At 41.6% G+C, this 144,179-nt stretch overlaps 4 protein-coding genes across 8 annotated transcripts in view; 3 read left to right on the top strand and 1 right to left on the bottom strand.

The window, feature by feature from the left end:
* Positions 1 to 12,283, top strand: part of NUP43 (nucleoporin 43) — a 15,568-nt gene extending 3,285 nt beyond the window's left edge. For both annotated transcript variants that reach the window (XM_065400818.1, XM_065400817.1), the window contains 5 exons: positions 646 to 826; positions 4,151 to 4,286; positions 5,053 to 5,204; positions 8,241 to 8,363; positions 11,078 to 12,283. In XM_065400818.1, coding sequence (XP_065256890.1) covers positions 646 to 826; positions 4,151 to 4,286; positions 5,053 to 5,204; positions 8,241 to 8,363; positions 11,078 to 11,289 — 804 coding nt within the window. In that variant the 3' untranslated portion in view covers positions 11,290 to 12,283. The remainder of the gene's footprint in view (positions 1 to 645; positions 827 to 4,150; positions 4,287 to 5,052; positions 5,205 to 8,240; positions 8,364 to 11,077) is intronic.
* Positions 12,284 to 32,715: 20,432 nt separating this feature from the next.
* Positions 32,716 to 60,657, top strand: LATS1 (large tumor suppressor kinase 1). Of its 2 annotated transcripts, none has more exons than XM_065400505.1 (7): positions 32,716 to 33,210; positions 37,329 to 37,479; positions 38,815 to 40,343; positions 45,585 to 46,167; positions 47,316 to 47,498; positions 49,788 to 49,894; positions 60,041 to 60,657. In XM_065400505.1, exons 1-7 carry the CDS (start codon positions 32,860 to 32,862, stop codon positions 60,545 to 60,547), a joined length of 3,411 nt encoding a protein of 1,136 aa, XP_065256577.1. In that variant the 5' UTR covers positions 32,716 to 32,859; the 3' UTR covers positions 60,548 to 60,657. The 2 variants fall into 2 exon arrangements, with proteins under 2 accessions (XP_065256577.1, XP_065256576.1); XM_065400504.1 differs by having other exon boundaries at positions 38,812 to 40,343.
* Positions 60,658 to 71,186: 10,529 nt separating this feature from the next.
* On the top strand, positions 71,187 to 106,974 carry KATNA1 (katanin catalytic subunit A1). 2 transcript variants are annotated; one of them, XM_065400593.1, is made up of 12 exons: positions 71,187 to 71,259; positions 83,919 to 84,035; positions 86,112 to 86,285; positions 87,027 to 87,184; positions 90,274 to 90,457; positions 91,993 to 92,114; positions 93,274 to 93,379; positions 96,797 to 96,955; positions 98,262 to 98,388; positions 100,282 to 100,416; positions 101,238 to 101,364; positions 106,630 to 106,974. In XM_065400593.1, exons 2-12 carry the CDS (start codon positions 84,009 to 84,011, stop codon positions 106,826 to 106,828), a joined length of 1,518 nt encoding a protein of 505 aa, XP_065256665.1. In that variant the 5' UTR covers positions 71,187 to 71,259; positions 83,919 to 84,008; the 3' UTR covers positions 106,829 to 106,974. The 2 variants fall into 2 exon arrangements, with proteins under 2 accessions (XP_065256665.1, XP_065256666.1); XM_065400594.1 differs by lacking the exon at positions 83,919 to 84,035 and having other exon boundaries at positions 71,201 to 71,259.
* Positions 106,975 to 108,642: 1,668 nt separating this feature from the next.
* GINM1 (glycosylated integral membrane protein 1) lies at positions 108,643 to 143,018 on the bottom strand. 2 transcript variants are annotated; one of them, XM_065400595.1, is made up of 8 exons: positions 142,892 to 143,018; positions 120,124 to 120,183; positions 119,818 to 119,914; positions 116,461 to 116,612; positions 114,193 to 114,349; positions 113,268 to 113,401; positions 111,003 to 111,166; positions 108,643 to 108,841 (listed from the first exon to the last, which is right to left on the bottom strand). In XM_065400595.1, the coding sequence occupies exons 1-8, from the start codon at positions 142,997 to 142,999 to the stop codon at positions 108,742 to 108,744; spliced, it is 972 nt and encodes a 323-aa protein (XP_065256667.1). In that variant the 5' UTR covers positions 143,000 to 143,018; the 3' UTR covers positions 108,643 to 108,741. The 2 variants fall into 2 exon arrangements, with proteins under 2 accessions (XP_065256667.1, XP_065256668.1); XM_065400596.1 differs by lacking the exon at positions 111,003 to 111,166.
* Between the last annotated feature and the right edge of the window lie 1,161 nt (positions 143,019 to 144,179).

Genomic DNA, 144,179 nt, shown 5'->3' with positions numbered 1-144,179 from the left:
TCTGATAGAAAGACAGGCAATATCTGAGAACTCTATAGTTCCACCCGTAAATTTAGCTTTCAGTATTTGTCTGTTTTACTTTATTGTGTAATTATGAGAACTGAGTTTTTTTTTTTTTTTTTTTTTTTTTTTTTTTGGCAATAATTTGCCTTCCTTACTGCCATAAACCAACGATTTGATCTCAAAGTCTATGTTCAGTATCCAGACCTCATGAAGACCCTATATCCCTGCTAAATATCACTGTGTTGAAATACATTTCCCAGATCATAAAGATATAAATATGTAAATAGATTCCGCTTCTTGTCTGGCAGGATTCTTATGCTTTCTAGAGCTATTGCTATTCAACGTGTCCCTGATAAGAAGCTCTAGTGATTGAGCTGAGAAGAGAGTTCTGTCTGGTCCATCATGCCCAGAAGGATAGTGGCTGAAATGCAGGGTTGTGCATTGGGGATTAAAGAGGAACAAAATATCTTCTGATCTATATTGATGTGAACAACCCTTGAAATAATGTGGTGTGCCCTGGTTATATCAGAACTAATTTCTGATCCAACTTCTTTAAATATTTCAGAAGCATTGATCTCTAACACTGTCACAGGATTGTTAATTAGTACTATTGATAAATTCTCCTCTTTACTTACTGCTTAGACTTTATCTATCAACCAACGATGGGAGAGGGCCCATTACCATGTGGATCCAGATACACCTTTCTATGGTGGAGCGTCATGTACAGGGGTCATCTGCAACAATCCAGAAATTGTCACTGTTGGAGAAGATGGTCGAATAAATCTTTTCAGAGCTGACCACAGGGAGGCTGTGAGAACTATAGGTAGGCCAAATAATCACTTTTTAAGAAATGTGGTCTAAAGAATTTCAATCTCTACTCATCAGGTGACAAATAAAAAAAGAAATAGCCAATAACTTCAGAATTGTGCTGAATGTCTCAAATAGAACCTGTAATGGGCATTAATCCAGATTTAAAATATTTGCTATTTTGTAGTGTTTAATTGACAGACAAAATTCAGACTTAGAGTTACCTGCCTGCATGTGTTTTTCACAGCTTCTGCAATACTGCATTATTTGTCGCAGCAGCTATTTTAAATTATACTATCCTCTGAAACATGTCTATCAAGGTCTTAAGTATCAGAGGGGTAGCCGTGTTAGTCTGGATCTGTAAAAAGCAACATGCATCCGACGAAGTGGGCATTCACCCATGAAAGCTTATGCTCTAATACATCTGTTAGTCTTAAAGGTGCCACAGGACTCTCTGTTGTTTTCTATCAATATGAGCCCATTCTTCTTTTCACACGTATAGAGACGTTATCCTTAGTTCTAGCCAAATTCCAATTTTGGTATTTTTGTTTTATGTCTACCTAAAGGGACACTATAAAAATTAAAAAAGTTAAAAGTAGCTTCTGGTACGATATTGGTCCTTGAGTTCTCTTGCCATTTTTTGTGGTTTTGCAATTACATTTTCTCACTTGTGGGGAAAACCCCATTCACACAAAAGAAACAACCATATAAGAAGTGAAATGTACAAAGTAAACAAACTGAAAAAGAAATGTTTCTCTTATCTTTCTATTACAGTAATATTGAGTAAGTCCCCCCACTTAAATGGTATCTAAAAAAAATTCAGATAGAATTTTTTTATTTTAGTTAATAACATTATTTTACTTCCCAGGAAGTTCCAGCCAGACGTGGTATTTTTCACTTCCTATCTGAAATTGCACTGTTAAACAGCTGCTGTGATTCACCCCAGATGTAGTTGCATTTTTGGTAAATGAAGGATTCTAAACTATAATGAGTAAGCTGATGGGCAAAGTATTTTGGGAACCTCTTTTATGGAAAGGCCCTACAGAAATATACAAGATGTATCCTAAAAATATGGGATGGGGGATGGTAACGTTCTGCTGGGAACTCCTGTAAGAGATTTGTAATCTCTTCTAGACCGAGAATCCTATTTCTCTCTCTGCTATGGAACACAAGATAGGGTGCCTATTTATAACAGACGTATTAAATGTGTAATTGTTTTGTTCAGATGACTTAACCCACATAAACTCTGCACACTTAAATCTACTGCTAAAAAAACAACTGCAATATAGATATAGGATTATTTACCACTACATTCCTAATAAAAAATGGAATCTACTGTTTAGCTAATATGTCCAATATATGCTAAACAGTCAATGCAAATTTTGTCATAATATAGCACACTTAAGTTCTACTGCAGGGCATGCACTTAGTATACATCAGAAGACAAAAGGCAATAATTAAAAAGAAGAGGGAAATAATTTTTTTATAAAGAGACTGAGTATGTGGGGAAAAAGAAATAATATGCAAGAATGTATTTTTTTTGTTAAGGAAATTTGTGCATATGATCTAGTCACTGAAACTTGTCTTAAGTGACATGCAGTGGACCAGCAAAATTTGCTTCTCTGGTATGGATAAAGGAGATATGGAGGTGGAGAAATGAGGTTATATTGGAATGGTCTCAAGACAGGGTTCTTTATAGGAAATGGCCTTTAAGGTGTATTTCACTTTGAAATTTCACTGAATTAATATGCAATTGAAATTGAGCTTATTAAACTTCAACTGGGCAACTGTGCTAACTGCTATTCTAATTTATTCATGAATAAGCACTTTGTTCAGGAATGTAATCTCTATTTCTGATTGAATAGACTGCAAAGCTACTATCTTCAGAAGAAAAGCTAGAGGGGAAGTCTATGTAAATATATGAAAGGCGGATATTCAGTAATGCTAAAAGGGTGCAAACTTTCTAAATTCTTCTAGTAGTTCAGTATATGCTGAAGTTTTAATGGAATTGGCCTTTCCTGTGTTTGTGCAGCATGCATAAAATGTAGTCTAGTTCACTTTTAAAGAAGGTTCTCTGGTTGTCTACTCTCAGTTGAACGCAAAAGAACACGTTCACTTAAATGAATGCTTAACAGGATAGCTATACAATTCAGGTAATCTCCATAAGAGAAAAATAGGGATACCTCCTGAATTTTTGTTTAATCTTAAGTATGAATTAACAAGTACAATGCAAAAGCATCTAAAAAGGAGACCAGTACACTTCTTATACGCATTATTCCACTATAGTAAAGAACAAAGTATGAGCAATACAGAAAAAATAAGTTAATAAGATCACGTAGCGTAAGTCAGTCAATTAGGGCACTGTCTTCTAAACTCCAAAAAAGTGACCAAATGCTGCTAGACTTGGCTTTCATCTCTGAAGGTAAATGATGCTGTTCATAAAGCACTCTTAAATATTTTTATGAAAAACAAATATTTTTAACTCTAACTAGGAGGTTAAAAATAATGGGCAGTGCTGCTATAGAGGAGACCTATTTAAGAACAACTGACTTGCTGGATGGGCATCATGTAGATGGTGATATTTGAATAATAAGTCATGTCTTGGTGAAGACTGATGAAATAGCAATGAAATTCTATTGTAGACAGCTGCTTAATTTAGCATAGTAGCAGGAGTTGTGGCTCTTGCGGAACACAGAATCACACTATGAAAAGCTTCACAGCCTCCAGTTGTGAAACAATGGACTTGGGATATACAACGTGTTCCTTTTTTTAAAAAGGCCTGTTCCAAAGCAATGGAGCATGCCACAGACACCGACTAAATGACCCTCTTGTCAACCACTTGTAGCAAATCTTTCCAGGTCAAAAATTAGATTGGATTCTTCTAAAATAATTCAGTTTATAAACCACAGACCAATAACCTGACTGTCAGTAACAAACTAGATTGTCTGTAGAGCATGCATATCTTTTTCTATGTACCTTCAAGTATAACTTAAATTTTTATAAACCCAGTAAAATTAAAAGAATCTGGTTTAATAACTTTGTTTAAACAAAGTTATTATAGTAGGGAATTCAGGTTAGGGAAATGGCTCCCTGGATAGATTTTAGGGAGAAAGTGTATCAATACAAACACATTGTGAACATAAAGGACGCTAGAGCATATTGGAAAATTCTAATAAATAAAGGGGGAGGAAGAACGTTCTTAGTGAGTTTCAAGAGCAGCTGCTTTGAAAACTAGTGAAGTTTAATCTGCAGACCATGGGTTTTTGACAGATAAAAGGAAAATAGATGTTAAAACTATTAGTTGTTTAATCAATATTTTCCTAATCTCTTCCTATTGCAGAAAACGCAGACAGCAGTACACTCCATGCAGTGACTTTCCTTCGCACAACTGAGATTCTGACAGTAAATTCAATTGGACAGTTAAAAATATGGGACTTCAGACAGCAAAGAAATGAGCCCTCTCAAATATTTTCCTTGTAAGCTTTTTATTTTCAGCTTGTATTTTCCAGTAAATACATCTTAAACAAGAAAACAAAATCTATTACGTATAAATCTCTTGGACTATACTTTCTTGATAACAGGTGATACATAATTGAATTTGGATATTGTAATTGTACGTGGAGGACAATTGCAGTGTTTCCATCTATAGAAATTTTTTTCTCCATCTCCTATGAATACACTATATTTCTGGTTAGGAAAACAGCATTTTGTAACACTTGGCACTTTTTAGCCTTCAGGGTGCTTTATGAACACTAATTCTCTGTGCTTCGTGAGGTAGGTAAGAAATTGAAATATAGGGCCTGATCAAAATCCCACAGATGTCAATGGGGAATCAGGCTTATCTATTGGGTGAGTGACTAAGACACTTCCATTCCTAATTCCGGTTTTAACACACAATAGGCTGCAAAGGGAGTAACAACCCTTTGTAAATATAAGTTTATCTGTATTTCTTACCACAAAGCACCCTTACACTGCTAATGAAATCTTTATTAAGCTTTTGTAGGTGGTCAATAATAAACCACAAGGTTCAGAGCCTGGTGCCTGTCTAATTAGTGGTACAATAACTTAATAAAAGAAACAAGTTCCAGTGGGTGTCAAATTGTTCTAACCTCAGTAGTAAGATACTCCTGGTAATTATACATCATAATTAATATAATTACCAATTTTGATTAACAGCATGGTGCTTTGGGAGGGAAAAATTGTTTGAACAGGAAATTACTTTTGTTTTTCCCCTCTTCACAGGACAGGTGACAGAATTCCACTACACTGTGTTGACAGGCATCCCAACCAGCAGCATATTGTAGCTACGGGTGGCCAAGATGGAATGTTGAGTATCTGGGATGTTCGACAAGGCAGCATGCCAGTGTCCCTGCTCAATGCTCATGAAGCTGAAAGTAAGAAGCTAAAGAGAAACAGATACTGTATCTCTAAATATTTCTGTATTTTTGGACAAGATTTAAACATTGCTTTTTTGTGTTATAACTACTAAATGTGTGTTCATCCACACTGTTTGCTTCCAGGCTTATTCTTTGTCTAACAGGAGCTGGTTAATGCTGTATGTTATGGCTAACTAAAAGTCTAGTCAAACAAGAAATAGAATTGAGAAAGTGGTTTGTTTTTTGTCAAACGCATTTTATAACTCCTTTAAACATATATTGCTCTGTGTTTCTATAAGAATTGCATATTGGTGGTCCTTTTTGCTCATGTAACACCTATTAACATTTGATAGGAATCACATAAGCACCGAGAGCAGGATTATAGTAATTGACAAATTTGAAAATGTGCAACTGAGCAAAGAGAAAAAGAACTTTAAAAAATAGTTTTTAAAAATACTCTTTGGGATAGCTTCTTTTAGTTCCTTGTTGTGGTTGGGATGTACCCTCAAATGATGAAACATAACCACTTCTACTGGCAATTCTGAGAGCATTAGCTATGAGGGAGCAGCTCTTTTTCACAACATTGTGCTGGAAATAGTCCTTGACAGTTGAAGAAATGTATTTTAAGATTTGGGGTAAAATTTTCAAAAGCGTCTACGTCATTTAAGATCGTAAGTCCCCTTTTATGTCTAAATGTCAACTTAGTTTATGGCAGAGGTTCTCAAACTGTGGTCCATTCAGGTGGTCCACGGATAGTTCCCTCTAAGATGCGCACCTGGGCGGCCGCACACGAAAGAATGAAGGGCCACCCACCTAATTAGTGGAGCCGCACAGGCGTGGCTCCACTAATTAGGTGCCTGGACCCTGGAGAAGAAGCACATATGAGGTGGTGGCTTTGGGGGGATTAGGGGGTAGGTGGGAGGGGGAAGTGGGATAAGAAAAGAGGGGTGGAGGGAATTTGGGACGTGCAAGGCTGCAGCGGCCAGAGAGAGACCACTTTCCCCAGCCCCATGGCTGCGGCTGCTGGGGAGAGACGGCCCTCCATCCCATCCCCAGCTCGGGGGCTGCTGCAGCAGGGGAGAGAGGTAGAGACACACCCTCCCCTTCCCCAGCCCTAGCTTGGGGGCTGTTGCGGTGGGGGAAAGAAGCCACATTCATCACATTAGAAAGTTAAGACTACTGATATTAAAATGAGTTGTGTGCTTTTTTTTGTAGAACAAAAAAACATTAATTATTATTTTTTAATACACCACTTTTATCCAAAGTGCTTTACAATAGTTAGCTAACGGTACAAATAACATTTGGAAAGATCATTAAGTGGTCCGCTGAGACCCTCAGCAATTTTCAAGTGGTCCACGGGGAAAAAAAAAGTTTGAGAACCACTGATTTATAGGGGAAAATGTACACTTGTTACACTCAGCTTCTTAATTTGCGTGGGGTGAGGCAGGGGAAAAAGCTTGGGGTTCTCTGTATATCCATTGCATTGAATATACAACTTTGCTGTTAATACAATGCTATGCTTCAGATTTTAACATAGTACAATATTATATGGCTAGTTCTTTCAGGAAGAAAACCCCAAAATTCACATTAAACATAACTTTGGGGGCTTGTTTTATGGATGTATTAGCCAGGTTCTAGCTGTGGGTAGAGTGATGCATGTGATACTGAATCTACTGGCTAATCAACTTGCATGCTGTCAAGTACGGGTCTCTGATACAAAAGTGTTGAGTCAGAGAAGGGGTACAGTCAGGTTGATCTATGCTGCTCCAACAGCCCTCTTTGGGCAATAAGTAAAGAGGAAGTTAGTGTGCAGATTGTGAAGGTATCAGGTTTATGCCTGTGCACCTTTAGAAAGACAGTAGTCCAGTTCTTGGCTTCTGATGGTCCACCCCATAGAAGCCTGCTAGCTTCTCTCCCACAACCCCATCTGAGCTATAGCGAGTACTGGCAAGATAACCTGGCTCTGGTGGTCTTTGTCTCACCACTGATCTCAATAACTAGAAAAGATTATGCAAGTATAGTAGTGTTATTTCTTGCTTACATCTGCCCTATCCTGGCATTCATTAACTTGCACTGGGTTTCCCCCATTAGTGCAAACTAATGAGGTTTTACTATATCTTGCATTTCTTTTCTAACATTTCACGTGTGACACTTTACAAATGGGTTTTAAAATATATTCCACTTTAAGTAAGCAAACAGAATTTTGGTCTGGCAGGACACAGGTAACTTAAACATTAAGGTGAATGGAGGAAAGTGTGCAGTCTTATGAAGGGCATATAGCTTAGTTAATGCATGTCCTTTCCCCTTCTTGTTTAGTTTTTGTCTATCTAAATTTAGATTGTAAACTCCAAGGCAGGGATCTTTTTACCTTGTTTTATGAGGCATCTTGCACACTTCTGGGAGTAGGATAGATGAATCAACTTCAGATGAAAGAAAAGAACTACAAAACCAGGGGAAACAGTGAATGATGCACAATGTAAACCAGGGAGAAAATTCTTTAGTCTTTCAATTCAAGTAATCTCTGGCATTATTTAGAACAGTGACCGTTAAAAGTTCAGTCAGTTATGGAGTTTAAGGCCAGAAGGGACCTCAAATCATTTGGCCTGACCTCCTGTATGTCACAGGCTATCAACACCACCCAGCACCCACACATTAAACCCAACAATTGAAATTAGACCAAAGTATTACAGCTCATAGGAGGCCAAGTTGTCGATGTGCCACAGGCAGAGAATAGGAGGGACTGAGGTGCACCAATGCCCGAGGCCTCTGCAATGACAGAGAAATGATTACAAAAGAAGTGGGGGGTTTGTGTGTGGGTTGTAGTTTTAGTTTTGTTGTGTTTTGGTTTGGTGGGTTTTTTTTTACAGTTAAGACAGAATGGAAGCTCTATAGACAGTTTAGTTCATCTCCAGTACATTGAGTGACGAGTTATACTGAACACCTTGATTTGGAATTTCCTTGTCTTCTTGGAGAATCAAACTCTTTGATATTATTTTAATTTAGATTTGTTTATATAATCATGGGTAATAAACTTGAATCTCTTGACTTTTGTAGTGTGGGAAGTTCACTTCCATCCTTCCAACCCAGATCACCTATTTACATGTTCTGAAGATGGCTCTCTTTGGCATTGGGATACCTCCACAGATGTATCAGAAAAGCCATCTTTTTTCCATCAAGGTAAGGATTTTTGAAGCAAACTTCCTTTTAGGAAAGTGAAGATCTTAGGCTGAGTTTGTGCAGCGTAGTTAATTAAGTAATTGGCTTGAGGACACTATTCCATAGTCTGTTCATTTATACTGAGGGATGTTGAAGATGGGAGTATGATGATTTCTTATTAGAAAGAGACAGCCTTAGTGGTCCTCTTCAAGAGAATTACAGTGCTTTCACTTGTTTCCTGAAATATTACCTCATATCTGATGTGGGTGCACTCACCAACAATGGATCAAGGGGCACATCCAGAATTTTCACAGCTAAATCCAGTTCACTTTCCAAAAATCATAGAATTGTTGATTTGGAAGGGCACTAAATGCCATATAAATGCATATATCCTTGAGGGAGACTTTTTGGATGTTTTCTACATTTTCAAATATATTAATTTCAATTACAACACAGAATACAAAGTGTACAGTGCTCACTTTATATTTTTTTAATTACAAATATTTGCACTGTAAAAACATATTTTTTCAATTCCCCTAATACAAGTACTGTAGTGCAGTCTCTTTATCATCAAAGTTGAACTTACAAATGTAGAATTATGTACAAAAAAAGCATTCAAAAATAAAACAATGTAAAACTAAAGATTCATATGGCCCTTCATGCTTCAACCACCTTTCCAGAGGACATGCGTCCATGCTGATGACGCTTGCTAAAATGTATTAATTAAATTTGTGACTGAACTCCTTGGAGTGTCCTGCGGTTTTACCCGCATTCTGCCATATATTTCATGTTATAGCAGTCTCAGATGATGACCCAACACATGTTGTTCGTTTTAAGAACACTTTCACTGCAGATTTGACAAAACGTAAAGAAGATATCTATGTGAAATTTCTAAAGATAGTTACAGCACTCGACCTAAGGTGTAATCTGAAGTGTTTTCCAAAATCTGAGAGGGACGAGGTGTGGCGCATGCTTTCAGAAGTCTTAAAAGAGCAACACTCAGATGTGGAAACTACAGAACCCAAACCACCAAAAAAGAAAATGAACCTTTTGCTGGTGGCATCTGACTCAAATGATGAAAATGAACATGCGTTTGTCCACACTGCTTTGGATCGTTATCGAGCACAATCTGTTATCAGCATGGATGCATATTCTCTGGAATGGTGGTTGAAGCATGAAGGACCATATGAATCTTTAGTGCATCTGGCATGTAAATATCTTGCGATGCTGGCTACATGCGAATGCCTGTTCTCACTTTCAGGTGACATTGTAAATAAGAAGTAGGAAGCATTACCTCCCATAAATATAAACGAACTTGTTTCTCTTGGCGATTGGCTGAATAAGAAATAGGGTTGAGTGGACTTGTAGGCTCTGAACTTTTACATTGTGTTTGAGTGCAGTTATGTAACAACAAAAATACATTTGTAAGTTGCACTTTCACAATAGAGATCGAACTACAGTACATGTATGAGGTGAATTGAAAAATACTATTTTGTTCATCATTTTTACAGTGAAAATATCTGTAATTGAAAAATAATAGAAAGTGATCAATGTACACTTTATAGTCTGTTGTAATTGAAATCAATATATTTGAAAATGTAGAAAAAATCCAAAAATATTTAATAAATTTCAATTGGTATTCCATTTAATAGTGTGATTTAAAACTGCAATTATCATGATAAATTTTTTGAGTTAATTGCATGAGTTAACTGCGATTAATCGACAGCCCTATAGACAAATCATTGTAGAGAAAAACCTATTCTGATGAAAAATCAGACTTAATACTAAGAAGGTCAGATTCTGCTGCCTTCTGTTTTCATTCTTGTCCTAATTTTTGGAGTACAGAATTCAACCTCCATGTAGAAACAAAACTTGCAACATAGTGTTGATGTAAATACACTTGAAATTTCTAGGTACAAAACATTGGGGTAGCTAAAAATAGGGAAAATATTCAGATTTATTTGTGAAGTAAAGCCCTCTCTTCCCTGGGCTCAAAGGTTTGAGGGATTTCTGTATAGGGGAAAGCTGATATAACAGACTAAATAATAAATCTAGTTGCACTCTGCTTCTTGTTGTACCAGGTTTGCCTATTACATACCCTGGATTCTTAACAAATAGCTTTTCCCTCAGTCTATCTCTTCCACCAATTTTAATCTTGTTATGAAATCATAATTCTAATTTTGTGAAACTTGTGACTGTTTCTTTCCATAGCAAAGTCAAAACCAGGTGTATCCTTTGTAAAGGATAAGCAGGAAATTGGGGGGGGGGGGATGATTTGGATCAATATCTTAAACAAATCTAAAGAAGCAATAAACATAGGAAAATACTGTCTAAGGAAACTTTTTGCACAGGTACAAGCTTGCTTTCAGTTTGAAAGTTAATTAATCAAGTTAATTAATCAAGAGGTTTAATGTATCTAGTACATAATGTTATTCCTCACTATACCCTAAGGAGGTGATTCCTTACTGTTATGATGGCATTAGCTCTCTCAGTTGAGGGGGAGATCTAGTAAAAACTAGCTATTCTGACTGACTTCTGTCAGTTAAGTAATGCAAAATATTTTTTGATCCACTGGAGTCTCATCTAAGCCCATCACATCAATTCAATCTAAAACCCAGACTTTGGTATTCCCACCATGTTAGCTGAATACTTAATATGCCACCCCAATCCTGAATGGAAGTAAATAAAATCATAGCTAACTGGTTAGTTTTTCTTTGTTTTTTGTTTTTGTTTAGGTGGAAGAAGTACTACACTTCCGTCACACGCTGCTAACCAGTCTGTAATAAGTGCCTGGCTAAGCAACAATCCTACCAAGGACCGCATGGAGATCACAAATTTAGTTCCAAATCAGACATTATCTGTGAATAGCTTGGATGTTTTAGGACCCTGTCTAGTATGTGGTACTGATGCAGAAGCCATTTATGTTAATAGGCACCTTTTTGCTTGAATATACTTTAAAGGGACACTCTTAAGTAGTTTAACCACCTTGAGAACTAGCAGGAAAGGTCCTGAGGATTCCAATTTTTTAAAAATGAAATCTTTTACAGAAGCCTGGAAACATAGGGGCCTTTAATGTAGTCCTAGTAATGCAGAGGGCAAACCAGCTACAATAAGGCTCTTGAGAACTGTTCCATTGCCATTGATGCTTATGCATCCAGTGAATGAAACAGCAGTTACCATATGTTATGTAAGTGCACCATTCTTTATTCCCCACTGCCTTTTGCATTTCTTATTTGGCAAGCAAAAAAACAATCAGTATGGAAATAAATGGTATTTTAAATGTTGTAAGGGTGTTACAATAGCTTAAAAAAATATGAAATACTTGAATTCCCTTAATGTTCATGCTATTGTAATAACACTAAAGTATTCATTCAGGGCCAAAATTTAGGATTCTTAGGTTCTTTTAAAAACAGACTTAATAGAAATATTATTTTTTATTTGAAATTTTAATATTTAAACATCCCTATGCACTATTAGAATGTAATTGTTATGCTGGTGTGTGACAACTAGAAAGGGAAACAGTTACGTGAAATGCAAAAAGGACTGTTTAAATGGTGAATGGTTAGAAGTCCCATAAGAGTCTAAAAATCTTGAAGCTGTAATAATCTAAGACAATGCTAACACTGGTATGGGCACGTTAAAATTTGATGTGGACTTTGCCTGTACACATTTGATTTGTAGAAAAGAATATATTTTTACAAGTTAGTCTTTCTGCATGCTGGACAGACCTCTTACCAGCATTTATCCTATTAAGGTTAAGTTCATACGATAAACAGTTTTTGACAAAGCTTTAATCATGAGTTTTGTCAAAATTAATGGAGTATTAAATTGAAGTGTTGCCGAACAGCTATCATAAAAATGCCTACTGTAATTTTTCAATATTATGTCTAGCTTATGTAACAAGGAGCCCTTTCTCCAATGTTTTTAATAAATATTTTTTCCACCAGAATTTTATTTACTCGTTCTTATGCCTTAGCTTTTATTATAAAGTGAAAGATAAGTTTGAATGGCTATCTTACAGGAGGCTAAACAACTTATTTTTGGCTTAGTTCGGTGTTAAAATTGACCGATAGAAGTTGATCTTAATATGCAGCACACCCACTTTAAGGTCCCACAATGTGGTTCCACACTGGAACCATGGTCCACCTGCACAAATTAGCTTGTGGGATTGGGACCTTAGTTATTATGACCTAATAGCTTGACTTCTCAGATGTGTAGAGCACCCTCTAATCCAGGGGTGGGCAAACTACAGCACGTGGGCCGGATCCAGCCCCATGGGATTGCCACCTCTGTGGCACCCCGGGCCCCGTCCTGCTCCCGGAAGCGGCTGGCACCACATCCCTGCGGCTCCTGGCAAGGGTGGAGGGCTCCGCATGTTGCCTTCGCCTGCAGGCATCATCCCCTGCAGCTCCCATTGGCTGGGAATGGGGAACCGTGGCCAACGGGAGCTTCGGGGGAGGTACCCACAGGCGAGGGCAGCGCGTGGAGCCCTCTGCCCCCCCCCCCCCGCCCCCAGGGGCCGCAGGGACATGGTGCTAGCCACTCCCGGGTGCGGCACGGGACCAGGGCAGGCAGGCAGGGAGCCTACGCTGGCCCTGGTGTGTGCCACTGACACCCCGGAGCCGCTCCAGGTAAGCAGTGCTGGGCTGGAGCCTGCACCTCAAACCCTTCCTGCACTGCAACCCCCTGCCGCACCTCTCCTGCACCCCAATCCCCTGCCCTGAGCCCCCTGCCCTGACCCCTCTCCCGCACTCCCCACCCCCTCCTGCACCCAAACCCCTGGTCCTGAGCCCCTCCCGCACTCCGCACCACTGCCCTGAGCCCCCTTCTGCACACCGCACCCCCTTTGCACCCCAACCCCCTTCCCTGAGCCACCTTGTACCTCGCACCCCTCCTCTGCCCCAACCCCTTGCCCTGATCCCCTTCCTGCACACCACACCCCCTCCCACACCCTGCACTCTCTCCCGCACCCCAACCCCTTGCCCCAGCCCTACATTCATGGCCCTGCATGCAATTTCCCCACCCAGATGTGGCCCTCGGGCCAAAAAGTGCTCACCCCTGCTCTAATCCCATTGCAGTCCAATCAGTCCATGCATACACTGGAATATCTTCATCTGGATACAAAGGTGAGTAGTTAGACTGTGCATTGTGTCACTGAAAGGCTGAGTGATCGCGTGGCTGTAAATGGTAAGACTACAGGACAGAAAGTCACACTTTCTGAGTTCTATTCTGCTGATTTGCCTTGTGGCTCTGGGAAAGTCACTCTTCTATGCAATTTTATTTCTAAAGGAGTAATGCTTGAGGTTTAACATTTTGTAAATCAAGATGAACTGGTTGACAGGATAAAACTAAGAATCAGGAGACCCGAGTTCCCAGTTCTGCCTGTGATTTGCTGTGGGCAAGTAACGTAATCTCTACTTCCGTTTCCTTATCTGTAAAATAAGGCTAATGTTTTTTATTCACCTTTTGTAAAGCAGCTTGAGCTCTGTGGAGGAAGAGTACTATGTAGGTGCCAAGTGTTGAGACAGTAAAACACTAACTCCTAGTAATCAGGCTCACTGTGTATCATGACCGCTAATTTGTCAACTGATGCTTTTATGTTTGATCCATTACATACACCTATTAGGAGCTGCTACCTCAAAGTGGTGATGTCTCTTGAAGAGTGGGTCCTGTCTACATTCTGTGTGTATTTCTTTTTGCAGTAGTATATCTACATCACTAGCTATATACTGGTGCAAACCCCTAATTTATACATAATACCCCATTATAAACCATAATTTGTGCTGTTGCAGTTTATCCCAAAAGATGTACTTGAAACGATTTGTTGGTTCGGTATGTCTATGCTATGAATCTTCATAAATCCCAGCTGTGGACAAGACCACAGATCTAGAATCCAGACAGAGACCATAGTGTAAGGGTAAGCTTCTCTGCCACCAAATAATCACAGGATAACAGGAGTGTATTCTACATAACCGAGAAGGAGTACATCACTTAACAAATTTAATGTCTAAATTCTAATTAAAAAAGACGTTTGCAGGTTTTGACAGGAAACTTATTAAACACTTTTAAATGTGTTTATACTAAATAACTGGTTGTCTGTAGAATGCATAGGAAAGATTTGACTTGCAAAGCTATAAGGCACATTATTTTTCTGGTCTTTAAAGGTGACCTACAGAAGGGAGGTGGGGGGGATAAGGGGAATGATGTGTTCTCTTTGGTTCTCTCTCTGATGTAAGAAGTGCTTGGTTTTTTTTGTTTTGTTTTTTAAATTCTGCTAGTTTCTCTTAAAATGGGAATTCAGGTCCTGTCTAAGCTGGAAATCTCTGATGCCTGGAGAACTAGTGAAATGGTGAAGAGAATATCAGCAAGAAGGGGAAATGATTTTCTATTCACCTTTCAAAACTTTTTACCCCAGAAAAGAACAATTTAATTTTTAAATGATAATTTGAATAGAAGTCTTAGACTCAAACCCTAGCCCAGTGGTTCCCAAACTTTAACAACCCGCGAATCCCTTTCGCTAAAATGTCAAGTCTTGTGAACCCCCTCGTAAAAATGAATATTTCCAGGCATTTTCTCCCTTACTTTAGCATAAATTATAAAAGCAGTGATCTTGGAAATATAAATTTTGTTTTTATGACATTCTTATTACACACTATTATTATTTATCGTTACAGTATTTTTATTACATTATGAAAATGACAACACTCTTCCAAGATCTCACTTTTGTAGCTTGTATCACTTTTGATTAAGCCTGTTATAAGACAAGGCTCTTATCAGAGGCACCAGTAGAAAAGTGGGGGGGTCTAGGGAGGCTGCTGGAAAAAGGGAGGGACCTGCGGGAGGGTGCGCCGATGGAGTGGTACGTGACTCTCATCACCCCCTGTACTGGCGCCTCTGCCTCCTATGTTTCATCAAGGAGTATCAGATGTGAAACAGCATGAAGGTATTTAAGAAGCCAACTCAGAGTTCCTCCTACACAAGTATTCAGGTCCTGAGCAATCCAGGCAAACCATGTACGTTACAACAAAGCTTAAACTTGTTCTTCATAATAATTTTAAAACAACACTAGCAGACTATATAATTTTAAAAACAGCAAAAAAAATCCACCTCCCTTTCTATTTTGTATAAGGAGTCTTGAAGTTTAAATCTCAGTGTGACAGATATGCTTGCTTTGATTGGCTTAGCTCTTGGAAGTCCCCAAGGCTCCAGGCTGCTGGCCCCGTGCTACCTGGGGTCCCTATGGACAGCTCTGTCTGTCATTAGGGAATTTTTTTCCGAGAACCCTCTGTAACATTTTGTGAACCCCAGTTTGGGAGCCACTGCCCTAGCCCCTTCAGTTAAGGTGGTCAGTGCTCCCAATAACTTTCTTAATGCCTCCTGATGGTACTCTAAAGACCAGATTTCACACTTCTGCTATTTCTAAGGTTAAAAAAAAAGCCAAACTAATTTAAAAAAACATTTGTCAGGCAGCCTTCATAAATAAAAAAGGACATATATCTACTATTTCAAAAATATTTTGCAGGTCACCTATAAAGAACAGAACATGCTTAACAACAACTTTAAAATCTGTTATTTTCCTATGCGTTGTAGTGATGAACTACATTTTCTGTGCCGCGCCACCCCCCACCCCCAAGTCTTCTGACATTACCCTAGTTAAAACAAATGAGATTCCAATACAAAACTGGCTAGGTTCAATATTAGTAGTTTTATTATCAAAAGTCAACCTTTTCTTGTTTCTTTGCAAAATAAGATGGGCGATCAACTCCCCTAAAGATACCAGTCTCTGGATCCTGGCCTTTTCAATGCCATTTGTGGGAATGATGATTAATATGGTTCTTGGATTTGATCATGATCAAATGTTCACTTCCACCAAATTAGGATCCAATACACATGGGAAGAAAACTTGTAGGTTTTGATCAACGGAAAAGTGAACTGTGGTTCTCATTTTTTTTTTTTTTTATAAATAGCATGCTTACTGATTTAGAGTTCACTCTACAGTCTGACTGGCCCCCAAGAAAGTTCTGCCTCTGATATAGGTTATCTTTAGGTTAATTATAGAGAGTTCCATTGTGCCAGAGGAGCATAGTTGTCAACAGTGGTCTTCATCTTGGAGTTTTAAGTGGTGTCTTCTATGTTCTGGGTCCAAGTCCTTCAAAATAAGGATTGAGACCTCGAACTTGATTTGGAATTGAATGGGAAGCCAGTGTAGATGGGGGGGAATTGGTTTGATGTGTTTGCAGTAGCCACAGTTGCTGAGGAGGTACGCTGCAGCATTCTGTACTAGTTGGAGTTTCCTAAGCTGAAGTTTTCATGCCCAGGTTTTATCACATTGATGTAGTCAGCCAAGAAGTGATGAAGGCATAAATAACCGAGGCTAGATCATCATCTATCAGGATGGGATGGAGTCTCTAGCTCTCTGGAGATGATAGAGAAAGCATTACTCATGGATATAACTACACTACAGTACACTTCTTAGCTAGAGGCCATGAAGATGACTTAGGAGAGAATTCAGGTCCCACTAGGAAGCTTTGAATATAAAGCTTCAGACCACTGCCTTTGGTTTGATTGAGATGTTTAAATCTTTGTTCCAAAGAGTGATGATGCTTACACAGTTCCGCTGCATTAGGTTCATTGGTATCTTATAGGCTGCTGAGAAAAATCCTTTAGCCTTAATGAAATATCAGTTTGAACTTTTCAGTAAAATGCAGATGTGCAGTGTATGTTTAAAAATCTAGCTTATGAGCTGCAGCCAGTGCTTGTCTGAACCACGTTTTTATTGTAGACCTGGGAAACCTCTTTTTGAGGTTTTGGGAAAAGGCTTTATTTCCTATTTATGATATCTGAGGAGTTCTATTGTACTCAGTTTTTCTAACCTCATGCTAGATCTTGATTTTTACCTTCTTATAAAGAGATGATGATTCAAGGATGCACCCTATAAATCACTATTAATAACTTTTGATTGCATTTCAGTAACTGTAAAAGGACATATGACTGGCAACCTCTCCAATTTTTCAACATCCCTTTTGAAGTATGGATACCAGAACTGCAAAAAATATTCCAGTAGTGATCCAGCTGGTAGAGAGAACAGTGTTGATGTAATATACTTTGACTTCTCCAACATAATTGCCTTGGTACTGTACAACATTTTGATTAAAAGCAAAAGAACTAGAGCAATATACAATTAACACAATGCCAATTAAGCAGATTAAAAATTGGCGAAATGACAACTCTCAAAATGTAGTTATAAATGTGGAATTATCATTGAACAGCTGTGTTTCTAGTGGAGTCCTGCAGGGATTGATTCTTGGCTCTATACTATTTAATGTTCTTAATGACCAGTGTAATAGGGTCCTTGGTGGGCCAAGGGGCCTAGTGGTTAATGTCCACTTGGTCATGGGGCAGTGGTAGGGGAGCCTGGGCCTGCCCATTCCACCAGGCTCTGACCCACAGCCCTAGGAGGGTCAGCATCATTTGGCCTCCAGATAGGGCCCTCTGAGCTACCTTCCCTGGGTCACTTCTTACCGCTGCTTCACTCCCTCAGCTTCTGGTCCCAGACAAGGAGAAATGGAACCCAAACTCCCACCCCCAACTGGGCTTAGTATACAGTCCTGTTCATGCAGGGAGGCTTCTCCAGCCTCTTTTGGGCAGGAGCCTTCTTGATAGGTCTGCACTCCTTCCAAGCCTCTCCCTTCTGAGTTGGGTTGCTCCCTTTACAACCCTATCTCCAGTTGGAGTGTGCTCAGCAGGATTGGAGGGGCAGGGCTACCTCGGCCCTGTACTACCCTTTAACCTCTTCCAGCCCTATGTGAGGTTTGTATACCCCATCACAACCTGGAATAAAACATACAGTCATCACTGATAAAATCTGCAGATAACACAAAAATTGGGAGAGTGGTAAATAACAAAGAGGACAGATCACTGATACCAAACAATCCAGATTGCTCTGTAAGCTGGTTGCAAACAATATATATTTTAGTACAGTCAAATGTAAATATATACATTTCTAACAATGTAGGCTATATTTACAGGATGGGGCACTATATCCTGGGAAACAGCGATAATCGGCTGACCATAAGCTCCTACTGTGAGGCTGTGGCCAAAAGGTCTAATGCAATCCTTGGATGCATAAAGGGGAATCTCAAGTAGGAGCAAAGAGGATATTTTACCTCTGTACTTGGCACTAGTGTGATTGCTGCTGGAATACTGTGTCCAGTTCTGGTGTCCACAATTAAAGATGTAGGTTGATTCAGGATGTTGATAGATTGGAGAGGGTTCAGAGAAGAGCCACAAGAATGATTTAAAGGATTGGAAAACATGCCTTACAATGATACCCAAGGAGCTCAATCTGTTTAGTTTAAGAAAGCAAAGGATAAGATGTGACTTGATCACAGTTCACAAGTACTTACATGGAAGACACATATTTGATAATGGGCTTGTTAATCTACTAGAGGAAGGTATAACAAGACCCAATGATTGGAAGTTGAAGGTAGGCAAATTCAGACTGGAAATAAAGTATATATCAGTGGTTTACAAACTTTTTTCATTTGCAGACTCCTAAAAAATTTTGAAAGGAGGTACAGACCCCTTTGGAAATCTTAGACATTGGCTGCGGACTCCCAGCAGTCCATGGACCAAAGGTTGAAACCCACTGGTGTACGTTTTTAACAAAGAGGATAATTAACGATTCAAACAATTTACCAAGGGTTGTGGTGGATTCTCCATCACTAGCAACTTTTAAACAAAAAATGGATATTTTTCTAAAAGATCTGTTCTAGTTCAAACAGGAATTATTTGGGGGAAGTTCTATGGCCTGTGCTATGCAGGAAGTCAGACTACATGATCACAGTGGTCCCTTCTGCCCAGAGACTCTATGAATCTCACTTACGCTGTATACAAAGGTAATATCACTGTGCCAGATTCGGTCACAGGGACCCCCTTGGGACTGTCACCTGATGTGCTGAAACTACCTCTGAGCCCATTTTCTCTGATGGCTTAGGACTCCAGAACCCTGTCTTGTTGAGCCAGACCCACTAGCCTGCTGCTAGACAGACCCAAGGTCTGAACCGCGTGCCCCCAAAGCTGCAGACTAAACTGAAAACAGCTCAGCAAGTACTCCTGTCTCCAGCACACAGACACCCAGCTCCCAATGGGATCCAAACCCCAAACAAATCCTTTTTACTCTGTATAAAGCTTATACAGGGTAAACTCATAAATTGTCCGCCCTCTATAACCCTGACAGAGAGATATGCACAGCTATTTGCTCCCCCCAGATATTAATCACTTACTCTGGGTTAATGAATAAACAAACGTGATTTTATTAAGTATAAAAAGTAGGATTTAAGTGGTTTCAAGTAATAACAGACAGAACAAAGTAAGTTACCAAGAAAAATAAAACAAAACATGCAAGTCTAAGCCTAATACATTAAGAAACTGAATACAGATAAATCTCACCCTCAGAGATGTTCCAATAAGCTTCTTTCACTATACTCCTTCCTAGTCTGGGCCCAATCCTTTCTCCGGTACAGTTCTTGTTAGTTCCAGCTCAGGGATTTCTCATGACTGGTAGCCCCCTTTTATAACTTTGGTACAAGGTGGGAATCCTTTGTTTCTCTGGGTCCCCACCCCTCCTAAATGGAAAAGCACCAGGTTTAAGATGGATTCCAGTACCAGGTGACATGGTCACATGTCCTGTGAGACCCCAAGCCTCCATTCTTCCCGGCCTGACTCAGAGGAAGGCTTGCAAGTAAACAGAGCCATTTACAACCAATTGTCCTAGTCAATGGGAGCCATCAAGATTCCAAGCCACCATTAATGGCCCACACTTTGCATAATTACAATAGGACTTCAGAATAATACTTCATATTTCTAGCTTCAACTACAAGAATGATATAATCATACAAATAGGATGAACACATGTAGTAGATCATAAGCTTTGTAATGATATCTTACAAGAGACTTTTTGCATGAAGCATATTCCAGTTATATCATATTCAAACTTATAAACATATTTCCATAAAACATATGGAGTGCAACATCACAATCACTTCCTTTATTTGTACTCTATATTCCCCTATTTATACATCCAGACAACCCCTTTTGGCTACAGTATTGCACTAGGAGGTCATGCTTAGTTGGTTATCCTCCAAGTTGATCCACCAAGATCTGAATCCTTTTCAGTGTCATGCATTCCAGGATTCTGTCCCAAATCCTTTTAAGTATGGCCTACATTCTTTGTTCCTAGATGCATGACCTTCAATTTGGGTATATTAAAAAACATGTTTGAACATGCCCAGTTTACTACATAGTCCAGATTACTCAGTACAACTGACCTGTCCACCTCATTATTTGTCACCCCATCAATCTTTGTAAACTGTAGCAGGAATGATGTTATATTTTCTTCCAGATCACTGATTAAAAATATTGAATAAGGTTAGGTGAAGAACAAACTCCTGTGACATCCCATTAGAAACACTCCCTATTTGAATATTCCTCCCTTTTTTTCATGCTATGATCAGGTCAATGCTTTTTTGAATCCCTTAATCGTCCTTTTACTGCATCAAATTTACATTTACTCTAAGTAACTGTCCGTCTTACTGATTTTATTTCCTGTTGCCCTTCAGTCTCCCAAATTTCCCTCTCCATTCTGTTCCTTTCATCTTTACCTCATCAAAGCTGCATCTACAGTAGCAAATCTTGATGCCTAGATTCACTGTTGGAAGTAGTGTTGAAAGGGCTCAAGTGTTTAACCCTCCTTAGAGAAGGTTGATTTAGTATATTAATCAATGATTTGGAAAAGGATGAACAAGATAATTGGACCTTAAAATATGCAAGTAACTTAAGTAGAGCAACTGTCAATGTTTGGGAGGGGGGAAACATCTATTGCAACAAATTTAGCAGATGCTAATTTAGTGGACTGTGAGGAACTTCAGCAAGACCAGTCAAAGCCTGCTGAGCAGCCAGTATATCACATGAAATTCACTATTAAATACAAGAATATGTATATTAGAAGGAATAATCTTAACTACTCGTACACATTACTGGGTTCTAAATTAACTGTAAGCACTTGTGAAAACGTGGCTGTCATGGGGGGCAGCTCAATGAAAACATTTACTTACTGTGCATCAGTGGCTTTTTTGTTGTTTTGGAAGCTGCATCAGGAATAGGGTAGAAAGGTAATAAAACTGTTAGATTACATAAATTAAGTGGTATGTTCTCACATAGCATAATGTCTTACTTCTGCTCCCCCCCTCTCTCAAAAAAAAATATATAAAAGAAGGGAGGCAGAGTCTGGAAATTGAGTCTAGAAAACTTTCAGAGTGGGAGAGTGAAAACATTGGGGCTTGCTGAGATGGCAGCCAAGAGCCCACACCCCCTCCCGAACCCCAACCCCCTACCCCAGTCTGGTGAAAGTGAGTGAGGGTGGGGGAGAGCAAGCGATGGGGCGGAGGGGATGGAGTGAGCGGGGTGGGGCTTTAGGGAAGAGGCGGGGTAGATCGTAGGTTGCCCTTAAATTCAAAAAGTGATCTTGGGCATAAAAAGGTTGGAGACCACTGTGGTAGAGAGAGCCATTCATTATTTCATATCTAAGAGGGGATGTTTTCTCTCTTATAAGAAGAGCACACAGAGAGTGGTTGACACTAAAAGGCTGATGACAGGATTGTGTTGAGTACAGTCTAGCATGGCCTCATTGCCACAAGGTATCATTGAGCCAGGAGCAGATACTGAGGCAATGAGATCTGCGCCTCATTTGTTGCCTCATGACATATGTCTCAGCACTCAGTCACTCCTTTGACATACTTGAGTGTTCTGAATGCAGCTATGGCTGATTATTGTTGTGGGTGGTGCCTGATACCAAGTAGAAGTAAGACTGCGTTGAGTGCCTTCCACTTACATCATGCACAAGAAGGCAGAGATGAATGTAGTTCTCAATGGTCAGCGAATAAAGCATGATTCACACCCGGTCTATCTAGGCATCATGTTGGATAGAACTTTCACATATCGTTACCGTCTTACAAAGACAGTGACTAAAGTCAAAATGCGCTAAAACCTGCTCAGGAAACTGGCCAGAATGACATGGGGTGCCAATGCCCATATGTTACTCACTTCAGCCTTGGCACTCTGTTATTCAGAGGTGAAGTACTGTGCTCCAAAGGGGCTCGCTTGTCTCACGCAAAGATGATCGACGTATAACTTAATTGCACCATACCTATTATTTCAGGCATATTTACATCTATTCTTCTACCTTGGTTAAAGATATGATTTGGTCACAATTCTGTAACTGCACCGGTCTGCTTCGGCTGGAGCCAGGGCTTTATGCCCCCCTTGCAGCTGTGGCAGGAGCTGGGGCTGTGCCCCCCACCCCCCATTGCTGTGACCAGAGCTGGAACTTCAACTGGGGCTGGAGCCAGGGCTGTGCTCCCCCTTCTCCCAGCATAGCTGTGGCCAGGGCTCGAGCCAGGGCTGTGTGCCCCCACGCAACCCTGCGTCTGGGCCCGAGGCTGTGTACCCCTACCCTGCGGCTTTGGCTGGGGCTGTGCGACCCTAACCCTTGGCTTCAGCGGGAGCTGTATGCCCCCCCAGCTGCAGCCAGGGCTGGAGCTAGGGTTGTGCGCCCCCTGTTGCAGTAGGGCTATCAGTCCCCCTCACCCTTTGCAGTAGGGCTTGGGCTCTCAATCTCCCCCATAGAGCTCCAGCTGTGATCCCCCTCTCCCCCCGTTATTCTTAGTAAAAGTCACGGACAGGTCATGGCTCCCATGCATTTTTGTGTATTGCCAGAGACCTGTCTGTAACTTTTACTAAAAATAACCATGACAAAATCTTAACCTTAACCATAGTTACCAGTTCTCTGCAATACTGCTCCGGCCAGTGTTGGTAGACAGGAAAGCGTAGCAAAGCTTGTGACAAAATTGCAAAATATGCCACATCTATTGTTAATTAAAGACTTGTTTAATCCACCCTATGGCCGTCTGCCCTCATGCTGCCGGTTGTGAATAAGTTTGGGGTGAGGGATTTACGGTAGAGGACGCGTGGCGAACTTCACGGACCGCAAAGAAAGTGACATATAGTTAGCTTGCTTGGGACCCCACTCCGTGCCAACCCGGGTTTCATTTACCACGAAGGCAATGGTGGAGCCTTCTGAACCGGTTTCGTATGGGGCATGGAATTTGCGCCACAGCGGAATTTCAGTGGCGTTTGAGAGACAGGTCAATGTGGGCAGCCACAAACCCCGATACGCAGGGGTGAGGACTGCAAAATGACACAGCTTCCTGGAGGCCATCCTGCCTGGAACCCCTCTGATAAGAACGCCGCCACCCCGGCGTGGCTTCACCAGATTATTTTGCATGCACCAAATAACTCTGCACTGAGAAGTGGGGGCGGCTGGGAGGGGATCGGAATCCTCAGATCATCAGCCAACCAGAAACGGCGCCTTTCCTGGGGGGCGGAGTTGTGCTACGGGCCGCTGCCAGAGCCAGGACAAGGGCGCGCGTGAGGCGCTCGCGGCCCGTTCCCCCCGCGCAGGGCCCGGCCCGGAATGCTGACTCCGAGCTACTCACATTCCAATCCAGGGGGGTGGGGGGAGCAGCAGGGAATACTCGCAAAGGAGGCCGGGAACTGCCCATATCCGGGAAACCCTCTGCGCCAGACCCACCGAGAACATGGCGGCCCGGAACTGAGCCCCACGGGGGGTGGGGGAGGGGACGAGCTGCCACCAGCACCGGGGACCCGAACGGCGCTGCCGCCGCCCCACGGGCGGAGCCCAGCGCCGCACGCAGCGCGCCGCACCCCGCAACACGCGTGGGCCCGGGGCGACGCCGCCGCCGCCTTGTCCCCGCAGGTAGGTCCGGTTCCGAGCGCCCTCGCCCCGCTCTGCCCGGGGAGGGTAGCGCGGCCAGGGGGATCCAGTGCCCGGGCGGAGGCGAGTCCCGACCGCGCCTTCCGCGTGAATGTGACCGGCCGGCCCTGGCCGCCTGGGGGGCGCTGCCCCGCGAGAGAATAGAGACAATAACAGCCCCTCCCGCCCCCGTCGCCCTGTGCCCTCGGGAGCCGCAAGGGGGGGTGGGTGGTTGCTCCTGTCTCCCCGCCTGGCTCACCCCGTTTGCAGCTCTGCCTGGCTGCTGCACCTCCCCCCCTCTCCAATCCCCTGCTCAGATCCCCTCGCCCGGTACAGCGCTTTGCCCCTGGGGGCATCCCCCCGCATCCATCTCTCCGGCGGGGATTCCCCGTCTGCTGCCCCAGCGCCTCGCCTTAGCTGCTCTGGGGAGGGGCTGGGCGGCGCCGACTAGAATCCAGTTTGTGCCCCGGGGTGGGTACGGTCTGGGGTCTCTGCCTCTCTGCGCGCTCCTCGCCTGCAGCTGGAGCTTTTGTGTATTTCAACCCCGGATTAAACTTTGAAACGTTTCCCCTCGTTCCTGCAAAATAAAGATAGGGGAAAAGGGGAGCGGGGTAATTGAAAGCGTGTGTGTAACTGATTCGAGAGCCAAATCTATTAATCTTTGAGTGAGGACTATGGGGTTGGGATGATACCGGGTTGAGGAAGAGACACTGGACTTATTGGGTTCCGGGTGGAAGAGACACTGGAAGAGAGATTATTCCCTCAACATGATGCTCCCATATGGCCTCTTCAGCTGTTACTGGCACTGACTTCTGCAGTCAAATAAATTTTTATATGAAACTAGGTCAGCTTTGGCTAGTATACTTTCATTTAAGTGAAATCTGGTTTAACTTGTTTGTCTATTGGTGTCCAATGAATATCCCACCATTATAGTGATTTAAATTTGGTGGATGTTCACACATTAGGCCAAGCTCCATCTCCAAGTACCCAGCTGTCACAGATAAGGGAGAATCTGATACTTTGGCAGATGGTATTTATGCTGCTCTGAATTTTTGTATATAGGTTGAAAACTAAATTGGTCCCAGGTCTGGTACTTTCTATAAATCCATGGTCTATGCCAAAATACAATGCTGATCTGAGGGATCAGTGACTGTCTTGTTCCACAAAAATAACAGGAGTACTTGTGGCACCTTAGAGACTAACAAATTTATTAGAGCATAAGCTTTCGTGGGCTACAACCCACTTCTGCTCTAATAAATTTGTTAGTCTCTAAGGTGCCACAAGTACTCCTGTTATTTTTGAGGATACAGACTAACATGGCTGCTACTCTGAAACCTGTCTTGTTCCAATATCTTGCAAACCACCAGGGTTAGAAACAAAAGCTGTTAACCATTGTAATACACTATGGAAGGGGACATCATAAGAACATAGGAATGGCCATACTGGCTCAAATTATTGGTCCATATAGCCCAGTATTCTGGCTTCCAACAGTGGCTGGTGCCAGAGGCTTCAGAGGAAATGAACAGAACAGGGCAATTACCAATTGATCCCTTGTCATCCAGACCCAGCTTCTGGCAGTCAGAGGCTTAGGAACTCCCAGAGTATGGGGGTTGTGTCCCTGACCATCTTGCTAATAGCTATTGACAGACCTATCCTCCATAAATGTATCTAATTATTTTTTTTAACCCAGTTATGCTTTTGACCTTCACAAGATCCCCTGCCAGTGAGTTCCACAGGTTGACTGCATTGTGTGAAGAAGTACTTCCTTATGTTTGTTTTAAACCTGCTGCCTATTACTTTCATTGGGTGACCCCTGGTTCTAGTGTTATGTGAAGGGAGAAATAATACTTCCTTCTTCACTATCTCCATACCATTTGTGATCTTTTCATTTATCATATCATATATTTGTCTTCTAAACTAAACAGTTGCAGTCTTTTTAATCTCTCTTCATATGGAAGCTGTTCCATACCTCCTCCTCCCCCCCCCCAAATAATTTTTGTTACTCTTCTCTGTACTTTTTGCAATTCTAATACACCTCTACCTCGATATAACGCTGTCCTTGGTAGCCCAAAAATCTTACTGCGTTATAGGTGAAACCGTGTTATATTGAACTTGCTTTGATCTGCCAGAGTGCACAGCGCCCCCCCCCCCCCCCCCCCCGGAGCGCTGCTTTACCGCGTTATATCTGAATTCGTGTTATATCGGGTAGCGTTATATTGAGGTAGAGGTGTATATCTTTTTTCAGATGGGGCAACCAGAACTGCAGGCAGTGTTCAAGGAGTGGGCGTACCATGGATTTATACAGTGGCAGTATGATATTTTCTGTCTTATTTTCTGACCATTCCCTAATGGTTCCTAAGATTCTGTTAGCTTTTTTGACTGCTGCAGTACACTGAGCAGTGTTTTCAGAAAATTATCCATGACGACTCCAAGAGCTCTTTCTTGTGCGGTAACAGCTAACTGAGACCCCATCACTTTGTATGTATAGTTGGGATTATGTTTTCTAATGTGCATTACTTTGGCAACATTGAATTTCATCTGCAGTATCACATTCATTTCTAGACCTGGTGGTCCATGAGATGCTGTACCCTTAAAATTGCTTTATTCTAATTACCTTAGTACCTCTCTGTCATTATGCCAATTCCAATGTGATTTGGAAGCTACTGTCCTCGTAGCTACTAGGATCACTTCTGTATACTATGTGAAGGCAACTAAGAATACCAGCTTTTAAATGAGTGTAAAGAATTGACCTCTAACATGACAGTCTTGATTGAGAAATTTGGACTGGTTAAATTATTTAGAAGTGAAGCATGGCAGGAGAAATGACAGTTTATTCCAATTACAGTTTTTAAGGATTGGGTGTTTAAATATTGTTGCAGTTATGAAATATTAACTATGTACAACTTTGTGATAGTTTTATAAAACTTAAAAGTTAATATTTTTACCACTCCAATGGTTCCCTTTCCCAGTGAAGTTTGAAAGGCCTTACATGGTACTGTCAGAAGCTGCAACTGTTCACACTCTCAAATTGAGCTACAACTACCTAAATTGTCAGACTTTCTCTTCCCAGCTCTCAAGTTTGATATTTTCTTGGCTTATACAACATTCATTTTTAAGGTCCAATATTTTGTGAAATACAGGGTATAGAAGCACTAGGGCAGATCAGTACAGATATTTCTAGGACCAATAAACATTCTGAGAATTTGGCCTGGAAAGTAAGAAACCTGTTATCCTGGTTTTTGTCTCCTTAAAAGGAAAGAAGGGGCAAACTGATGCAGCTTCATTTGAGAAGTGGAGATAGATGCAGCTGAAAATGTACTGATGGACAATGTTTACAGAATTGCAAGTGGGGCTATCATCAGTTCTTCAGATACGGGGAGAATAGTTATTGTCCCCTGGCTCAATGTGCAAGATGAAGGGAGTGGTGTTGACCACCTAGCAAAGCCTTTTTTACTTTTAAAGTGGGTGTGTAAATTCCTTGTTTGTGAAATGTGATGAATTGGCAGCTTTGGGGTTTGAGGTTCCCTGTACACAGAACAGGTATATCGCAGTCTGTGGCAATACTTGCTTCCTCATACTTCCCTAAGATAGAGGGACAATCTCAGTTGAGGAACCAACTCAATTTGGCTTCAAAGCAATTCAGTTTTCAAGCCCATTGGTCTTTGGTCTGTCTTGCTGAAACCATCAAGAAAACAATACATTATATGTAACACTTATTACATAGCATTCCTCATCTGAGGATCTCAAAGCAGTTTACAAAGGAAGGTAAGTATAATTATCTCAATTTTATAGATGGGGAAAATTGACACACAAAGTTAAGTGGCTTGCGAAAGGCCACATAAGTAACTGTCAAACAGAATAGAATCCAAGTCTCCTGACTCCCAGTTAAGTGCCCTATCCACTTGACCACAGAGTCTTTCAGGGGTGGCAAGTCTGTTTAGCTTAGGTATTTAAAAGATGCTTATCCCCTAGATATCTAAGCACCAAACAATATTATGGAAAAGCGTAAGAGTGCAAAGCAACTTTTTTCCCCCTCACGCTCCCCTTTTCCCCATAATTACAGGGGTATGCAAATTTTATATAGGAAAATTCCTTCAGTGGGCATTGTTCCTTGGAAAATATGTAGTCAGATTAACTTGTAGTGGTTGTCTGTCTATCATAGTGTGGACTGACAAACTCATTTTAAGTAGCTTACGTAGTAGTGGTGGTCAGATAGTAATTACTTCTGGGTGCTACCAGCTTCAACTGTATTCTAATCAGTAACCTAAATGTTCTGTTGTTACTAATCTTCTGAGCCATCTAGTCTTACAGATAATTTTGAATGGGGTCTTGAATAAGTTTACACCCCCTGAGTACCTTCTTTCTGGATGATGGTTTTTTTTTCCAGTACTATTAAAATGTAACTCCATGTTCACTTTTGTAGCCAATTATTCTTTATAGCTGTTAATGCAATCTCTTGGAGGCAGAAAAACTTCCTTCTCCATTATGTTGGCCAAGCAAGAACAAGTCCCACTTAAAATCGGCAATAAGTTACCCTTGCCTTCACCTTTCTTTGGGACATGTGTTTTTATTCAAACACTCTCATTGAAGTCACATTTCACACATTAAAAGCAATAAAAAATAAAGAAAACTAAATAAAGAACAAAAATCAGTTTATCTAAGCATAATGATTTTAAACACTTTTTAATAACTCATTGCACACTTTTTGCTTTATCATATTTCACTTCAACTACTTCTTTATTAAACTTTTGACTTTTTGAAGTTTTTTAATGTTAAAGTTGCAATTAACTTTTACATTTCCTGACTTAAGCTTCTCTGTGCAACCTTAAACTCTTAACTATGTTCTCTTGCCTATATGTATTATAACTCTTTATATAATTCCATACTATTACTCTAATAGATATTATACAGGGTTGTTGGTTTTTTTTTTTTACAATTTATATTCAAACATGTAGCATCTTATAATATTTTATATATGCCTGGCAGTCTCTGGAAGTATATACCTGAAGATTTCTGCCTTATTCACTGAGCAGCATAAAAGAGCATATTACAAGACTACAAAAAAAATTGATTATATATTGTCTTAAAATAGCATGAACAACTAAAGGTTTATGACATAAGAGAGATCATAAAAATGAAAACTGGATTGAGAGAGAGAGTAATTGTTATGCAGACTGTTTAAAAGTACTTACATACACCAGTTTAACTCAAATGCCTGATAAGACAAAGGCTTTTGTCTACATCCTGTCTCTTTAACTTCGGGATGAGAGTGTGCCCTTTCCACACGTCTGGGTCTTCCAAGGAAAGCATCCAGCAAAACTATATAGAGAAGGTTTGGCATTGTTGATATTTTTAAGATGATAAAAAAGCAGAAAAACTTTTTTGGGCGGTCACAATGCAGCACTTTCAGGCCATCTTTACATGTAATAAAGAAAAGGGGATTTGTGCCCTTGTTTTCTTCAAGTTGCCAATAAAGAAAAAAGGAAGACATCACAAGAATGCCCCATTCCTTGCACCTTACTTTGTTGGTAGGATGGAGTTCCCTTCCTGGGGAGCCTTCGGAGCTGCATGGGTTTTACTTTATAAGATGTATTCTGAGTGAAGCAGGGGCCCATTGTGTTTCCGCACACCTCTGCTTGTCTTGTTCCACCACCTCAAACTTTTTACAACACAAGTTAACCACTATGCTCTTCCTTAGCGGTGCACACCTTATGAGCTTGGTTTAAAAGCTTACTCTGTGTATACAGTGTAATTTGTTTCCTTAATGAGCCAAAATTCCATCAAAACCAAAAACATCTTTTACAAGAACATTCAAAGGCATCTCTCATTGAGGATTATTTCCATGCCATATTTCATGATTCTCCCCACAGTGACTTTGATGTTAGTTAACTTTTTCTTTAAATTAAAATATTTTTACAATAGGAAAACCTTTTTTTGAATTTATTTACCCCCCCCCCCCCCCCCCGGATTCTCCTCATCCCCAAAATGGCTGAATTTGTGACAATGACTAGGCATGGGAGAACGTAGGGAAAACAGGGTTGGAATGGAAACAGTATAGGAAACTACTGTAGCTGTCACTAGTATGACAAATGCAGGCAAATGTTCGGTTTTATGCCCAAGGTGTGTAAAATCAATGGTGAAGATTCTACCGCAGAACTAAAAACTAGTTGGCCTGTTTTTAAGAGGTGCTGAGCATCCACAACAGTGGGAGCTGCAAGTGTTTGGCACTTCTAACATCCCTCTCCTTCCCCTCAGCTCTAATGCTTGTAAGAGAAACATACATGCCTACCCCATCATTGGTTTGATAATCTGAAGTAGTTTTCTGTAAATATAGTCAATTTACTGTTAGTTACTCTTTGTGAAGTTTTAAGAGTATTTCATCACATGCCCCATTACAAGAAGTGATGGAGGAGGAAAGATTGTAACACTTGGAACAATTTACCTAGGGATGTAATGGATTCTCCATTACATGCAATATTTAAATCAGGACTGTATATCTTTCTAAAAGGAGATACTATAGTTCTAACAAAAGTTAAGGACTGGGTGTAGAATTTGTTGAATGAGGTTTTGGCCTCTGTTATGCAGGATGACAGATTAGATCGGGGTCGGCAACCTTTCAGAAGTGGTGTGCCGAGTCTTCATTTATTCACTCTAATTTAAGGTTTTGCGTGCCAGTAATACATTTTAACGTTTTTAGAAGGTCTCTTTCTATAAGTCTATAATATATAACTAAACTATTGTATGTAAAGTAAATAAGGTTTTTAAAATGTTTAAGAAGCTTCATTTAAAATTAAATTAAAATGCAGAGCCACTTGGACCGGTGGCCAGGACCGGGCAATGTGAGTGCCACTGAAAATCAGCTTGTGTGCTGCCTTCGGCACCCGTGCCATAGGTTGCCTACCCCTGGCTTAGATGATCCTAATGGTCCCTTCTGACCTTAAAATCTATGACTAACATTCTAAAAATAAAGAGCCATTAAAGTTTGTATGTATGTTTGTATGTTTTCAATTCACAACCTTATTAGTATCACCATCCTTCCTCTTCCATTGTTTTCTTCCCCAACTTGCTTGTTTGATACCAATTTTTGTCATGTTAGACCTGTACACAGCAGACTATTTTTACTTGGTTTTGTAAGGCATTCATTTGGGAGCTTAAAAAATGATGACTCTTGTACATTATACTCATATTCAGGCATATGTTGTGCATTATAAAGAGGGTATAAGAAAGGTGGTATCAGAACCAACTTGTGTGGTTTGTCTAGGCATGCAAGAAGTACAGTTCTTCATGCTAACTCAAACCAACATATAAACTATTGTTAACATTTTGATTGAAAATTATATTTAAATTTTGTTATCATTTTGTATAAAACTGAGAAAAATGTTTCTTTTGAAACAGTTTACCATATTGAGTTCACTTTTGCTAATTTAAATACATTTCAGTTTTTCTGATACTGTAAGAGCACACAATCTATTGCACAGAAGTTTTTACAATATCACCCACTTGGCAGACTATTTTAAATTGTTTGCAGAGTTGTAGCCGTGTTGGTCCCAGGATATTAGAGAGACAAGGTAATATATTTTATTAGACCAACTTCTATTGGTGAGAGAGACAGGCTTTCGAGCTTACATAGAGCTCTTCTGTGTCCCACTTCTCTTCAAGCAAAGCCGATATCAGACATCTGCATTTAGCTAGGAAATTGAAGCAGATGATATTCATAAAAAAAATCTGTTTTATGATTAAACTCTGTAGTGTCCTTAAATAAAATGAAAGGTGGGAGAAATGATGGGGAATAAACTTCAGTGCATTGATGTGATGGAGAGCTAAATGACTTGACCCAGGGTATCACAGTGAGTAGGAATAGAGCAGGAAACAGGATCAAGGAGTCCAGATTCCTACTCTCCTTTCTTTGTCCATTAAATCACATTCTTTTTGATGTGTAGATCTTTGACAATCCTTCAGCTGTGCTAATATGATGTGTTTCAAATAGTAGCATAGTAAAGCAACCTGTTAGGACGGTGATCAGGATAAACTACTGTCAAGAGGAAAATAATTTATGTATATTTTCCTGTCTCTTGTCTTCTAAGTGAGATTAAATTCAAGCAAGTTTCAGGATTTAAACATTTGGGCCATAGTTTAAAATAACTCAAGCATGCAGTTAATTTTTGTAGCAGGCTAAGTTTGCAGTTAACTGATGGCTGTACACTCCCTGCTTGAAAAAAATCAGCAGTGTTTATCATTGTCAATAATTGTAAGACAAGTTTACTCCCGAGGTTTGATAAACGCGATTTCAATCCCTCCCAACTTTGGGATCTTTAGACTTGAGAGGCAACTAAAACATTGTTTACTAATTAAATGTTGCCAGGCCAAAATAGTTTTTAATTTAGAATGGTTAAAGACTGCATGAATGATAAGTTGCATATGATGAATTTAGTAAATATGGAGGAAATGATATATGTATGCCCTGCAAATTGCAAACTTTTCACCGTTAACAGCATGTGTAACTTGAATGTTCTTTTGTTACAGGGTGGCTGACTCGGTTGTTGAGAATTTCAGCACTGTCGGAACCACAAGTAATGGTGAATGTTTTCACTCTTGCTTGAGAGTGAGTTCTGAAACTACCAACGAGCCTTTCTTGAAATTTTTGTGGCTGAGTCCTTGGTGGAGGTTACATAGATACATGTTTTCATGAAGAGAAGTGAGAAGCCGGAAGGATATAGACAAATGAGGCCTAAGACTTTTCCTGCTAGTAACTACACTGGCAGCAGCCGGCAAATGTTACAAGAAATACGAGAGAGCCTTAGGAATTTGCCTAAGCCCTCAGATGCTGCTAAGGCTGAGCACAATATGGGTAAAATGTCAGCTGAAGATCCCAGACAAGGCCGAAATCCCCCCAAATTTGTAACATACCATAAAGCTTTGCAAGAAATTCGAAACTCTCTGCTGCCTTTTGCAAACGAAACCAGCTCCTCAGCCAGGGGAACATCTGAAATCAATCGACAAATGCTACAAGACTTACAGGCTGCTGGGTTTGATGAGGTAAGCTTTTTTGTTGAATATTAATCATGCGCACACATTTTAGTTGTATGTTACCCTTTTTGTATTTAAAGAGTGTAAGTAGCATGATAGTCAAAATGTTTCCCTGAAATACAAATTAATTTTTAACTGACCTGGCCAAAAAGAAGAAGAGAGGGTGGAGGGCATTGGTAATGTTAAAATAACCCATGTTTTTTCCCCTACATCCGGTGTAATCTATTCTTTCTATAAGATTAGTAGTAGTTTGATTAGTCATTTACATCCCTGTGTGTGGAAATGAGTGGACTCCTCAAAGTCTGGAATTTTTCTCAGAGTAATTTAATGGAATTTTGGATTATGTGGTTTAAAATGTGTTGTGAGAACAACACAGTTCAGAATAGTAAGGCAAGGATACCAAATGTAAGTGACTCGACAATATTTAAATACTTTTATTCTTTTTTATGAGAATTTCAGAAGCCCTGATTTATGAATAACTTAAACTTGTTCAGAGAAATGGTTCATTATCTGAGCTGAATATGAACAAAAAACTGCATTTGTCTTGTTCATCTGAACACTTCAATCTTAGCTATATTCAAATGATGTACATTACCCTAAATCAGATACAAAAGAATGTATCATGATAGTACAATAAATATACTGCAAGGAGAACAGTGCAGAATGCCTTCAACAATGTAGTGTCTTCTAGGAAAAAATGTAGACATTATATAGCAGAGTCCCATAATGATGTCTTTGAAAGTTGGGATTATGTTGGTCAGTATAAAGACATGGATGAGGTGATTGATAGGCATCTGTCTGAAATCCTGTCATCTACTTCAATACCAGCTGAACTTGTTTTCACTTTAGTATGGGAAAGTGTGTAATGTCATTTATTGACAAAATATCTGGTTTCCATGAATAAAGAATTAATACATTTAGAGACCTTTGTGTGTGTTTATTTGCAGTGTATGTATTGGCAAGTGTAAGTAGCACTTACATGCACTTGTAAACCTGAGCACAAAAGTACACATGCAAAATGAGCACAGACCTCAGGCCCAACAGTTTCAAAAAATTTTAATAGCAGGCCAAGGATAGCTTACAAGCAAACAAGGTAGAATGGTTCATTCATAATTGCACTAGTCAAAATGATCATATCAAAAGTTGTAATTGCAGGTTAATATTAAAGAATCAACGTATTTTGCACTAATTTCCTTTAAAGGTTAGGCAGAGTGTTTTGGTATGTCATATTTGTTAGTTGTACACCAACATAGTGTTGTTAGCAAAGACGTCAAGAAGGAGTGGTTAAGAGATCACCATATTGTTGCCCATACAGAAAGATTATGAAAAGAGCTCTTCAATGACATACAAATGCATTCAGCTCATCAGTGCATATAAATGATATGTCAGCTCAGTACATTTACTTTAGTTGCTGAAAGAACTCATTGACAACAGGGGTTTTCATAATATCTGTTCTCCATTGCTTTCTTTTCTCCATTTTGTTTAATGATAGACAATTGTGTCTAGTTTTCAAATATCCAATTAAAAAAAAATTCCTACATCCTTGTTGTTGTTAAATGTTGTTGCATATCACACAAATCAGTATCTAAACTGTTGGCATTTACAAAGAATTTCACTGTGCTACTGTACCTGGCTTAAGAAATGGTGACACTGCATCAGGTAAAATCTGCTTAAATTATGGATTTTGTGATGTTGTGTGATTTCATCTGGTGGGGCGCAGAGATATTAGATATGTCAGTGTTTTCAAAAAGAAGCCTTTTTTTAAAGGAATCTTGTAATCTCAAAAAGTACTTAATTTATTCAAAAATATCAGATGTTTTAATTGTCAGTGAGCCTGAATTCTAAACTTTTAAAAGCATAAGGATTTTTTGAGTGGTTACAAGAAAGATCAAAATCAGTTTTAGCTATAGAAAAACTACTATTGCTGCACAGTGAACTATACCTTGGCAGAGCGGGGAGTAGTCATCTGGTCCTATAGGCATCTATTACTTGAGCTACAGGAAAATTTCTTAATTGTCACCCATTGAAGGACCCTTATACTTCCTCCCCCCCCCCCCCCCCCCCAAAAGCTACAACCAGTCAGAAGAAGGCAACATGTTCAAGGTTTTTTAAAGGAGTCTAGGGGAGTTAGGCACACAAATCCTACTGAAATTCAGTGGGTATTGAGTGCCTAAGTCTTTATCCTTTTTAAAAATCCCACCCAAGTGTCTGATGCTACTGTCACTGAGGTCAGTAGCAAAAAACATCCCTTTTGTATCAGAGAATAGGGCTCAAATCTGTTCACAACAGAAATAATTAAGAACATAATGGCCATACTTGATCAGACCAATGGTCCATCTAGGCCAATATCCTGTCTTCTGACTGTGGCCAATGCCAGGTTCTTCAGAGGGAATGAGCAGAACGGACAGTTATCGAGTGATCCATCCCCTGTGGTCCACTCCCAGCTTCTGGCAGTCCAGAAGTTAGACACTCAGAGCATGGGGTTGCATCCCTCACCATCTTGGCTAATAGCCATTGATGGATCTATCCTCCATTAACTTACTTATTTTGAACCCTGTTACAGTTTTGGCGTACACAACATCCCCTGGCAATGAGTTCTACAGGCTGACTGCTGTGTATAAAGAAGTACTTCCTTTTGTTTGTTTTAAACCTGTTGCTATTAATTTCATTGGGTGACCCTGGTTTCTCCACACCATTCATGATTTTATAGGCCTCTATCATATCCCCCCCCCCTTAGTCGTCTCTTTTCCAAGCTGAAAAGTCTCATTCTTTTTAATCTCTCCTCATATGAAAATTGTGTACGTTTATTATTTCTAATAAACGTACACAGTTTTGCCCTTCTCTGTACCTTTTCTAATTCTAATATAGTTTTTTTAAGATGGGGCAACCAGAACTCCATGCAAGTATTCAAGGTTTTAGCATACCATGGATTTATATAGTGGCATTACATTTTCTGTCTTATTGTCTATCCCTTTCCTAATGGTTCCTAACATTCTGTTAGCTTTTTTGACTGCAGCTGCACATTGAGCAGATGTTTTCAGAGAACTATCCATAATGACTCCAAGATCTCTTTCTTGAGTGGTAACAGCAAATTTAGATTCCATCATTTTGTATGTATAGTTGGGATTGTATTTTCCAATGTGCATTACTTCACATTTATCAATTCTGAATATCATCTGCCATTTTGTTGCCTAGTCACCCAGTTTTGTGAGATCCCTTTGTAACTCTTCGCAGTCTGCTTTGGACTTAACTATCTTGAGTAATTTTTTATACTCTGCAAACTTTGCCACCTCGCTGTTTACCCCTGTTTCCATATAATTTATGAATATGTTGAACAGCACTGGGCCCAGTACAGGTCCCTGGGAGCCACCACTAACTCTTTCCATTCTGAAAACTGACCATTTATCTCTACCCTTTGTTTCCTGTCTTTTAATCAGTTACGAGCCACGAGAGGATCTTCTCTCTTATCCCATGACCGTTTACTTTGCTTAAGAGCCTTTGGTGAGGGACCTCGTCAAAGGCTTTTAATGTTACTTGATGTCAGCCTATTTCTTCCAATATAGTCAGTGCATTAGTGTATAAGGAGATTCAGAGTTAATGCTGAAGTAACAGTAAAAAGCCAAAATTCAGAATTGCAAGTCAGAGTACTTTTTGTAACCTGTAATGTATTATCTCCTTTGCTTTCATAATAAATCAGTTGATTTTCAGCCATACAGTTTTTAGCTATTTTGAAAGTTTCAGTGGGGGCTAAAAATAGAGCCTCATATTGGAAGCTGGTTGCAACGTTAATTGTGTAGAGGTTACTGTCTTTCAGTAATATATAAGCACATAAACAAATTGTAACAACAGTAATTCTGAGATTCAAACAGCACAGTAGATACACTAAAGTGAGACTCTAACATGTTAACTTTTTCTGGGCATCTTGGCAGTGTGAGATTTAACTGCAGTTTTTCTGACTCAGGGAGATGCAGATTTAGCCATGCATTTTCTATTAAAATTAATGGAAGATGTGTGGCAAAATCCCCCTGCAGTGCTTTGAAAATCTCAACTGTTGGTGCTTTTGACTCTTTTTCTTCTGTTAATTTTAAAAATGAAATAAAATATTTTAAACTTAATTTTCCCTTTAGGATATGGTTGTACGAGCTCTTAGGCAAACTAACAGCCGTAGTATAGAAGCAGCAATTGAATTCATAAGTAAAATGAGCTACCAAGATCCTCGTCGAGAGCAGATGGCTGCAGCAGCAGCCAGACCTGTTAATACAGGCATGAAACCACCAGGTATGTGTATCCAATATGTATTTTTCTTATAGGAAGAAATCATAAATTAGCCAAACATTTCAATTAATGCACTCTCAACTGGGGAATGGAGGGGAAGTGAAGCATAAACTTTAACAATTAAATAGGAGGTTGAAATACCATTTTTCTTGAAAATGGTGAAATTTGTTAGTATAATTTATAAAGTAATCCACTTAAATGACAGTACTTGACGTTAGTTTATAACAAGCTTTTAGGTTATGTTTTCAACATCATATATAAGTAATCACGTTCAGACCTCTAATTGTAGTGTTCGTTTCCTGTGTTGAATACTTTTCATTAATTTCTTAAATTTGGGAGTCATGTCACTTAATTTCTGTGCAATTATAGTAAAATTGTTAATTTATGTACAAGAAAATAACATAGAAACACCACTAGCAAAGTAAAACAGGTCTTTCATTTTCAGTCCACTATCTTTCAACCTGTTAAATTGAGTTAACTAGAATTTGTACAAAGCTTTTGGTGGGATACTGGAATTTAGCCATGACTTTCATTCTTACTTGCACAATTTATCACAATTTACCCATTTTTCATTTATGGAAAAAATGTTGATTTGCAGCAGTGACAGTAAAAAATGAAAACTTTCAAAATTAAACACAAAATTGCCCTGTTCATATGACATAATGTCTCTGTCTTGTAATTACTTTCTGGTACCTCCAATAAAAGATTGCTATGTAATTCTTAAAGGAGTTAAATTTTAAGAATTCAACGGAGAGATGATCATTGTAAATTTTGCACGTATGCAGTCTTATCTTACACTTACAAACGTATAGTATCTTTCAGAATGATTTAAAACAAAACCTTTTGATGAACAGAACTTTGCATACAAGGAACATAATACACTTAGATTAAACTGTTAAGTGCATGATCTTTTTAATTTAGTATCCCCGTTTACAGGTGTACAAGTCCTAGCCATCTTTCAGCTGATTAACTCAAAGGTTATGAACCCCTCAAGTACATCACTGAGTTGTCACTTTATAAGATTGATTTGATGTAATGTTTATATCATCAATGTTATGTAAAATGTAGGTCAATACATTTTTCTTTGCTCAGCTTTTCCATGCTAGAAATAGTTCTATAGCTTCCTTTCTGATTAGTCGCAAATCAGTCATGTGACTTACTGTGGCTTATATTAAAATTTATTATCTACTTCATAGCAGTAAGGTAACTGCCAAAAAAGGAAAAGTAACTGAATTAGAATAGTAGTAAAATATTGCAAGCTGCAAGTAGAGCTTTTTTTTTTTTTTTTTTTTAACAAATATAAAATGCTGTGCTTTTTTTTTTCTTTTGTAAAAGCAGGTAGTGTGCAGCAATCAGTTAACCGCAAACAGAGCTGGAAAGGTTCTAAAGAGTCCTTGGTACCTCAGAGACATGGCCCTCCATTGGGAGATAGTGTAGCTTATCGTTCAGAAAGTCCAAGTTCTCAGTCAGATGTAGGAAGGCCCTTATCTGGTTCTGGATTAGCAGCATTTGCTCAGGCTCATCCTGGCAATGGACAAAGAGTGAATCCACCACCTCCACCACAAGTAAGGAGTGTTACTCCCCCCCCTCCACCTCCAAGAGGGCAGACTCCTCCACCAAGAGGAACAACTCCTCCACCTCCTTCCTGGGAACCAAATGCTCAAACAAAACGTTATTCTGGAAGCATGGAATATATGATCTCTCGCATTTCTCCAGTACCACCAGGAGCATGGCAGGATGGCTATCCGCCCCCACCAATGAATCCGTCACCCATAAGTTCTTCTACGCAGGGACAAAGAGGCATTAATTCTGTTCCACTTGGCAGGCAACCAATAATCATGCAGAGTTCTGCCAATAGCAAGTTTAGTTTTCCATCAGGAAGAGCTGGAATGCAAAATGGCAATTGTCAGACTGATTTCATGGTTCATCAGAATGTTGTATCTGGGAACTCGGTCAATCGTCAGCCACCCCCTCCGTACCCAATATCCCCAACTAACAGGCAAAGTCCTACAGCATTGCAGATGCAAGCAGGAGGATCTGTTCCTCCTTCAGCATACACCAATGGAAATATTCCTCAGTCCATGATGGTGCCAAATAGAAACAGCCACAACATGGAACTTTACAATATAAATCTACCTGGAATACCAATGTCCTGGTCACAGCCTTCATCTGCTCCACCCCAATCACCACCTGGCAGTGGACATGAAATTCCTACATGGCAACCCAACATTCCAGTAAGATCAAATTCTTTCAATAACCCTCATGGAAATAGACAGAGTCACTCTAGCAGTTCTCAGCCTTCAGCCACCACAGTAACAGCTATAACCCCAGCTCCCATTCAGCAGCCAGTAAAAAGTATGCGAGTATTAAAGCCAGAGCTGCAGACTGCCTTAGCACCAACTCATCCTTCTTGGATGCCACAGCCAATGCAAGCTGTCCAACCAGTCCCCTTCTCTGAGAGTCCATCTACCAACATGGCAGTTATGTCACCTGTTGCAGAAGCTCCAAATTACCAAGGTCCTCCACCACCTTACCCAAAACACTTGCTACACCAGAATCCATCTGTCAGTCCATATGAGACAGGAACCAAACCTAGCAAAGAAGATCATCCCAGTTTACCTAAGGAAGAAGAGAGTGAAAAGAGTCATGAATGTGTTGATGGGACAGATAAAGAAAAAAAACAAATAACAACCTCACCTGTTCCTGTTAGGAAAAATAAGAGAGATGAAGAGCGAAGGGAGTCTCGCATTCAAAGCTATTCTCCTCAGGCCTTTAAATTCTTCATGGAGCAACATGTGGAAAACATACTCAAGTCTCATCAGCAACGATTGCATCGTAAGAAACAACTAGAGAATGAAATGATGCGGGTAAAACCTTTATTTTCTTTAATATTTGAATGGAACTACTTTAGCTTTTGGTATACATTTTTAAAAACTGCATATCTAGACAGGTTTCTTGATTATACTGCAGTTTTGTGGGCAGCTGTAGTATCTTTTGGTATTGACGTTCATTTTTAGTTTGACCACATGTTTAAGAAGCAGCCAGCCTTTCAGTATTTGTTTAGGTAATCCCATTCCTCCCTTTAGTAAATTTATTGAAGCTTGCATTGGGCTTAGCTGCATGGCTCCCAGGTTTTTATTATTGATGATATTAATGCTGATTTGGGGGAAACTATTTTTAAAATTGTCACAGTTAAGTATTATTAAAGATTTTTGTAGATGCAATTTAGGAAGAAATGGTAATAGGGCTGGCTAAAGTCTCCATATAGAGCCCCAAAGAATGATTACTCCCTTCACTTTCACCAGTTTGACACCATTGTGTGATGGTATATGTCCAGGAAATTTCATTCTAAAAATGTTGTTCTAAATAGTCTAGTCAGCTTTCGCTAAATGTACTGAGGGTTTGATCCTCTATTCCATAGTCCTTTCATACTGTGCAAAATTCCTGTTAATAGCTGTGAGAGTTCTGGGTACACAAGGAATGCAGGGTTGGGCCACCATAGTACACCTCTATCCCGATATAACGCGACCCGATATAACACGAATTCGGATATAACTCGGTAAAGCAGTGCTCCGGGGGGTGGAGGCTGCGCACTCCGCTGGATCAAAGCAAGTTCGATATAACGCGGTTTCACCTATAGCGCGGTAAGGTGGCTCCCGAGGACAGCGTTATATTGGGTAAAGGTGTATATTAACTGAACCTTGGGTAGGGAATTTAAAACTCATTTTAATCTCCACTTTAAAACACTGCAGCAAGCAACAAAAATGCCACAGTTCTGTAAAGCCTATACTCTTTTATCTAGCACTGGCCCAAGAGTACATGTTCTATTAATTGAAGGTTTTTTTGTTTTTTTTTAAAGACTGCTTTTTATTTAAAAACTGGCTTTAGATGATGTATCTGATTCCCAATTTGTGTTTTTACAGTCGCATTTTATACTAAAACTTTTTTGTCTTCCTTGTTGCTATGTAAAGACCCACACAACAGGGGAAACAGTGAAACTGACTTTATAGAAAACATTGAGAAACACCCACATTAAAACAAGAAAATACAGATAAAATATTATCTATGATTTTTATAATAATCTTAGGTTTTACTTGTAATCTTAGTTTTTCTGGGAATAATAGTAGGTAACAGAATTTTATACAAAAGTGTTTTTTTTTTAATTGATACCTTTAACTGAAAATTATTTTTTTTTGCTTGACTGAGGCGACATTTCAAAATCCATACTCTCCTGCTCTTAAAAAAAAAAATCTTGCTTTAAACTGTACTCTTATATAAGTGTCTACTTAATCACAACATAATTAAATGTTAGCAAATAAGATTTATTCCTGGAAGTCTCTCTAGATGTTTATTCTTAGTCTTCTTTTTCCTTTTCACTTTCACTAACAGCTGATTTAAACTCTTAAGGTGTTGGAAGCTTTGCTGACTTCTATAGCCTCCATTACTGTGTGGGCAAGTAAGACTTTGGAGCAACAGTATTATATTAAGAATAGCATGAACCCTTTCCAAAGGACTCTGCATGTATACCTGCATCAAAACTAAAGCATGAAGTTGATGTATTTTTTTATATTACGTTTGGGTACTTAAGTGCAAGATCATAACTAATTTTGATTTGCAAACTTCACTTTCATTTCTTATTTGGAGCATTTTATTGAGTGTGCTCTGCAATGGTGTAAGCACAGTTACTTATGTTGACACATATCCCTCTTAATGGTAATGATTTTTTCCCCCCTGCATGCTTAACATAGTCAATTAAAATCAAAATTTTATTATCTTTCTTACACTAAATATATTTTATGGTAATTGTGCTCAATTCACATAAAATGTGTTTAATTCAAAAGGAGGGTCTTTTTTGGGGGTTGGATGGTGAAAAATGGGGTGTCGTGGGAGAAGCTGCTCCCTTTAGTACGCAATGGGAGAGAAATCTGACAGGAATAGGCCAACTCACCTTACATCTTGAGTAGGAAGAGAAGAAGTGAAACTTGATGGCCATTTGTCTCCCCTAGCATTTTTTGGTCTTTATTTGCAGGAGAGTTAAGAGGATTAAACCAGGAGTGGATTTCCTCATTTCTCTCCTTCTGCAGGAAGTTGAGGGAAAAGGGCCACCAAAATGTTTCAGCCAGTGTATATTCCCTGGTGGGAGGGCAGGTGACTAAAGGAAGGTGCTTAGTGGAGAGAACTGGGTTTTTTGGGTGTGGAGCAGCTGTCTCACAGGTGGAGTAGTAATGTATTTTGGAGGTATGCACTTCTATTATCTTATTCTGTCTAACGGCGCTAAAAGTGGTGCGGGGCACCTCCCAGAACACACACAACATTTCTGCCCTGAAGAGTGTGAAAACAAAATTAGTTATGATGTAGGGAGTAACAAGACCATAGGGAAGGAAAATAGAGGTGATGTCAATGAGATCACATGGCTATTCAGCAAGGGCTAGTGCAAGGCATGGAGTAAAGAGAATGGAGTATTTTGTGTGGGAGTATGGAGTGTATGTATGTGTACATATATAATTTAAAAATAATAGATTTCTAGGTTAATTTCTTGTAGCCATCAGAGAAGTGGGTCCTAAAAGCAATATTAATAAGGAGAAGGAGGGGACTTTGCAGATCAGCTCAGAAAGGGTGTTTGAGGTACAGTGTGGGTGGCGTGGAGGAAAGTGTGTAGGTCTTTTGGGGGGAAAGAAGATAAATAAGGTATTGATGCTGAGATTTTTGATGGAGCAAAGGGGTTGGCAAGCAACATGAAGAGATAAGGCTAGTGGAGAGCAGAGGCTTGGAGGTTCTTGGAGATAAGGACAAAACACTTAAATTTGATGCCATGGAGGAGGGAGAGCTAGTACACTGAGGTTAGAGGGGATGGAACGGTCTGACTGATGGGCAAAGAATATGATCTTGGCAATGTTTTGATGGAGCCAAAGGAGAGCATCATGGGTGTTCAAAGGCCACAGAGGAGGAGGCTGCAGTAGTCAAGCCTGGAGGTGGTGAGGACTGCACCAGAGTTTTTTTGTTATATGGACAGACACAAGGTCAAATTTTCAAATCTCTGCTTGAGACCCACTGTTGCTGTGATGCCTGTAAGAAATCTGCTATGGTCTGGTGTATGCCAGTTGGCTAGTTGATTTTCTTTTTAAAACAAAAAGTGCCTTCAGGGATCATTAAGTAGCTACCTATGTAACCATGATTTCTGTTGTTCTTGTTCTCCCTCATTTTTGTTTGCCTATTTTGTCTCAAATTAGACTGTAAGGTAGTCAGAGTAGGGACTGTCTCTTACCATGTGTTCATACGGTGCTTAGAATATTGGTTCCCTAATACAGATTGCAGTTTCTAGATGCTACTACAGTACAAATATTAACTTTAATATTTTGAGATGTTATGGAGGTAGAAATGGCAAGATTTGGGTACCACCTGAATGAATAGGTAATGAAAAAGGGAGGAGTGGAAGACCTCTAGATTATGGGCCTGAATGCTGGTGCTGTTTTCTCAAGTAACATTATGGAGGGTGTTGCAAAGAGATTGGGAGGTAAGCTTAGAAATTCAGTTTAAACTGATTGAGCTATCCAGAAGAAAATGTCAGAGAATCTGAAATCCAGAACTGAATTTGCAAGTCATTGCTATAAAGATTATTGAAGTCATGGAATTGCAGATAAAATCACCAAAAGAGAGAAGGAAGAGCTCTTGAGAAAAGAAGGGAGGTATGGAGAGGTGGAGGACTAATAATCCTTGTATAGTGCTTTTTATCAGCATCATTCCCATTACAGATGGTGAGGCTGAGGCAGAGAGAGAGAGAGTGACTTGCTCAGTCACCCAGCAGGCCAGTGGCTGAGCCCAGAATAGAGCCCAAGTCTCCCTAGTCCCTGTCAAGTGACCCATCCACTAGATCACATTGCTTAAGCGAGTTGGGAATCCGAAAAGGCAATAAAATAATGAATTATGTAACCAAATATGACCCGAACAAGTGTGTTGGCAAAAAAAAAGGTCTTGTGTCCTATTTTGCTGTTCTGAATTTAAAGATGGCCTAAATGGCTTAAAAACAATTATTGTGCATGTGTTCTGCCTGAGAAATATCAGAAGTATCAAATTTGGTTTTTCATGTCTTTATATGGGATCTCTTTAGGGTTCCAGAGGATGTTTATTGTGAAGTCTAATACCTTACTTAAAAAGATGGCGTAGAATCTTCAACAAAGATACCCTTTATCAAAATATTAATTAGTCATTTGCGTTAGACAGTAATTAACCAAAACAAGAATGTTAAACACGCTGACTGAAAATCTTCTCTCCTCTCAATTGCTCACCTTTTACTATCTTGGCTTCTGTTATTTGATAGTTTCATTAGTTCTCCAGCCACTATAGTGTCTTCCACGGTAGACAAGACTTGTCTTTTTAATGTAAAAACACAAGCAGAACCACTTTTCATTTTGCCTTTATATTTCATAAGAAGCAAAATAGGACAGAAACCTTGGAAGGACACCTTTAATTAAGAGCCAAATGGAAATAGTTATGCAAAAACAATTAAGTATGCAAAGAATCAGTCATCAAACAGTGGATAACTAATTGGAAAATCTACAGAGCAATACATTCCGTTAATTGTGTCAGGAATCAAGCAAGTAATGACTCCATTAATGCAGCGAATTAAGTAAAAGTTAGGTATGCAGAGAATCGTGGACAAATCTGTACAGTTGTTAATATGTAAGGGACGTATTCCCATGTGGGAACATCTCTGTGAAGGATAGTGGGTTACCAATGGCCTCCCTCCTGCCCTACAATCCTGTTTCTTCTACAGAGGACATGAAAGACAACCACCATCAGCTTGTCTTTCTCCCATCCTAGTCCGTTCCCAAAAATGGCTCCCTTAATCAAGAGCATGGTGGTGCATGGCACCTTGTGCAAATTGTTGTTATAACTGTCCCTTAGATTGCACATTTTGGGGGGGGGAGGGTTGTTTCAACCTTAAGTGTTTTTATAGAGACCTAATGTGTGTTAGGGAAAAAACTTGAAGTATTACTCCTCATTTTACATGTAAGTTTTTACTTTACTTTGCCTGAACCTTCTAAATGTATGATGATCACCACAAAGAGAAGTGTTTTTCACTTGTGAAATTTAACTTCGTTACATAGGTTGGGTTGTCCCAAGATGCCCAGGATCAAATGAGAAAAATGCTGTGCCAGAAGGAATCTAACTACATTCGTCTCAAAAGGGCTAAAATGGACAAATCAATGTTTGTAAAAATTAAGACTCTTGGCATTGGGGCATTTGGAGAGGTCTGCCTAGCAAGGAAAGTGGACACTAATGCTTTATATGCAACAAAAACCCTGCGGAAGAAAGATGTGCTGCTTCGGAACCAAGTTGCTCATGTTAAAGCTGAGCGGGATATCCTTGCAGAGGCTGACAATGAGTGGGTGGTTCGCCTGTACTATTCATTCCAAGATAAGGACAATTTGTACTTTGTAATGGATTACATTCCAGGAGGTGATATGATGAGCCTATTAATTAGAATGGGTGTCTTCCCAGAAAATCTGGCACGGTTCTATATAGCAGAGCTGACCTGCGCAGTTGAAAGTGTTCACAAGATGGGCTTCATTCACAGAGACATTAAACCTGATAACATTTTGATTGATCGTGATGGTCATATTAAACTGACTGACTTCGGGCTTTGTACAGGTTTTCGATGGACGCATGATTCCAAATACTATCAGAGTGGTAAGAAACTATTTTTGTTATCTAATTCATGAATAATAATCTGAGTAGAAAGATGAACATGACGTAAAAAAAGTTAGAATTTAATACCCATAAGGGAAATGGAATAAGCTAAACCAATATAGCAGCGTGCACACTTGAAGTAGTACTAATATAACTATTTTGGTAAAAAAAAAAATCTTAACTGAAATAGTTATATCAGTGCAAAAATTCTGTGTAGACCAGGCCTAAGTCACTTTTGAAAATGGGACGTAGGAGCCTAAGTCATGTGGATGCTTTTGACAATTTTACCCAAGATCTACAATTCTTCATCCCTTTTCTGCAGTTATGTGGAAATTCACTAATTACGTTTCTTTTAAAAAAAGATTTAAGTTTATTTAATGCCTTCAGGGTAGTTGCGGGAAGCTTATAGCAAAGATAATTTTGCGTTTTGTTCTTCAAGTGGCAGTATCTGGATTCCTTCCTCGTTTTACGGTTATTTTTTTTTATAGGTAACCTGCAAAGAATTAAATGAAAATTGGGCTTGTACCTTTTTTCTTCAATAGATTATTTTCAAAACCCGCTTTTTTGGCTTGTGTTTACACTAGAAATTCAGTTCCTCTTTAGCCTGGTATATTTTACGGGGATTGGAGAAGTAGCAAGAGGCATGACATTACATAAGGCAAGAGAGTGAAAGTTGAACAATTGTGATAGGTAAGATTTTTAATCAGACTGTTTAAAACTTTCTATTTTTTAAACACATATTTAACTACAGTGATTGATATTTTGGAGACGGCCCTCCTTCACTGCAGGTGAGAGAAATAACCGTATACATCCTATACTTCCAACAAGTTCTGCAGCAAAACTAGGGAAGATCAGAATTGACATTTCCTATTACTTGTTACGCAAAAAATCAATTTTTAACAAACAGAAAATAACTCAACTTTCAGGCATTCTTTTACATCATAAGCAAAAAAAGCACACAAGCTCAATATTCTAAGTTCTTTACAAGTTCACTTTTAATGATTTTTATTTTAAAGTACTTTGATTCATTAGAGTAGAGAGTGTTCTTCATAAAAAGGAATGTTAAAGAATTTGGAGAGAAACTGGTCTTAGTTGAGAACCCCAACTAAGGGGTTAAAAATCCACAATATTTCATTTTTATATTGTAGGTGACCATTCACGTCAAGACAGCATGGATTTCAGTAATGAATGGGGTGATCCAGCAAACTGCAGATGTGGAGACAGGCTTAAGCCACTTGAGCGTAGGGCAGCGCGTCAGCATCAACGTTGTTTGGCACATTCACTTGTTGGCACACCTAATTACATTGCACCAGAAGTACTCTTACGAACAGGTAAAGCTTTTTAATTTGATCCCTTTGCAAAATGACTGATGTCTAAAGGCTTTGGCCCTTTCTGAAGACCAGCACTTGTACAGATTAATTAATAATGGAGTCAGTAACAGATAAGTTAAATGAATTCTTTGCATCAGTCTTCACTGCAGAGGATGTGAGGGAGATTCTCATACCTGAGTCATTCTTTTTAGGTGACAAATCTGAGGAACTGTCCCAGATTGAGGCATCCAATAAGAGGATTGATAGATTAAACAGTAATAAGTCAACAGCATATATTCACCCAAGAGTCCTGAAGAAACTCAAATATGAAATTGCAGAACAACTAATAAGTTACATTTCACTATCACTTATATCAGCCTCTGTACCAGATGATTGGAGGATAGCTAATGTAAGGCCAATTTTTAAAAAAGGCTCCAGAGACGATTCTGGCAATTATAGGCCAGTAAGCCTATCTTCAGTACCAGGCAAATTGGTTGAAACTGTAGTAAAAAACAGAATTATCAGACACATAGGTGAACACAATATGTTGGGGGGAGGGGGAGAGTCAAAAGTGATTGAGGCATGTAAAGTGAAATCATGCCTCAATCTATTAGAATGTTTGGAGGGTGTCCATAAGTATGTGGACCAGGGTGATCCAGCGGATATAGTGTACTTGGACTTTCGGAAAGCCTTAGACAAGGTCCCTCACCATAAGCTCTTAAGCAAAGTAAGCAGTCTTGGGCCTGGTCCACACTAACCCCCCACTTCGAACTAAGGTACACAAATTCAGCTACGTTAATAACGTAGCTGAATTCGAAGTACCTTAGTTCGAACTTACCGCGGGTCCAGACGCGGCAGGCAGGCTCCCCCGTCGATGCCGCGTACTCCTCTCGCCGAGCTGGAGTACCGGCGTCGACGGCGAGCACTTCCGGGATCGATCCGGGATCAATTTATCGCGTTTAGACAAGACGCGATAAATCGATCCCAGAAGATCGATTGCTTACGGCCGGACCAGGAAGTAAGTGTAGACCTGCCCTTGGAATGAGAGGGAAGATCTTCTCACAAATTAGTAACTAGTTAAAAGATAGGAAACAAAGGGTTGGAATAAATGGTCAGTTTTCACAAAGAGGAGAGGCAAATAGTAGGGTCCCCCAACAATCTGTACTGGGATCTGTGCTGTTCAACATATTCATAAATGAACTGGAAAAAGGGTTAAACAGTGAAGTGGCAAAGTTTGCAGAGGATTCAGAATTGCTCAACATAGTTAAATCCAAAGCTGACTGTGAAGAGTTACAAAAGGATCTCCCAAAACTGGGTGACTGGTCAACAAAACGGCAGATGGAATTCAGTGTTGATAAATGCAAATAATGCATATTGGAAAACACAATCCCAACTATGCATACAAAATGATGGGATCTAAATTAGCTGTTACCACTCAAGGAAGAGAGCTTGGAGTCCTCAGGGATAGTTCTCTGAAAACATCTGCTCATTGGCAGTCCAAAAATATTAACAGAATGGTAGGACTCATTAGGAAAGGAATAGATAATAAGACAGAGAATATCATAAGACCTCATATAATAAAAATATATATTAGAATTGGAAAAAGTACAGAGAAGGGCAACAAAAATTATTAGGAGGGTATGGTACAGCTTCCGTATGAGGAGAGATTAAAAAGACTGCTTATCTTAGAAAAGAGATGACTAAGTGGGATATGATAAAGGTCTATACAATCACGAATGGTGTGGAGAAAGTGAAGAAGGAAGTGGTATTACCCCCTTCACATAACACTGGAACAAGGGGTCACCCCAAAAAATTGATAGGCAGCAGGTTTACTTCTTTATGTTTGTTTTAGTACTTCACACAATACAGTCACCCTATGGAACTTGTTGCCATGGGATGTTGTGAAGGCCAAAAGTGTAACTTGGTTCAAAAAAGAATTAGATAAGTTAATGGAGGATAGGTCCAGCAATGGCTATTAGCCAAGATAGTCAGAGACGCAACTCCATGCTATGGGTTTTCCTAAGCCTGTGTCTGCCAGAAGCTGGGTCTGGGTGACAGTGGATGAATCTTTTGATAATTGTCCTGTTCATTCCCTCTGAAGTATCTGGGCTAAATGGACCATTGGTCTGACCCAGTATAGACGTTCTTAAGCTTTTCTGGGTCAAAAATAAATATTAAATTATTATTATTAATCTGGAAGATAATGCAATAAATACTTACTTGTAACTTGATATGTTGGTTGTCCATTTAAATGTAAATCTAAGTAACCAAAGCACTGGTTTCATTTTTATAAGTTTGCTTTTGTTTCAGGATATACACAACTGTGCGATTGGTGGAGTGTTGGAGTAATTCTCTTTGAAATGTTGGTGGGGCAGCCTCCCTTCCTGGCACAAACACCATTGGAAACACAAATGAAGGTAATTAAGAAAATCAGGTGTTAAAATTATGTAATAGTAATGTGCAAATGTAGTAGTTTGTATAATCCTACAAGCATTACCATGCTGAAAAAGCAGTCAGAATTTGTGTAAAACTTTCTAATTATATAAAGTGAGAGGAGAGTTTTAAGTGAAAAAGCACTATGCACAACTAGGTGATAAACTAACCCTATTTCTAAGCCAAAGGATATCTTTCACAGAGGCTGAATATTGTAAGATCTGATTTGTTTAGTTTCACGCAATAATCCAAGCTTGTCATTTGTTCATGCTTTGTCAAGAGCTTACCATTTTTGCTCTCTTACACTATGCCCTTCTCAATACCATACTTCTCTCAAACAGTGCCATGATTCGTGAGTCAGAGTGTTGGCCCAGCATCCTTTTTGTCAGACAAGCAATGTAACAGTGTAAAGGGGCATTCACTTGAGCGCCTCCTAATGGCTGGATGCAGTAGCGCAATCCTTTTCTCACCCTTGGCACCCCTTACAGGCTGCCAGCCGACCTTGATGGGTCTTCAGTGGCTTCACCCTTCAGCCAAGTCACAAAGTTCAAATGAATCCTTTCATGGGTATGTAAGAGTCCAGTAACTAAATAGTCTATTTGCCCTTTCTTGGGTCTTCAGCCCCAGCTCTGGACTCTTTAAATTTGGCACTTTGTTCAGGTTCCCAAATAAGCCTTGTCCCCTTTTTGGGGTTTACACCACTTCACCTGGGGCTAGAAGGGGAACCCGGGCCCGCTGTAACATACTAGGGCACGATCCACACTAGTGGGGGGCTGTCAGCCCTGTCCTGCAACCTTGGGTGCCTTACAATTCCTTGCTGTAGTAACTCCCACCTGGGCTGCTCAGAGACTGCCTTCCAGCATGTATTCCACACCGAGTTCTGTGTAACTGCAGCCTCCCAGCTACACCCTGGCTCCTACCAGCCTTGGTTATAGTGCAGGGTGACCCAACACCCCTCCAGTCCTGAATCTTCCCCCAGAAATGTGTGTCCTGTACTGCTCAGCCTTCTCCTGGACAGTACAAATATATTAAGTCCATTAGATCATTAAGGAAATAATATAACCGCTTATTACTTAAAATAGTTACCCAGACACTTTAACTGAAACACGCTGGATTAGATAAAACACTAAAACCAGCTTATTAACTACAAAGAGATTTTTAAGGGAGTATAAGTAATGAGGCATAAATGTCAAAATGGTCACAAGAAGAATAAAGATAAAACTGTGATTGGAATCTACTTAAGAAACTATCTAAGGGCTTGTCTACACTGGCACTTTACAGCGCTGCAACTTTCTCGCTCAGGGGGGTGAAAAAATACCCCCCTGAGCGCAGCAAGTTTCAGCTCTGTAAAGCGCTAGTGTAGACAGTGCACCAGCGCTGGGAGCCGTGCTCCCAGTGCTGGGAGCCACACTCTTCGTAGAGATAGGTTGGAGCTCTCCCAGCGCTCTGCCGTGACTACACAAGCCATGTTAAAGTGCTGCCGTGGCAGTGCTTTAACATTGCCAGTGTAGACTAGCCCTTAGTTGCAAAGCAAACTTTCTCATCACATATTTCCAGCAAGGTTACTGACCAAACTCTTCAGGTCAGGACCCCTCCCTCAGAGTCCAGTGGCTGTTTCCTTTTGTCTTCTCAGTTTTGCGGAGGAGGTGAAGGGCAGGGAGAGAAAGAAGGGTCCCTTGGTGTGTTTGTCCCTCCTTTTTATAGTTTCAGCCCCCCTCTTAAAAAAACATTTGCAGCTGAGAACCAGGAGACAAAGAGTCTATGTGGAAGGATGTTCCCTGCTGGGTTTTTTTATTCCCACCTGTTTGAACTTCCTTTGTTTTCCCTTCCTGCTTGATGACACTATTTACTGCTTAAATGCAAACAAAGGCAAGCACACGTTCCTTCCTAGGCTCTGACAGACCTAACTTGTGCCTGGGCAGGGCTGTGAGATTTGGAACATGTGTTAATAACATCATAAGGGGAATCTTATAACTTAACATAGTGTTACCACACACATTTTATTAAGACAATACTGACCAGCAAATTGAGTTTTCAAATGATACCTTACAAGGCATAGCTTGTACAAAGATTATTACAATAGTGCATAGAGTATGAACACGGGTATATTCAGTCACACCCGCCCACTACTCTGGGTTCCAGCCCAGGGACCCTATAAACAGCAGCCACATATGGCTTGATTCAATTCATTGCTGCTTCTTCCCCGCACCTTTTCCTACTTGCCCCCTTTAGCATCACCTTTATCTCAGAGTTGTGGTTCTTAGGTCCTCTCTCTCCCTGTAAATCCAGCTATGCAAAATTGCAGCCAGAAAACAATCTGGCTATCCCTCAAGTTCCTTTGCCCAGAGAGGAGCACCTCCCTTTCCAGGTCCCAACAACTGAACTGCTGTCTGTTTGTCTTTGTGTTTTTTGGCACAGCAGTCTCATACAAGGCTATGACAGCCACTTTCTTCTTTCATTTTTAGGCCAAGTTTTTTCTTAATATCCTTTGACTCAGTCTAGTAACCTTAAGGAAATGCAGCAAGGCTTTTTTATGTGTGCATTATTCCATTTCCCTGATGTTCCCCTTTAGGGAACAAATCTTTGATTCCAAGTTGTCTCAATTTTTCATAAAGAAACTTTCTTTCCATAGAATATTGCACACAGTGCCATAGAACATGGTCAACAGTTTCTTTGGTTTTGCACACACTACACAGTCTGTCTTTAAGTCTTTGTAATAAGTTTACCTTATCATTTAAGGCACAATGACCTGTTAACTCTCTAAAAATTACTACTTTGCTTTTTCTGTCATGACTGGTGTAGTATCTTCGATTTTTTTTAGCATATATCATAAAATCTTCTGTTTCCTCGGTCCATAATTCTTGCCATTCCTTCGCAAGCTCCTTTGTGATCACACTTTTCAATTCTTGTCTACTTATGGGTATCTTAATATCCACCATATCCACCGCCTCATTTTTAGAGCTTGTCTTGCTGCTTTGTCAGCCATCTCATTTCCAGGTATTCCGATATGTGCTGGAACCAATTCTATTGTTACACAGCTACCTGCTTCCATTATTTCCATAGTTAGGAATGTTGTTCACTTATGTCATTTCTGCTTTCTAAAGTCCGTGTTCTGAGTGTCATAATACCTGATAAGGAATCATAAAATTACAGCTGCAGTCGGTCACACATCTCTTATCCAGGTTAGTGCCAACATTATTCCGATTAGTTCAGCCATCAGTACAGTCACATAATTCAATAGCCTTTTAGATTTCTGGATTCCAAAACTAGGACTACAAAAGGCTATTCCTACTCTACCCCGTGTTGTATTCTTTTGATCCATCTGTATAAACTTGGCAAAGGTGGCCCCGTTTTTCATAAATTAAGTTCAGAAATTTCATTGGTCATAATGTGTGGGTTGTTTCCTTCTCTCTCTTCCCCCTCCCCCATACAATTCCAAATCCACCAATGGAGGAATAACTGTCTAGCTGAAATCTCATTTCCTGTGACTAAAAAGTTTTATTTTTATATCTCTCCTTTAACCATTCTTTTGACCCTGATAGTATAAGGACACCCTGGTCCTCCAGGCTTGGGGTTAGGCACAGGGCTAACAACCCTGTCCGATTTAAAAAAACAAAAACAAAATATGTTATGGAAACAGTGGCAGAGAAATTGACCATTCCTGTGTGTGATGGCCTTCAGGAGTCAGTGACCCGTATGACTACTAGTGGTGAAAGCCGAAAGAAAGCCACTGGCATGAAGACTAAAGTGCTCAACACCAATTCAAAAACCAAACTTGGTTTTTGGAACATACAGACAATGTACGAAACAGGGAAGCTAGCTCAGGTCACAGCTTACAAATTCTGGATGTCAGTGAAAGCAGATGGACAGGATCAGCAAGATTAACAAGAGCCTAGGATGAAACTTTGCTGTATTCTGGACAGGATGATGGACAACACCATAAGGGTGTTGCCATCCTTTTGAAGAAGAGAGTGGAGCATTCCCTGCTTGAGTGGAAGTCCATCAGCAGCAGACTTATGAGAGCTAGACTGAAAGGGAAACACAATATCACCCTGATTCAGTGCTATGCACCAACAGATGACAGTGATGAAAAAGCAAAGGACAAATTCTACCTTGCATTACAGGCAGAGTTAGAGAGAGTACCATGCCACGACCTATTGTCATGGGAGAGCTGAATGCCAAGGTCAGTAAGGACAACACAAACAATGACAGAGCAATGGTAAGACATGGGTGTGGTACCATCAATGAAAACGGAGAGAGTCTTGTTGATTTCTGCAATATGAATGACTTAGTCATTGGCGGAACCCTATTTCAACATTGTGAAATGTTGGTGTTCTCAAAATGGCAGAGATAAGAACCAGACTGACGATATGATGATCATTGACAAATGGCGACACTCACTGACAGATGTGAAAGTGAGAAGGGGAGCAGATGTTGGCAGTCACCCGCACCTTGTGACGGCCTCTATCAAGCTAACTGAGAAGTGTGGGTCCACCAAACAAGGGACATAGACATTATGACGTTGACAAGCTAAAGTCCCCTGAAATAAAGAGAGCCTTCATTCTGCAGTTAAAGAACAGGTTTCAGGCACTTGCAGATAAAGAGGAGGAGGGGAATGCAGATGAGATCAACAAAAAGTGGGACAAAGTAACAATTTATAAATGGAGCAGTGAAGCCCGTCTAGGCTAGAGGCAGAAGAGAAGGAAGGAGTGGATTACACCCAGCACATGGAATGCCATAGAAACCAGAAGAGCCCTGAAGAAAAAAGCTTTAGACACAAAATCCCAGAAGCTAAAGGACAAATACCACCAGCAGTATAGCAAGGCACACTGAGAGGTCAAATGCCTTGTGAGAGCAGATAAACAACATTATATTGATGATCTGGCAACACAAGCAGAGGATGCAGCTGCTTGTGGTGAACAAGGAACTGTCTACATGTCTTATCAGTGGTAAATGGCAGACACCAACAAACATTCTCATTGGGAACAAACAAGGCCACCTACTGGCAACAGAAAAAGAAGAAGAAATGCATTGGACAGAGCATTTAAAAGAATTGCTGAACAGAGAGCCACCTAAAGAGGAAGCAGATATCCAGGAGGCAGAAGATCTTGATATCAACACAGACACCCCAACTAAGAAAGATCATTCAAGCCATCAACTCCTTAAAAAATGGGAAAGCTCCTGGCAAGGATAGCTCGAATGCAGAATTGTTCAAGATAAATCCTGAGTTAGCAGCATCTATCCTGGCCCCTCTATTTACATCAGTCTGGGAAAGGGAAAAAAGTGCCATATGAGTGGACCAATAGGGTTATAGTGAAGATATCAAAGAAAGAAACTCTCAGGGATTGTAATAACTGGCATGGTATCACATTTTTATCTGTGCCAAGCAAGGTATTGTGCAAGATCATAATCCAGCATATATCCGAGGCAGTTGATAGTATTCTCAGACAAGAGCAAACTGGTTTTCGGAAAGGGCATGGATGCACAGATCAGATTTTAACTCTACGAAACATAACAGAACAATGCTTAGAATGGGAACAGCAACTCTACATAAACTTAAGACTTTGAGAAGGCTTTTGATAGCTTTCACAGGACCAGCCTATGGTGCATTCTGTGGGCATATGGAATCCCTCTCCGTATAATCAACATCATCAAAAGCTTCTATTCCAACTTTACATGCATTGTTGATCGCAGTGAGCTCTGTTTTTAGGTCAGAACAGGAGTACATCGGGGTGAGTCATGTTTGCAATCCTTTTCAACATTGCCATTGACTGGGTAATGCGGTGTACAACAGAAGATATGCCAAGAGGCATTAAATAGACACCCTTCTCATCCCTTGAAAACCTGGACTTCGCAGATGATCTTGCTCTCCTATCACATTCCCAACACCATATACAAGAAAAAACAACTAGACTCAACACATTCAGCCAGCAAATTGGACTGAAAATCAACCGCAATAAGACCGATATCATGACCTTTAGTACTGTCTCACCGTTACCAGTACGGCTAGAGGATCATATTCTCACCAATGTAGAAACATTCACATACTTGGGCAGCACCATCAGCCAGGTCGGTGGAACAAGCCAGGACATCTGGAACAGAATCAGTAAAGCCAGGAACACCTTCAGGAGCTTAAATACAATCTGGAAATCATCAAAATACAGCACCAAAACCAAACTCAAGATTTATCAGAGCTGTGTACTTTCAGCACTACTTTATAGTGCAGCATGCTAGGGAAATGAGAAAGTATGACATGTCCAAACTGTCGTCTTTCCATACAGTCTGCCTCAGAAAAATCCTCTATCTTTTGGCCCAGAACAATCTCAAACGAAGATCACACAGTGCAGTCAAGAAAATATGAACGTCATCATTCCCAGGAGGCGTTGGAGATGGATTGATCATGTGTTTTAGCAATAAGATGGACACCTGAAGGCAAGTGAAAACAAGGCTGCCCAAAAACAACATGGGCAAAGAGCTGTAGAAGCTGAACTGAAAAACCCTGGGGCACAGAGGGGGAACCATTGAAAGACTTGCCAGAAACAGATAGGAATGGAGGAGCTTAGTCGCTGCCCTAAACGCCAGAGGCGTAATGGGAACGATGATAATGGTTGGTTGACTGATTGATTGATGAGTATGAGGCAGTCTGGGCAAGTCATATCACTTTGTCTACTAAGCTCCCAGTAATACTTGTAAATCAGTTGTGTACTTCCATTGGCATGATTTCCTTTTACCTTTTGCCCAGAAGGTTAGAGCTAATAGTTTCATCCTTAGATTTATAGATGCTTCCGCAGTGGCTGTTTGCAGCACACACACTAATGATGTTGTTGGCCAGCAGTTCCAAGTTTCTAAGAGTTGTTTTTGAGGGTGAATCAAAAGCTTGGCATCTGTAGTCCTAAAACTGGATTAAACCAATGCTCAATACATCATCATCAGTACCTTCTTATCTGCACCCCATTTGTTTCCAGATATGCTTTTAAGTAAGTTCATCCTACTTCTGTACATTTGTATGATTATCTATGTAACCTTTCCAAATTAATTTAATAACAAACACTACTCCTAAGAACATACGCTTTTGAACTGATTTTTTTTTTCCACCGTAAAGAAATAAATCCCAGTCTTCCCTTTTTTTCTTCCTGGTTGAAAGCATTTGCTTAGTTTTTGCAAGCGAGAATTTAAATCCCCAATCCCTTCCCCACTTGGAAATCCTCTGGAGTGCCTCATTTATCTTTCATATGGTTACTTTTAGTATTTATACTTAGTCCATATAGCACAGTCATCTGTGAAAAGGGAAATACTTATTCCCATCTGCACAATTTCTGGGAAGTTATTTATCATAATGGAAAACAAAACAGAGCTAATAATACTCCTTGTGGAGTTCCATTTGTAAGCATGTAGGTTTTTGATAAAGCTGTTCCCACTTTGACTTGTATAGTTCCATCACTTGAAAAGTCCCTTCGCCACCAAAACATTCTCCCTTTTATTTCAATTTTGGCTAATTTATATTGGAGGCCTTCCCTCCATAGCATGTCATATACTTTTTCAGTGTCCAGGAAGACCGATATCATAAAGTTCTTAGTTCTTTATGCTTTTTTGTACCTCCATTTCTAGTCTCACTATATACGTTCAACCATGCATCTTCCTTTTATGAAACTACTTAGTACTGTTATAGTATCATTTTTATCCAAGTATTCCACTAGTATAATTTTTTACCATGATTTTCCCCACACATGATGTGAGGGCAAACTGAACTGCAGCTCCTTTATCTGAGCCTGCTGAGCTCTGATTGGCTGTCACTAGCCCTTCTAGCCCTTGAAGGACCTGGTGTCTCTAGCTTTTAGGATGAGTGCTCCAGTGAGGTGTCTCTAGGTAGGCCTGGAGGACCCACCTTTGTTGCTCTTTTCATTCTACCTTGCTGCTTCCTAGGGCAGGGTGTAGCGGAGAAGTATGGCCTCTAGAGAGGCTACGAAGGCCTGGTGCATCCCATCACAACCAGATAGTTTTTTTTTTTTTCCTCTTACCTTCTTCCAGAACTTAAGATCAATAAAGAGCATATTCCTCAAGAATGGTAACAGTCACATAGCACAACTAGATTCAATCCTGAATGACTAAAACAAATTATATGTTTTTATTTTTAAGTCCATTAGAGAAAATATCAGTAAGAAGATTTAGAAGATAATGCATGTTATTTACAATCCTATTTCTAGGCCCTGGTGAAAGCCCTTAGAAATCTTAGTTACAAAAGAGAAATATTAGATGACATCAGAAAGTTTAGCCAGATATTACCGTATAGAATCTCCTGGTCTTTCCAGATTCTGTCTCATGCTTCCTGTGGGGAAAATACATTCATAGGTTTTTTAATTTATTTATTCATTTATTTTTAAGACTAGAAGGGATCACTGGCATTGACAAACATCTGTAAGCACTGTAGTGCTGGTAGGAATAACATGCCATAGAATTTCACCCAGTAATTCCTACATCAAGCCCATAACTTCTGATTGAGCTACAGCATATTTTTTAGAAAGACATCCAATTTTGATTTAAAGACTTCAAGGGCAAAAATCCACCATATTCTTAGGCAAGTTGTTCCATTTAATTACCCTTACTGTTAAAACTTTGCACCTTATTTCTAGTTGAACTTGTCTAACTTCAGCTTCTATACCTTGGATCTTCTAATGCCTTTTTCTGCTACAGTAAAGAGCCCTCTACTATCAGTCTTCTCCCCATGTAGGTTCTTGCAGACTGTGATCGAGCTATCTTTTACTTTTCTGTTGGATAAAGTAAATAGATTACGTTTCTATAGTCTCTCACTGTAGGACAGGCTTTCTAGACCTTTAATCATTCTTGTTGCTCTTTTCTGAACCCTTTCCAGTTGGTCAGCATCCTTTTTAAAGTGTGTACATGAGAACTGGACACAGTATTCCAGTAATAGTCTCACTAATGCCGTATACAGTGGTAATACCACCACCTTACTTCTCAATATTCCCCTGCTTATGCATCCAAATAGCACATTAGTTTTCTTAGATCTGGTCTATACTACATCTATCAATAGACCTACATCGCTGTGGTCAGGGTTGTGGATTTTTCACCCCCTGAGTGATGTAGTTATACTGACCTTCCCTCCCTGTAGACAATGCTATGTCAGCAGGACAGCTTCTCCTGCCAACATAGTTAATCCACTCCCTGAGTGGCGATAGCTGTGTTGATGGGAGAGCTCTCTCCCATCGTCTTAGAGAGTCTTCATTAAAGCAGTACGGGGCACAGTTGCATCGGTGCAGCTTATGCAGCGTTTTAAGTGTAGACTTGCCCTTAGTCACAGCATCAAATTGGGAGCTCGTGTTCAATTTGTTATCTATCATGACCTCAAAGTCCTTTTCAGAGACAGTTTTCCAAAATACAGCCCCTCTCCCCCCCCCAATCCTGTAATTGTGACCTACATTCTTTGTTCCTAGATGAACTACCTTGCATTTGACTGTAGGAAAACAAATGTCTTCATCTCTTAAGGCTTGTACACACTAGTGCTTACTTCGGTATAACTTCAGTAGCTCAAGGCTATGGAAAAGCCACCTCCCTGTGCAACATAAGTTACACTGACCCTAAGCACCAGTGTGGACAGCGCTGTGTCAGCGGGAGAAGTTCTTCTTTTGACACAGCTACCGCCACTCAGGGAGGTGGATTAATTATGCCGATTGTAGAGCTCTCTCCCCTGGGCATAGAGCGTCTGCAATAGTAGTGCAGCTGCATCAATACATCTGTGACGCTGCAGCAATTCTACTGTAGACTAGCCCTTAGTCAGTACAGGTTTCCCATCTGTACAGTGAGGATAATAGTGCTTTCCTTCCTCACAGGGGTGTTGTGAGATAAATACATTAAAGATTTTGAGGCAACTGGGATGCTCTGGTAAAGGAGGGTCCTATAATTACTGGAGAGAGAGATGATGGCAAAATAAATAAAAATATCAAGTGGGGGGGCTTTTGAGTTTTTAGGGGAAAACACTTATAGGTGTTAAATGATCACTCTTGAAACAATTTTCATTGTGCATTTCATACTTGGGTTTTTTAAAAAAGAAATTGCAAACAAAAAATGAAAAATCTAACGTTATTTTCTGATCTTTTTACACTTTCTTTTTAAAGGTTATCAATTGGCAAACAGCTCTTCACATCCCACCTCAAGCTAAATTGACTCCAGAGGCTTCTGACCTTATTATCAAACTCTGCCGAGGGCCAGAAGACCGCTTAGGCAAGAATGGTACAGATGAAATAAAAGCTCATCCATTTTTTAAAGCTATTGATTTTTCAAGTGATCTACGACAGCAGACTGCTTCATATGTTCCTAAAATTACACATCCCACAGACACATCCAATTTTGACCCAGTTGATCCCGATAAGTTATGGAGTGATGATAAGGAAGGGAATGTAAATGACACACTTAATGGGTGGTACAAAAATGGGAAACATCCTGAACATGCTTTTTATGAGTTCACATTTCGAAGGTTTTTTGACGACAATGGCTACCCATACAACTACCCAAAACCCATTGAATATGAATACAATAATCCACAAAACTTGGAGCAGCAATCAGATGACGATGATGAGCAGGCAGGCAAAGGGGTTCAAAATCGTGATCTAGTTTATGTTTAGCAGAGAAGTTGAAGATATTTGAACCGTGTGTTTTGAAGTTGGGATTTTTCAAAAATCCCCTGTGATGAGAGAATTAACATAAGATTGCTTGGGTAAATATATGCACACTTTATTAAAAAAAAAAAAATTACCATTATCACAGAGTTCTGTATTTTTGCTTTCTGTACATTTTGTTTCCCCAAAATGCAGGGAAATCATTTTAAAACGTTAATTTATTCCAGCATTATTAATCATTAATTTAGAAAAGAATTTGTTAGGAAAAATAAATTATGGACTGAGTTATATGATCAGTTCTTTGTACTTTAAGTACTCAATATAGGAAATAGTGATTTCTTAAAAGGAGATGCCTGTTATCTATTTGTACATAGGCTAAATATTTTTTTTTTAAATCTTTGTTCCAGACTTAAACAGTTCTGCCTTGCTTTGACCAAATATAAATCTTATCATACACTTACAAAACTGATACCTCTCTGATACAAGGCTGCTGTACCGTGGCTTCCCACAATATCAAGCTCCATTGTTAGCAAAATTAAGCCTGTTTGGTAAGTAATTCCCAGTTAGTACAGCTTTGAAAATAGGAAGCATCAGTCTCTGTTGTAATGTGACTATAAATGGTTAAAAAAAAAAATCTTAGGGTTTTTATTTATATTTAACTTAAAATTATATTGAAAGCTATAACTAGATTTAGGGCACTGTGATACCTAAAACCAGTAATAGTATTTACTTAGTAGCAATTTAGCTCTCTCCCTGTCAGCCCCCCTTAAAGATGTGGGCGGAATAAAGCTTTAGAAAAAAATAGCCTGAAATCTGCTCTAACTTCATTTTTTGACTGAAGCCAAACTGTACTGTCTCTAAAACTCTGTTCCAATCAGAATTATAGCTTGAAAAATTGTTTTTAAAATGGTTCTATTTCTTCCTCCAGGCTTTCAGTTGGTTATGAGGAAGGATTGAGAGTATGATACATGGCTTTCATTAGGCTTTTGTGCTGCGAAGACCAGTTTTATGTGTTAAACCTTAACCAGTGGGAAACACTGCTGTGCGTGTACCTGGGAACAAACAAGTTAAGCTGTTTGTTTCCCCCTTGTTACATTTGTGTCATTGACAGCTTAATTCAAAGCAGATTTACCTCTGTGGTGTTTGATACTGCGATAGCAGATGCATATAATTCTGAATACTGGTTTCATGGCATTCAAGCAGCAGCTGAGCAGAAGTTCTAGTATCACAGCCTTAAGATGCAAAATTAATAAGCCTTTTGTGATGCTCCGAGGGGAACACACCACTAAACAGCTGTCCCACTCACAAGACCAGCAGTTGTTTCAGGTGTGGAAAGAGAGAGCAATGCCCCTCGATCCCATAGCCAGCAGTTTTTTTGAGGGACAGAGGGAAATGCAAGTTGTTTTTAAAAAATAAATAAATAAATAAACATACTTTTAAACAACCACAGTTTCCCCACTCCTGGGTTGAAGTCCCATCTGTTAATATCAATCAGACATTTTTAACATCAGTGTGTCTTGTTTACTCCGATCATCCAGGCCATTATACTAGTATTCTTGCTCCCTAAGCATCATGAAACCACACTCAGAGCTGGTATCACAGCAGTGTAAGGAGTATGTGCAGTACCACTATGGTGCTATCGTGATAAATGTCTTTTAAAAATAATTTTAAGAAGAGAGTCCTGTTTTTATGGATGTTTACTTATCTTTCTGTTCTGAAGCATCTATCATGGTGAAAAGATATTTATGTAAAAATATGCATTCCTTATAATAAAAAAATAGCTATTTATCTATAGTCTCAATAGGACATGAATCAGTAAAACACAATTCAAGTCCTGTATGCCTGTCTTAAAGAAAGCTGTTCTGTCTCAACATTTCTAAGATCTATAATGTTTAGCTTCAACATTATAAAATGGATGCAATATATAAATACTACAGCGTTTTATTTTTGTTTGTAAAAATAGGCTTTATTTCACAGTAAATAATCATTTAAAGGACTGTCTTCATTCATAATGTTGGTAAGTGTCCCAGTAAAACTGGTAGTTTTAATCTCCTTTACTTGTCCTGCAGTAAAGTGTAATATATTGCTAGTTAAAACCAGTTTAATCAAGTGAGCATTATTTGTGGGCATGTAATAAATAAAACTTCCTTAGACAATGTTGTCATCTTTTAATTACAAATACAATTTTTATAATTGATTATCTGAGCATATTTCTCCTTTCCCAGTCCATCAGAATCTAGACTTGTGATTGGTCTTAGTCAAACAGTGATGGGTTTAGCTGAAGAAAGATGTCCTTTCCAAGGCACTTCCATTCTACATAAGGAAGTTAAATCCAAAAGGAATTGCTATTAAACCAAAATAATTGATATTTTAAGCTAATATGCATGGTACCGAAATATGAGATACCGCTCTGCCATTTTGAAACACTTAAATATACATGTCCTGAGAAACTGGTAGTATTTCCAGTTTTTCTATTATCTACCATTAAATTTCTGATACTCCTAATTTCTGAAGTTTGCAGTCTAGATGCTGCAGTACTCCATAAATGTATTTCTCTCCTGGATCTCCCAGCACATTATAGCGCTAAGTCCTGCTCTGGGAGAACAGAAAATATCCTCATAAACAATTGTGTTATCTCAGCTCTCCAATGTATTGCCCTACGCCCATGTGTGAAACTCCCATTGACTACAGAAGTAGTTCCAAACATGGATCCAGGACATGCTGTGACCTTTAGTGTCTACTGTTTACAATATTGATATTTCAGTCCTTCATAAATTTTGCTCTAGAATCTTCTGGGGCATTGAAATTCAGATTGATCTTTGATCGGACTAGTTTATATTGACAACAGAGGAGAGATGCTTAAAACCAGCAGCTGTGAGATTGTATAATCACAGTTTTAGTTCGGACTTCTTGAAAATATTTTCAATTGTAAAGAATTAAAATGAGTCATTTTATTGCCTCGTATACATATAAATTGTATTTATAAAATGTTCTGTAATCATGTAACTATTGTAAATACTGTTCTGATGTATTGTTCAATGATATTCTATCCTAGGGCAGGCCCTCTTGCTGTATCTTTTCTATCTTCATATTTCTAATAGAATCAATAGAATGTATGACTAGAAAGTCATTTTGAGACTGACTTAAAAAAAATCTTCTGCTGTTGCTAATTGCAAAGCTGAGAGTGGGTATGATTTATTTGGACTTAATTTTGTTTAGTTATTAGCTAATGCAGTGGTTGGGTTCTTAGATGCTGCTGCTATTACCCTACATACCATAAGACTCAGTTCCAAATGTTGTTGGCATTTAAAATCAGACATTTAATCTGTTTGCTTTAATTCAACCAAAGCAAAGAGAGAACAAATTTCAGTCAACATAATAGTAAAAATGTTATGAGTGCCTTAACATGCTTTTGAGCAAAGGCACTATTCAAGTTTACTATTGTATTGCGTGTGTATATATGTCTTTTGTATGATAAATGTTCTGTTGACAAAACAATACAATTTTATAAAATGACACTAGATTAAGAGAAGGAATTGCAGCCTTCGTAGACATAAATCATCTTTGCATACTTCTGAATGTAACAGCTGTTGGTAATCAGTGACATTCCCTATAACTGTTTTATGAATGTTTCATTTTTCTCAAAATCAGTTTCTCTAGGGTAATATCTGCTGGGATAATAAAGAATAAAGTACAGTAAATCTTTTTCCTTATAAATGGTAAATAAATTCTGGTTCTACTAATCAAATACAAGTTAAAATTTTAAATTGTTCAAAAGTTGTTGGTCTTCCTCTGTTCTCTTAAATCTCTGCAAATGGCTGTACTTGGACATAGTTTCTGATCTCTATCCTAGAAGTTCTGTACCTCAAGTCACACAATAATTGTAATTTGTCATTCTTCTTTCTCCCCCTCCCACCATCAAATGATTAAAATGGCCCTGCTCAAGATCTACTTATTCAGTGGACAATGAATGGGTATGCAGTCTGTATAGACTGTACATCATGGACAACTAACTTCATAAATTATTGCTTTTCTTGGAGATCTAGATGTAGTGCAGCTCTTAACTTATGAAAATCTAAATATAGGACATTGACTTTTTCTTTGATAGGCTTCAGTTTAAAGTGTAAATCTAAAAATGAAAACAGGTGCATAAATCCATGCTTTACTAAAGAGGTATGTTACATGCTAGCTCCTCTACCAGACTTGGATCTCTTGGGCTTGAAATAAAATATAGTGATAGTTTTGATGTTCTTGAGGGGTGAGTGACCATGTGACAGTTAAAACAAGAAACACATAGACTTTGCAAAGGAACTTTTTAAACATATCCACATTTTACTCCCAGAAATATAAAAGATTTACAGATCTAGCGAAAAACAACAAACATCTAAGTGCAAATCCTACCTCAGGCTGATCTCACCCCTCTGGTTTCAGTCTGAGATGTGTCCATGTTCAGGGTAGGTGGAGACTCCCGTGTCTCCAATACAGCAAGTCCTTGCTGCTGGTGATAGCTGGCCCCTACACAGAAGTTCTCTTACTTATATACACTGACTTAGTCCTGATCCCCTGTTCCAGCTAGGTTGGAGTTCACATACTCAACCCCTCTTGGTTCACAGGGAGAGCCTGGTAAACCAAGACACATCATTAGCAAGTCAGTAGTCCTTAGGGTCAGTCTGGATGGGTCATTCTGTGTTAGATCTCCAAGGTGAAGAAAGCTTCCTTCTCCAGCCTTGCTATGTATCACCTTTGGCTATGCATGTATCACTTTAAATTGGCTCTTGACAATATAGGTCCATACACAAACTGTAGGTTCTACTTCACAATGCAGGTTTACAACCCCCCTCTACAGAAAGGATGTGGACAAATTGGAGAGAGTCCAGCAGAGGGCAATGAAAATGATTAAGGGACTGGGGCACATGATTTAGGAGGGGAGGCTGAGGGAACTGGGCTTATTTAGTCTGCAGAAGAAAAGAGTGAGGGTGGATTTGATAGCAGCCTTCAACTACCTGAAGGGGGGTTCCAGAGGATGGAGCTAGGCTGTTCTTTGTGGTGGCAGATGACAGAACAAGAAGCAATGGTCTCAAGTCACAGTGGGGGCGGTCTAGGTTGGATATTAGGAAAAACTAGTTCACTAAGAGGATGGTGAAGCACTGGAATGGGTTACCTAGGGAGGTGGTGGAATCTCCATTCTTAGAGGTTTTTAAGGCCCAGCTTGACAAAGCCCTGGCTGGGATGATTTAGTTGGGGTGGTCCTGCTTTGAGTAGGGAGATGCACTAGATGACCTCCTGAGGTCTCTTCCAAACCTAATCTATGATTCTAAGAAAACAAAATGGAATTCATAAAATGACATTCCCAAACCCTCACACAGGTTCCTTCCATTAATTTTAGAGGTGCTTTGTGCTGGTCTTGCATATCTTAGTGAAGAAATCCAGCAAAAGAGAGGAATGTAAGGGCTCTACTCTGAAATGTGTATTTGAGTAAAAAAAATTGTTTTGACATGTTTTGTTCTAAGAAAATAATTTAAATTGGCATGTAAAGAAACTGGAGAATGGTCAAGGGGTTGCTAAAGGGAACAGAGCAGGGCACCCTTGCTCCTGACTGCAACTTTAGCAGGGTCCTGTCTATGCATGTTTTGAGCACTTACTTAGATTTAAATTGGTTAGAAATTTAGCTCAAGCAAAATCAAAATATAGCACTCAATCTTAAATAAGGTTTCAGAGTAGCAGCCGTGTTAGTCTGTATCCGCAAAAATAACAGGAGTACTTGTGGCACCTTAGAGACTAACAAATTTATTAGAGCATAAGCTTTCGTGGGCTACAACCCACTTCTTCGGATGCATATAGAGTGAACCATATATTGAGGAGATATATATACACACACATACAGAGAGCATGAACAGGTGGGAGTTGTCTTACCAACTCTGAGAGGCCAATTAAGTAAGAGAAAAAAAACTTTTGAAGTGATAATCAAGATGGTTCAGTACAGACAGTTTGATAAGAAGCAAGTGTGAAAATACTTACAAGGGGAGATAGATTCAATGTTTGTAATGGCTCAGCCATTCCCAATCCCTATTTAGCCCTGAGTTGATTGTGTCTAGTTTGCATATCAATTCCAGCTCAGCAGTCTCTCGTTGGAGTCTGTTTTTGAAGTTTTTCTGTTTTAAGATAGCCACCCGCAGGTCTGTCAAAGAATGGCCAGACAGGTTAAAGTGTTCTCCCACTGGTTTTTGAGTATTATGATTCCTGATGTCAGATTTGTGTCCATTAATTCTTTTGCGTAGAGACTGTCCGGTTTGGCCAATGTACATGGCAGAGGGGCATTGCTGGCACATGATGGCATATATCACATTGGTAGATGTGCAGGTGAACGAGCCACTGATGGTATAGCTGATGTGATTAGGCCCTATGATGGTGTCACTTGAATAGATATGTGGACAGAGTTGGCATCGGGCTTTGTTACAAGGATAGGTTCCTGGGTCAGTGTTTTTGTTCAGTGATGTGTGGTTGCTGGTGAGTATTTGCTTTAGGTTGGGGGGTTGTCTGTAAGCGAGGACAGGTCTGTCTCCCAAGATCTGTGAGAGTAAAGGATCATCTTTCAGGATAGGTTGTAGATCTCTGATGATGCGCTGGAGAGGTTTTAGTTGGGGGCTGAAGGTGACAGCTAGTGGTGTTCTGTTATTTTCTTTGTTGGCCCTGTCTTGTAGGAGGTGACTTCTGGGTACTCGTCTGGCTCTGTCAATCTGTTTTTTCACTTCAGCAGGTGGGTATTGTAGTTTTAAGAATGCTTGATAGAGATCTTGTAGGTGCTTGTCTCTATCTGAGGGATTGGAGCAAATGCGGTTATATCTTAGAGCTTGGCTGTAGACAATGGATCGTGTGGTGTGTCCTGGATGGAAGCTGGAGGCATGTAGGTAAGTGTAGCGGTCAGTAGGTTTCCGGTACAGGGTGGTATTTATGTGACCATCGCTTATTAGCACAGTAGTGTCCAGGAAATGGACCGCTTGTGTGGATTGATCTAGGCTGAGGTTGATGGTGGGATGGAAATTATTGAAATCATGGTGGAATTCCTCAAGGGCTTCTTTTCCATGGGTCCAGATGATGAAGATGTCATCAATGTAGCGCGAGTAGGGGCGTTAGGGGACGAGAGCTAAGGAAGCGTTGTTCTAAGTCAGCCATAAAAATGTTGGCATACTGCGGGGCCATGCGGGTACCCATAGCAGTGCCGCTGACTTGAAGGTATATATTGTCCCCAAATGTGAAATAGTTGTGGGTGAGGACAAAGTCACAGAGTTCAGCCACTAGGTTAGCTGTGACATTATCGGGGATACTGTTCCTGATAGCTTGTAGTCCATCTGTGTGTGGAATATTGGTGTAGAGGGCTTCTACGTCCATAGTGGCCAGGATGGTGTTTTCTGGAAGATCACCGATGGATTCTAGTTTCCTCAGGAAGTCAGTAGTATCTCGAAGATAGCTAGGAGTGCTGGTAGCGTAGGGTCTGAGGAGAGAGTCCACATAACCAGACAAGCCTGATGTTAGGGTGCCAATGCCTGAGATGATGGGGCGTCCAGGATTTCCAGGTTTATGGATCTTGGGTAGCAAATAGAATGTCCCTGGTCGGGGTTCTAGGCATGTGTCTGTACAGATTTGTTCCTTTGCTTTGTCAGGGAGTTTTTTTAGCAGATGGTGTAGTTTCTTTAGGTAATCCTCAGTGGGATCAGAGGATAATGGCCTGTAGAATGTGGTGTTAGAGAGCTGTCTAGCAGCCTCTTGGTCATATTCCAATTTATTCATGATGACGACAGCACCTCCTTTGTCAGCCTTTTTGATAATGATGTCAGGGTTGTTTCTGAGGCTGTAGATGGCGTTGTGTTCAGCATGGCTGAGGTTATGGGGCAAGTGATGTTGCTTATCCACAATTTCAGCCTTTGCACGTTGACGGAAGCAATCTATGTAGAGGGGATTGCAGTGATTTAATTAAATCAGTTTGCTTGCATTTAGCTAAATCAATGCAACCAGCCCTATGGCTCCTGAGTGAAGCTGGAAGTACTATAGAGAATGATAGAATTACATAATTATTCCTTGAAATTTTGGGGGATTAGTAGGAGTGTGAGCATGGCTCACAACTTTGTCACATCACTTAAAAGTTTTAAAGTAGAGATTATTCTACTAGGCCTTCAATTTCAGGGAGTCCAACACAGATTCCTAGTAGTGGGGACAAATGGAGCTTGATGCAGCACTTCCAAATGGACTTCCTGACCTAAAGTGCAGAGCAGGCACAGCTTGTATGGTATACCTTGAGTGGCAAACAAGGCACATTACCTCAGGCTCCACGTATCTTGCCCCCCAAACAACAATGGGGGAAAAGGTCAAAAGGATACATCACACATGCAGACACATTGTGCCACACGCTTATAATTTTTCAAATTCCCTTCTTCCTAAATAGGTATGTATTCCATTGATTTAACAATTTACACTATTATGATGTAATTTTATTGCCATTCAGTCTGACTTGATTAAAAGGACACTGCCACGTTAAAAGTGATGTCTTCTAAAAGACAAATGCTCTTGTATTACTCATAGATTAGATTAGTAATGCTAATGATTTTCAAAACAACTTTTTATTATTTATATTTATGTATATTACTCCACAGGAAATTAAAAGGATTTAGTTCTGCTTTGATTTATAGTAATTTTCTAGTAGATTTCACTTCTAGGTTCTAATGCACTACCACAGTGCTTGAATGCTCAGTTGGCAAACACTGCAAGATAGTTAAAAAATATCCATTGTATTTTGTTATGAATATTTGTATTTGTCTTGGATTGCATAAACTTTTTTTTAAAAACTAAAGCCCAGTCCTAGAAGGAGCTGAGAGTGCGTGTGTTCCCTTATCAACTGTTTTTGAAGTCCAGGCTAAATCTAAAGTGACAGTTCCCCTTTAAACAGAAACATTTAAAAGAGCCTCAGCTGCCCTAACTGAGCCCACTCTGCCACAAATGGCAGAACAAGTGAAAGCCATGTCAGCAAAAATATGGTCACCTTGATCGATCGGTTCTTCAGCCCTCGTATAGATTGCGCCGATCACAACACGTCTTCCATTCTTCTCATATCCTGGCCTTCCTTCTCCATGTGCGGCCATGTCTTTTCACGATAAAATCTTCCCATCTCTTTGGAGGTCGGCTGAGTGGTCGTTTCAGTTCCTGGAATGGGTACCACTCGGTGAAAGCTGCAGTCCATCAATTGTCAGTGAGCCTCGCCATATGCCCGGACAATTGCATTTTACTATGCCTGCTCTCAACAGCGACGTCCTGCACTCCACTCTGCTGTCTCATCACTTCATTGGGGAGTCGGTCGTGGATTTAAATCCCCAGAATTCTTCTTTCCATCACCCTCTCCATGACAGACAGTTGCTGCTCCTCTGTCTTCGTCAGCGCCTATGTTTCGCTGCCGCACAACATTGCTGGCAGTACTGTTGAGCTGAAGAGGCTGGCACGAGTTGCCTTGTTGATTTTTCCTTCGAGGACGTACTTGATAAGAATTGAATGCGCACCAACCTGCTTTCTTTCTTCGTGAGAGTTCACCTTCCTGATTGTGGCGCATGGTAATTTCTTGGCCCAAATAGACAAATTGCTCAACCTAAAAATGTTCAACTTGATTTGTTTTTGAGGGTAACAGGCAGACATTTGTTTATTTCTTTAAAGCAAGTGACTCCCCCCACACTCTCCGATAGCAAAATGAGGACACGCTTTAAGGACGAAAGCTACTGCCCACACACCACATTTTGGGATGCCAAATCCTTCATTTTGAGGGTGGTTTTTTTTTTGCTTACATGGTTTGGGGACAGGTGGATGCCAAAAGTTTTCCCCTATAGCAGTGGTTCTCAAACTTTTGTACTGGTGACCCCTTCCACATAGCAAGCCTCTGTGTGTGACCCCCCCACCCCCAATAAATTAAAATGTTTTTATATATTTAACACCATTATAAATGCTTGAGGCAAAGTGAGGTTTGGGGTGGAGGCTGACAGCTTGTGACCCCCCCCCCATGTAATAACCTTGCAACCCCGAGGGGTCCCAATCCCCAGTTTGAGAACCCCTGCCCTATAGACAATACAATACCTAGTGCTAGCCCTGAGTACAATGTTCCTGTCAGCCAAAGCTACCCCTTACTAATTTGCCCAGGGCTTGCTTTGAAGAGTTGCATGGTGAGAACACAGCTGACTAAGCTATAGCTAAATTCTCTCTGTTTGCATTGGTGGTTCGATGATAGCCTTCTGGCCCGCTATGCGGGAAGTTGGGGGTCGAGTCCTGGCCCGTGCAGTTATGAATATCTTTTTGATTCACAAGAGCGAGGGGAGCCAAGATTCTGTTTGTTGTTCTCTGCTCAGTTTCCCCACGGACGGGCGATTGCAGACCCCGGGAAGGGAGGGGGACGCGCCACGCGCTGACAGCGGAGTCCCTCCCAGGGCCCTAAGGAGGATCCAACCCAGGCCCCACAGCCTATACACTGTAGCAGGGAAAGCGGGCGCGCCGCGCAAGGCTTCCCGGAAGTGACGCAGGCAGATTTGCCTTCGAACGGGCCACAAAGGGACGCGGCAGCCGCGGGGGGCGGGGTGGTGGGAGGAGCTGAGGCCGAGGGTGGGGGACGCGGAGAGGGAGGGGGCGCGCGCGCGCGCGAGAGAGAGTGGTGGCGCCGTTACGGAGCTGACGGTGCGCGCTGGAGACGAGTGAGTGTCAGCGCGTCCCCGCCCCTTGCCCCCGGTCAGGCAGGGGCTCCCGGGGCTGTGGGACTCCCCTGCCCGCCGTTCCTCCTAGGGGGTCTCCTCAGCCCTCATCCCCGAACTGCGGTTGGACCCCAGGGGGTTGCGTCGGCGCGACCCTGCCCTCCCCCTCCCCCGCCGCGCGCTGAGGCGACGGGGGCTGGGAAGGTGCCGGGTTCCGGATGGGGCGGGGCCGTGTGTGTGCGCGGGGCCGGCGACCGGCTTGCGGATCCTCGGCTCACCCGGGCGGCGGGGAGGCCGCTCCTCGCCCCGCGGCAGGCGCCTCCAGCTCCCCGGCAGGCGGCCCCAGGCGAGTCGGGCGCTTCGTGCAGTTGTGCCCGCTCCTGGCTGCAGCTGCCCTAGAGCGTTAGGTCGGGTTTGGGGGAGCGGAGCGCTGCGGGGGCCGGTGTCCCTTAGCGGCCTGGGAGGGTGGTGATCGGTGCTGGGGGGATGTCCGTGTATACGGCATGTATCGCTGTTATTCCCTTGTCATCTCAGAGGCGATTTCTTCCCTCCGGCCCCGCAGTTGGGTCCCCCGCTACTGTGTGGTGTTGAGGTCATGGCTGAGAGACCTAGGACAGTGAGACACATTTAGGGAAATCATTTTGGCTGTGAATTGGAAATCTCTGGAAAACAAAACAAATAGAAGAAAGTCTTACTTGGACCTCTTCTTGAGACTGTTTAGACTAGACAGTCCTAGCCTGCCTCACTCGTTTCGCATCTCAAATTAAGGTGTTTTGCTAAGGAAACTATAAACTAAGGCTTAAAATGAGGCCTCTGCCAATAAAAAGGATCATGGTGAAGCAAAAGCTCCTTTAATACCCCACCCGATCACTAGTTGCTATTAAAATATTTGCTAATTTAACTTTTTTCAAAGTTCTCCACCATAGCTGTGCACTCCAAACAGCACAATTTTTATAACATCCTGCAATCCCTTGTCATTCCTGACATTATTAAAACCTTTTTAAAGACATCTGACAAAGTGGGTATTCACCCATGAAAGCTCATGCTCCAATACGTCTGTTAGTCTATAAGGTGCCACAGGACTCTTTGCTGTTTTTAAAGACTGTGATCAAACTGCATTTTCTATGTCAGTTGCTCCGGTAATTGCTGTTATTGTCTATACCAGTCATACTTATGACAACTTGTAGCTTGCCATGTGCAGCCCTTATCACATGTGCTTTTGTTCTTCTGATAAAGTCAGAGGCGGCTAAAAGTTTTGTGGGGCCCTGGGCCAGAGCAAGTGGGGGCCTCTCCCCACCCCTTCCACCTGCAATTACCCCCAGTCCTCCCCCCCCTTGCTCCTGCTGGGGAAATGGAGTTGGGGTGCAGGGGCGTCCCTCGCTCCCCAGCAGGTGGAGCCCCTGGCTCCCCAACCTGGCACAGCCCCGTTGGCCTACTAGCTAATCCACCACTGGATAAAGTAGCTTAAAACAAGAATGCATGTGCAGATGTATGTCAATTATGTGGTACAGAGAAATAAATTGGCTCTCACTTATTCATTGTATTTCTATCATAAGCTAAGTATGAAATAATATTTTAGGGTTCACATATACTCTTCTGTTTATGTAGAATAACTTCGATTTGGCACTTGTCTGTTAGAAGTCCTTTTTTATTTTTTCCTGTCAAGTTTGAGTCTTTCAAGTGAGTCAGTACAGAATGCTGCTTACTCCCTTACCTCAGAGGATCTGAGATGCATTTAGGCAACCATTCTTGAAACACAGACCTTTTCAGTTAGTAAAATAAGAAGGGCTGTTCCAGAATAAACTGTTTTTTAAAAGATGCATACCACTTCAATCTATTAGGAAATAAACCACTGGCACATTTCAGAAATGCACACATGGCGCGGGGTGGGGAACAGAATTGGAAACATGAACCAGAATACATAGCACATAGTCCTGAGAGCAAACACATGCACCTAATTTCACATCTAGTATTCCATCTTGGTAACTAAGATACAGTTGCCAGACTTAACAAATCCATTTGCTGATATTGAGGGCCCTCATGAGTCGAGAGAGTGCTAGGGGGCTTTCCATAAGTTTCTGCAGAATTTAAACTTTTTTTAAAAATAGTCGATCTTGTACTTAATAAAACTTTCAGAATGTGAACTGATACCATGATTTTCCTGAGTGTGCATAACAAATTGAAATAATAGAAACTGCCTAAGGCCCAAAAAAACCTGGCTCTAGCTTAGTCTAAGCAACCAGGTTGTGTGGTGAAGTGTTCCTCTGGGCGTGGAAAAAAATTCTTAGGCCTCTTTGTAGCACTGGAACTCTTCCATTAATGTTAGGCCTGGTCTACACTAACCCCCAAATTCGAACTAAGGTACGCAACTTCAGCTACGTGAATAACATAGCTGAAGTCGACATACCTTAGTTCGAACTTACCGCGGTTCAGACGCGGTCCACACATGGCAGGCAGGCTCCCCGTCGACTCCGCGGTACTCCTCTCGCCGAGCTGGAGTACCACAGTCGACGGCGAGCGCTTCCGGGATCGATATATCGCGTCCAGACCAGACGCGATAAATCGAACCCGGAAGTTCGATTGCCAGCTGTCGAACTACCGCGGTAGTGTAGACCTGGCCTTACTCTGGCCCTAGGACTGCCTCTAGCCAACTTGTGGTGCACAGTTTGTGGATGGAGTAGATCGTGGATCCATGTTGTAGCTGATACAGCAGCAGGCCCCCACATACCAGCTTAATATGATATGTTGAATACCATTGTGGAACTGGATTTGTTTAAACCTGGTATGTGTGTTGGGAGGTTAGGGGGTGTTCAGCCACTACATAGACTTCCCAAATCTTGTATGGTGAAATTGCACAGATTTGGCTACTCGAGGGCTCTTCTATGGAGAGAAAAAGCATGATTTGTCCGTAATATGTGTGAACTACTGTACTACTTTTAATCTCAAGGATTAACAATGGGATTGCAAATGCCAAAGCCTTTTTCTTTATCTTAAATTACCATGAGTCTTCAACCCGTACCCTGCTGGATGCACTTCAGGCACTTAATGCAAGTGGACTAAAGTCTATGGCTAGTGACAGGATGATTTGTCAAGAGTTGTAATTGTATTTCTGGGAAATCCTATGCATTATATTCTGAATAAGTTATTTTAATTCTGAAACCTTTTTTGGGGATTCAGCATAACATTGCATTTAAGAGGGCAAAATTCCATGTGGATTCTTTGCATTGTTTCCTGCCTGGTGGTGACTTTACAAACTCATCTTCACCGTAGTGGCTTTGTCCATAGATCACTTCATAGAATACAATTCGGGGAATGGTTCTAATTGATAAAAGTACTATGCAGACTATCTGCTTTATTGTCATCTAGTTCCACTGAGCACATAAGTTAAAATATTTTGTCTAGTAAAGGAGTTGATTTTCTTTTCCTTTATTCTAGTCTTGTCATAGATTTGCATATGCTTGTTTGTATATGGAACCAGTCTGGGACAGTTCTGAAAGACAATATGTATTTCCGAGTGTCTAATTCTGTAACGGTAAAGAGGAAATAGTGTTACACAGTCCACTTAGCTCATATAATCTATTCTTGTTCTTTAAAAGACAGTATTGAATATAGCGCTCCACTAAAATGGTAACAAGCACAGTTTAAAGATCTAGGATCAGTGTTCTATCCAACAATATAAATGAAGAAAAATTGATAGTAAAACTATGTTGCAAATATGAATGCATTGTGCGTTGGTATTTATGAAAATCATCAATTATCTGCTGCTTTGGCATTTTAAATTAGCCTACATTACGAAGGCAAATACCCTATGTCCACACTGCAGTTCACGGTGTGATTGCAGCACGCCATACCTGTATTATCTTTACCCATGCTAGTACAGCTAAAATTAGCAGTGTAGATGCAGCGGCATGAGCTTCAGTGCAAGCTAGCAAAGTGAATATGTACCTATTTTTAGCTGTTTGTCTATCTGTACTGCAATCACACCTTGAATTGCAGTGAAGACATAGCCTTGATTACAAGGCTAAACCTTGGGCAGCAAATAGATTAAATTCTGTTAGTGTTGCTTCTTTAGCACCCACATCTAAACTGACAGCCCTCACATAACTTTTGGAGAAACACCTGTGTTTTGTTGAAACAAGCAAAAATCCACTGATTTAACTGTCTCTCTTCCTACTCACATTCTCTGCCTATTTTGTTCCTTTGCATATTGTTTACTTCCTTCATTTTTCTTTAACTTGGAAAAGTCAGTTAGTGGACCAGTACAGCATCAATCTTTTGTGCAAAGATTACACCCATTTTCCTGGCTAGGCATTCCATGCCTTCTCTTCTTTCCATTCAGGGATCATTCATTTCCTTTGTTTCCTCTCTCTTCTTTGTGACTCCACATATTTGGAAGAAAAAACACTCATATGGTTGAACTGTTTGTTTCCCTGCACAGATTTATAAAGAATGCCTGCTCTGCTCAGAGTTCTGCACTGTATTTATTGTATATGGCTATGTTGTGGTTTTCTTACTCTTTATTTTGAAAGCCTAGTTCTACATTAGTAACATGCCATTACTTGATTTAAAATGTTTAGTAGCATCTTGCTTAACTTGTTATTTCAGCAGGTTTAGTCATCAGTTTAAAATTCATGGGACAGGCAAACAGGTGTATCTGGTAGGATGACCACATGTGGATCTTGAATATTGCTTGAATATTGCTATTAAAACCTGTGGTAATATCTGTAGTGATCCTAGATGAACTTTATGTATTTTCTCCTACATAACAAGAGACCCTTACATAGATTTCTTCTGAAAACTTAATTTAGATTTTGGGAAAAGGTTTTTACTTAACTGTTCCATGAAAGGGAACTAGGCATCACTGAGTACAACTGCAGAGCATGTGACCGTGAGCCTCCCAACAGACTTGGGCTTGTGATGCTAGTGCTCTTAAAAAAAAAAAAAAAAGCTACATAGGGAACTCTCCATAGGCCTCAGAGCTGGAACTGCAAATTCATAGCACTGTCTCTGTAGCTATTTGTAGAGTGCTGGGATGATCCTTATAAGCTCCAGTCTGTCGACCAGGGATGGGAGACTCATTAGCCTTGGCTGTGTAGATGTGTGGATACCTCAGTGAAGACCTCTGCTTAATATGCACCTGTGATCAAAAAGGTAGACAAGAAGTTAGGATGTATAAAAAATGGCATAGAGAATAATATGGAAAAAAAATGCCATTATGTGAATCAGTGGTGTGGCTTCATTTGGGATATTGCATGTAGTACTTCATCTCAAAAAGGATATAGCATAATTAAAGGGCATTCAGAAGGATGATGAGACTGATTTTGGGGCATGGGAAAATTCACATGAAGACACTGAAAAGACGGATTGTGTCTCTTAGAAAGGAAAGATAAGAGGAAGTGTGATCGTAGGCAGAGCTGGTGTTACTACCCATGCTTCAGGTTGCCCGACAATTCCCATTTTAATGCAGAGTTTACACTTGCGTATAATGTTGCTGAACTTTAACTATTCAGGCTGAAATTTCCCGTGTCAGTTGTCTGCTTCAACCTGAATTTTTGGGAAAGTTTGAGCTAAAATGGTACAGCCATTTCCAAGAACAAGGTTAGGGAATACTAGACACTGTTTTGCCCATGTTCAACAAAATTCTTTCCACTGTTCATTGGAGCTCTAACACCGCCATGCTTTGGAGCAGGGACTTGAAATTTGGCGGGGAGGGGAGCAGTCTCCCGAGTGTCAGGGATGTGCCTATTGCATCTCTGTGAAAATTGAGATTTTTTTTCATATGGTCAGTGGCAGCTAGTCAGTTTTGCACCTAAATTCTTCAGAGTCCAGCATGCTTTCTCCCAGGGCTGCAGGGGCTGAGAAGTACTTTCCCTTTAATTGCTCCTCCCTGCTGCTCTGGGAGCAACTGTAGTACTGGGCACAGGAACTGAGCAGGGAGACTTTCTCCTGTACTCTGTGGACAGTGGTAGCACTGGTAGAGCCAGGTAGTTTGGAGGAGGAGGAAGCAGCCACACTGGAATGCAGAAAGGGGGGGGGGGGTTTGAGGGGAGGGTTGCAAGAGTCAGTGGGTGGGGGTAAGCACAGGAGGAGGAGGAAGATAGGAGCCAGTTAGGGTGGGGGAGGAGTGGAAGGGGGCTGGGGTTTATTATATAGGTTCAGAAGGGAAGGGGGACAGAAGCCACAGGTAGTGGATTGGAGCAGAGTGGGACAGGCAGAAGGGTCTATAACAACGTTTTTCAAATGCAGCCACTCCGGGCTTTTCTTGCAGCCATAGCCTCCTGGAAGGTGATGGGGGTGTGGGAGGGTGAAGCAACTGCCCGTCCCCCTGGGCTGCCAGCAGGGGTTGGGCCCTGCCCCCCTCTGGAGCCAGAAACACCCGAAGAGCAGGCAGCCGGTGAGAGTTCTCCGCCTTCCTAAGGGCAGTGGGGTCAGGCTCCCGGCTTCAGGCCTGGGGTGGTGAGTGGCAGGCTCTGGTTGTTGGGCTTCAAGCTCCAGCTACGCAGTGGCGGGCTCCATCCCCTGGCCCTGGTCTCACCACTCCCCCCATCGCCCCTAGCCCCCCCCGCCTCCTCTGGCCCTGGGCTTCGGCCACGCAGCGGTGGGTTCTGTCCCAGGGCTTCGGCCCCAGCCACACGGCAGCGACTGCTAGCCCTGGGCTCACCACCCCTACTCGTCACCCCTGGTCCCCACTGCCTCCTCTATCCCCACGCTCTGGCCATGCGGCGGTGGGCTCCAGGCCCCAGCATCATGGTGCTGGGCTCCAGTCATGGGACCCCAGGATCTGGCCATCGTCCCTGGCCCCCCACTGCGTCCTCCGGCCCTGGGCTTTGGCTGCACCTCAGCAGGCTCCAGTCCCCAGCTTCAGGCTCAGGCCCGGACCCCAGGCTTTGGGCATTGGGCCTGGGCTCACCACCTCCCCCACATCACTGCTGGCCCCTGCTGCCCCTACTGGTCCCTTACCCACCTGCACCCATCACCCTGGCCCCCGCTGCCTCCTCTGCCCCTCCCATCCATTGCCCCTTGCCCCCGCTGCCTCCCTACCCACCTCCTCAGGTGTCAGGGCTGAGTAAATCTGCTGTGAAAAGTGATATTTGTATGTTAATCTTACTTTTCGCTGCCTCCCAATTAGCTAGCAAGTCTGTTGCTGTGAAAAATATTAAAAACCATACAAATACCACTTTTCACAGCAGCAGACTTACTAGCTAGCAAGTCCCCCAAAAAAGCAACCAAGAAAGTAAAAGAAACAATAACACGAAAGACAAGAACATGCAAAGCACCTTTATTTTTGTTTCTATTCTGTTTAGGTCCAGTAAAGAATAGAGACCACTGTACGTTATTTTTATTATTAACTTTGGGGAAAAACATTCATAAATAAATTGCAATGATTTGGACATGTATATGTGCATATTTAAAGTTAATTAAATATTTTAGGAAAAATTGTCAGAGCGGCCACCAGCAAGAGTTGGTGGCCGCACTCTGAGGCCGCCAAAAAAATTGTTGCAAGAATCCCTGGTCTGTAACCACCAGAAACACTACCCTACAGAACCTGGTATTGAACCCAGGAGTCCCTAGTCTATATTCCTCTGCTGTTACCAAATAGCTGTGCAATCCATTGTCAAAGTATGTCTCGTTCCCCTCTTGTGCCAGGTCAACAAAGGTTAACCGCTTATTATTGCTACCAGCTACTGTATTAGCTCAATTGGTACAGATCTGTTCTGTGGATCTACAGATGGAAACTTTGATGATGACCCAGGGTAGGGGTCATTATGGCTCCACACACAATTAAATTGTTGCTTTAGTCGTGGTTCTCAACCGGGGTATGCATCCCCCTGGGGTACTCAGAAGTCTTCTGGGGGTACATCAACTGATCTAGATATTTGCATAGTTTTACAACAGGCCACATAAAAACACTAGCAAAGTCAGTGCAAACTAAAATTTCATACAAAGACTTGTTTATACTGCTTTATATACTATACGCTGAAATGTAAGTACAATATTTATATTCCAATCGATTTATTTTATAATTGTATGGTAAAAATGGGAACGTAGGCAATTTTTCAGTATTAGTGTGCTGCGACACTTTTGTATTTTTATGTCTAATTTTGTAAGCAAGTAGTTTTTAAGTGAGGTGAAACTTGAGGGGTACGCAAGACAAATCAGACTCCTGAAAGGGGTACAGTAGTCTGGAAAGGTTGAGAGCCACTGCTTTAGTCCAGGCTTTAGAAAAATAACCTTAAATTACATTAAAAGAATATTAAGGTTACAAAGCCAAGCGTTCAAAAGTTAGGCAACATTTAATTCTGCTATTTCCTATGTACTCTTACTTTGTCTCCCTGTGTGTATGTATTATGATAGTCTTGAATTATATAGTAATGTGCTATTTTTATAGGAGCTCTGCCTCATTCAATGCATAGGATGGAACAGGCTCCATGGATAATCAGGCTTATGTAGTGAAGGCAATTGTCTGTAGGACACCTACCTTGTTTGTTGAGAATTTAGAAAGTGTGTAGTGAGTGAGATTACAGCAAGAGAATGGTCCCATGACTAAGGGAATTAAATGCCACCCCAGAGAAATAGATTCTATCACTATATTTGCCACAGAGTTTCCATGTAAGCTGGAAAATCACTTAAAAGCAAGTTTTCACAGTAGAGCAATACTCGTGTGTTCTTTACTTTCTAGGTGACCAATGTGAGACACTGGAGCCAGATTTTCAGAAATGCTGAGTGTTCACAGCTGCAACTGAAGTCAATGGGAGTAGTGCTTTGAACATATATAGCGCCATAAAAATGGAAAGTATTCTGAAAAGTCAGGTTGGAAGTGTCTCAAGCTGGGCACCCAAAATTAGTGGACACTTGACTATTTCAGCTTTCAGGGGGGAGGGATAGCTCAGTGGTTTGAGCATTGGCCTGCTAAACCCAGGGTTGTGAGTTCAATCCTTGAGGGGGGCCATTTAGGGAACTGGGGCAAAAATCTGTCAGGGTCCTGACTGTGAAGGCAGAGGACTGGACTCAATGACCTTTCAAGCTTCCTTCCAGTTCTATGAGATAGGTATATCTCCATATAAAAATCTTTGTGCCTCAGTTTGTCCTCTGTAAAATGGGGATAATACCATCTAATCTCACAGATCATTGTGAACCTCCCAAATACTGTGGTGAGAGTATTATAGAAATATTCATGAAGAAATTAATAATCTTGTATTCATGCAGGATTTGGATGATGTGTCCTCCACTTGTTGAATGAGGAGGAAAAAATAAATAGTGAATAACTCTCTTCAGTGAGGGTCCTGTGGAAAAATAGCATGTGATCATGTAATTAAAGACTACTATAATACATATGCCTAAGGGGACAAATTAAGGTTGCACATGAAACCTTGAATCTGGCATTTCCTAACTTTTAAGTGTTTGTCTTTTTGGTTTTTAAACGCAATAGTATATAAAGTAACGAATGGTGCAGAGAAGATTGCTTGGGAGTGTATGTTCTTCCTGTATCGTCATAACACAAGACCAAGGGGATAGTCAGTGAAATGGAACATAGCAAATTCAAAACTTTTTAACATAATTAGGTTTGGCAACTCATTGCCACAGGATGTTAAGGCCAAGGATTTAGCAAAACTCGGAGAGATTGAACATTTATATGTGTAACAAGAATATCCAGAGTTTTCATAGTTAATGCTAATAAAAAGAGTATTGGAACTGAAATAAAACCTCACATTTCAGGATTTGGGTAATCTCAGTTAGAGACCTTCATGGGGGGCAGATTATCCCAAGTCTGCCTACTTTGTGGTGTTTTCCACCTTCCTTTCAAGCTTCCTGCTGCACCCCTCACGCCCCCTGGGGGCAGGTAGGGGGCAGAGTTGAGGTGAGGTCTTTGGGGAAGGGGTTGGAATGGGGGCAGGGAAGGGGCAGGAAGAGGCGGGGCAGGGGCGGGGCCTCATGGAAGGGGGCAGGGCCAGAGGCAGCAAGTGGGGGGTGTCAGTGATGCGGCCCTCGGGCCAATGCACTAGTCCTCATGCGGCCCTCGTGGTCATTTGAGTTTGAGACCCCTGCCCTAAAGCATCTGGTTCTGGCTACTGATGGAGACAGGATACTGAACGAGATGGGTCAGAGGTCTGATCCAGTATAGCAGTTTTACTTCGAATTTCAATACAAACTGTTTTTAAAGCTCCGATTTGGGGGATTGTCAGGGTATTGTCAATTATGATCCACTTTCTAAATAGATGATATCTATTGTTCTTGTTTAGCTTTTAGAAAAAAGTTTTAGAAATGTGATGGTGTTCAGATGTTAGAGGGGTCTTAATCACATATGGCTCTATTTCAGATGAGGTAGACAGCTGTTCTCTTCTGAGAACAAGACCAATCGAGGTGATGGGGAGGATTCTGTATGGTACCCATTTGTGTGCTGCTCATATTGAGGCTCTGTCAGAGAAATCCAGGCATGCATGGGACCTAGCTCAGTGACTTTAGCATCTAACAGTTTCCTGAAGTCAGTGCTTGTCTTCTTTTCTTATTATGGGATTAGGGCACAAGGAGATGAGAGAAACTTTCCAAGTATATGAACAAGGTGACTCTGACAATTAATTTTTATTTTGTTTATATTATTCTTGTGACATTGTGCAGTCTATATGGTTTTATAAAAATATGGTAATGAGTGAATATAATATAACTGGAATATGCTTCAAGCAAAAGGTCTCTTGTAAGGTATCATTACAAAGCTTATAATCTACTGAGTGTGATCATCCTATTTGTATAAATGTACCGCTCTTGTATCTGAAACTAGAAATATGAAATATAACTCTGAGGGCCTATTGTAATTATGCAAAGTGTGGGCCATTAATGGTGGTTTGGAATAGCTCCCATCAACCAGGAGAATTGACTGGGGCTCTGTTTGCAAGCAAGCCTTCCTGTGAGTCAGGCTGGGAGGAATGAAGGCGTGGGGTCCTGCAGTGACATGTGATCATGTCACATGAACTGGAATCCATCTTTAACCTGGTGCTTTTCCAGTGAGGGGAGGTGGAAACCCAGAGAGAGACAAAGGATTCCCGCCTTATGCAAAAAATATATAAAGGGGTGGAACAGAACAAAGAGGAGAGGAGCCATCATGAAGAATCCCCTAGCTACCACCTGAGCTGGAACAAGAGCTGTACCAGGGGAAAGAATTGTGCCCAGGCCTGGAAGGTGTCCAGTCTGAGAAAAAAACGTACTGAAGCATCTCTGAGGGTGAGATTATCTGTATTCAGTTTGATTAGACATAGATTTGCGCATTTTATTTTATTTTGCTTGGTGACTTACTTTGTTCTGTCTGTTACTACTTTGAACCACTTAAATCCTACTTTCTGTATTTAATAAAATCACTTTTAACTTATTAATTAACTCAGAGTATGTATTAATACCTGGGGGGGAGCAAACAACTGTGCATATCTCTCTATCAGAGTTATAGAAGGCGAACAATTTATGAGTTTACCCTGCATAAGCTTTATACAGGGTAAAATGGATTTATTTGGGTTTAGACCCCATTGGGAGTTGGGCATCTGAGTGCTAAAGACAAGCACACTTCTGTGAGCTGTTTTCAGGTAAACCTGCAGCTTTGGGGCAAGTAATTCAGACCCTGGGTCTTTGTTGGAGCAGATGGGAGTGTCTGGCTCAGCAAGACAGGGTGCTGGAGTCCTGAGCTGGCAGGGAAAACAGGAGCAGAGATAGTCTTGGCACATCAAGTGGCAGCTCCCAGGGGGTTTCTGTCATCCAACCCGTCACTATTCTGCACTACTAATCCAAAACTTCTCTATTCTTATAGGAAGTTACAACAAATCTAGTGCTATGTCAAATTAAGAAACTAGCTGACAATGTTTGGTTATGTGAAAACCTTTAGCAGTTTGTCTAGTAGTTTTACAGAAGATGCTTTACCCTTGACTGATGTCCCATCTATGAATTTGGAGCTGTGCCAGTCCAAAGATACTAACTATTGTGTAGCTATTTTAAAAAAAAAATTCTTAGAAAAGGCATATTTAAATATATCAGCAGCAACTGCAGCATCTTGAACACACTTGCTGCAGTTTTTCCAGAGTTTCTTAAATATTTGTTCTTCAGTTCCCACTCAAATACCTGTTTCCTTTGTAGATATTTAAGTCTTTGAATCCTTGATCCAGGTCTTTATTTCCCTCTTTTCTATGCACTGAAGGATGCATGTTTTTCATTCCGCTGTTGTTTATAGAGGAACCAGTTGCATATACTTTGTGCTTAGACTCTTAACACAGTACAAATGGGTGTGTTCACAGAACTTGGATTGTTCTTCTCACTAGAACCCCTCTTTCTTTCTATTTTCCTCAGTCCTATAATCAAATAAACTAGACTAAGGAGCAGTTGCAATCCTTTAACATTTAAATTATTTCTGAATGTTATCTGGTGAATTTTAGAAATCTTTACACCTTTTCAGTTCTGTATTATTCTGGGGAAGGTAGATACTTACAAAGAAAGATGTTTTGCTAAAAAAAAAATGTGCTCCAGGGAGGATATGCTGTTTGAGTATTGGAGGTGCATTTTTGTACAGACCACACAGTGGTGCCTTCCCTTCCTTACCCTGCCTCCTTCACTAAATCTCAGTACAGATTGTGTACTACAAATCAAAATATGCTGGTTTCATTACATTTCTCACTCAAATCTTGCAGAGGGATCTATCTGCATGAGAAGTCAAGAAGGAAGGAAATAGCAGAGGAGAATAATTAGAATGCTCCCATAAGCCTCTCTTCTAAGGTGGAATGCTACTTTTGTTAAATACAGACAAGGTAAGGAAACAATAGGAGACCCAGAACTACAGGAAACAAGATTTAGAATTTCCATTTCCTGAGATTGTCCTGGAAAGCTAGACAGTGTCCTTCAGTGTGTTCTGACATGTTAAAGATTTTGGCTGCATTTGTTTTCAGCTTGTACCTTCTCAGTGGCTACTTCCTTCTGTTAGCTCTGTAATCTCTGCATGTGTAGGAAGAAGGTAGTGCTATAAGGCTAGCCCAGGTACTCCTAAGCTTGTCAGGTTTCCCTGTTTCTTCTCCCTGAAATGACCAGCATTGCCTTCCTCATTACATGCTCCAGCTCTGCAGATAGCCTACTAACAAAAGATTCCAGGAGATGCACCTTTAGTCATGCCTGAAGTCTCCAGGGGTGGAAGGGCCCTTATTTGACTTTTTTTTTTTTTAATAGTCAATTCAGTGAAATAAAAAACCTATAGAGCTCATGTAGTATTAATGATGCTGGAGTACCAGCAATAAAATCACTCACTTTGACCCTAGGCACCCCTGTATTTGCACCCTACACACAGAGTGCAATAATATTTGTACAAAGTATGCATTGAGGTATCATATGAAAGCTAATAACATTCTTGTTGTTAATATAATTGTAAAATGCATGTGTAAATGTTATATGTGAAGTTATGAATTCTCTCTGTATGATGTTACTAGAACACGTTTAAGACCAGACAGCCTCGCCTAGATAAAGATAATAAACAGGTCTGTCCTAGACAAAGGAGTGTTTACATAATAGCAGTAAACACAGTTGTTGAGGTGAACCATTGGGAGTTATCCTGACCCTGAACTTGAAAGACCAAGAATTATCAAGGTTCCTGCACCCCAGAGAGAGACAGGAGACTGAATCTCCAGCAGGCCTTTCTGACTTGTAAGACAAAGGCATTCCCTTTGGGGATGTAAGGAACGGAGAGAGACTCCATCTTTATCCTTCACCTTAGGAAACAAAGAAACCAAGCAATTTGATCTCTGTGATGGGTCCTGGATAGGCCCGCTAGTAAAAAGCTGGAAAGGAGATTGTTGGGTGAAGAATCCATCTTGAACAAAGACTATATCTTTACTAGTATAAATTTTAGATTTTTAGATGTTTTCACTTATTTGGTTGTAAACACCTCTTTCATTATCTCTCTTACTTGGTATCACTTAATCCATTCTATTTTGTAAATAAACATGTTGGCCTTTATTGTTGTCCCGTGTTGGTGTCCCTAGCCTCTGTTTGCCAGAAGCTGGGAACGGGCGACAGGATGGATCACTTGATGATTACCTGTTCTGTTCATTCCCTCTGGGGAACCTGGCATTGGCCACTGTTGGAAGACAAAATACTAAGCTAGATGGACCTATGATCTGACCCAGTATAGCTGTTCTTATGTTCATTATAAATCAGTGCTGTGCAAGTTCAGTGAAGTGTGTGCTTCCAGAAAGCTAATAGGTTGTAAAGGCTGCAAACTAACACTTCTCTGTGAAAGTCCAATGAGAGGGACTGGTCCCGCAGTAGGACAATTTGGGGGCTGGAAGAGTATTAAGGTCAGCGTGCAAGGAGTACCCAGGTTGGGCAAAGTCAGGGTGAGGCGTGTGGGCTGCTGCTAGGCTGTTGGGTCAGAGCTCTGGACCAAAGCTGCACTGCCACAAGACACCCAGGGTTACAAGGCAGATGGTGACCTGAACCCCAAACCATCACACTCACTACCTCCAGATTCTTTTATCTAAAGGGATGGGGGGGGAAAGGTGGGGAGTGTATTCAGTCATGGCTCCCAACGTCATGTAGTCTCTGCACATTTGCATGTGTACTTAACAGTAGGTTCTACACTGCATGATAACTTAACTTGTGTAATAAAAAGTTTCACATACATCTGTGGTTATAGACAAGTGTAATTCATTTGTATTTTTATATTGATCAAATAGTTTTTTTCTTCCAGTGTGACTCCTCTTAATGAATCTACTCCCGGCATCACTGTTAATCAATTAGATTAGGATATGTTTAATTATCTGGAAGTTATTTCACATATATGCTTTGACTTGTTTTCTTGTACTGAATTTTCAGTATAACTATTTAATTTTTTTCAGCTTATGTTGAGTATGAGTCTTGTTATGATTAGCGAGAATGTAAAACTGGCCCGTGAATATGCGCTGCTGGGAAACTATGATTCTGCAATGGTCTACTACCAAGGAGTACTTGACCAAATGAATAAATACCTCTGCTCTGTCAAAGATACATATCTGCAACAGAAATGGCAACAGGTGAGCAGTCCTGTTTTGCCAGTTAATATTTCAATGGTAAAGTATTAAGCTAATATAAATGATTTAGTTTAATGTTGAATAAGAAATGTAAAAATATCTAAACTATTCCCTGGTAAACTGTAATACAACTATATATTCTTATTGAAGGTTTCATTGGCTGATTTCTCTCTTTGTTGCCCCTGGCAGAGTAAGGAGTGGAGAACAACACTGAGTTAGTATTGTACTAACTTGCTTGCCAGTTTGACTTTTAACTGTGTCAATGAGTGCCCCGGTTACGCTTCCGTTTATTTAATTCTTATCACTCTTATTCTTATTGCAATATTTCAGTGGTGTGGTTTTGGCTGTCTAATACAGAGTGAGTTAAGACCACCATATTCATGTCCCCTTTACCCTTTTTCCATTGTACTGTTTTTTTTCTTAAGACTGTGAAATGAAAACCAGCAGCAGGTTCTATGGAGTTGGTATTAAACCCATCTCTGTTCATTTATCTGACTGATTCTTCACAGTGTAAAATGTGTTAAGACAAAAAAAAAAAACCCTTCACAAATTTAATGTATATTATTTCATGTTCTGAAGCATAAGTAGTATTTTAAATGTATTGGACTAATTTAAAGCATCAGGACTAAGATAACTAGAGAAATCTTGTGGAATCCAGCAGAGTGCATTCACATTGGCTTTAGCATGACTCTGTTACACATTTGTTAGTAATATGCTTTAATATACTTCATATTTTTGCATTAGGTTTGGCAGGAGATAAGTGTGGAAGCTAAGCACGTGAAGGATATAATGAAAACACTGGAAAGCTTTAAATTAGATTGCACTCCCTTGAAAGCAGCACAGCAAGAATTACCAGCTCGTGATGGAGAAGTGTGGTCCTTGCCTGTGCCAGCTGAACGTAGGTAAGAAGACAATTGGTAGGAGCAGATAACATGTAATAAAGTAAAAACATGCTCCAACTTCAATGAGAGTGTGCAGTTGGAGAATTCCTCCCTTTTTTTTTTAGGGCTAAGGTACAGGGCTTGGAAACTCTGACACCTAAATAGCCAGATTCTGGGAAAGGAGTGAGATTTCTGGATCCTACTTAAGGATGTCATTTTCTTTTTGTCTTTAATAGTCTGATAAATGTGAAGCGTCAGCCAACTTTCTAGCTGCAGGAAGAAAGAGTAGTGTGAAGACATGAGTGTTCTGGAGGTTCCAAGGAAGCTGACTCTCCACTGCTGTATTTTTCTTCTCTCCTCATCATCCCTGCAATGATTCTCATTGCAGCTGGTGTGAAGGAGAGGGAGAAGTATCTGCTACTCTAGCACTCTACGGCCTCCCTTTTTAGGGTCATCTTCTCCTAGTGCATAACTCCTGGGCTTGCCTTTGCTGCTGCTTGTAGCTTTCCCAAGCAACAGCCTGAAATAGGCATGATATTTTGACTGTTTTGCTATCCAGTGTTCTGAGAGGTCAGTTTCACCATTACTAATCTTGGAAATTCCAATTTAAACAGCTTTGTCAAGGAGCAGAGGCATTGGAACTATGTCTGCAGATTAAAGAAAATATTTCAGTTCACATTTTTGGAAAGTTGCCTTTGCAACCAAAAAGGCTTGACATGTAATTATTTTTTTAAAAAATGAAAGTTTAAATTCTGTAGAAATTGAAGACTTGGGCCCTGATCCCACAAGCTGTTTTGTCATAGATTGATCCCTGTCCCCATGCAAAAGCTGCTGACTTCATTTGTACTTCCCCTAGGAGGAACAGCTTGCAAGTTTAGGATCGAAGTCTTTAACAGTGTTGTGGTTTTTGACTAAGTATAATTCTTGTAGAGGTTTCAGTTACTGTGGTCCTAAAGATGGAATGGGCGTTAGGAAAGTGTTTAATGTTGGTCAAGAAGTATGCTTAAACTATTATTTTAGAAGTGAATATTTTACTGGCTTTAGTCTTGGATAGTGTTAGTATCCAAAATTACGAATGAGGATTTGGGCCTTGTGCTAGGACAGTCCCTGTGTTGAAGACTATATATTCTGAAAGGCAAAACAGCCAAATAGGGGGTGGAGAAAGGGTCAGTCAGTCAGAAGATGACGGATGTTCATCTTGGTTATTACCCTGCCCTCCTTTTAAAATAAAATTTAATAAACTAAACCAGAGATTTCTATTTTTAATATTTAACCCTGCTCGATCTATTTTTAAATTAACTCTAACCTTTTCTATTTATAATTTCTCTATTTAAATTTGCACATTTCATTTTTATTTTTTAACTCTAGCTTTTTTTACTTCTATTTAATCCCACCTGTACTTTAAGCAGTTAAATACGTTTCATTACTTTGCCCTCAGAATGCTGCATTTTGACTACAGCATAACAATCCTCTTTGATCAGATGCCAGAAATCTACCCTTCTGTCTCCTAACAGGCTTTAGTGACAATGAGCACAGCTCACCTTGCAGGGGGAAAGAAAGTTCTGTTTGTCACCAGGCTACTAGGGAGCAGGAAGGTTAGCTGCTGCTTAAATTGACCATATTAGCATTAATTTATGTAGGTTCTTTCATCTCTTGCCTACCACCAGGGGTAGGAACCATATTGGAAAATGTGTTGCTATGGAAGCCAGAGAGCTGTTCAGCTTTATTAAGGCACAGAATCTCCCCACAGATCTCCTAGGATACCCATGAGTTTTGTGGACTAGAGATCCCCTGCACATAACCCTCAACAGGCCATTCAAGTCAAACCTCATGGAGTTTACTCTTCCTCATTTCTCAGAAATAATCCATAAGAAAACAGTTTGGCTGTTAGGATTGTAAATTGGAATTTTTCTAAAAGCGCAGCTGCAAAAATATTTGTATCAATAGGAATAACAGTCTTGCTGGTGCCAAAGAATATAAAATACATACTAATGCTATACAATACATACTAATTGTAGTTAAGAAATTGTGTGTCAAATGTATTTACAGAGGAGAGACCTTGAATTTAAAAAAATTCAGTGATTCCCCTCCATACTTATTTGCATGCATGTTTCTAGAGGTTGTCCAAGAGTCTTAGGAAGAGTAGGAGAGACATCTAATAGTTTCAGTGAGAGTTCTCAAGGTGGGAAATTTACACGTTTTTAGAAAAAATTGCCTTCTCTTGGGTTAAGCTAGTCATATTGAGGAGGTTTTGGGAAGAGAGTGTGTGTGCAGGGTTAGAAAACAAAAGCTTGGTGGAGTTGCTGCCTTTTTGGAGGCTTGAGATGAGACTTGGATCCTGGTAAGGCAACTTTGTATTAAGAAACCTTACCTTTTTATCAGTAACAAAACTTTTTAAATATTTTGCTTCTAGGAAACGTAGATTAGTGCACTAGCATTTCATCTCTGGAGACAGAATCTGATGGTTCTTGTGGTATTTCAAAAAAAGCTGCAGTTATACATGTAGCTTTTTGTTATTGATTAAGGGCCTAAACAGAGAGGGATAACGTTTGAAGTCCCCAAAACCTTTTTCCCTCCTTGGTTTACAAAGTCTGTGTAAGTCTTCTATAGAGGGTGAAATGCTCCAGTGGATTTTTTGACTTATACTGAACAGTGATCCAGCATTCATGAGAAGCCTTTTCATTCTGTGCCAGTGATCAAGGAAGAATACTCTGGTAAAGGGATTTCAGTTTTTGTTGGATCATAAGCATCTTTAGGACAGCGTTTATCTAAGTGGTTTACAGCAGCAAGAACATTGGTACTTAACATATTATAAATGTATTAAGCTTCTGGTGTAGGTAGGCTAAGTATAGACAGAGAATGAAGTGAGTTTGAAAAGTATGAAATCTCTGACTTTCTTTTAAAATAAAAGTCCTGTTTTTTGAGCTTAGATAGCTTTTATATTGGCAACTTGTAATATTGGTGGCATCTTAAAATTAAATAGGTAAGAAAGATTACTTAACAGATGTAGATTTTATCTTGGGCAATTCATAGTTAAGATTTGATGAGGTTTGATAAAGCTCACCATAGACTTTAAATTTAAACTTTTTGTATATGTTATGACCAATCAGACCTTCTCCAGGAGCCAGAAAACGTCAGTCTGTTCAGTGCAATGATTGCAGAGGCCACAATAACCGTGTAAGTGCAGCCGTCAGAGGCCCTCACCGGCCCGCCTCTCGAAATCCTAATGATAAAGGGAAAGCAGTCCGTGGCCGAGAAAGGAAGGATCAGCAGAATAAAGGAAGAGAGGAAAAGGTAAACTTGTGGATCATTTCATGAAGTTTACAGATTTGTGGTTTCATTGCAGCCTTACGTTGGAGGATAGGGAGATGACTAGTGCAGAAGAAGTTATCTTTGACCAAATGTAACACTTGTATAGTGCTTCTCATATTTAAAACACTATACAAACATGAAACCTTGGCACATATTTGTAAGGTGTTTAATAGATGAAGATGAACACTGAAGGACAGCATAATTGGCTGAAGGCCACATAGATTAATTAGCAGAGCCAGGGCTTAGAACTTGCCAGTTGCTGACCTCGAATCCTGTACATGTTCCTCTAGAGACCATATTGCCTCTTTGTAAAGCCCTTCTTTCTGTGTAGCTCAGACCTTATACAAGAGTTCATTGGACATTCTTGGACACGGCTGTTTACAATAAATATAAAATTGTATTACTTCAGTCCTCATTTCAGTAGCTGATTCAAATTTTCAGAGTCTGAATGAGTTATTTTTTTATATACCTTCTTGCAACGACAGTGTGAGGCTGTTGCCTTGTGTCTTTCAAAGCATCTGGAAGCAAAATTTCTCAGGATTCAATTAACTCTTAAGGGAGATCTTAAACCTCTCATTCAGAAGGTCAGCCTGATCTCAGCTACTTACATTTCTCTTTTTTAAAAACAAACTAGCAATATATCTGGATTCAGTCTAAGAACTGACCTATTCTTGCAGTCAGAACTCGGAATCGTTAATGGTCAGAACTGTGCAATTCCCAGAAGGACAGTGTCACATAATATTAACCTGATAATGGCTGAAATAAGGGATTTTACTTTTTGAATGTGATCTATCTTTGATATAGCTTTCTAAAATAAACCAATGTCTTTACCAAATAAATCAAAGCCAACCTATTAATGTCCACAGAATTGATGGATAGAATCCAGGGTTTACTTCAGTTTCTGTAATCTCTAAAAGTTCTTGGATATAGGGGTGTTATGTGTAATATAAACTGCCTCGTTAGAATTTGACACCTGGAAATGAAATAGAATGTACACCGTATTGTATATCTTTGTAAATTAAAGTTAGCTTGGGAGTTAAACTGGTAGGCAGGGTTCAGTGCTTTATACTAGTGATAGTATCAAATCCTACTCCAATTGATTTCAATGCGAGTCTTGCAGCTGATTTTAGTAAGAGCAGGATTAACCCTAATAAGTAAAATGCTACATTGAATCTTTAGAAAGACAGGACAAAAATATTTAAAATGTTGCCTCTGTGCCTTCAGTGGGCTTTGCTGATGAAGTGTTAATGAAAAGTTTTCTTAACCAAGTCAGTTTGGGGTTTTTTGTTGTTGTTTGTTTGTTTGTTTGTTTTAATTAATAAAGGCACTTTGAAAGCATCCCGGGGCAGAATATTTATGCATGGCTTCAGAGCTGGATGGGATCCCTTTTATCCCCAGAATTCCAGCCATTGGTGCCACTGTTGGATCTACCCAGGAGACGGCAATATATAATACTGCAGTAGAGCCTTTCATGAATTCCCACTGTCACATGTATCAATTTTGTTTTTTTAACATAGAACAAGTCGTCATCTGATGTTTCAGAATCTGAGCCAAAGAGGTTTGACGGTACTGGGTATGATAAAGACTTAGTAGAAGCTTTGGAAAAAGATATTATTTCTCAAAATCCCAATGTTCGATGGTAAGTTTGAATAAAATTAAGCTTATATCCAGGTTGTGGTTTTTCTGTTATAAAGTGGAGGCTGTCTTTTTGGGATTAAGTTTTTGACACACTAAATAATTACAGCTACATTGTTTTTTGTATGTTAAAGTAACTTTGCTTGCTTGAATGTTTCTAGCACTCTACTTTTAATTACAGGAAAACTGTGGTGGAAAACTTCTCCAATCAGTCCTATAGCCCAGTGTCTGAGCTGCTCATGCATGAGGCACTATTTCAGTATATGTAAGATTATATTAGGTCTGCCAGTGTCTTTTGGCAAGGCTTTCTGCAGTATAGGTCTATGCTAACAAAAGGACTTGTCACTAATGGGTCCACCTGAATTGGTGCTGAAAATAGTGTTACCTCTAGTGTGAAAGAAAATCATTTTTCAACATTTACAGAAAGTGTTGAAACCTAGTCTCAAACAAGAAGGGAAACATAGTTGCCTTGAATATGTTCATCAAAATATCACAAGGTTAGGTTTCTTGGGCTGTCAAAATCCTTAGTGGGAGAGCTACAGACCAGGCAGTGGTAACACACAAGCTTCCCTTAAGCTGCCTTAACCAGTGTTCTTCCTCCCTGACTGTACAGAAGGGCTGAGGGCACAAGTAAGAACGTAGTTTAATTTCAATGTCTTTTCAGTCCTTGGCACGTCTGTGGAGATTGCCAACAAAGATGCCAGTTGTAGTGATGGCAGAATTGATGAGAGAACTTGCCCACTAGTAGTATGATTGCAGTACAGCTGGAAAGTATAATTTCCAGCTTGAGGAGACATACCCATGCTGCTCTGATCAAGCTAGTGTGCTAAAAATAGAAGTGTAGCTGCTGCAGCACAAGCAGCAGGAGGGGCTAATTGCCCCAAATATGTACTTATAGTCTTGGATGGGATCGTACTCCAGGATGTTCATGCAGCTATGGCTACACTTCTATTTTTAATATGCTGCAGGTTTGTGTACCTGAGCTGGAAATTGCCTCTTCCAGCTCCAGTGCAGATATTCCCTAGAAACAGAACTAGACCAACTCATTCATATAGGCTACTAAATAGCTATTAATGGTAATGAAAGTGTTTGCATCTGGAATTGAGCAGTGATCAGGCATGTCCCTGTCATAAAGTGTTAAACAACTTTTTTTTCTCTATCAGGGATGATATAGCTGACTTAGTTGATGCCAAAAAATTGCTCAAAGAAGCTGTAGTCTTACCAATGTGGATGCCAGAATTCTTTAAGGGAATTAGAAGACCGTGGAAGGTAAGAAATTGCTGATTCTTAGCAAGCAGTGTAATTCTAAGACCTGTCCTAAGAGGGGCACCTGAACTCACAAATGTTCTGTGTATGGTATATTTACCCATCTTTAACCAAAACTTTTAAGGCAACTATGTATTGAATACAAATAAAGTTAGTGTAGGCTAAAACATATACGGGCATGTGTGCATTCTGTTAGTATTCAAGAAAGTAATATCACTTCACTACTTAGTTTTGAATAGAATCATAGAAATGTAGGACCGGAAGGAACCTCGACAGGTCATCTAGTCCAGTCCCCTGCACTGAGGCAGGACTAAGTATTATCTGACCATCCTTGACAGGTGTTTGTCCAACCTGTTCTTAAAAACCTCCCATGACAGCAATTCCACAACCTCTCTAGGTAATTTGTTCCAGTGCTTAACTACCCTTAAAGTTAGGAAGTTTTTCCTAATGTCTAACCTAAATCTCCATCACTGCAATTTAAGCCCATTGCTTCTTGTCCTGTATTCGATGGTTAAGGAGACCAATTTACCACCCTCCTCTTTATAGCAAACTTTTATGTACTTGAAGACTGTTATGTCTCCCCTCAGTCTTCCGCAGACTAAACAAACCAATTTTTTTCAGTCTTTCCTCATAAAATGTGTTTTCTAGACCTTAGATCATTTTTGTTGCTTTCCTGTGGACTTTCTGCAGTTTGTTCACATCTTTCCTGAAGTCTTTTGCTCAGAACTGGACTCGGTACTCCAGTTGAACCCTTATCAGTGCTGAGTAGAATGAAAGAATTACTTTTTGCCTGTTGGTTACAACACTCCTGCTAATACATCTCAGAATGATGTTCACTTTTTTTTTTTTTTTTTTTTGCAACAGTATTGTTGTGATCCACTATAACTCCCAGAGCCTTTTCTGCAGTACTTCCTAGGCAGTCATTTCCCATTTTGTATGTGCACAACTGACTGTTCCTTCCTAAGTGGAGTACTTTGCATTTGTCCTAATTGAATTTCATCCTATTTAATTTAGACCATTTCTCCAGTTTATCCAGATCATTTTGAATTTTAATCTGGTCCTTCAAAGCACTTACAACCCCTTCCAGCTTGGTATCATCCACAAACTTTAAGTTTACTCTCTGTGCCATTATCCAAATTATTTCTGAAGATATTGAATAGAACCCAGGACAGATCTCTATGAGGCCCCACTATATATGGCCTTCCAGCTCGATTGTGAACCATTGATAACTACTCTGAGTGTGTTTTTTCAGCCAGTTGTGCACCCACCTTATAGTAGATTTGTCTTCTAAACTATATTTCTCTAGTACCGAGGTGTTCAAACTGTTTGGTACGCCCCCTAGGGTAGGGGGGGCAAGTGGCGACGCCAGGCAGCTTGTGCCAGCCCCCACAGGGGTGGGAAGGGAGCGCCACCTCCAGCTCCGACTCACCTCAGTGGGCCACCCAGTCTGTGGGTCGGTGTCAACATCTGCTGTGCCCATTTCCACGTCTGGCAGACTCTGAGCCTAGCGCTGGCTCCATCCCCAGAGACCATTGCACTTGCCTTCCCCAACCCTGAAAACCCAAGTGGGGGGGGGGGGGGCGGCAGAGGGCCAGGTATTGGCCCTGCCCTAGAGGTGCAGCCTGGCTGCAAGGTAGAAGCAACCTGCTGCTGAGGGAGCCTTGGCTGTGCCGTTGGTGGGTACAGTATCTGTGTATTTGAAACTTACCGGTGTAGGTAATTTAATTAAAGTTGTGTTAAGGTCTCTGTTAGGTTTATAAATAGACTATCAAGCATACTTTTGAATGTGTCTATTTTTGTTTGAGTTGTAGGGGTGCAACCAAAATGTAACACAAAGGGGGGCTCAGCTCAAAGTTTGCAAATTGCTGCTCTAGTTTATTTATGAGAAGGTCATGTGAGACAGTATCAAAAGCCTGAAGTCAAAATGTATCCCATCTACTGCTTTCTCCCTATCCACAAGGCTTGTTAACCTGTCAAAGAAGGACACTAGGTTGGTTTGAAATGATTTGTTCTTGACCAATCTGTGTTGACTGTTATTTACCACCTTATTTTCTTCTAGGTGGTTACAAATTGATGGTTTGATTATTGTCTCCATTATCTTTCTGATTACCAAAGTTAAGCAGAATGGTCTATAATTCCCTGGGTTGTCTTTATTCCTCTTTTTATAGATAGGTACCTAATTTTCCCTTATCCAGTCCTCAGGCATCTCTCCTGTCCTCCACTAGTTCTCAAAGATAATTGCTAATAGTTTAGATTTCTTCAGCCAGTTCCTTAAGAATTCTAGGATCTATTTCATAAGGCCCTAATCACTTGAAGACATCTAACTTGTTCTTTTCCTATTGGAGCCTCAGATCCTACCCCATTTACACTGATGTTCTCTGTTAGTTGTCCAATCACTGCTAACTTTTTTTGGTGAAAACTGAAACAAAAAAGGCATTTAATTAACACTTTGGCCATTGCTGTGTTTTCAATTTTTGTCATCGTGTCTCTTCCCCCCCTCCCGATCTTTTAGTAATGGGCCAACCCTGTCCCTCATTGTTGTCTTGCTTCCCATGAATTTGTAAAATGCTTTCTTATTACCCTTTATATCTCTAGCTAGTTTAATCTCATTTTGTGCCTTGGCCTTTCTAATTTTGTCCTTAAGTGCGTGCGTGTGTGTGTATTCAAACTTTGTAATTTGACCTAGTTTCTACTTTGTATGACTCTCTCTCTTGTTTCAGGTCATTGAAGATCTCTTAATTAAACAAGGTGGCCTCTTACCACGCTTCCTATCTTTTCTAAACATTGGGGTAGTTTGCTTTTGTGTCCTTAATATTGTCTCTTAAAAAACCTGCCAACTCTCCTGAACTCTTTTTCCTTTAGCAGTGCTTCCCATGGGATCTTACCTATCAACTCCCTGAGTTTGCTAAAGTCTGCCTTCTTGAGTGCATTGTCTTTATTCTGCTGTTTTCCCTCCTACCATTCATTAGAATCATGAATGCCATAATTTCATAATCGCTTTCACCCAAGGTGCCTTCCACCTTCAAATTCTCAACTAGTTCCTCCTTGTTTGTTGGAATCAAAGCCAGAATAACCTCTCTCCCATTTGTTTTCTCCACCTTCTGTAATAAAAGTGGTCTCCTATGCATTTGAAGAACTTGTTGGATAATCTGTGCCCTGCTGTCTTATTTTCCCAACAGATGTCTGGATAGTTGAAATCACCACCAAGCCCTGTGTTTTGGATGATTTTGTTAGTTTAAAAAAAAAAAACCTCATCCACCTTCTCTTCCTGGTTCGGAAATGTAATTAAGCAAAAGTTCATACTAAACAGTCTAACACTGAGGCTGTCAAACAGTTTCTTAGGCTATGATTATTGCAGTGGGTTTTCACTAGCCTTAACAGATTTTGGTACATCACTTTGGACTGTCTCTTTTCAAATAGGGTGTGCTGATGGTTGGTCCACCTGGTACTGGAAAGACTCTCCTTGCAAAAGCTGTAGCTACTGAATGCAAAACAACATTTTTCAACATCTCTTCATCAACACTTACTTCAAAATACAGAGGAGAATCTGAGAAACTTGTCCGCCTGCTGTTTGAAATGGTGACTAACAACTCTAAAAGGAATAGTGGGTTGTAACTCTGTTCCCAGAGCAGTGAAACCTAGGCAAGATACAGTGTGTCAGTACGCCTCTAAGCTAAAGCCTTATTAGTTACATTGAAGTTTGAGAAAGTTTGGACTCAGTAAAGACTTTTCTACATCGCCAAGTTCAAATGCTGTGCATTCTAGGGTGCAGAGTCTTGCAAAATGTGGTTATTGTAGCCTCAGTTCTACAAACAAATCATATCACATTGCTATGGGCACTTCAGGTTTGAATTTATTGAAGTTGACCACATTATACAAGGATAAAGGCATTAAAGTTAATGCCATATACAGCAACAGAAAATATTGTGTATGCACAAAGCAATATGTTATAGTTGCTGTGGGACAATAACTTTGAATTTCCTGGGTGTTTTTCTCTCTGCCTTTTATCAAATCTCAAGGCCTGGCTAGGATTAGCATGTGGCTGCCATGCTTCTTGGAAACATGTGCTACAGGAATTAGTGTGGCTCAATCAGTCGGTGGCACTCGCCCCTTGTAGTAATATTGAACTGATTATCCCAGCATGGTTTTAGTGCTGACTTAGTGAGATTTGACCTTGGTTTCATTAAAGATCCCATAACACCTTTAACATGTTACAGGTGTTAACTTCAGTGTCCTGGTCAGATATTACCTTCAATAATCACTGTGCCTATTTAAATTACATTCTGGGGTGCACGTTGTCAATTTGAGCTGGATGTGACATTCATCTCCATTGTAAATTATTGTATAGTGTTGCTGCGGGTTATTGAATAGCTGGCAGGTAATACTCTAGGGGTTACTACACTTGAGTAGGGTAATGTTCTGCTTTTAAATCATTGCTACTGAAAGCATAATTGCTCATGGTATGTATGTTTGAAAGCAGGGCCGGCTCCAGCATTTCTGCCGCCCCAAGCGCAAAAAAAAAAAAAAAAAAAAAGCCGCGATCGGCGGTAGCAATTGGGGGGGGGGGGAGCCGCAATCGGCGGCGGCAGTTCAGCGGCAGGTCCTTCGCTCCTAGAGGGAGTGAGGGACCTGCCGCCCCCGAATTGCCGCAGGTGCCGCCCCAAGCACCTGCTTGTTAAGCTGGTGCCTGGAGCCGGCCCTGTTTGAAAGGGTGGAGGTAAGGGAGAAGACATGTTGGCTATTTACTCCTATTGTGTTGACTCACCAAAGCCAAGACAGCACAGCAGTGCTTATAGGCAGCTCTAGGAGATGCCACAATTCCAAAGAAATAAGCTTAATAAAGCTTAAGATAAACTGATGCAATTTCAGTTTCTGATTTCTCTAGGCTCGATTTTATGCACCAACTACTATATTTATTGATGAGATAGACTCTATCTGTAGTCGCAGAGGAACCTCGGAGGAGCATGAAGCCAGCCGACGGGTGAAAGCAGAACTACTGGTTCAGATGGATGGTAAATGAACTTAATCATTGTTGATGGTTCTGGGTTACAGGAAAAAATAAAATGATTGAATTTTATTCTTTAGGCACAATAACTTAATTATGCTGTTTTTAAAAAGGCAGATTAAAATGATAAACACACAAACTACTCAAACTCACAAGACACTACAAATATACTGAGCTTATCTTCTACACTACCTTATCTACTCCCACAAACACACTCTTCAGTATCTGAATCACAACTTCGTATTGTAACTTCAGAATAACTGAGCTTCCTCAAAGCTGTGGAATCATTGAGCTCCCCCTCACAGTCATGACTCTTATGTAACCCTACGTTTCCCACAAGTTATTTTTTCCCCCCTTCCAACCTAACCCTTCCCCTTTGGTAGTCCAATAAAGTAAAGCAGTCAGATGTAGCTGTATAGCTCTAGAAGCAGAAAGTCTTCAAAGACGACCATCACGAAGCGCTCCAGACTGTTGTCTTCTATACAAGTGATTTGAATAACTGTAACCTATGCGAATTTAAACTTCAAATGGCAGTTATCCCCTCCAAAAGGATTCACATTATGATACTGGTTTTAAACAGCATTTTAATAAAAACTGCACACTTCAGTTACTTTCTACAATTAATTTAAGCAACTGTTACTGTATAGGAAAAACCCATGCCTGTTTTATTTGTGCAGAAAATTAGCTATTTTTAATTTCAACTTCTTTGCTAAACACTATTGAATATGTACTTAAAGAAACCTTCAAAGCCTTTGCTAATCTGCAGAATAACTTGTGTTAGGATTGCAGGAGTCAGAAAATCTTTTTTCTTTTTCTTTTTTTTTTAACTTGAGCAGTCTGATCCTAAACCCATTTAAGACTATAAACTCCCATTGACTTAAATAGGAGCAAGGTCAGAGCCCTTGAGATACTTTCCTTGCAACTCAAATATTTGCATCAGTAATGAATTTTTCATTAGCTCCCTTTTTTTGCCATGGAATTTTGGAATATTCACAAATGGTATCTTTCGTGGGTGAATACCCACTTCGTCAGAACATGTGTCTGACAAAGTGGGTATTCACCCACGAAAGCTTATGCTCCAATACTTCTGTTAGTCTATAAGGTGCCACAGGACTCTGTCGCTTTTTACAGATCCAGACTAACACGGCTACCCCTCTGATAAATGGTATCTTGATATGCTTCAATATTAGGGCAAACAGTACAGTGGGTATTCCAGGATCTATCACTGATTACAAGCAAAATCTGTCGGTTTTGTCATTAGAATGAATTACAAATAAACACCCTGGTAACAGATGTAGGGGATGACAATTCTAGTAAAACACATCTTGGGTTTTTATTAGTAAAAGCTATTATATAGTGCCACTAATTTAACAATGCTTTACAGACTAAAATACTTCCTCTCTGTTCAAAAGGGTTTTAGTCCATGGACCTAATCCACCAGTCTTGAATGCTGACTTTCCTAGGACTACTTATGTTAATAAGAATCACTGAGTAAGGGATTGCAGTATCAAGCCTACAAATTGGAGGGGAAGATCTTATTTTGAAAGCAGCAGTTACACTTTTTGGCATAGCTGTTAATGAAATTTTTGAGTGCCCTTATTTTTAGTTCCATTCTGAGTTTTCACATTGACACCCTGTGATAAAGGCAGAAATCCAGGCGGCTATTGCAGAATTGTCTGTATGTTGATGCAGAAGGACTTGCCCATCTTGTGAAACTTACATCAAGGTTAACCTCAGTTTTCTGACCTAGAATTTGCAGTTCTTCATCCCAAAATGCCAGGTAGAACTAAAATTAAACTTGCACTTTAATATTACACCTCAGAGTATCCATGATTCTGTATCTATATAGGATCTTCCCATGATAGCTGAGTAGGTTTAACTATTTCCCCTCCTACCACAGGTGTTGGAGGGGCTGCTGAAAATGATGATCCTTCCAAAATGGTTATGGTACTTGCTGCTACTAATTTTCCTTGGGATATTGATGAGGCCCTAAGACGACGACTAGAAAAGAGAATTTACATTCCTTTACCATCAGGTACAAAGATTTCCTTAAATTAAAAAAAAAAAAAAAAGCTGATCATTGCTTCTTTTATTTTGTGATGAGTCTTGTGATTTTTGGCAGTATCTTATTATACTGCATCGGACATTTGGGCTCGGAAGAGACCTTTGAACTTTGGAGGCACTTTAGGTTGAATGCATTCATGGTCTGGATATGGAAGATAGCTGCCAAGTGATGAAGAGAGTGCATCAAGTTCCATAACACCACAGACAAAGCATTAAAATGGCAGGTACATGTGGGTATAAGGCCAATGGATACAGAGATTAACCTAGAACGGAGAGGTAAAAAACAATGTAAGGACTATAACTGATTGAATTTCAAAAATAGGAATGCAAAGTTAACACTCCTGAAAAGTGGCCTGACTTTCAGAAATGCTGAGTGCCCAGCTGCAACCTCTTAAGGCTAAGGAGGTTGTGGAAGCTTCTTCACTGGAGGTTTTTCAAAAGGAGGCAGGATTGCCATCTGTCTTGAATGGTTTAGACGCAACAAATCCCACATCTTGGCAAGGAGTTAAACTAGATGATGCTTGTGGTTCCTTCTAACCCTATCCTTCTAATAGGGTCAGTTTGCGCTTAGCGCTTCTGAAAATCAGGCAACTTGTTAGGATCCTAAATATAGACTTAGGAACTTAACTTTGGGCTCCTGTTTCTGAAAATATTTGTCTTCTGAATTGGGCTTTAGATTTAGATGCAGAATAGAGCAAAGGAGGACTAAAACAAATTAGAGCCACCCTGTGTGTATCTTATCTTTTGAATCATGGTATTATAGACATGCTACTTTTTGTGTGTTTTGTTTAGCAAAAGGCAGAGAAGAACTTTTACGGATAAACCTGCGGGAGTTGGAACTGGCTGACGATGTTGACCTTGCAAATATAGCTGAAAAAATGGAAGGCTATTCTGGTGCAGACATTACCAATGTATGCAGGTATGTCAAAATTGCAACCTTATAAAAGTTTCTCTTGTTGAATCACTTATTTAAGAACTAATCAGCCTTAATCATGTCCAGTAGCGACCCTAATTTGGTGACTGAAATTAACAGTACTCCAAAAATACAAACCTTGCCACTAAGTTAAAGGCTTAATGTAAAGTGACTTGGTTCTCTGAGTAGTCTTCACTTTCTGTCTGCTTCTTGAACTGAAAGCTCTCCAGGGCAAAGGACTGTCCCCCACTCTATGCAATACCAACTATGATGAGGGCTTCCCCAACCTGATGGCAGCTTTGGTGTGTTATCAGAACAAGTAATAAGTAACCTGGTACTATAGAGGGGACCAAAGGAGTGGACGGGAAAAGGTAGTGAATAGAGAAAAGTTTGCTCTAAATATTTGACCACTATAAACTGAGTTGAGGCAAATACAGTGTTAGATGTAAGTAGCTGCTTCTCTTGTAGTGTGTGTGTGTGTGTGATGTGTAACTATTGGCTTTTATTTCAACTCAATTTGTATGAATGAGGGAGGCATAGGGGCACTTAGCCAAAATGTTGTTTGTAGGATGCTGAATGTAACTATGCTACTAAATTTTCTTTTAAAATAATTTCTATTGTCCTAAAATATCTCTTCTGCTGGTTCACACTAGATTTACTACACAATCCAGTTAATACTGATTGAAATATCGGTTTTATTGTCATATTGGGAAAACTGGAACATCCAGTTACATAAGAAAAGAAACAGGAGAGAATGGAAGGGAGTGAACAATTTTTTGATGGGGAGAGGAGGAGGATGCAGGAGAAAGAGGTGTTTTAGACGAGTATTAAGGGAGACAAGTTGTTTGCCAGAAAATGGACAACTTCATGGTGCAGTTCCAAGGAGAATTGCAAATTGAAATGAGAAATGAAAGCACATCAGTCAGTTCCATCTTCACCAGGTGGTTCATTTCAACATTTATCAATTGTTAAATGCTTCTATGCAAAGGACCTATTCCAAACCAGAGAAATCCTTACTTTGTTCCCTGAAGCTTCTTCAGAAATATGGTAGATGTGTAATGGTCCCTTAAATAACATCTTCAATCACATTAAATGTTTCCTTAATTAAATGCATTAATTTTTGAGATGTAGGATTCCCTAAGAGCAAGATTTACCTTTTTTAGTAAGTTTAGTGTTTTACACACATCAGATGCTACTGATTTCTGATCATCCTGCTATGCAGACCCAGCAGAGCAGGGATTTTATTTCCTATGGTATCAATCTCAAGATCGCTCTCCTCTAGGATTTTGAGACTTTTAGATTTTCTGGGCCTGTGAATCAGTTTGGGGTCTGATCATCCTAAATTCAGTGGTGAATTGGAGCCGGTTCCCACCGGTTCGTGGGAACCGGTTGTTAAATTTAGAACCCCTTTTAGAACTGGTTGTCCCGGTTCTAAAAGGGCTTTTAAATTTAACAAAAGCTCCAGCAGCTCCCTGTCCTGCCCCCAGCCCCAGCTCATCTAGCTCCAGCTCCGCCTCCTCCCCTGAAGGCTCCCCCTCCCGGCTTCCCACGAATCAGCTGTTCGCGCGGGAAGCCTGGGAGGGCTGAGAAGGAAGCAGCAGCTTCCTGCAGGTGAGCTGGGGCGGGGGACGCGAGGAGGGTTCCAGGTGCCGCGCGGCTTCGGGCTGGCCAGCGGCTCCAGCCCGGCTCCGCCTCCGGGCCGGCCATCGTCTCTGAGCCGGCCCCGACTCCGGCCTGGCCTGCGGCTCTGGGCCGGCCCCCAACTTCGGCCCAGCCAGCGGCTCCGGCCCAGCTTCTGGCCCCGTCCCCGATTTCGGGCCGGCCAGCGGCTCCGGCCCAGCCCCCGACTCTGGCCCGGCCCCCGCGGCTCCCGGCCCCCAGCTCCAGGCAGCGCGGTAAGGGGGGCAGGGAGGGGGTGTTGGATAGAGGGCGGGGGGGGTGGATTAGGGTCGGGACTCGGGACGGTCAGAGGGCAGGGAACAAGGGAATTGAATGGGGGCAAGGGTCCTGGGGGGACAGTCAGGAAGGAGCAGGGGTGTTGGATGGGGCGCTGGGGTGCAGTCAGGGGCAGGGGTTCCAGGGGCAGTCGGGACAGAGAGAAGGGGTAATTGGATGGGGCAGGAGTCATCAGGAATGAGAGGAGGTGTTGGATGGGGTGGCAGGGGGCAGTTAGGGGACAGGGAAGGGGGGTGGATGGGGTAGGGGTCCTGGGTGTGGGGTGTCAAGGAACATGGGGGGTTGGATGGGGCAGGAGTCCTGGGGGGTGGAGCGGGGGGCATGACCCCCTCGTGCGGTGAGGAGGAGGGAACCGGTTGTTAATATTTTGGCAGCTCATCACTGCCTAAATTTGCTTTATTGGTCTTGAATTTTGGGTCTCTGTTGCCTTCTTTTTCCCTGCACAATATAGACAAATCTCCAGACTTTGTTTTAATGTTCATTGGGGAGAGTAAATTAAAGAAGCTTCTACAGTGGAAAGCAAGTGCCAGACCCTTGCTAAAGTGTCATATAGTTAAAGCTCCCAGTAGTTCCCTAAAAGAGAACTCCCTGCCCCTGAGGCCTGGCAAGTGGTGGCTATTGTTGCAGCAACTGAACTTGGAAAGATAGAGGGAATGAGAAGCTCTGTTTAGGACTTTTTTCATCTCATTCGCAGCCAGTTAAAGCATTATTAGTACTACGGTATAAAGAGTAAGTTTTTTTATAAATAGTCAGCAGTGTATCTAGCGGTCTCTTTTGACACCCAAGGCCTCCCCTATTAACATTTCTATGGTGCTGAGTAATATGTACTCTTCACCTGAGGGGGAATATAGAAGAAAAAAATTAGGTAGCTTAGTTCAAGTCCTTGGGAGCTTTGAAATAAAACTTTGTTACATCATTCACTTGTGCCCCCTCCCGACAATGGCTTTAATTGCTGCTATTGGTCTGTTGGGCTTCTTTCCATCCTCAGTGTGGACAAAATCATGATTTTTATCAGCACCTCCCATGTGACCTGGTCTATCCTTTATATTTGCTAGTGAAAAAGATGAAACAGTAGCTGTAGTAAAATGAAATACTAGTTTTAGTTTACTTGTTAAAATGCATCAACTTCTCTTTTTGGTTGAAAATTTATGGTTTCAGAACTTGATTTCAATAAATTACTTCAAACAGTGCAAGCTGAACTGCAGACTTTTCAGTCATTTGTCCAACCCCTCCACTAAGTATGTGTATGTAGCTGTTCACTACCTGTTACTTTATTTGCTTACCTAACACAGGAAATATGAACAAGTTAATCATTTAATACAGCAGGAAAAGAGGTATTTATAGGGACAGTTTAAAAACACTTATTGCGGCCAGCAGTTTAAGGTACATATGGATGAATAAGTTTTGGGGTTTGTTTAGGTAGTCATTCAATCCCTAGCTCAGATTGGTCTCTTTGTAGTATCTCCAGCCTGCAAATTACTTTGACCTTCTATAGTAAACTGCTTTTTCAAAACCCTTCCCTTAAAATGTATATGTTCCATTCATGTGTGACGGATTGGGATATAGTGAAACAGTTCTAATTAGAGAGTCCAATTCTCTGTACAATAGCACAGTCAAAAAGAAAAATAGTGTGGGACTAACAGATCCCTACCGCTGTACGTCTATCTGTAGTGGTGGTGGTGGATACTTGTACTCCTGAGAATAGGGGTATAAGCCCTGCTCAGTAGGGCTGTGAAGTGCACAGAAATATTAACCAAGTGAGGTTTGAATGTGTAGTCTTCTGATTCCTGGCTCACTGAATTTATCCTAAGGATACAAGAACATTCAAGGAGAGGGATCCATTTCATGTCCCGTCTGGAATTTTAGTTCTGTCTGACTGCTTTAGAATGACGCAAGAGGAAGTTGTGCAGAGCAATTGGAATTATCAAGAGAGTTAAGGAACAAAACTCTACGAAGTTTAGTTATGCATCTGCAAATGGTGAATTTTCCAGCCTTTACTTGGTCAAAACAGCAGACTTTCCTGACTATGATAAAAGTAACTTCTGTGAACTCAAGGCTTGATTTTAAACTCCTGCTCCAAACCATGGGAATTCTAGAGATGGTCAGAACAGTTTAACACAGCCAAACTACATCATAAATGGGAACTCCATATATCTTTCACATTTCTTACCCAAACTGCAGCTAGCTGTGATAATGAGCAATTAAGGACATATTCCCATAGTCAGTCTTCAGTTTAAGTGAAGTGATATTGTTGAACTTGATGACAATTTCTATGGCAGACTGGTATCTCTGCATAGTTCTGACCTTACTGCAAGATATAACAGGAGGAGAAAAAGGCTTGCTTTCAGCAGCAAAAGGAACAAACAGATGCACATTATGTATTCTGGTTCTCTTTTCCCCCCATCTGTCATATCTATGCCCCAATTGATTTAAAACTGGTTCACTAAACTGACTAGCTGGTGGTGGTGCAAATCAGAAATAGAATTCCAGGTTATACACTGTGAAAAGTCCTCTTCTAGCTAGATGGATCTTGAAATAATTCTTTTAGCATTAGCCCCCTATTATTCCATAACCCTGAACTTGTTCAGTGTCTGTCTACATTTAAAACACTGCATCAGCACAGCTTTAGCACTTCAGTGTAGAGGAGACACTGTGCTGATAAGAGGTTGGTGTAAGCAATCCTCTGTCCTGAGAGGCGGTAGTTAAATTGATGGAAGAATTCAAGGGTGTGGATTTTTGATACCCCTACTTGTCTAGTGTAGAACAGACCTTAGTTATCTTCAGCCAACCACAGGGGTTTTCGCTAGCTGAAAGCAACATTCCAAGCTAGAATTTGACTACTGCATAATGTAACAGGTACAAGGTAAATGTACGTTCAGTAGTACTGCAGCTAGGTGTTACTGAAGCTGTCTGGTTCTAACGGTGCAGTTTCAAAGAGTCTGCTGTACAGGAGGATGGTCCATTAAGTAAGCCACTTGTCTGGGAGTTGGGAGAAGTGGGTTCAGTTCCCTTCTCCACTACATACTTCCTGTGTGACCTTGGGCAATCATCTCAGTTCCCCATCTGTAAAACTGAAATAAGAGACTGCCCTACCTCACAGGAGTATGATGAGGCTAAATACATTAAAAATTGTGACGTGCTTAGATACCACAGTAATCAGGGCTATATTAGAACTAAGATAGATTAGAAGTTAGAGTGAAAGTTAATTTTTGGTTCTCCCAATTGGAATGTGGTGACTTGCTTAAAAGGCTGCAAAGTTAGGCTTTAAATTAACTAAATGTCCATATTAATGAGTTGTTTCCTCTCATCGTATAGGGATGCATCACTGATGGCTATGAGAAGGCGAATTGAGGGCTTGACACCAGAAGAAATCAGAAATCTTTCCAGGGATGAAATGCACATGCCTACAACTATGGAGGATTTTGAAATGGCTTTAAAAAAGGTTTCTAAATCGGTATCTGCTGCGGACATTGAGAAATATGAAAAATGGATTGTTGAATTTGGATCATGCTAAGTCTTCCTAACCAAACTTCCCCAGGAAACCTGTCTTAAAACAGCTTCAGAAGTAATGAAAGGTAGCGTTCATGTGCACTAAGTGCTATTTTTTAACTTTCTTAAACTTAAGAGCAACATGATTCTGAATAAAGTAATTTTTTTAATTGCATGTCACTTTTGCCTCTTACTTGAATTTACTCAGAACAAGTCTCCCTTTATCTACGTCCCTTTCAAAGATATGACTGTCATCAATCAAATGTTCTTTGGTTTTCGTTTTGTTTTAATTGAATATTGGGATTTGTTCACCAGGGGGATCTCATATGAACTCTTTCACTAGCACAGAAGCTGGTTGTCTTTGTGCTTGTTAGATCCTGATACTGCGAATCTCAACACAAGAAGATGATTCTTCACTAAACAGTGGTGGCCCATTCATCTTTAGCAAATTTTGTCCTCTAAATGTTCCTGCATCTGTTAAAAGAAATTGTGACAAGACTAAGGTGCAAAAACTCTGAAACTTGTAACCGTTAATAAATTAAACTTAAGATGCATTGGGAAAAGCATTTCCTTAGATATGCTGTACAACTCTAATTAATACCAGACTATTTTGCCAGCACTGCTGCTGCGTCAGGGTTGCAGTCTACTCATAGTCTACAAGTGTTGCAATTGTCTTTAGAAAGTGGAGACCAAGGCATTAAACATATCTGGCACACTTTCTATTAAAAATAAATAAATTGTAAACCGATTACTGGCAGATAACTTGGTCAAGGAAGGAATCTGTGTTCTAAAAGAAGCTTACTATTCAGGAGATGTACAAGTGAGTGTATGTCCTAGACTTTTAGAGAAGTCCTGCTTTAAAATTCTTAAGAGTGGCCTTCTCCTAAAGTGGGATAACTACTTCCCCTGTTTAGGCGTGTGCCAATTTATCATATACAGGAATTTTACTTTAAAAAATTTAAATTTTAAAATAGGGCCAAAGATCAACTATTCTAAGGCCTACTGCCCTCAATCTTAAAGCAAGACCACACATGACTCTCTAGTGAGGTTCTTTTTCTTGTAATATTCCTACTAGTTAGGGAATACAAATGGAAAGCTAAAAATCCAGCCCGTTTTTTTCTTCAGGTAATGTATTCTTGCAAGCCACTTCTCTACAGTTTGATTTCCTTTCAGTATATTTTTATATGCAGAGTAAACAAGTTAAATGTTAATTTATATGAACATTTGTGGGAAAACTATGCCTCCTGTACTCAAGATAGTAAACTAATGTCTTGTAAGACATTTGTGTTCTTGTTTCTGAAAAACTTTACACAATACCACAAGATATACAAAAAGCATAGTAAACAAGTCATCTATAAGTGGCTTACAATTTTCAGTAGAGAAGGGGCTTAATATGAAATTGTGTATCGAATAAAGTGCTTGAAATATCAAAAATTGCCTTAATACCTTGTTTTACATATATAGTAACTCCTTATTTTAATAGTAAGAACATTTGTTGTTTTTACAAGGCACAGTCAAGGGTAATAGGTCTAAAACCAGGTTGACCAGCTTTGTTTTGGCTTGCAGGCACATGTGTAATCTGTTCCTTTAGCCCATGCCTGAGATGACTGAAGATCATCACATTCTGTATTTCATTACCTAACTGCCTTATCTGTGAATACAAAGGCCAGTTTCCTATCCTAACTGCTGGGAGAGTATTTTAAAGAAGTTAAAACCTGTCACAACCCTCATAATGGGAAGCTGTTGCTCCTTGGGAGCAAGAGGCTGTGGAAAGAGGGGAGATCATTTTGGGCCTCAACCTTGAAATGTCCCTTTAAACATAAATCAGTTGACGTACTATTTTCAGAATAGGAAGCAAATAAGGTATTAAAGTTCAAGTGCCAAATTTCAGGTCCAGATTTGTACAAAGATTCAGACGCAAACATGGTATTGAGTACATCATTTCTCCACTAAATTGTCTGTCTTCTCTGGAATATCTGAAGGGACCTTTATCACAACCACAGGTGTAGTGTTGATATCCTCCAGGTGAAGGACTCCTCTGAAAGACACATTACTTAACATTAGAAAAGGGTAGCTCTGTTTTGAGAATAATTTTTTCATTGTAAATCAACATATGAAGTAAGTGCAGACTTAGTTTATTATCTATTAAATGAAGAGGCAGCACATGTATTGAGGCTTGAGGAAAGTTGCTTTGATACTTGGTGACTTTTGGCACATCATGTAAGCTTGTTTCCAATCTAAAATATCAGCATACGATTCAGTTCCTACCTCACAGATATTAAAACTTAATTGTTTAAACTGCTTTCAAATCATCTTCCACCAGGAGCTATATTAATGCTAAGCTAAAGTGCTGGTCAATGACTAGACATACTGTTTACAAGACACCTGCTTTTACAATAGAGAGCTCTGCTGAAGATTCAACACACTGCTGTTCAATTACAGGATGAACGTTCCCCATCTGCTTGATACCCCCTCCACTAAAATCAGACCTGCCACATGTCTAGTTCTAATGTGATTTCTTTAATCCATAAAGAAAAAAATGCAACCTTAAAAGATAGGTAATTTTTCAATTGCAGGCTATCAAACTCTGTTAGCATAGACCCCACCTATTGGAACAGTGGCCAGCAGTGATTAGGCCACATGTATGCTTTTCAGTGGTAGGTTAAGGAATTATAGCCTATGTCCACCACTGTTTTTGGCCACTTACTTACAAATCAGTACTTTGCTCTCATTGTCAGTCTTTATGATTAGCCTTTTTCTAGTTCTACCTAGTTTAAACAGGTGCCAGTATTAAGCCACTTGCTTGTTGCATGGAAGTAGTCAGATCCAATGAGTGTTGCTGTTTTCCCACTCTGATGGTAGATGAATTGCTCTAGCTTTAACATTGTGCTTGGTGTGAAGTGAAGATGGCAGGAGGTGACAGCAGGGCAGATGCCTTGGTAAAGGGCACTTTAAGTATATACCTTTTCAGTTTGCAAACTCTTTACTCCCCAAACCCAGAAGGGCTGTCAAGCACCTTGAGGCCTCTCACTCCTGCCTGGCTGGCTTTATTCCTTATACTGCTTTATATAATTTATTACAGCTGAAGACTTCAGCTAATTTTGGCATAGACAAGTCCACTATGGCTCAGATATGAGACATTTTCAGTTTTAACTCCATCTTCATGGTGGCCTGGCATTTTATTTTCAGTATGTTAAAACTCTGAGGTACGTTGTTTTAACTGTGCTGGAAGTATGTATCACTCCATGCCTTACTCACTGAGCTGATGTGCTTCTTACTCAAGGCAGCATAGCTAGGATATAGGAACTGATGACTGCACTCTACTCTACCAAGCTGCAATTAATGCTTTCCAGTGTCAGAGCACTACACACACTAATTCACCCCCCACCCTTATGAAAAAGGGAGGTAAATTGTCACCAGATGAGAAGAGAAGGGACTTCTGTAGAAAGAGAAGGTGTATATAATTGACTCACATGATTTAGGCTTTGTCTACACCACCAATTGAAAGACACCACTTTTGTCGTTCACAGGTGCTTAAAAAGGCTCCCCTCCTTCTCCCTCCCCAACAAAATTTTTGCTGAGGCAAGTGGCAGTGTAAATGGCTCTGCTCCTTGTTAGCAGGAGTGCTCCCCTGTCAACAACGTGAACCCTGCTCATAGGGGGTGGAAGTATTTTTGTCAGCAAAAGTGCAGACAAACAGCATTTACACCGCCTGACTTTTAGTGACATGGCCATATCACTAAAAGCTGTGACAAAGCCTGTGTTTTCAAAGCACTTCACTGTCCTTGACTGAAAGTGTAGCGTTATTGCTAAAGCCAGGTTGTGTGGCAAAGTTAGGATAGAAACAGAATGTATGGCTCTTAACCTTGTTTGACTACACTGCCATTGCAGAGCTTCAGATATTTGGCCTTCCTGTTCCTGAGATGAATGCTACAGAGAAAAAGCATACCCCTCACAGATTGTCTTCAGAGAGCTGCTGCTATGCATGTGAAATGGTGATCATGTATTAACAATTTAATAGGTGGTACTGACCTGTTTTTTCCAAACTTCTTTATAAGAAATCACTTACAGTGGAAAGCTAATGACTGCCTTTTTGTGGAGTGGTAGCAGACTCCACATTATGAGACTGGTCAATGAAAGGAGACTGTCTTAGAACTACAACCATAGCTTTTTTTTGGGAGTATGCAAGAATTACTCACTTGTGTTCACAGGAAGGGAAAAGCACTTTTAAGATTCCTAAAACTAGAGCTGCTCCTACAACTCCAGTCCCAATGACTTCCATCAGCTTAAAGAACACAGGAAAAGATTTAAGCCAGAACCCGCACAGCTCTTTTCTCAAGTATTCCACCCACTGGCACATGACCTGAAACCAACAAACATGTTAAGATAGACATATTTCAGAAACTAGTGCAGTCTAGCTACTGGTGAATCTCTACAAGATGCATTAGCTCTGTTTTAAATGTATAATACAGTTCATACACTGCTTTACATATATCACTAATTGACAGTCTCCCTGCTCAGGAAGATCTGACACATGCAAATCTGAAATACAACCTTAGCAGAGTCATATGAGAGGAGATCCCATTTTTGGGTGGGGAGCTGAGATCCACAGAGTATCCGGAGGCAAGGCTATAGTGAAGCTTAGATGTAGATTACACATGCTACTTGGGACCAGAATAGCATTTCTCATTGCAGTGTGTAGCAGGGAAAGGGTTACTGGTGATGCAGCAGCAACATTATATTGGCTATGAAGCACCTTTGAGGGCTGCCTGAGAGAGCACAAGAAGGTAGAATGTTTGGAGGAGAACCCTGGTGATTTTTTCAACTATCAAACAATGCCGGGCATTAACCTGCTGCAGCGGTGACTTGCAGGTAGTGTTTTGTTTTCACTGTGCTCGCTTTTTGTATCTGATTGCAACAGTCTAAAACAGGAGCAATGTAGCTGTAACTATACTCCCAGGTGAGGAGAGTACTGAACAGAATCTTTCCTTTGTGTGTGATTGTTGCTGGCCTCTAAGGGTATGTCTACACAGCAAAGAAAAATCCACGGCTGGCCCCTGCTAGCCAACTCAGCCTCAGGCTGCGGGGCTGTTTCATTGCTGTGTAGACTTCCAGGAGTCTACACGCCAAATAAAACAGCGCCTGAGCCTGCTGGCACAGGCCAGCCACAGGGTATGTCTACACAGCAAAGAAAAACCCAAGTATGCAGAGATGTGAAATAGAGTGCTGGGTACTGGAAAGTCCCTCCTCTGAAGGAACTATTCATTCCTTTCAGCGGTCTGTGCTCTTGCTGTAATCAAACTGGCTAGTCTACTTTTCAAAGAGTAGGTGGGCTTCCTATCTGACAACTATAAGAGAAGAAGCAGTAGGAAGAAAGTCGGCATTTGAACAGAATAAAGTTTTCCAGGCCACCAGAAGCAAAGTTCTAGCATCTCTAATTATCTTTTTTGATCTTTTCCTCTAGAATACAAAAACAAGGGGATATGAACTGAAACTGAATGGCAACTGATTTTAAAATGGAAAGGAACTACTTTACAACACACATTATGGAACTCTGTCACAAGACAGAGAGGTCAGAGCTTATATGGATGTCTAAATACTTCTGACTAAACTGTTACATGAGAGATGTTAAAAAAATAGTTTTAGAAGGGTAAACACCATTTCTCAGAGTATAAACCAAGTGGAAGATTAGGAAGAAACTTCCACTATGGGTGGGTTATTTCTCAATTGTATACTAGAGAAGTATACACTTTCCTTTTGAAGCATCTGGTACTGGCCACTCTCAGAAACAGGAGATGGGACCAGATGGATCACTAGTATCATACAACAGCAATTACTACATTCTTATCATATAAGACAATGTATCCTCAACAAAATGGCAGCTGGAAAAGTTGCAATTTCAAGTAAAACGGCTGAGAATGAAAATAGCCTTTGCAACAAAGTCAATGTATCATGTTGCTTTTTTCTACATACCAAAAACAAAAAACAAAAAAACACCTCCAAGAGATGGAGTTTTGAGAACAAAACTCAATCACATGCTTTAAAAAAAAAAAAAAATCCCTAGAATAGCTTTCATAGCCTCTAGAAAGGCACTATATGTTTGCTGAAATGGCATGTGGATGGCCTTCGTGTTGCAATGCACAACTTACTGAATCATGCTTGGGGGGAGGGGGAGGGGTGTATGGCTTCCTTTCCTAGCCATGGATTAATGGGGAAAATTTACTGCTTTCTGCTTGATTCCAAAGAAGGAGAGACTAAGGTTCTGTAACATTAGCACTATGCTAATCAACACAAACTTAATTGTCCAGTCTTGTCAACAGCACTCCCCCTAACTGCTGTTATTTTCTTCTAGATTTCTCACTTGCTCTTATCCATTTCCAGTGCTAAACACAAAATTAGAGAAAGTTCTGATTCCGTTTTAACTGGGACTTAACATGGACACCATAAGTATTTTAAACAATTACCTTATAAGACGATGGAGGCTCTGTCCTGAGGGGAGTCTCCGGTAACTTGCCAGGTAATGTCTCTTCATCTACTGTAGTTTCTACTTGCCTGAGGAGGTAGTGACTGGTTGGTTGCAGTGGGCCTTGAACATCTACTAAAGAAGAAAGGCATAGTTAAACATTTTTAGCTTCTCCATTTCACCCACACAACTTCTGGTGGAGCAGTATATGATCTAACGATGCACACAGCAAGCAAAATAAAGTGATGCTGCATGTGTGTGCGCACTGCAAGGTTATCTAAGTTTATAATGGAAATACAAATAATTAAAGCTGACATTTTCATTTGACCTTCAGAATAAACCCTGAAAGAAGCTGAGGTAGCATTACTAGGCAGATTCAACTGTGAACTTTAGCTGTCATCTGCTAAAAGGTGAGAAATAAAATTCATCAAGTCCCTTAGTAAACCCATAAGAGAATTTGATTAATAGAAACTGAATTCTGGCCACATTTTCAAGTAAAATTTGGTAACTCAAACTATATAGAAAAGGACCAGACAGGAACTTATTTTACAGAACTCAATTTTTGCCTTGAGAGAGCTTCAATGGTAACCTTTATTGTAGGATGGCAGAAATGGCAAACACAACTCAGCTAGGAGAACTACAGTGATATTAGATCCCCCAACATCTTAAGTGCCATTTCAGAAGCACCTCTGAAGAAAAAATGCATTTGAAAAGAGAACCAAAAAAACAGCATACAGAATGCTAAAGTGCTAAAATAAGGCATAACCAATAATCTCTTAATGAACAGAAGAGTGTATGTCTTGGACAAGTCAGTTCACCTCAACTTCCCTCTCAATGAAACAGGGATCGTGAAACTTGCCTGTCTTTGTCAAATGCTTTGTGATCTATGCATTAAAAGCATTATGTAAGTGCTATATATTACATACCTTTTCCTGAGAGATTGGGAAGTGTAAACAACATGTCATTGTCCCTGGGGATGGAATACAGCATGCTTTCCTTCAGAGGAACAGTATGGTTTGAATGTCTAAGTACTCTCAGGCCCTTAATTAATATGTTTATTTCAGTAACCTCCTCTTGCTGAACCTGCAAAGGAGAAAAATATTGGAATTCTATATCTGTTTTAAAGTAAGGGCGAGGCAGGCCACTGGCTAAAAACAAGCTCCATTAAAATACTCTAGCATGAAGATTTTTGTGGATGCACAAATATTACTAACATAATGAATAGTATTTCTTTTTATTTACTAATACATTAGCATAAGTGCATTAAAGGTTGGGAAGGTGCCTGTTCCTGCAAGAAGGTGTGTTAATATGATCGGCTTGATTTTCAAGAGTTGTACCTAACTCATTATGGCTATGATTCAGAAAGGTATTTAAGCACCTGCCTCACTTCAAGCATGTGAGCAGACCCAGTGAAGTAAATAGGATTTTGCACGTGCTTTAGTATACTGCTGAACTGAGGCCTATGCTACTGGCCATTCACTAGGCACTACTGCTACCATTTCCTACTTTACCAAGTCTGACATCAAGGGATAATGCATTTTTACACAGGTGTATTTACCTGCATAGCCAGTGAGGTGATTTCTGATGTGACCTGCAGCAGTTCAGCTTGTCAACAAAACAAGTTCTGCCAACATGATTAATATCTCCATTTGTCCTTCCAGCAGCTTACGCTTACCTACTCTTTCTTTAATGTAAAGCTACAATGTTCAGAGTAGGGAGTGGCACAACACCGATGTAACAAAGTTATTAAAAAGTACAAAGAGAATATGCATATTTTGTAACCATATTTATACTAGATTGACCTAAAACATAACAAAACAATCTCATATTTTTCCTCCACACAAATGTTAGGTGATGTATTATTTTGACTTATTCTTTATTTCTAAAAAATGCTCATTAGAAGTACTGACTTATGAGGAAAAAATTTCAGTGTGAAGAGTAATAGAACAGCTGTTCAAAATACAAGACCAGGAACTGACAGAAATCCGGCGTGTGCATTGGGTCCAGGACCAAGACTGCAACATGGAAGTTTGTAAACAAAAAGGAATGCAGTAGGATGTAAGCTATTAGCTGGATCCTGCCCTTAGGCGATGCACAGTATTGTGTAGCTCAGAATTAAAACTACTGCATAATATGAATCATCTGTTCACTGTCAGCTGATAATCAAGATTGCATGCAGTGTTGGTATCAGGATATTAAGGAGACAAGGTGGGTGACCAACTTCTCTTGGTAAGAGACAAGCTTTTGCGCTATACAGAGCTCTTCTTCAGGTTGAAAAGGGTGAAAGCCCCAGACAGAAATAAAGCAGTTTAATATGCTAGTACTAATACCCTATCGAGATTTGAAGTATATTGTATAGAATAGTAAAAGATCTGAAACAAAGCATTACTACTATATGGTAGTCACAGTAGGAACCAGTGCAACACACGCTTAGGCTACATTTTTTCATAATAAAAAGGTGCAATACACACTTACATTCTAAAACACTTGAAACAATGAATTACCAGATCATTTTAATAAGCTATAGTCACAATTATTTTGACAAATGTACTACCTGTTAAATGTCTGTGCATGCACAGTGAAAGGAGAATAAGACATTTTGATAATTCCTTATTAAAAAAATCACTGCTCTACTGCTGTGGTAAATTTCATAGTGAAATCTCAACAAAAACTAGAGCCTGTATAAAGCAGAAATGTATACTGAACCATAACCTGGAAATTTCTACTTGCCGCAACAACTTGTATCATTAGGTATGCTCAGTGCAGAACTTCTCTGGTTTGAAGAGTGAGTGGCTAACAATTTATGCAAAATTTTGAAAAATAAAGTGCTGCATACTTTCAATTTTTTTGTTGACAGATATTTCCTGAATTCTCATCTCAACTATAATTGAGAAACATCTTTCCATAGCAAATTAGATTATTTTTTCTTAAGAGCTCATTTGCCCTCGGTGTGTCTCTCCTAAAGCCTGTCTGTGATTATTATTTTCATGGCAACTACCAAGTTTTTGGGGATAGGGGATTGCTTAAAATTCACACATAATATTCTATAAGGAGACAAAATAGTCTAGGCCTTGATCCTGCACGGTGCTAAGCACTTTATCCCCAATCCAGCAAAGCACTTAAGCATATGAGAGTTAAAACATGTAAATTACTATTCTGGTTTAGAATGGGCAAATAAGCATGATTAGTGTTACCTCTCTCCCATCGATTTCGGTCACCTCTTCCTGAATGACAATCAACTGCAAATTTGATCTGGATGCCAAGGGCCACTCACGAAACATGATGCGAACACTGACAATTCCCCAATGCCTTTGATCCAATAGGTTATCAGAGTTTCCAGTTTCCACTGTCAACAGATAATTATGCAGTGCACAAAGTCACAAAAAGAAACAGAAGTCCCACTCACCCTCATGACCTTACTACTCACAACCGCCTCATACCCGCCACCGCAAAGTCTACCACGATCACACACTCAACAGCCCTCCACCTCTCTCTCAATGTTTCCTGGACACATCTACTGTCCTACTCCCCAAACACCATGCTCCCACCACTAGTGAGTGTGTGTTAGATGTGAAAGAGAGTTTGTTGTGGAAAAGAAGAGTCCAAGTTTGCATTGATATTTTGATGTGCGGGTGGTCAGGCATATGAATTGAGGCTGGTCTGGATGTCACATCCAGGCCGTTGATGCACTGCACAGCTTGTCAGTGTTGGGAGGCACAAGGTGCTTGGCCTTGTTTCTTCAATCACCCAATAAGACTCTAAAATGTTCGTTGCTTTTACAGTAAATCCCCTTAATATCAAATTTTTTTAATTAAAAAAAGCTTTTTTTATTTATGCAGCAATGCCTTGCATTATGAAAAAAATATGGCCAGATAAGAGAAAAATATTAAGATAAATTTATATAGGTATCTCCCAGTGGACCCACAAGCTTGTTGAACGTTTCCTGAATTACGATATTGAATATACAGTTAAAGGGCCAAATCCTAAGAGATGCAAAAGCACCTGCAGCTCCCAATCCTCCCAACCTTTAAATGCCAAGTCCCCTGAATTCTGATTAAGTTTAATGGGAACTGAAGACATTCAACGCTTAGCAAAATTGAACCCATTGATCTCAATAGGAGTTACAAGTGCTTAAGAGGTGCTGAGCAGGATTTAGCGAAGTTCTTAACACAGAACTACTCAGTCAGAACGCTAAGACTTCTGTCCATTTATGGTGGCTAAGTCCATAAATGGCTATTAGCCAGGATGGGTAAGAATGGTGTCCCTAGCCTCTGTTCGTCAGAGGATGGAGATGGATGGCAGGAGAGAGATCACTTGATCATTGCCTGTTAGGTTCACTCCCTCTGGGGCACCTGGCATTGGCCACTGTCGGTAGACAGATACTGGGCTAGATGGACCTTTGGTCTGACCCAGTACGGCCTTTCTTATGTTCTTATGTCCAGGGCAAGAACTTGGATACTTAGGGCCTGATTCAGACCTCAGATAAAGTCAGTGTAGTTAACTTGCTTTTACGATAACATAAAAGACATCAGAATGAGGACCTTAGTAATCCTATAGCACTTTGAACTTTACCAATGTTATCTAATTAAACCTCACAACAACCCTGCAGAGAGGTTAAAAGTCTTGTGCCAAGGTCACAAAGCTGAGAACAGAACTCTAGAGTTCCTGGTTCCTAGGCCTTGGGTCAAATCACTGGTTTTTGCCTAGTTTCTGATTTACATAGCACATTTGTAAAATTTCAAAAGCACTGTAGATTAGTGGGTTGGACAATTAGAAAGAAAATGGAATTTGAGAATGCTCAGCATCTCACAGGATTAGGCCTTACATTCGTGAATAAAATCTTGTCTTGCATTTTTCTTGAGTCAATTACCTCTGAAGTAAGTTACACTTTGAAATGTTTTATAATCTATACTAGAGATGAAAAAGATAGGAACATACTTTTACTACATGTGACAAATAGTAATGAGTTACCGCCTACCCCAAAGAGAGAGTATTTAATTATTCATTTGTCATCCTTTGGGTTTTCAAAAGACAAAGTCACAGCTTAGAGAAGCAATTTAAAAGACCATTAGTAAAGGTCTGATCATAAAGGGCAGATGATCTCAGAAGCCAACCTTGAGACTGACCATAACTAGTGAATCTGCATGTAAAAGGATCTTCAGTCAAATGAACATCATTGTCTCAGCTTCATTAATTATGCAATCCACTGTACAAATCCAAGTATCAAAACACTTTTTATTGGCAGTCCTTGCACAAGACAACAACACTGAACTAGGGGAAGTAGAACAGACATGTCCGCTGGGTCGTGGAACAGACATGTTCTTCGAGATTCATTGCACAACATTTACAGAACAGGTTAGTAACCGTTCAGTCTTTGAATGATTGCATGTGTCCATTCCACTTCCTGCTTGAATTGGAAATGGGCGACAGGAAATGGATCACTTGGTGATTACCTGTTCTGTTCATTCCCTCTGGGGCACCTGGCATTGGCCACGACAGGATACTGGGCTAGATAGACCTGTGGTCTGACCCAGTATGGCCATTCTTATGAACTGCTTGTGAGTCACTTGAGGTGGGTTTCCGAGTCCACCTGAACAATGACCGAAGGACTGCTCATCAGAACTTGGCATCATCTCGGGAATGCTGAGATATGGAATAATAAGTAGTAAAGGTGTGTACTGAGGGCCAAGTTGCAGCCCTAGAAATGTCTGATATAGGCACATGCGTTAAAAGCACTGCAGAAGTTGCTTGAGATCTTGTCGAGTGTGCTATCACCTTGCTTGGCAGCACTACGTTGGCAATGTCATAGCACAGGTGTATACAGGAGGAAATCTGGGACAAGATCCTCTGCAGCAAGACTCGGGGGGTAGGGCCTTTATCCTGTCTGCGAGTGCTACAAACAGTTGAGAAGATGATCTCAACAATCTAGTTCTAGCGAAGTAAAAAGCCAACATCCATGGTATGGAATCTAAACACTTCTGAATGCCAGCCCTCGCACAGGAGGTACAACATTGAACTAGTGGGGGAAACAACAGCTTCCCCCATTACAGACAGTATAAAATATCAGGATTGCAACACCTACACAACAGCATCTTATATGTGAGAAACCTGCAGTCCCAATGTAGGTGGAATAATGACAATGGCAAAATATACTTAAAGATCAACATAATCCTAATTCCTATTTATCCTACTCAAACTCTCTTTGGATGTGTGCTACCCAACACAGAGAGACAGCCATTAGCAGTGGGGAGTTGCATTATTATATTCACATTACCCAGTCTAGTGCAAAACCGTCCCCTTTCAAAAATATACACAAGGTCTGTATTTCAGGTGAAACCGTGTAAACACAAGGACATGACTGGGACATGAAAACATATGAGGATGTCAGATTTTGTTTCATGTTGATTCTAAACACATCCTAACTCTGTAAACGTGTTGTTTCCAAATATTGCTGACCTTCAGAGAGCACCATAGCAATGAATTATTTGTTATGTCCTTCTCTAGGTGATATGGAAGCAGATATCCCAGATAAAGGATCGAGCAGTACTCACATATTAAAGTTTGACACTTAATCCGGGTAACACCTCTCTTCATAGGAAAGTCATTTACATATATCTGTCCACTATTGTAGGTGATATTAAAGACAACCTTAAAAAAATAAAAGATAGTTGGCAAAATATTAATATATACAGTCAGATTTTCAGTTTCATAAATAATGTAAAGAACAGATTAGAGAGTCACTACTGTATAAAATACTGAAATGAATAAGTCATCAGAAAAATCTGCGAAAGCACACATTCACAGGTAGAGTTTGGTTCATAACTTACAAATATGTTGAGTAAACAAAAACAACAAACCTGTGCTTCTTGAGATTCTTCACTGGTTTTCAACATAGTAACATTAACTCTGATGTTCTCCTGAAAAAAATAGTAATGAGAAAATAAATGTTGAGTCCTGTAAAATGAGTCCCACTTTACTGAAGAATAAATGACGTGTAGGACAAGTGAGCACATTCCCTATGCTCATTGTCTGGCAAAGTGCAGCTAGTGGAATATGCTTATTTGTCCCACACATCAGTTTTTAAAGAGGACTAATTACAAAAGAATGATTATCACTCCCTGTTAAGTGAAAAAGAGTGATTTTTTTTTTTTAAATGAAGATCAAGAAAACGTGCCATGTTTCCACATACCAATATGCTTGAGATGGAGTCAATTATAGCGAGAGCCCTACCAAATTCAGGGCCATGAAAAATGCATCACGGACCATGAAATCTGGTCTTTTGCATGCTTTTACCTAGTACTATACAGATTTCACAGGGGAGACCAGAGTTTCTCAAATTGGCGATCCTGACCCAAAAGGGAGTTGCGGGGGGGGGTCACAAGGTTATTTTAGGGAGGTCGGAGTATTGCCACTCTTACTTCTGTGCTGCTTTCAGAGCTGGGCAGCTGGAGAGCAGCAGCTGTTAACCAGGCACCCAGCTCTGAAGACAGTGAGAGTGGCGGCTGCTGACTGAGGGCCCAGCTCTGCCGGCAGCAGCACAGAAGTAAGGGTGGCAATACCATACCATGCTATCCTTACTTCTGTGCTGCTGCTGGAAGCGGCTCTGCCTTCAGAGCTGGGCTCCCGGCTAGCAGCTACCACTCTCCAGCTGCCCAGCTCTAAAGGCAGAGCCACCACCAATAGCTGCGCAGTGCCGCAACCCCTCCCTACAATAACCTTACAACTTCCCCACACACACACACAACTCCTTTTTGGATAAGGATCCCTACAGTTACAACACCATGAAATTTCAGATTTAAATAGCTGAAATTATGAAATTTATTATTTTTAAAATCCTATAACCATGAAAATTGACCAAAATGGACTGTGAATTTGGTAGGGCCCTAAATTATAGCAAATGAAGACAGAAGAAACCTAATATGGCAGAATTTCTCAATCTGTGGGTCATGACCAAAACTTGGGTCATCAAAATGTGTCAAAAAGGGTCAGGTGGCCTGGCCAACCCTTCACCATAAGGGCTGAGCCAAACCTGAGTGGTGCTGCGACCCTGGAGGTTGCAATGCCTGGAGCAGGGAGCCAACCCCAGGCAGCCCCGCAGGACAGGAGCCACCACTGTGATACGTATAGTGTACTTATTTAGTACATATTACAGTAATATGTATATTACATATTGCAAATAAGAAATACTTAGTAGGCAGATGTCTTTTGTGCTAGAGCTATTTACTGGTTTGTGACAGTCCATCACGTTTTAGAAATGGGTAATACAGTACGACACTTAGTCCATTCCCACTCCACATCAGTGCAAAGTCATCTACATGATTTTTAGTGCTTGATCCAGTTTAGTTTTCAATAAGCATAACGCTGCCATAAATGGGACAAAATTTTAGTTGTCTGAGTTGCTAGTAATCCTCACTCCTTCCACCCCATGACACCCGTAACCGCATCCACACATTCTTTCCCTGCCAAGATGCATGGGATTTGTTTCCTTCTTTCAATCTCAAATTGTTTTAATCTATGACATTATTGCCCCTACCATCGTCCAGTCCCTAAGAAAACTACATTTTCTCCCTCCCGTCTCATCATTCAGTCCTGTCACTTTGTCCTGACGCCTACTTTACTAACTCTGTCAACCTCTCATTTGTCTCTCGTACCTTCCTTATAGCTCCAAAACCTGCCACTGTCCATTCCGGTCTTCAAAGAACACCTCCCTTGAACCTGACACACACTAACTACTGTCCCATTGTCACCCTGCCCTTTCTCAGCAAACTGCTTGACAAAGTAGTTTTTAATTTCCCCACTCGCTTTTCATACAACCTTAACTGATTTCAACCTGCTTTTTTGCTCTGGCCATAATCTGGAAAACTTTCTTCTCCTTAGAGACAAATCTTCTTTTTCTGCTGTTGATACCTTCTTCCCTGTACTCATTTTCCTCAACTCAGTGCAGCCTTTTTGACTGCATTTTCTTGTACAAACTTCATAACTAAAGAAGCATCTCAGAGTCCCTCAAATCACTTTTTTACTTCTGCTCTCTTTGACCCTCTCTACATTGGGATTTGAACCATGTTTTAAAAGAGAGAGTTTGGGGTCACATAGACTTAAGTCAGGGGTTCTCAAACTGGGGGTCGGGACCCCGAGGGGGTTGTGAGGTTATTACATGGGGGGTTGTGAGCTGTCAGCCTCCACCCCAAATCCCACTTCACCTCCAACATTTAGAATAGTGTCAAATACATAAAAAAGCGTTTTTAATGTATAAGGGGGGGGGGTCACACTCAGTGGCTTGCTATGTGAAAGGGGTCACGAGTACAAAAGTTTGAGAACCACTGACTTAAGTGGGTTTTGGAAATGGCTTTATACAATTTAGACTGTAAGCTCTATGGGACAGGAAATGTCTTACCATGCGTGTGCACTGCACAACAGGGCCCCAATTACTCAATGGGTCTTTATTATAATAATTTAGTCTCATCTACGCTGGTCAGTCCAAACCGCATTTAAAAATGATTTAGATGGAACAAGATTTAAATCGAGTATAAACATTCCACAAAGCCCAAGAGATAGTATTCTCCGGGAAAATGGCTCATTATTTATCTATCAACCACAGATATTTTGTCCCCAGTAAAATGGGGTTGAAAACCGTTTGGCCACTAATGTACAAAAGGCAATTTGCTCCTCAATGTCTGTTACAGGAAGCAGATGTCTCCCATTTTCAGAACTAGAAAACAACCATTCAGGAAAGATGAAGCTCACCAGCTCATTTACATAACTAATATCAGTTACTGCCAATGTAAATCAGATTCATAATAAAATTGTAGAACCCAATCCATTGGGCTTCCAGCCAGCTCCCTCACGCTAAACATATTCTTCTCATCTGGCCCATATTAAGAAATATTAAAAAAACCAAAACATATATCTAATCTAATTCTTGATTTAGCATTAAGAGCTGTATTGTATCTTTTACCTCCCAGCCTTACACAGCAGAAATTACTACTCCCTTCCTCTTGTGATTTCCTAACTTCTTTTGCTTTGCCAAGTAACGCTGAGTGATCCACAGGGTACATTTTCCAGGCAGTCTTAATCCTCCCTCATTTTTTAGGATTCCGGTGCATTTTGAACATATTTATGCAAAAGGTATTTATACAAAATCTTTACAGAATGATGCAGAATGACTCACTCAGATTATGAGTTGGGGGGGAAACTGTACCACTGTTGCAAAAATAATTAAAAGGGAGGAAGGAAAGTCCATGTTTCAAAAGTGTTGGTTTGGGAAATGAAAGGGTGTAACAGGACATGCCGAGTCTTCAGCTAACTCAACACCTTGGCCTTGGCTACACTGGCAATTCACAGCGCTGCACTTGCTGCGCTCAGGGGTGTGAAAAAACACCCCCCCTGAGCGCAGCGACTGCAGCGCTGTAAAGCGCCAGTGTAATCAGCGCCTGCAGCGCTGCACGCTCCCTCGCAGCGCTGCAAGCTATTCCCCTCGGAGAGGTGGAGTACTTGCAGCGCTGCGAGAGAGCTCTCCCAGCGCTGGCGGCGCGACTACACTCGCGCTTCACAGCGCTGTGAATCTGCGAGTGTAGCCAAGGCCCTTGTCACTCAGCTCCCCACCAGTGTATGTTAATTGGGACTTAACTGGAAGACAGGTAACTGACCTAAGGTGCCAATTAACTGAGTAGAGCTACAGCTGAGGGGCAAATTGAGGGGCAGCAACCCCCAGCAGCCGGGATTTTATGAGCACACAGGAAGGAAGTGCTGGAAGCCTGAATGAAGGCAGAGGTAGACGTGACTAGCTACTACTCGTACTGTTCCCTTCCCTAGAAACAAGTGGGGAAGCTGGTTATGGACTCTAAATATATGTAAATAACAATACCAGCTGTGGTCTGTGGAAAGATTATTATTAAAGTTAATGTTTAAAATTAAATATACACAAGCTAAGAGGGAAGGTACTGTACATCTGGGGTCAGGCTTCAGTTATGACGGATTACAGGTATCGGTTGCAAGGATGAAGAGATACATACATATCACATAACCAGCATAGACCCAGATTGGGGTGCAAGAGTTTTTAAAGTGTCAGTGGATAAGTGGGCTCGGGTACGCCACCCATGGACTGTATAAGGAGTCCAAGTCAGTATTGGTGTAGCGAATAAGTACATGGGCGGGGTGCATCCCTTGGTTCATCAGGGAAGGAAGTGGGTTATTTCCCTGGTCGGCGGTCTCAATTACTCAATGTGGTATTGACGGTGTCCTGTGATGTGTTCCGTATAAATGTCTCTCGACCACCTGATGGTGTCAGACACCATGAGCCGGGCGTAGCGTCGACCGACTCCGCACGCTCTCAGAACCGGCTAAAGTGCAGTGGTGGTGAAGAAGACCGGGTGAGTGAGTGAGTCTGGAAAGGACCACCCCATGACAAATGCATAAAAGAAAAATACATTTGCTCAAATACTAGTGCTAAACCCAATCATTTCAAGCTTACAATATGAATTATACTCTAGTTATTTTGGTATTTCAAGGTCTTTCAATCCTTTCATCTCATAGTGCAGGGGTGGCCAACCTAAGCCTGAGAAGGAGCCAGAATTTACCAATGTACATTGCCAAAGAGCCACAGTAATATGTCAGCAGCCCTCCAACAGCTCCACCCTCCTGCCCCCCACTCCCAGCGCCTCCTGATCAGCTGTTTCGTGGCATGCAGGAGGCTCTGGGGCGGGGGGAGGGGAGGAGGGAGGAGCAAGGGCACGGCAGGCTCGGGGGAGGGGGCGGGAAGAGGTGGAGTGGGGGCAGGGCCTGTGGCAGAGCCAGGGATTGAGCAGTGAGCACCACCCGGCACATTGGAAAGTTGGCGTCTGTAGCTCCAGCCCGAGTCGGTGCCTATACAAGGAGCCGTATATTAACTTCTGAAGAGGCGCATGTGGCTCTGGAACCACAGGTTGGGCACCCCTGTCATAGTGTCTAGTCCTAAATTAAAATATTCTGAACTCCCACTTGAATGGGAATTTTAACTGCATATGTTTAAGAAATTTAAAAAAATGAAAGTGAGCAGTTGTCTCCTGTCCATATACTGCCAAAGTTATGGACTGCAGTCATAGTGCCTGGACATTCAAAATGCTTTGAAGTGTGCAACATCAAAAAGGTTGCAGCTCTTGACCTAGTCAGAACAATTTAGTCTGCCACAACACACACCCACATCAGCCTGTAGCCCTTGCAAAACATACAGCCACATCTGTGTTCATGGCTTGCAGAGCCACATGAGCAGCAGAGAAATCATGCTCTTCCCATTCCCAATCCTCAGGGCCTTCAGTTCCAACTCTTTCATAGCTAGATAGGACTAACTCTCCTGCTCAGTGACCGTTTGACTTTTTTTGTTCCTCCTATATCCATAATCAGCTTGTCTGCCCCCCAAAAATTTATCAAAGGAAAAAACGGTTACTGATCTTTCGTAACTGTTGTTCTTCAAGATGTGCTGCTCACGCCCATTCCATGCTAGGTATGCGTGCGCTACGCACAGTTGCCAGATATTTTTCCCTCAGTGGTATCCATAGGGCCGGCCATGGTGCCTCCGGAGCCCCACGTTCCTGCGTCGGTATAAAGGGCGTTGCCAGCCCTGTACCCTCTCAGTTCCTTCTTGCTGGAAACTCCGACAGCGGAGCAGGGCAGGTCATGGAGTGGACACAAGCAACACATCTTGAAGAACAACACTTACGAAAGATTAGTAACCATTTTTTCTTCTGGGAGTGCTTGCTCTTGTCGATTCCATGCTAGGTGACTCACAAGCAGTATCCCCGGAGGTGGGATCAGAGTTCATGGACGTGCTGATTGCAACACTGCTCTAGCGAAATCGGCATGGTCACGGGCCTGTTAGGTGCTCCGGGGCTGGAGCACCCACGAGGAAAAATTAGTGGGTGCACTGCACCCACCGGCAGCCAAGCTCCCCTCACCTCTTCCCCTGAGAGCGCCACATCCCCGCTCCTCCGCCTACCTCCCAGCGTTTCCCGTCCAGCCACCATCAAACAGCTGTTTGGCAGCATTAGCTCGCTCTGGGAGGAAGGGGGAAGAGCAGGAACACGGCGCGCTAAGGGGAGGAGGCGGGGAAGAGGCAGGGCCGGGGTGGGGATTTGGGGAAGGAGTTGGAATATTGCAGAGGAGAAGGGGTTGGAAGAGGCGGGGCAGGGCCTCATAGAAGGGGTGGAGTGGGGATGGGGCCGGGGGCAGAGGGGGAGGGGTCAAGCACCCATGGGAAAGAAGGGAAGTCGGTGCCAATGTCCTGGATTGGTATCTGCACGAAGAACACTGCTGACGAAGCCTGGGCCCTTTGTGGAATGAGATGTCCCGGTGGCCAGAGACGGGACCTTCAACTGCTCGTAACAAGCTCGGATGCAAGCAGTGATCCAGGATGATATTCTTTAGGACGACACCGGTAGTCCTTTTGTTCTGTCCACCACACCTATGAAAAGCTGCACAGCCTTGCAGAAGGGCTTAGTCCTTTCAATATAGAAGGACAGGGCCCGTTTAACATTTAAAGCAGGGGTGGCCAAAGTGCGGCTTGCGAGCCACATACAGCTCTTTTAAAGTGCAGCTTGCGGAGTCCCCCACATCCCCAACCCATTCTCCACTACCAGACTGCGGTAGGGGGAGCTCAAGGCTTTTGCCCTGTGGCAGGGTGGTGGGGCTTGGGGCTTATGCCCTGCGGGGAGGGAGGTCTGCAGGAGGCATCTGCTGGGGCTCAGGGCTTCAGCAGCAGCTGGGCTGAAGCCCCGAGCTGCAGCTGGCATGCCCCACAGGACTGAAGCCCCGAGTCCCGGCTGGCATGCCCACCTCTCAAACTTCTGTAGATTATCATAAGTGGCTTGGCGTGTCAGTAAGTTTGGCCACCCCGATCTAAAGTATGTATCCAATGTTCCTCATCAGTGCTGTGAGGCTTTGGAAAGAAGTGTCCTGATTATCATGGAACTGCAACACTACCTTTGGTAGGAAGGGCGGGTGGGGGCCCTTGTCCTTAAAGAACACCGTACAAGGGGGTTCTGAAGTCAGGGGCTTTGATTTCAGAGACCCTTCTGGCCGACATAATTGCCACTAGGAAAGCAACCTTCCATGAGAGGAGCAGTAGAGAACAAGATGCCAACAGCTCAAAGGAGAGTCCCGCGAGCCTTGACAGGACCAGCTTTAAGTCCCATGGGGGAAATCGGTTCACGGACTTGTGGGTAGCGTCTTTCTAAACCCTTGAGGAACCTGATAGTCATCTCATGGGAAAAGACTGATCTGCCTTGGACCCAAGGATGGAAGGTCGAGAGGACTGACAAGTGAACCTTGACTGATGACAGTGCCAGATCCTGGTGCTTCAGGTGGAGCAAGTAGTCCGAGATGGACTGCAGAGAAGACCGAGACGGAAAAAGGATTCCATTCTGAGGCCCAACAAGTGAAACGTTTCCACTTAGGTAGGTAGCCCTGGTGGAGGGCTTCCTGCTACCTAGCAAAACTTGCTGGACCTGCTCCTCGGGGTTCAGCCATACAGAAGCCATGCCGTCAGGTGTAGAGAGGCGAGGTTTGGGTGAAGCAACTGGCCTTGATATTGTGAAATCAAGTCTGAATGTGGTTGCAGCTCTAGTGGAGTTGCCACTGAGAGGTCCAGAAGCGTGCCAAACCAATGCTGGTGTGGCCACGCCGGAGCTATCAAGGTAACTTTCACCTTGTCCCTCTTGATCTTTAGGAGGACCTTGTGAACCAAGGGGGATTGGCGGGAAGGCATACATCAGTTCATTTGCCCACGAGAACAGGAAGGCATCAGACACAGAGCCCTGGCTGAGCCCATGCATTCAACATAACCATTTGCCTTTCCTGTTATGTCTGGTGGGGAACGGGTCCACTTAGGGAGTCCCCCACTTCTGGAAGATAACGCTGACTGCCTCTAGGTGAAGAGACCTCTTGTGGCGAAAGGAAAAGGACCTGCTGAGGTGATCCGCCAGCGCATTCTGCTCTTCTGGGAGGTGTACCGCCTTGAGAGGGATGTCGTGGTTCACACAGAAGGCCCATAGTCAGAGGGCCTCTTCAGAAAGGGCTGAGGAGCGAGCTCCCCCTTGCTTGTTGACATAAAACATCAAGGCCGTGTTGTCCGTCGAGACCTGCACAACCCTGCCTGACAGCTGGGGAAGAAACACCTTGCAGGCCAGGCGTATTGCCCTGAGTTCCCTGATGTTTATATGCAGGGAGAGTTCTTCCTGGACCAGAGACCCTGGGTCTGACATTGCTGAGGTGGGTTTGGTCCCACCCCCGGTCTGACAGCCTCTGTGCTGTTGAAGAGGATGAAAGTCTCAGGGAAAGAGAACAAGCAGAGGGAAACGATCCCATAGTTGGGACCCTCCTTCCAGATGATGTTGTGGTATCCTTTCGCAATGAGGATACCTCTCCAGGGGAGGGAACTCCAGTTATTAGGAAAATACAGGTATTAGTAATGGGCAATTCAATCATTAGAAACATAGATAGCTGGGTTTGTGATGACCAGGAGAACTGCATGGTGACTTGCCTGCCTGGTGCGAAGGTGCGGATCTCTCGAGACATCTAGATAGACTTATGTGTAGTGCTGGGGAGGAGCTAGCGGTCAAGGTACATGTAGGTACCAATGACAGAGAACGATAGGTGAGAGGTCTTGGAGGCCAAATTTAGGCTGCTAGGTAAGAGATTGAAGTCCAGAACCGCCATGGTAGCATTCTCTGAAATGCTTCCAGTTCCATGCGCAGGGCCAGTTAGACAGGCAGAACTGCAGGGTCTCAATGCATGGATGAGACGATGGTGTAGAGAGGAGAGGTTTAGATTTATTAGGAACTGGGGAAACTTTTGGGAAAGTGGGAGCCTATACAGGAAGGATGGGCTCCACCTTAACCAAAATGGAATCAGGCTGCTGGCACTTAAAATTTAAAAGGTCTTAGTTGTTAAATTAAGGGCTGGGAAAAAGCTGACAGGTGCGGAGGAGCATGTGGTTCGGATAGAGACAACCCTGAGGGGAGGATCTATTAATGGAGATTCTCTATGTCCTAATAAGGAGGAGAGGATGGAAGATGATAAAATACAGATAGGATCTGATGAGAAACAGTCAAATGAAAAAAAGTCCCATTCAATTACATCATGTAATGACAGACAGCTAAAAAGTGACAAGTTTTTAAAGTATTTATATACCAATGCTAGAATAATAATAAGATGGGTGAACTAAAGTGCCTCGTATTAAATGAGGATATTGATAGAACAGGCATCACAGAAACATGGTGGAATGAGGATAACCAATGGGACACAGTAATACCAGGGTACAAAATATATCGCAAGGATAGAACACGTCGTGCTGGTGGGGGAGTGGCACTATATGTGAAAGAAAGCGTAGAATCAAATGAAGTAAAAATCTTAAATGAACCAATCTGTACCATAGAATCTCTATGGATACTAATTCTATGCTCTAATAAGAAGAATATAGCAGTAGGGATATATTACCGACCACCTGACCAGGATGGTGAGAGTGACTGTGAAATGCTCAGGGAGATTAGAGAGGCTATTAAAATAAACCCAATAATAATGGGGAATTTCAACTATCCCCATGGTGACAGTGCACTCCATATGATGTTATGAAAATATGCTAATGAGTGTGAATATAATGTAACTGGGATATGCTTCATGCAAAAGGTCTCTTGTAAAGCATCATTACAAAGCTTTCAGAATAGCAGCCGTGTTAGTCTGTATCCGCAAAAAAGAACAGGAGTACTAAATTTGTTAGTCTCTAAGGTGCCACAAGTACTCCTGTTCTTATTACAAAGCGTATAATCTACTGAGTGTGTTCATCCTATTTGTATGAATGTATCATTCTTGTATCTGAAACTAGAAATATGAAATATAACTCTGAGGTCCTATTGTAGTTATGCAAAGTGTGGGCCATTAATGGTGGCTTGGAATCTTGATGGCTCCCATTAACCAGGACAGTTGGTTGTAGACGGCTCTGTTTACTTGTAAGTCTTCCTGTGTACATGTGTGCTGGCAAGTGGGCAATAAAGTCCTACAGTGACATGTGATCATGTCACCTGAACTGGAATCCATCTTTAACCTGGTGCTTTTCCATGTAGAAGGGTGGGAAGCCAGAGAGGGACAAAGGATTCCTGCCTTGTGCAAAAGATATATAAGGGGGTGGAACAGAACAAAGGGGGCTGCAGTCATGAGAAATCCCCTAGCTACCACCTGAGCTGGAACAAGGACTGCACTGGGGAAAGGATTGGGCCCAGACTAGAATGAGGCTAGTCTGTCAAAGAAGCTTATTGGAACATCTCTGAGGGTGAGATTTACCTGCATTTGGTTTCCTACTGTATTAGGCATTAGACTTGCATGTTTTATTTTATTTTGTTTTGTTTGGTAATTTACTTTGTTCTGTCTGTTATTACTTGGAACCACTTAAATCCTACTTTCTGTATTTAATAAAATCACTTTTTACTTATTAACCCAGAGTATGTATTAATACCTGAAGGAGGGGGGCAAACAGCTGTGCATCTCTCTCTATCAGTGTTACAGAGGGCGGACAATTTATGAGTTTATTTGGGGTTTGGGACCCCATTGGGAGCTGGGCTGGAGACAGGAGCACTTCTTAAGCTGTTTTCAGTTAAGCCTGCAGCTTGTGGAGGACGTGCTTCAGACGTGGACCTGTGTTTGCAGCAGGCAAGCGTGTCTGGCTCAAACAAGGCAAGGTTCTGAAGTCCCAAGGTGGCAGGGAAAATGGGCTCAGTGGTAGTCCCAGCACATCAGGTGGCAGTCCCAAAGGGATTTCTGTGATCCAACCCATCACACCCATATTGACTGGGTACATGTCACTTCAGGACGGGAGGCAGAAATAAAGTTTCTTGACACCTTAAATGACTGCTTCTTGGAGCAGCTAGTCCTGGAACCCACAAGAGGGGAGGCAATTCTTGATTTAGTCTTAAGTGGGCACTGCTCTGTTCTCCGAGCAGACAGACTCCAAGCTGCACAGCCTCAAAGACTTGAGAGCCACGCTCCGCTCTCTAGCCCTATATGCTCTCCCGGCTTTCAGGAAGCATTTCAGACCTCAACAGCCATAAGAACAGAAGAAAGGCCATACTGTGTCAGACCAAAGGTCCATCTAGCCCAGTATCCTGTGTTCCAACAGTGGCCAATGCCAGGTGCCCCAGAGGGAATGAACAGAACAGATAATCATCAAGTGATCCATCCCGTCGCCCATTCCCAGCTTCTGGCAAACAGAGGCTAGGGAAAACAGAGATCATGGAGGCACCATGCCCGGTACTGCCTCCAGGTGGTGCCAGAGGATTGGTGACCAATGCTGGGTCAGGGACTGCTGCAACAGGGCCATGAAGGTGCCACAACCGCTGGTGCCAAACAGGAGCTCTCTACCCCCTGCAGCCTTCTGTCTCCGGTAGTCCTGGCTGGCATGGGACCTTGGGTGGTGAGTGGTATCGGGAGAGACATCAAGTCCTTTGCAGCCTGGAAAGCCTCCAGAGTCGAGGGGCCCCACAAGGATGAGGTACCACAACCGCTCCCCAGAGTCGGACGTGGGCTCCAAATCGGGCTTGGTACACCGACCGTGGCTCTGGAGAGGACAAATGGCCCGGCCCGGGTCTCACATCAATTGCTCCCCCTCTTATCGCTCTTTGGCACCAGAGAGCGTCCTCTCCCAGCGCTTGTGCTTCTTCCTGAGCGCCGGTGCTGGGGAACGGTGCTGGGAAGAGCACAGAGGCTGAAGTACTCAGTGCCAATTCGGAGCAGGACGGCTCAGAGCCTTCAGGTGGATGTCTCTGACTTTCTGAGTCCTTGGTCTGAAGCCCTTGTAGATTTTACACTTCTCCTTAACGTGAGCTTCCCCAAGGCACTTTAGACAAGGCGAACACGAGTCGCTCATAGGCACAGGCTTGCCGCAGGAGGTGACAGCTTGAAGCCCAGGGACTGGGGCATACCCAGTACCTAGGACAACATCTCTCCAAGACTAGGACAACTATCTGTACCATATACACTCAGAGTAACTAAATCTGCTAACTACAACAACTATATACAACAGATCAGAGTCCAAACCACTATGAGGAAAGCCTTGCAAGAGCAAGAAGGTCATCCCAAGCAACCATGATGGGCGATAAGAAGGAACTGAGAGGGCATGGAGCTGGCAGCGCCCTTTATATCGGCACATGTGCGTGGGGCTCCAGGGGGAACTAGGGATGACCCTGCAGATACCACTGAGGGAAAAAATCTCCGGCACCTGTGCACATGGCGTGCACACACCTAGCATGGAATCGACATGAACAAGCACTTGAAGAACAACATTTATTCCTGTTGCCATATGTACCCATCTTGCATGCACATAACAGAGGCCTTTAGAGGATTACCAACTATGCTAAGGTACATTCTAAACAGATTTTAGGCCATGTCTACACAAGCGAGCTTACAGCGACACAACTCTACCAATGCAGCTGCGCCGCTGTAAGATTGCTCATGTAGCCACGCTATGCCGACGGGAGAGAGCTCTCCTGTCGACATAATAAAACCACCTCCACGAGCAGCAGTAGCCATGTAGGCAGGAGAATCTCTTCCGGCAACATAGCCCTGTGCACGCTACCACTTGTGCCAGCGAAACTTATGTCGCTCGGGAGTGTGTTTTTTTCCACACCCCAGAGAGACATAAGTTTTACGAACATATGTGGTAGTGTAGACATGGCCTCAATATTTTTGGTGCTAAATGATAGAGTCTCAGTCACCCTTGCCCCAATTGTATCTGCGCTGGCGCAGAAACATTGCACCGACACAAATAGTGGGTTGTTAATTCTGACAGCTATAATCTATGCAAGCAGTGTTGTAGCCACGTTGGTCTCAGGATATTAGCGACACAAGGTGGGTGAGGTAATAATACCTTTTACTGGTCCACCTTGTATCTTTAATATGCTGAGACCAACATGGCCGAGAGTCACCTTCTCTCAATTTATTACAGCTAGTCAGAGAACCTCATAAGCCTCAGTCCTAGAGGGCTTAGTTTGCTGAGGATACAACTACACTGCAGTAAAAGACCTGTGGCACCACTGGCCCGAGTCAGGCTTGTGGGGCTAATATTGACAGTGTAGCTGTTGGGGGGGGGGGGGGGGGGAGGAAGGGGAAGGTCTCAGAGCCTGGGCTGCAGCCTGAGCCTGAACCTCAACTACACAGCTATTTTTAGCCCCACAGCCTGAGCCCTGTAAGCCTAAGACAAATTGACCCAGGCTCTGAGACTCAATGCTACAGTTTTTTATTGCAGTGTAGACATACCCAGAGAGTCCCCCCACAGTTGTGCTTTAGCACAATTCCCAACCATTTCATGAAGAGAGAAAGAAACCAGGAAGTAAACTCAGGTCTCCTACCTTACAGTACAGGATAGGCCAATACTGGAATTGCTGCCACTTTTTTATTAATTAAATTATGATTATTCTTTAAACAAAGTTACTTGGAGGAGAACTTTGCTGGTGTATGAATTTATTACAATCTTGTATTAGCAGGAGAATTGACCAGATAACCCAGCAGATCTTTCCCGTTTCATGCTTCTATGATAAGACACTTGGCAGTTCACAACTATTGTAATCAGAGGATGTTTAGTCACAATTTAAATATTAACACAGAACTATCCAGCTTTTTAAAAAAATCAAAGGTCTAAGTTCACATGTCTCATGAAGCATCCTCTAATTCCAACAGAGGTAACCTTTAGAAATGGTACCAAAATAAAACCAACTATTCAAAAACTCCAAATTTACTTTATAACCTCCCTTCTCCACTCGATCCCACCCAACAACAACAAAAACCACAATTAACTATACACCACAACATTTTCTTGCCCCAATCCTGTAGCACTGAAATCACAGGAGCAACACTGGGGCCTACAGCATTACAGTACTCCATAGCATGGAGCTGTCATGAAACGGATGTATATATGTTAAAAATATAAAGATATATATGTGGAATAGCTTTAATATTAATAACTACATTTTTCTCCCTTCTCCCAGCCAGCAGTTTTTCTACATATTGATACATACAATCAATATGCAACATTCCATTTCATACACAAAAAGCTACTGTAAGTTACAAAGTAGTTAAAAAAAAAAAAAAAAAACACTACTTTTTGAGCAGTCTTATAACTTAGTCACCTGAATAATTTTTTTAAAACATTTGAAAAACAGACCATCATTGTTAAGTTTCAGCTTGAAGAAGAAATACAGGTCAAATAAAAATTAGGTTTATATTTTCAAAATGAGAAGATATTTCTAGCGATGTGCACTCACCCCTCAATACACTGGCACACACAGCCTGCATACACCCCAACATATATAACATTCATGCATGTATCCCCTCACACACACCCCACATATATGTACTAGTGTAGAAATGTCCAAACACTTCTTAATGACAGCAAGTGGTTGTCTACAGTAGACTTTCTTAGACCTTTTTAAAATTTCCCATGTTGCAACCAGGTCTACTGACATGGCTATAGGACAAAAAATGTCAGGCCCTGCATACTTTACAGCAAAGTTTTTAGAACAGTCCTCTAGGGAGATCTTGCATTACTAAAACTTCATTACATTTATTATTAGTCTAAGGCCTGGTCTACAATATGAGTTTAGGTCAAATTTAGCAGTGTTAAATCGAATTAACCCTGCACCCATCCACACAACGAAGCCATTTACTTCGACATAAAGGGCTCTTAAAATCGATTTCTGTACTCCTCTCCAACGAGGGGAGTAGCGCTGAAATCAACATTGCCGGTTCGAATTAGGGTTAGTGTGGATGAAATTCGATGGTATTGGCCTCCGGGAGCGATCCCACAGTGCACCATTGTGACCGCTCTGGTCAGCAATCTGACTTCAGATGCACTGGCCAGGTAGACAGAAAAGCCCCGCGAACTTTTGATTTTCATTTCCTGTTTGCCCAGCGTGGAGAGCACAGGTGACCACTCAGAACTCATCAGCACAGGTAACCATGCAGTCCGAGAATCGAAAAAGAGCACCAGCATGGACTGTACGGGAGGTACTGGATCTGATTGCTATATGGGGAGAGGATTCAGTGCTAGCAGAACTACGTTCCAAAAGACGAAATGCCAAAACATTTGAAAAAAATCTCCAAGGGCATGATGGAGAGAGGCCACAATAGGGACTCACTACAGTGCTGCGTGAAAGTTAAGGAGCTCAGACAAGCCTACCAGAAAACCAAAGAAGCAAACGGAAGGTCTGGTGCAGAGCCGCAGACATGCCGCTTCTATGCTGAGCTGCATGCAATTCTAGGGGGAGGGCGCCACCACTACCCTACCCCGACCGTGGATTCCAAGGAGGGGGTACTCTCAGCCATGCCTGAGGATTCTGCGGACAGGGAAGATGAGGAGGAGGAGGAGGAGGAGGACGACGACAACAACAAGCTTGCGGAGAGCACACAGCACTCCATTCTCCCCAACAGCCAGGATCTTTTTCTCAGCCTGACTGAAGTACCCTCCCAACCCTCCCAAGGCAGTATCCCAGACCATGAAGCCATGGAAGGGAACTCTGGTGAGTGTACTTTTGTAAATATAAAACATGGTTTAAAAGCAAGTGTTTTTTAATGATTAATTTGCCCTGAGGACTTGGGATGCATTCGCGGTCAGTACAGCTACTGGAAAAGTCTGTTAATGTGTCTGGGGATGGAGCGGAAATCTTCCAGGGACATCTCTATGAAGCTCTCCTGGAGGTACTCCAAAAGCCTTTGCAAAAGGTTTCTGGGCAGTGCAGCCTTATTCCGTCCTCCATGGTAAGACACTTGACCACGCCATGCTAGTAGCAAGTAATCTGGTATCATTGCGTGACAACGCCTGGCAGCATATGGTCCCAGTGTTTGCTGGCATTCAAGCAACATCTGTTCTTTATCTCACTGTGTTATCCTCAGGAGAGGGATACTGTTCATGGTAACCTGGTTGAAATACGGGAAGTTAATGAAGGGGACAGAAGTGGCCGTTCCTACTGGGCTGTTTGCCTGTGGCTGAAAAGAAATCCTTCCCTGCAGTTAGCCAAGCGGTGGGTGGGCGGGGAGGACCCCATTGGCGCTGAGCCTTTCGCTTTTGGCTAGCAGGGATCTTCCCTGATACCAGCCACGCGGTGGGGGGAGGGATAAAGCAATCATCCCAGAGAATTGGATGGGTGGTGGGGGGGTTTAGTTTGGTTTCTGCTGCTGCACGTTAACAGGAAAACCGCAGCACTCAACGGGCTTTGCTTGGTATGGGAAAGGAGGGTGCTGCTTTTACGAAGGTTGCAGAAGCCGAAAGACAATGGCTTACCATGGCTGCATGCAAGCCGAATTCTGTTGCCCGGACCTGCGTCTGTGATCTCTAAGACCAAAGCCGCAGGCACTCAATATTAAGATGCCAAATGCAACCTTGTACCGAAATCACATGTGCTATGTAATGTGAATAGTGTTGTTCACCATGAAAGAGTATAAGCATTGTTCTGTAAAATGTCTTTTTTCCCCTCCCATAGCTGCAAATTTTTCAAGTCTCCCTCCTCTGTCCCGAAAGATATCCCAGATAAGGCGGCGAAAAAAAAATGCACGTGAGACAAAATGTTCTCGGAAATCATGCAATCGACCCGCGATGAAAGAGCTCACCTGAATGAGTAGAAGGACACGGTATCACAGTACAGGAAAGCTGCCAGTGAACGTGAGGCCATGAGGGACGAACGTGAGGATAGGAGGGACGCTCAAGATGAGAGGTGGCGGGATGCAACGCTGGGGCTGCTGCTTGAGCAAACGGACATGCTCCGGCGTCTGGTGGAGCTTCAGGAACGGCAGCAGGATCACAGATTGCCGCTGCAGCCCCTGTATAACCACCCTCCCACCTCACCATGTTCCATAGCCTCCTCACCCAGATGCCCAAGAACGTGGGGGGGGGGAGGCTCCGTGCACCCTCCCACTCCACCCCAGTGGATAGCCCAAGCAAAAGGCGGTCATTATTTTGAACTTCTGAAGTGGCCTTTTCCTTCCCTCCTATCCTCCTCCCAAACCCCTCCACCCCCCGGGCTACCTTGTCAGTTCTCTCCCTATGTTTATAATCAATTAATAAATAATACATGATTTTTAAACGATAGTGACTTTATTTCCTTTGAAAGCAAGCTGTGATCGAAGGGGGGAGGGTGGGTTGCTTACAGGGAATGAGTCAATCAAGGGGGCGGGTTTTCACCAAGGAGAAACAAACAGAAATTTCACACTGTAGCCTGGCCAGTCATGAAACTGGTTTTCAAAGCTTCTCTGATGCACAGCGCTTCCTGGTGTGCTCTTCTAATCGCCCTGGTGTTTGGCTGCACGTAATAAGCAGCCAGGCGATTTGCCTCAACCTCCCACCCCGCCATAAATGTCTCCCCCTTATTCTCACAGAGATTTGGAGCACACAGCAAGCAGCAATAACAATGGGAATATTGGTTTGGCTGAGGTCTGACCGAGTCAGTAAAGTGCGCCAGCGACCCTTTAAACGTCCAAAGGCACATTCTACCACCATTCTGCACTTGCTCAGCCTATAGTTGAACAGGTCCTGACTACTGTCCAGGCTGCCTGTGTATGGCTTCATGAGCCATGGCATTAAGGGGTAGGCTGGGTCCCCAAGGATAACTATAGGTATCTCAACATCCCCAGCGGTTATTTTCTGGTCTGGGAAGTAAAAATCCCTTGCTGCAGCCGTTTAAACAGATTAGTGTTCCTGAAGACGCGAGCGTCATGAACCCTTCCCGGCCATCCCACGTTGATGTTGGTGAAACGTCCCTTGTGATCCACCAGTGCTTGCAGCACCATTGAAAAGTACCCCTTCCGGTTTATGTACTGGCTGCCCTGGTGCTCCGGTGCCAAGATAGGGATATGGGTTCCATCTATCGCCCCACCACAGTTAGGGAATCCCATTGCAGCAAAGCCATCTACTATGACCTGCACATTTCCCAGAGTCACTACCTTTGGTAGCAGCAGCTCAGCGATTGCTTTGGCTACTTGCATCACAGCAGCCCCCACAGTAGATTTGCCCACTCCAAATTGATTCCCGACTGACCGGTAGCTGTCTGGCGTTGCAAGCTTCCACAGGGCTATCGCCACTCGCTTCACAACTGCGAGGGCTGCTCTCATCTTGGTATTCTGGCGCTTCAGGGCAGGGGAAAGCAAGTCACAAAGTTCCATGAAAGTGCCCTTACGCATGCAAAAGTTTCGCAGCCACTGGGAATCGTCCCACACCTGCAACACTATTTGGTCCCACCAGTCTGTGCTTGTTTCCCAGGCCCAGAATCGGTATTCCACGGCTAGAACCTGCCCCATTAACAACATGATCTCCAAAGCACCGGGGCCTGCGGTTTGAGAGAATTCTGTGACCATGTCCTCATCACTCTCGTCACCGCGTTGCAGTCGCCGCCTCCTCCTCGCCTGGTTTTGCAGGTTCTGGTTCAGCATAAACTGCACGATAATGCGCAAGGCGTTTACAATGTTCATGACTGCTGTCTTGAGCTGAGCGGGCTCCATGCTTGCCGTGGTATGGCGTCTGCACAGTTCACCCAGGAAAAAAGGCGTGAAACGGTTGTCTGTCATTGCTTTCCCAGAGGGAGGGGGAGCATGTACCCAGAACCACCTGCGACAATGTTTTTGGCCCCATCAGGCATTGGGATCTCAACCCAGAATTCCAATGGGCGGGGGAGACTGCGGGAACTATTGAATAGCTATGGAATAGCTACCCACAGTGCAACGCTCCGGAAGTCGACGCTAGCCTCGGTACATGGACGCACACCGCCGAATTAATGTGCTTATTGTGGCCGCATGCACTCGACTTTATACAATCGGTTGCCAAAAATCAAATTCTGTAAATTCGGAGTAATCCTGTAGTGTAGACATTCACTTATACTGTACTTCTTAGGGTAAGTAATTAAAACTATGCTACACTTGTCAAATAAATGACATTATATTACCATGCATTAGCTGTGCTTTTCTTTTTGCATGTACACATTTGTTTACTTCCTACTTTGCAAATTTTATTAATTCACAATGGTGACCCAGTCACGGAGGTGAATTAGTAAGGTTCTTTGGATAACACCACTTATTCTCCCCTCTTCCCTACTTACATTGCTAGAATTAAATTTCTGCTTTCTCATTATTAAATAACATATTATGATTATTTTACCAAGTGTTGTAAAATCACATACCTAATTCCAAGATATTGGGACATCATTACATCATCCAGCAGTCAATTAATAAAATATGCCAGAAAGATACAGAGAATTACACAAATTTTCACAAGTTCAGAACAAATATCAGGTTATCGCCACAAGATACTTGCAAAAGTTATTTCTTTTATTGATTTAAATAAGTTGTTATTAACAAGCCTTTCCCCTTCCTCTGAAGTATAACAGCACATGGTGCCTGCATGCATATGTTAACATGTGTATGTGGTCTACATAGTGGAGAATATCTTAATATCTCACCAGTGAAAAACTATTTTTTGTCTTGAAAAACATCTCAGATGTTTTTAGTATCCAATAACAGATATTATCTGCAGGAAAAATAATGGTATGCACACTAAGTATATATGCCACATTTCTGACAAGTGAGTAGGTCACATCAAAAGAAATAATCAACATAAATAATCAAAAGGTAAAAATCACATTCTCAAAAACTAGAAACAACCATCCAGGGGAAAATTAATTTAGATAACTAAACTCAGTTACTGCCGATGTATATCAGAACAGGACCCAGCCCATTGTGCTTTCAGCCAGCTTTCTCACACTTCATGTATTCTTCTCACCAGGACCATATTAAGAATAAAAAAACTAAATGAAAACCAAAATGACCTAAACTTAATCTAACTTTTGACCTTGCATTAAGAACTGTATTGTATTTCTTTTACATCCTAGTTTTACACAGCAGAGATTATTAACTACTTTGCCTTGTGATTTCCTAGCTGCTTTTGCTTTGTCAAGAAACTCTAGGGACCTGAAGGATGTTTATTCCAGGATGTTTTAATCTTCCCTCATTTTTTAAGCTTCCAGTGCAGTTTGAACATATTTTTAAAGAAGAATTTAACAAAAGATAACTTTGTGAAATATCTCTTGAACCTCTACAGAATGATGCAGAATGAGTCATTTGAATTACAAGGCAAAAACCTGTGCTGCTGTCCAAACAAAATATGAAAAGAAGGGAAAGTCCATGTTTCATAAGTGCTTGTTTGGGAAATGACAGGCACTGAGCAACAAGTGACGTACTCAAGTATGAGAGCTAAAGCAGAGCATTTCAAACCTACAAAATGACTTCAAACCAAGTCATTTTAGTATGTCAAGGTTTTTCAATCCTTTCCTGTCGTGTTTTCCCATAACACCTTTCCTAAATTAAAAACATACATTCTTAACCTACACTGAAGGGGAACTTTAACATCATGTTTAAAAAGTTTAAAACATCAAGCAATTGATAGTATTCTGTCCACATACTGTCAAAGTTACAGAATATACAGACATAATGCCCAGTCCAGACCTAACTAAAAGTGATAGTGGCTTTCTGATCTGTGAAACACTCACAGGTCTGCAGATCCAAAACTATGCAGAGTAAAGATTCGTCTACCATTCGTTGCAACACATGTCTTGTGAAGCCACATGGAACAGGGGAGAAGGGAGAATTCACGCTCATCTCATTCTTGGGACCTTCAATTTCAAATCTGCAGCAGCAGCTACTTTGTGACAAGTCAGTTCATATCTAGTCAAGAGTAACTCTGCTCAGCAATAAAGATTTTGTTCCTTCTATATCAAAAATACATTTCTAAAGAATGCATAAAGCTCAATCATTTGTCCCCCCCCCCCAACTTCAATCCACACAGGAGTCCTTCTGACAATTATCAATTGTGATAAGGAACATTCCAAACAGATAGTAACTTTTTGGTGATAAAGAACAATTGAGACTCGGTCATTCTCGCCTCACTTGTTTCTGGGCCAATGTAGATACAGCCCACCGACACAGAAAGAGAGCTGTCAATGCTGACAGCTGTTATATCTTTTACAGACAGCAAACCTCTATAAAGCCCCAATCCTACCAACAGTTACACAGGTGCTATATGTTTGTAACAGCATCAGGGCCATAGTTTCCCAGCTGAGAGTTCCCAGTTAGCAAACTAAGGGTACGTCTATCGGGGATCGATTTATCACGTGTAGTGTAGACGCGATAAATCAATCCCCGATCACTCTCCTGTTGACTGCTGAACTCCAGCTCAGCCTCGGCGAGAGGCGGAAGCAAAGTCGACGGGGGAGCGGCAGCCATCGATCCCGTGCCGCGAGGACACGAAGTAAGTGATTCTAAGTCGATCTAAAATACGTCGACTTCAGCAACCCTATTCTCATAGCTGAAGTTGCGTATCTTAGATCAATCCCCCCCCAGTGTAGACCAGGCTTAAGGCCCTGTGTGAAGAGGCAGAAACCGGGAAGTAAACTCAGGTTTCCTACTTGCAATATAGCATGTACCACTAATGGGATTGCTACCAGGCTTTTTAAAATATTATTTTATTTACACAGTTACCTTGAGGAGAGCTTTGTAAATAAAAAAAACATGTTATCAGTTGTGTGTTAACAGCCCAATTGACTACTTAACCCAACAAAGTTGTTTCCCATTTGGTACTTCTGTGATAAGATGCTCTGAAGTTCACAACTATTGTAAGTAGAGGTTGCTTTATTCACAATTTCAGTATCAACATAGAACCAGTTGATGTGTTGGGGAGGGAGTAATTCTAGAGGTTATGGTTTACAGGTCTCATGAAGTATCCCCTAATTCCAACAAAAGTAACCTTTAAATAGTACCAAAATAAATCCCTAGCTCACAAAAAAACCAGATTTACTTTATAGCCAATCATATGAATATATATTTCAGCACCGACTCCCACCCCTCATTGTACTCTCTATACCATAACATTTTCTTGGCTCAATCATGTAGCACTGAAAACAAGAATTGGGCCTATAGGATCACGTTAATCTATAGCACGGAGCTGTCAAGATGTGGATGTATGCATTAAAAATACAAAGAAAAAAATACAGCTCATGTGCAAGTTAATTTTTAATACCTGTATTTTCTCTCTTTCCCCCAACCAGCCGTTTTTCTAAATATTAACATGTGCATAAACCATCAATTTGCAGCATTCCCTGCCATACACAAGAAAAGTTAGAGTAAAAAACAAACAAAAAAAGAAGAGATCCATTCCTAGTAAACTCATTTTAGTGCAGTCTGATAACATGGAATCACCCAAGCACATTTTAATTAAAATGCATTTGGAAAACAAATCATCAATGTCAGGTTTCAGCACTTGGCAAATATCAGGTCTATATTTTCAAACGGCCAGCCTGATTCTAGCCATGGACACTCACCCCTCAATACACTGACACGGCGCACACCCCTACCCCACCAGCACGCACCCCGGAATGCCAAGTGCGTCCCCTGCCCCCGCACACCCAGCGCACCCCGACGCCCCCCCAGCACACAGGGGCGCTGGAACAATTTGTACAGTGGGGGTGATGCTGAGAGCCATAGACCCAAACTCTGATGGAAACCGCGTCAAGCCAAGCCCCCACCCAGCGCACCTCACCCCCGCCCCGCCGCAGGCCGAGTCTCCCCTCTCGGTACCTGGCTGAGGAACTGGGGGAGGGCGGCGGGCTGCGGAGCCGCGGGGCCGAGCCGCCCCAGGACGAGGAGGAGTAGCAGGAGCCCGCCAGGCCCCAGCGCAGCCTCCATCTTGGGTCCCGGGAATTAAAACAAACTAGTGAAACATCCCCGCGGGAAGAGGGAGGGGAGCCGCAAGGGCGGGGCGAGGGGCGGGCTGGAGCCGGGGGAAGAGAGCGGGGCGGGGCCGGGCCGGGCTGTTGCATAAGAGCGGCTGGAGGGGGCGAGCGGGACTCACGTACACACGTCGCCTCCGCAGGACGGGGCACGACTGCCGGCGGGGGCGCGCCGCGGTCCGGCTCTGGGATGGCCGGTGCCCCCCGGGTGTCGCTGGAGCCATGTGCAGGCGAGGCGGCGATGGGGTTCCCTGGCGGGAGGTGGGAAAGACAATGAGGCGGATTGGCTCGTTCCGGCCATTGCATTCCCCCCACGTAGTCTGTGTGCTGGGGAAAGCCTCGTCTGCCGTCCCTCTTCCCCATCCCTGCCCTGCCCCTTTCCGCGCTCAGCTGTGGGGGAGGCCCCAAGGCCAACTTTTCCCCTGGCGAGAGAAGCCTCCGCGAAAGCAGAGCCACAAAGTCGGCACAGGCACACGCCGTTCGCGCAGGGGGGGCGTTCTCCCCTCTGTCCGCACTGCACGGGATCCCAAGGCGGCGCGGACGGTCCTGCGTGTTGATTTTTGGCCCTCTTTCAAGGAAGACTTTGAATATTTATTAACCTTTGCAAACACCAAAACACTTTGTGAAGACCAGTTAAGGTTGTAAGAGGTAATAATGAAAAACTCAAACCCACTGAACCCAGGATATAAGGTTCTGTACCAGAGGTGGGCAAACTATGGCCCACGGGCCGCATCTGGCCTGTCAGCCGTTTTAATCTGATCCTCGAGCTCCTGCTGGGGAGTGAGGTCTAGGGCTTGTCCTGCTCCAGCAGGGGAGCAGGGTCGGGGGCCACTCCATGCAGCCCGCGGAAGCAGTGACATGACCCCCCTCCGGCTCCTACGCATAGGTGCAGCCAGGGGGCTCTGCGCTACATGCTGCCCCCGCCCCAAGACACCGCCTCCACAGCTCCCATTGGCCGGGAACTGTGGCCAATGGGAGCTGCAGGGGCGGTGCCTGCAGACCAGGCAGCATGCAGCAGAGCCACCTGGCTGCACCTCCGTGTAGGAGCCAGACGGGGGGCATGCCATTGTTTCCGGGAACTGCTTGAGGTATGCGACGCCCAGAGCCTGCACCCCTGAGCCACCCCCCCCCCCCAG

This window comes from Emys orbicularis, chromosome 3 (genome assembly GCF_028017835.1).
Source record: "Emys orbicularis isolate rEmyOrb1 chromosome 3, rEmyOrb1.hap1, whole genome shotgun sequence".
Taxonomy (NCBI): domain Eukaryota; kingdom Metazoa; phylum Chordata; order Testudines; family Emydidae; genus Emys; species Emys orbicularis.
The sequence above is the reverse complement of the archived record's forward strand: the minus strand, read 5'-3'. Positions and strand labels throughout refer to the sequence as shown.

Excerpts from the sequence above, each read along its gene's own strand:
- LATS1 (XM_065400504.1), top strand. The coding sequence starts at position 32,860 with ATGAAGAGAAGTGAGAAGCCGGAAGGATATAGACAAATGAGGCCTAAG. Across the intron at positions 40,344-45,584 it reads TAGAGAATGAAATGATGCGG|GTTGGGTTGTCCCAAGATGC; the intron begins GTAAAACCTTTA and ends TTCGTTACATAG. Across the intron at positions 49,895-60,040 it reads CATTGGAAACACAAATGAAG|GTTATCAATTGGCAAACAGC; the intron begins GTAATTAAGAAA and ends TTCTTTTTAAAG.
- KATNA1 (XM_065400593.1), top strand. The coding sequence starts at position 84,009 with ATGCTACTTTTGTTAAATACAGACAAG. Across the intron at positions 90,458-91,992 it reads ATAAAGGAAGAGAGGAAAAG|AACAAGTCGTCATCTGATGT; the intron begins GTAAACTTGTGG and ends TTTTTAACATAG. Across the intron at positions 98,389-100,281 it reads ACTACTGGTTCAGATGGATG|GTGTTGGAGGGGCTGCTGAA; the intron begins GTAAATGAACTT and ends CTCCTACCACAG.
- GINM1 (XM_065400595.1), bottom strand. The coding sequence starts at position 142,999 with ATGGAGGCTGCGCTGGGGCCTGGCGGGCTCCTGCTACTCCTCCTCGTC. Across the intron at positions 120,184-142,891 it reads TCCCCCAGTTCCTCAGCCAG|GAGAACATCAGAGTTAATGT; the intron begins GTACCGAGAGGG and ends TATTTTTTTCAG. Across the intron at positions 116,613-119,817 it reads TAAGTGTCAAACTTTAATAT|TGGAAACTGGAAACTCTGAT; the intron begins GTGAGTACTGCT and ends ATCTGTTGACAG.